General features: G+C 40.1%; 2 protein-coding genes and 3 pseudogenes across 6 annotated transcripts; 4 read left to right on the top strand and 1 right to left on the bottom strand.

Moving 5' to 3' along the window:
• Nucleotides 1–27,301: 27,301 nt before the first annotated feature.
• Nucleotides 27,302–32,357, top strand: CD8A (CD8 subunit alpha). Its single transcript, XM_012774336.3, has 6 exons — nucleotides 27,302–27,489; nucleotides 27,572–27,937; nucleotides 28,466–28,576; nucleotides 28,784–28,894; nucleotides 29,818–29,848; nucleotides 32,159–32,357. The coding sequence occupies exons 1-6, from the start codon at nucleotides 27,441–27,443 to the stop codon at nucleotides 32,208–32,210; spliced, it is 720 nt and encodes a 239-aa protein (XP_012629790.1). The 5' UTR covers nucleotides 27,302–27,440; the 3' UTR covers nucleotides 32,211–32,357.
• A 7,709-nt stretch (nucleotides 32,358–40,066) lies between these two features.
• RMND5A (required for meiotic nuclear division 5 homolog A) lies at nucleotides 40,067–106,725 on the bottom strand. 5 transcript variants are annotated; one of them, XM_076000957.1, is made up of 11 exons: nucleotides 105,938–106,725; nucleotides 81,534–81,676; nucleotides 69,956–70,090; nucleotides 69,343–69,405; nucleotides 68,424–68,524; nucleotides 51,396–51,562; nucleotides 50,556–50,721; nucleotides 47,835–47,937; nucleotides 45,781–45,935; nucleotides 44,449–44,536; nucleotides 40,067–43,966 (listed from the first exon to the last, which is right to left on the bottom strand). In XM_076000957.1, exons 1-10 carry the CDS (start codon nucleotides 106,077–106,079, stop codon nucleotides 44,473–44,475), a joined length of 1,239 nt encoding a protein of 412 aa, XP_075857072.1. In that variant the 5' UTR covers nucleotides 106,080–106,725; the 3' UTR covers nucleotides 40,067–43,966; nucleotides 44,449–44,472. The 5 variants fall into 5 exon arrangements, with proteins under 5 accessions (XP_075857072.1, XP_075857071.1, XP_075857073.1 ...); XM_076000956.1 differs by having other exon boundaries at nucleotides 40,067–44,536; nucleotides 105,938–106,723; XM_076000958.1 differs by lacking the exon at nucleotides 69,343–69,405 and having other exon boundaries at nucleotides 40,067–44,536; nucleotides 69,950–70,090; nucleotides 105,938–106,721.
• Nucleotides 82,407–83,283, top strand: LOC105876622 (methylosome protein WDR77 pseudogene; annotated as a pseudogene).
• On the top strand, nucleotides 101,614–102,573 carry LOC105876623 (H/ACA ribonucleoprotein complex subunit 3 pseudogene; annotated as a pseudogene).
• A 3,881-nt stretch (nucleotides 106,726–110,606) lies between the features above and the next one.
• On the top strand, nucleotides 110,607–110,753 carry LOC142870217 (uncharacterized; annotated as a pseudogene).
• The last annotated feature ends 23,040 nt before the right edge of the window (nucleotides 110,754–133,793 follow it).

The raw sequence follows: 133,793 nt of genomic DNA, 5'->3' as shown, positions 1-133,793 counted from the left end.
GTTGGGCAGCATTTTTCCCTTTTCCTCTGCTCATTCATTCACTCTGCATTCACTTACTTGCTCTTCAGGTGGCTTCTGGTCCCTGAGCCACCTACAAATTGCCTCCCTGCCTGTGCCCTGCATGACACACATGGCCCACAGCGGCCCAGCATGCACAGACACAGAACAGAGTGGTGGTTCCTGGCTGATTTAGCCTGATTAAGCCCATTCTGGCTGTGAGAGAGGCTGCACAGATCTGCAGCACCTCAGCCTAGTTATCTGAGAAATGGGCTCCTGCAGGCAGAGTGTGATGGAGTTAGTGACCAGCATGAAGGACTGGCACTTGTTCTTCAGTCCTGACTGTGCAATGGGCCACAGCCCAGGGCCAGCCTTCCCTGCTCGAAGGCCAGGGCGAGCAGGGAGAAGCGGCTCCCCACTGCAGCTCCCCGCTGCATCTAGAATGCACACCAGCTCTCTCCCCAGTGCTGAGGCACCTGCATCTCCCCTTGGTGCCCTGCGCAGGAGACACATGCACACATATACACACACACACTACAAAGGCCTTTCCCTCCTCAGGCTCTGTGTCCCTGCTCCTTCTGTCTGGACACTCCATGCCCCCCTCCCTGGCCTTCTCCAGGGCCACTCCATTCAACCTGCAAACATTTCGCCTGTCCTGAAGGCCCCAAGGTAGTGTAGTCTCTGTCACCTCGCAGCAGCGCTTAGAGCACTTCTCCCTATCCCAAATTCATTCTTCTCTGTGTCTTTTCTTGTTATCTCTGTCCCACTACATTCTCCCCTTCAGAGACCACATGTGTTTCTTGAGTGTTGCTTAACCCCCGTCTAGCACAGTCTGGCACACATGCCGTGACTGCACAATAAATATTAGATCAACGAGCAAATGAATATTATGTTTAAAGTGAAAACAAATCAGGGCCTTGGTCTCTATCCTCAGAGCGCTTTAAAAGATGGTAGTTCAAAAAGGACAAATATGGTATGATTCTATTTACAGGAGGTAACTAGAGTGGTCAAATTCATAGAAACAGAAAATAGGATAGAGGTTACCAGGGGGGAAGGGGAGGGGATGGGAGGTCCTGTTTAATGGGTAGAGTTTCAGTTTAGGAAGATGAGAAAGTTCAGCGCATGGATGGTAGTGATGGTCATCTAACAATGTGAATTTACTTAATGCCACTGATGTGTACACTTTAAAATGGCAAATTTTATGTTATGTGTATGTTTTACCACAATTTTAAAAGCTTTTTGATACATGGTTGTGGAAAAAGATATAAACACACTATACAACTACAGAATTATGAGACAACATATGAATAAATGGTGCAGACCATATGGGACTAGAAGTGACACACACTGCTTGCTTCCAGCCCCCTAAAAGTCCAGTGTTAAAGGCTGTCTCTGGGGTCGAGTGTGGCTTTGCACTGAGCATTGCTCTCTGTGAAGGGAAGTGAGTTATTTTTAAGTTTTCCATTTGTAAAGGTGATAAAATTGCAGTAATACACATTGCAAACAGAAACTAGAAGCAAGAGCAAGAGAAATGCATCTTGATGTATTTTCTTCTAATATTTTTAAAACATTTTTTACATTTTCAGTAGTTGTTATTATACTGAATGTATGCTTTTATGTGTATACTATCTGCATTTTTCTTGTTTCTACACAGGTTTTGTATTTCTAATACTTCATAATGTTAATGCCTAAAATTATATTGAGTAGATTATAATTGTTTACTTAAATATTCCTTTATTTCTGACCATTTCAATCGTTTTCAACATAAACATCTCTGTTCATATTCTATTATGCCAAGTCTAATAAATTATATCCACCGGATAAATTTTCCAGATTGGAATTGACTACATGGGTATAAACATTTTTATAGCTTTTAGTACCTGGTATCAAATTGCTTTCTGAGGTCATCAACCACTCTCCCCTTGGAGATATTGGGATATCATCTTTTGGATATCATCTTTTTTTTCCTGCTGGGTTATGAGTGGAAAATACAGCATTGATACAATTTTGAGTTAGAGAATTGCAGCACTTTAAAACTCTGTTTCCCAAGTGGACCATCATTGCTTTTGGTGCACAGACCTGCTTGCTATGATTACAACGCTGAAGCAGAGAGTTTATGCCATACCCACAACTGGAACTCTCAAAACCCTAGGCAGAGAACCTGGCTCATGCCCACGTGTACCCCAGGGACAAGTCAGGGCAGGACTACTGGGAGCTGCAATCCAAGCACAGAGTTGCGTGGATTTGCTGAGGGAGGCAGCAAGAGAGGCTGTCATCCAGGCTGTGGGGCAGGCGGACAATCCAGAACCTGAACGAAGTACCCAAGCCTGCACTAGCTCTCCAAAATGAGAGAGGAGTGGGTCTCAGAAAGGAAAAAAAAAAAAAAAAATTGAAGACACCAACTAAGGAACTAGCCAGTGGAAAGGGAAGGGCTCAGGAAGCAGGGGACTGGGAACAGGCACACTCTGGCCAAGAGACCAGTCCCTTTGGAGAGGACCGGGTATGTGGGGGCTTTCCCCGCTGCAGCAGGGTCTTGCTAAAAGTGAAACTGTGATTTTTCAGAGGGTTCTGAAGGTGTTCGCCCTGGGAGGGAAGATGTTCCACTTAGGGGTCCACACTGGCTTAAAAACAATGCCCCAGCCTGCTTGCAGTTATGGAAGCCCCTTAGTGTCTGCAGTCAATTCTGGATTGTTCTGAGGCCGCAACAGGGCCCCGGCTCATTCTGGTCTCAACCTGGGCCAGGGCCTGAGGGAGACTCAGTGTGATCTTAACTTCAGGGTGCCTGCAGGACTAGACCCCATCTTGACTGAGAATAATTAAGCTCCGATCTGCAGGGCTCTTCCCAGGAGCCAGCATTTTGCTGAGAGGCGAGTGTCCCTTTTCTTGTTTTCTTTCCTAACAGCCGAATGAGGCAGATATTAGTAACCCCTTTAACCGGTAAGGGAACAGCCTCAGAGAGGCTCAGCGGCAGGCCCCAAATTACACAGCGTTGGATAAATGGGAGAGAAGAGCTACCATTCAACCCCCAGCAACCTGACTCCAACACCTTCCCTACTCCCCACAAGTGCCTGAAAGCGCCCAGCTGTTCTTTGAGATTTGGGGGAGCAGCAGCTTCATGTGTTTGGAGAAAACTTGAGAGAAGGCCAGTGTAACCTGTTCAAAAGTTATTGGATTATTTGAGAAAAAGCAAAAAAGTAGTTTCTTTCAAGAGCATCTATAACTCAAATCGGGCACACCCAGCTACACGGTGAGTACTTCAGGAGACTAGGAGAAGCTGCAGGGCAGGGAAGGTGTGTCAGAGCCGGGGGACACACAGGACCACCCAGCAGTCAGGGCTGGTGTCTGGGAGACCTGGGCTGCCTGTGTGCTCCTGGGCAAGTGAATTAACCTCTCTGAACCTCAACATATAAACCAAGGATAGTGCTAATACCTACCTGGCACATAAGCATTAATAACATAGTACTTGCAGAGTATGTGGCCCATAGTACTCCATCAATGGTAGTTGCTAGCATTATTATTTTAATTATCACTGTTAATACATTATATTCCAGTTATTTTTGACTAGTCTAAATCTTACCATCACTCAAGGCTGGGAGAGCGATGTTTTAGTAACCCTGAAATTCTAATATAATACTTTAAATAGCATCTGGAACCCAGCAGGTACTCATTACATTTAGTTATTCTATTAACATAGAGAGGATAGGATTTTGAAATTTTTGTTTTAAATTATGAAATATGTCAAATATAAAGAAAATACTGAAAGTAATATGAAAGTAATATAATAGATGCCCAGACACCTACTGTCAGATTTAGCAAATTTAATATTTTATCAAATTTGCTTCAAGCAATAAAATGTTAGTGCTGAGACCCTTCCTTCACCCCCATTCTGTCCTCCATAGCACCCACCCTATCCTCAAGTTTATGTCTTCTGCTTTCAGGCTTTATATTTTTATATTTGTGATCTTTTTATTATATATATGTGGCTATGAAATACATAGCATTGTTTCCATGTGATTTTGGTTTTTATAAATTATTTCAGATTATATGTATAATTTTGAAATTTGCTTTTTTCATTCAAAATTACATTTTTGAGATGTATTTCTGTTGATGTCTGTGGACCTAGTTCACTCATTGTGTCATGTTTTGTTAATTTATTACCATTCATCCATCCTCCTACTACTAGATATTAGATTGTTTTCAATTTTTGTTATTATAAATTTCTAATTTGTGTTTGCACTTTCACAAATATTCTTATACATCAAAGTTTCTCTGAGCACTGAACCTAGAAGTGAAAGTACTAGGGCCAGAGCATATTTATTTTTATGAGATATTTGTACTAGTTATGGCCAAATTGTCTGCAAAGTGGTTGTACCAATTTATATTCCCATCAATATCGCATAAAAGTTCTCCTTTTGATGAAATCCTCACTCATGCTTGATATTATTAGACATGTTAGTTTTTTGCTAATCTGGGTATAAAGTGCTTCCCATTTTTTTAATTTGCTTTTCACTAAAGTTTAGTGTCTTTTTATTTGGATGTTGGCCTGGTCATGTACTTTGCCCATTTTTAATTGAGTTATTTGTCTTTAACTTATTAATTTGTAAGAGTCTTATAAATAAATTATGGATAATGATCTTTTATTGCTTTTATGCATTCATTGCAAATATCTTCTACTAATTTGAGACTTGTGCTTTAACTTTGTGTTGGTATTTGTCCTACAAAAGTACTTAAGAATTTTTTTAATATGGTAATATATTATCATACTTTTATGGTTAGTGCTTTTATGTCTTGATTCTACCCTTATCCTATGTCTTTAAAATATCTTTTAAAAAAAGTTTTAAAACTTTGCTTTTCACATTTGGTGTTTATTCTATCTGGAATATAGCTATGTGAAAGGTTTGAGCTCAGAGTTTACATTTTTCCCACATGGAGAGCCAATGGTCACAGCACCAAAGACTGAATCCTTTACCTACCTCCGACATTTTCATATTTATCTTTTCTGGCCCCGTACTTTCTTTCATTGGTGTATTACTCTTTAAATTACTACAGTTACAAATCACGATATTTAGAAAAGTGGGCCCCCTTTACCACTGGGCAAAATTATCTTGGCTATTTTTGGTCATTTATGCTTCCATATGAAGTTTAGAATCAGCTTGTCAAGAAAATCTGATTGACATCGTGAACATGCTGAATCTGCAGATTAACTTGGGAAACTGACATTTTCCTGAAGTTGAGTCTTCATGTCTGTTATAACGTTATACCTCTGAGGGAAAGTTTCCATCTGAACAAACTTGCTAACACTTGAGACAGACTGGCTTGTCTTTCCAACCTGAGATGACAATTCAGCCCTACCTAACCACTCTCTTGGGAGAAATTTTAAAAGCACGGGGACGTCTCTAAAGTCTCTTCTAGCTGTAGACCTTGATTCCAAATGGCAGGGAACTAATTTGCAGGTCACCTGCTACTGAAATTCACCTTGATTAACCACAGCAATAAAATCAAGGGTAATGCCCAAAAGGGAGGGGTAAAACCTTCACCCTATTTTCCCAAATGAGATTAACTTGCTTACCTTTGGGGCGTAATTGTAATAGCCGATTCTGTGCATGTGGCTTCCACTTTCTGAGGTGAATTCAGAAGAAACAGAAAGAGTTTTCTGGCTTTGAAGTCACGAATCAATGAGGTTGGATCCCATTATAACCCTAGGCCCACTGAGTGCTATAATCCTGGCTCTTTCTATGTTTAACTTGACAACAACATCTGACTGGTCAACTGAGTCACAGAAAAATCAGTTATTTCTTAGCATGTAACCAACAGATTGACTTGGTGCATGTATTAAGACTCTCTTGGGGCTGGCCAGGGTGGCTCACACCTGTAATCCTAGCACTCTGGGAGGCTGAGGCAGGCGGATCACTCAAGGTCAGGAGTTCGAAACCAACCTGAGCAAGAGCAAGACCCCGTCTCTACTATAAATAGAAAGAAATTAGCCAAACAAATAAAAATATATAGAAAAAATTAGCTGGGCATGGTGGCACATGCCTGTAGTCCCAGCTACTCGGGAGGCTGAGGCAGGAAGATCGCTTGAGCCCAAGAGTTTGAGGTTGCTTGAGCTAGGCTGATGCCATGGGACTCTAGCCCAGGCAACAGAGTGAGACTCTGTCTCAAAAAAAAAAAAAACAAAAAGACTCTCTTGGGGTTTTTTGCAAGCCTTTGAGGGGAAGGTATTTCAATAATCCCTGTCCCTGGATGCCTGCCTGGAAACTGCAGCAGTGCCATAACCTCCTAAAAGCTGCTCAGTCCAGGAGTCCCTGAAAATCGCAGGCAAGAAGCATGAGTCCAGAGGAGTGGATCTTTCTCACTTTTACCAGATTCCTTCCTCCCCCTAGGGTCCCTCCAGAACACCCCAACAGAGCCTTCCCTGGCATCACCATTCCCCGAGTCCTGGGGCCCAAGTTCTGCCCTGGTAAGCCATGGCCCCTATCCTTGCAAACCACAAAGTGTCTACCTTGTGGAACCAAGGTTGTCCACCCTGAGTAAATTTACTTAAAGTCCTGGAGAATGAGGAAAGGGTACCATTGAGATTGAGCACTTGGGAACATCTTTACTCTCTGCATCTCTGGCACCAGATCACCATGGGCATGAAGCACCCATTTCAAATGATCCACGCAGTGCTGAGGTTAGAGAAGGTTGTTTATGTCAGGGAGATGTTCTCTCCTTCTCAGGAAAAGCACTTTTAAGCTTCTTACATTTTTTTAAAAGTTTTTCTTTAAAAAGCTTATGAATACATGAATATAATTTCTGTCATAAAAATGTAACTAATAGTTCTTTGCTTTGCCAAACCCACCATCAACACATCAGTTTGTATAATACCAGATATTTTCCTGTGCATTTACACACACACAGTTTACCTAAAAGAATCATAATATATATATTGGTCTGCAACACATTTCTTTTACTTAAAAATATATGTCAGAGTTTGTTTTATTCCAGGACATGCAGATGTATTGTCTTACTTTTAAGTGTCTCATGGTATTCCTTTAGATCAGTGAACCATAATTCAAATTCCTACTGCCCCATTGATGAACATTGGGTTTTATCCCAATATTTTCTTTACAGGCAGTGCTGCATGAATACCTTTGTACCTGCCTCATTGTGTACAGGTATGAGACAACATGTTTTTCTGCACACAGAGCTGTATATGATGTCAGTTGTGGGTTCAGGCAATCACTGGGAAAACATTAATTAACAGATATTAAATGAATGGAGAAGGTGAAAAAAGAAAGAACAAATTTAACAAATAGAAAACAGTTACAAAGATAGTAGATATGTTTCTATCCAACTATATCAATAATCACTTTAAATGTAAATGGTTTAAAGACACCAGCTAAAAGACAGATTATCAGAGTATAAAAAAACAAGACCTAATCATATGTTGTCTACAAGAAACCAATTTTAAATATAAAAGACTCAGATGCATTGTAAATGGACAGAGAAAGATATGTTATGCTAACACTATCAAATGAAAGCTGAATAGCTATACTGATAAGAGACCACATTCTGCCCCATAAAACATACCTTAAAAAGTTTAAATGAACAGAAATCATACAAAGCAAGCTCTCAGACCACAGAAGAATTAAACTAGAAAGTAATAACAAAAAGATAGCTGGAAAATCTCCAAATATTTGAAGGCTAAACAGCATACTTCTAAATAACACATGGGTCAAATCTAAATTTTAGAACATTTTGAACTAAATGAAAATGTAATTTATCAAAATTTGTGGAATGGGCCGGGCGCTGTGGCTCACGCCTGTAATCCTAGCTCTTGGGAGGCCGAGGCGGGCGGATTGCTCAAGGTCAGGAGTTCAAAACCAGCCTGAGCAAGAGTGAGACCCCATCTCTACTATAAATAGAAAGAAATTAATTGGTCAACTGATATATATATAAAAAATTAGCCGGGCATGGTGGCGCATGCCTGTAGTCCCAGCTACCCGGGAGGCTGAGGCAGAAGGATCACTCGAGCCCAGGAGTTTGAGGTTGCTGTGAGCTAGGCTGACGCCACGGCACTCACTCTAGCCTGGGCAACAAAGCGAGACTCTGTCTCAAAAAAAAAAAAAAAAAAAAAAAAAAAAAAAAAAAAAAAAAAAATTTGTGGAATGTAGCAAAAGCAGCGCTTAGAAGGAAATTTAGAGCATTAAGCACATACATTTTAAAAGAGAAGATCTAAAATCAATAATCTAAACTCCCACCTTAGGAAATAAGAGAAAGAAGAGAAATTTAATCCTAAAGCAAGCAGAAAAACGTGTATAATAAACATTAGAACAGAAATCAATGAAATTGAAAGCAGAAAACAGAAAAATCAATGAAAACAAAAGCTGCCTCTTTGAAAAGATCAATAAAACTGATAAACCTCTAGCCAACCTAACCAAGAAAAAAGAAAGAAGACATAAATCACTAATATCAGAAATAAAAGAGAGGTCACCACTACTGGCCACAGACAATAAAGGGATACTGAAGGAATATTATAAATGAATAGGCCAATTTTGTATGGCAGGCTGGGCCATTCCTCCTCTCAGTTCTGAAAAAAGGCCAAAGGTCCAGGTCCCAAAAAACCTCCTTCCTTCCTCCCCATCCCACTCCCTTTCTCTGAAGGACACTGAAATCAAGTGTCTATTAGAATTCCATGAAAATTGTGTAATCTTACTGGGCATCACTTTTCCCCAGATTTCAGCAAACATATCCTAAAATTTCACTACTCAAAAGAAAAAAAGATAAAGAAGACCCTCAAATTTTTTAAGCCTTAGGCCTCATAGGACCTCTATCTGCTCTATGTGCCATACTGGTCTGCTCAGGTCCAGGGAGAGCAGGAAAGGGAGTCAGTGAAGGTGAATTTGAGGCATCTGGATTGATGGGCTAGAGGTTGTTTTTTATTTTTATTTTATTTTTATTTATTTTTGTATTTGAGATTGTTTTTTAATAATGTGTTTTGTGGCAGAAGAAATAGAAACATAATTCCTATAATGTAAGAGCTGAACAAGATTAACTTCATCAAGTTATAAGTTAGAAAACAAAAGTACAAAAGGACAAGGACAGATAATCCACATAAAAAAAATCCAGGCCGGGCGTGGTGGCTCACGCCTGTAATCCTAGCACTTTGGGAGGCTGAGGCGGGCGGATTGCTCAAGGTCAGGAGTTCGAAACCAGCCTGAGCGAGACCCCGTCTCTACCAAAAATAGAAATAAATTAATTGACCAACTAAAAATATATATACAAAAAATTAGTCGGGCATGGTGGCGCATGCCTGTAGTCCCAGCTACTCGGGAGGCTGAGGCAGGAGGATCGCTGAGCCCCGGAGATTGAGGTTGCTGTGAGCCAGGCTGAAGCCACGGCACTCACTCTAGCCTGGGCAACAAAGTGAGACTCTGTCTCAAAAAAAAAAAAATCCAACTGGTTATCAGATCTACAGAAAAAAATAAAAGGTCAACCACAATAAAAATCAAAGAAAAATTTTAAAATTATTCCATCTCTTGCTTCTCTCAAAATAATACTGATAAATACTCACCCACACAGACACACCACACACTAAGTCCTCACTCAACATCGTAGATAGGTTCTTGGAAATGACAACTTTAAGCAAAACAATGTATGTCAGGTCCTCAAATAATCTTCATTCAACATCATTTAATTATAGTGCTGATAAAAAAATTGGTTTTATCATACCTCATTTTGCTTACAGACACAGTATCCAAGAACCTATCATCAATGTTAAGTGCAGACTTACTGTGTGTGTATGTGTGTATATATGTGTATATATATATATATATATATATTTTTTTTTTTTTTTTTTAATTCCAGTTGCTGATCAGGGTTTAAGAAAAGAGGAACTCTCATGTAGCAGCCAACAGTATACATTTGTCAAATCTTTAAAAGGCCAACTTGGCTTTAAAGGCCATTTCCTTCTGAAAATCCAACCAAGAAAATAATTCAAAATGCATAAAAAGATACACATGCCAATATGTTTCTGTGTTTATCATTTTTAACAGCCATGTGGTTTTAACTCTTTATTATATCACTTTAAATATATAAAACACAAACTGTTGGAAATATAAAGAGGAAAATGTAAAATATAAAGAGGATATAAAATATAAAGAGGATATAAAGAGGAAAATTTTGTGGTAAATCCACAAACATATTTGAAAAATTTATAGCTATTTTGGAAATTAACAGATCAAGTAGATAAAAATAAATAAGAACATAGCAGATATGGGTAATATGTTTTATGAAGCTTGATCCAACCTACAGAATTTTGTGCCCAATCACTCACACAAAACTGTGCCTAAAGTTGTTTACAAAATCAACCATCAATCAAAAACTCAAGTTCCAGAAAGCATAAACACAGTCACATTCCCGGATCACAGAGCAATACAATTATGAACAAAGGGAGAGGAAAAAAATATATATCCATTTGAAAAATTGTAATCACTTTCTAAGAACTCTTACAGTAACTAAGAAATAAAAATTGAAATTACATACTATTTAGAAATCACTATCATAATGAAAAAGTAGACATGACATAAATGTCCAACTAATTGGGCAAAATAAGAGTGGAATATTATGCAGATATTAAGTGAGATTCGTGAAGAACACGTTAAAATATAAAATAAATTGGCCAAAATATAATTTACGTAATTTTAAAATTTCAAAAAATTTTAAAGCAGGATGGAAACCTTAATAGGAAACATGCTGACAATAATGGGAAAAAATTAAAAATACGTTAAGTATAGGACAAGAACCAAAAAAAGACCAAAAAACAAAAAAAAGAAAATTTCAAGAGTGATCGTAGGACCATATTGGCACTATAGGCAATTATTTTTTTCTTTTCGTTTTATATTTTCCAAAATATTTTTGACCTACATTTTGTGGCAAAACTTCTTTTCAGGTTAAAAATTCATTGTCCACATCTGGGGCAGACAGGGATTTAGGAATTCGCTAAAGCCACTAACTCAAGGCAGGGCCCCATCCTCTCATCAGCTCGGACTGCCAGAACGAAGAAGAGGGTCGCGTGGGCAGGAGGAGCGGCGCGCTGGGCCGAAGGCCTCGTGCGGCCACTGGCGTTCTGGCCGCGCGGCTCTGGCTCCGAGCACCGCCAGAGGCGGCGCGGGAGTGGGGCGAAATCGGTGAACGGACCCAGAAGAACCTGAGAGGGCCCCTGGCTTGCGTGACCTCCACCCTGGTTCTCCGAGGCTTCCCCGGCCTAGCGCAGGCCCGAGCCTCCGAGCCGTGCGCTTCCTGCCGCCGCTCACCTCCTCCTGCCGCCCGGCCGGGCCCCCTTCGCGGGGCGGCGGGTGCGGAAGACAATGAGCCGGGGGCCGCCGTCCCGGGCGGGGTGGGGTGCGGGCCGGCGCCCGGCTCTCCACTCCGCCTCTTTTCCTTTGTTCTTTTCCTTTCCTCTCTCTGTTTTTTTTCTCTTTCTCTAAATCCCTTTTCATTTTTCAGCAGGCGAAAGCAGGAGCGTCGGGGCACTCCCAGCCTGGCCCGGAGCACAGAGACGTTCCCACTCGGGGACTTGCACCAAGTTAGACTTTGGCGTTCTAGCCCTTTCTGCAGGCCGGTGCATCGCTCGGGGGCTCGGCACCAACTGGTAGATGGAGCGACGGGGAGAGGCTGGGGGGCCTGACCGCAGTGCCCCCCCCTCGACCTCGGGCCAGAAGTTCTGTCACTGACCAGTCATTCGATCCCTTGCAAAATGAGGTGGTACCTTCGGCCGCCAAAGAAAAGCAGGAATCTAAGGGGCCTGTAACGGGACAGGGACGGGGCTCGTGAGACGGGCGAGGCTGCGGAGGGCTGGGGTGCAGATGAAGGCGGCGGGCACCCGGCTGCCGGGCGGGAACGTGCACCTGCTCCGCCTCCGCGTGGGGCCAGGTGCAGCCGGGACGCCGAGGCGCTCCCCCCGCCCCGGAGCAACATCGCCCCCTGCTGGACACGCGGGCGTTCGCTTTTATTCGAGGCGGGCGGCGGGCGTGGTAGGGAGCGTCCCCGCCGCTCGTCGCAGCTCCGGCCCCCAGAGTACGATGCTCACCATCCTTGTTTTTCTTGCTCTGCAAAATAAACGTGTTGGACCGGATCTTTTCTGAGTTGGGTTCCACGTCCGGATTCTAGACCCCTCCTCGGTCCTCCCGCTGCCCACGCTGGACCCGCAGCCCCTGACTCAGTGCAGCGCGCTGAGCTCTGTGCGCTACCTGTGCGCGGACCTGACCGCCCTCGGGCCTCTGTCTCCTGGGGTGACAGTGGGAGACGTGTTGGCCGCCTCTGCTCCAGGGCTTGCTGGGCACAGAAAAATGAATTCGTGTGACAAGTGGCACGGACGGGGAATGAAGGGGGCAGCCCAGGCCCTGGATCAACCAGGTGGACACTTGACAGCTCTGCCAAGGCTGGCCCAGAGCCTTGTGCGGAGTGAGTGAACACAAGGGCGTGCAAGCTCCGGGCCGGCTGTTGTGAAGCGGCCCCACCGCCTCTCCCGCAGCCCCTGCCTCCGCGGGTCTGGTCGTGCCGGTGCCCCAAACACACCACCGCTGCTGCTGGCTGTGTGCCTTTGCCCCTGCCTTCTGCCTGCACTGGCCTCTCGCCCTCCCCCTGGCTCCGCCACACCAGCCTCTTCGCCTCCTCTAAGGCTGATTCGGGCACAGCTGGCCCTCGTCTCCCCTGTCGCCATCCCCGGTTCTCCTCCTACCCCCACCGGATGACACCCTCCGCTGGGCTTCTCGCGCGCCTGTCCACGGCCGCGCCCACCACATCCTGGCACCCCCACTGTGGGATCACGTGTTTCCTTGTCTGCCCCCATTGCTTGGGTGCCCCCCAGCGCTGGGACCTGCAGAACAGGAACTGGTGCTGGGTGGGCAGCACGTGGTGAAGCAGGACTGCAGACCCCACCCGCACCCCATCTCCACCGAGCTCCTCTCCAGGGCGCACCCGCGTGGGGAACACTATTCTCTACCCTCCAAGTAAGAAGCTGACTGCGGGGCACAGGGAGGTGTCCTGCATCGTGGTTCTGCTTCTGGGCACACGCAGAAACACTTCTAAGGGACAGTTGACCTCAATGTCTGAGGTGTGGCGGTGCGAACCATCCTGAGAAATCCTCCACGCTGCGGCCCCCAAGAGAGAAAGAGGGGGGAGGCGCTGCCAGCCTAGAACCAGGAGGAAGGGGGGGAGCCCTTGGCTTCTCCCACTTCTTAACCTTCCTTGCCAAGCCCTTTTCCGCCTTCCTCTCTCCCGGTCTGCTCCCCTTATTCCCAGCATAGGAAAAATCCTATAAATGGGTCACCTGGCCGCAGAAGGAGTTAAAGCCTTTGCTGGCCCAGGGCTCTGGTGGTGAGTGGGTGGAAATAGTGGCCCTCCCCCGCTCTCTTGCAGTGTTTCCATCACTGCACGCCCCGCTTCCCCAGCTAACCAGAGAGAACTGCTCAGACCCCCTGAAAAGTCACACCGGGGGCTTGCCACCAGCAAGGTCACGGTTTGTAAAACGTGGGAGTGAAAAGCTTTATGGTTGAGTTGAGGTCGCTTCATGGATCCTTGGCCAGCGTCCAAATGAAGAATTAACCATCTTGTGAAAAAAGAAAAATTTCCACTCTCCTTTTAAAGTTTCCATTTTGGGTAAACTGTTTCGAGATAACAAATTCTCTCTCACTCCTCTCTCTCTCACACACACACATAAACACACATACACACAAGAAAGAAAGAAAGAAAAAGAAAGAGTAAAAAGAAAAAGAAAAAAAATGAGCTTTTTTGGATGTGGTTTATTTTGCCTTATAATGTTTTCTGCCAGAGCTTTTGCTATGAGCACAACAGCACTCAGGACTGCCTCTGGACAAAAAGGAGTCAAAGCCTCATTTGGTGGTGGAATTAGTAGTGCATAATTGGATGAAAAGAAATCAGGTTCTCTAAGCACCAACAAAAATCCTATTTTAAGTGATGTGAGTTCTGGAAGGCAGGGGCCATATCTGGTATATGGAAGTTATTTAACACCTTAATAAGGGAGATGTAGGTTTAAACAAAAATGAGGCTGGGCGAGGTGGCTCACTACTGTAATCCTAGCACTCTGGGAGGCCAAGGCAGGTGGATCACTCAAGGTCAGGAGTTTGAGACCAGCCTGAGCAAGAGCAAGACCCCGTCTCTACTAAAAATAGAAAGAAATTAGTTGGACAACTAATATATATATATATATATTTAGCTGGGCATGGTGGCACATGCCTATAGTCCAGCTACTTGTGAGGCTGAGGCAGCAGGATTTCTTGAGCCCAGGAGTTTGAGGTTGCTGTGAGCTAGGCTGACGCCATGACACTCTAGCCGGGGCAACAGAGCAAGACTCTGTCTGAAAAAAAAAAAATGAGACAGTAACTCACACCCATCAGACTGGCAGAATTGAAAAGACTGACAAAAGCTAAGAATTACAGAGCATGTGGGTAAATGGAAACTTCTCCACCACTGGTGTGAGCATAAACTGGCACCACCACTTTAAGATAAAAATGTGTTGAAAGCTTTGGGGCATACCCTTCAAATCAGTCATTCGTCACAAGGTCATCATACTTCTCAAATCGCTCTTTTGCTGGGACAACACCCTAGAGAAAATCTTGTACTTGGACTGTAGGGAATATTTACAAGAAAGTTCACTATAGTGTTGTTTTCAATGGCAAAACCAGAAACAGCCTACAGGTTCATCAACAGAGGAACAAACAGTGGCAGTTGTCATTAAACCTTATTGCTCTTGTATTCCCCCCAAAATATGAAAGAAACATTATGTACTTCTTCACTCATTTAAAAAAATTTTTTTTATTATGGTAAAGTACACCTAACAATATTTACCATCTTAACATTTTTTTTTTTTTTTTTTTTTTTTTTTTTGAGACAGAGTCTCGCTTTCTTGCCTAGGCTAGAGTGAGTGCCGTGGCGTCAGCCTAGCTCACAGCAACCTCAAACTCCTGGGCTCAAGCGATCCTGCTGCCTCAGCCTCCCACGTAGCTGGGACTACAAGCACGAGCCACTATGCCCGGCTGATTTTTATATTATATATATTAGTTGGCCAATTAATTTCTTTCTATTTTTATGGTAGAGACGGGGTCTCGCTCAGGCTGGTTTTGAACTCCTGACCTCGAGCAATCCGCCCGCCTCGGCCTCCCAGAGTGCTAGGATTACAGGCGTGAGCCACCGCGCCCGGCCTCCATCTTAACATTTTTAAGTGTACAGTTCAGTGGTATCAACTACAATCATGTTGTGCAACCATCACCACCATCCGTCTACATCTTGCAAAACTGAAACTCTATACCCGTTAAACAATAACTGCCATTCTTCCCTCTTCCCAGCCCCTGCCAATCACCATTCTACTTTCTGTCTCTACGATTTTGACTACTCTAAGTACATCAAATAAGTAGAATCATTAAGTGTTTGTCTTTTTGTGACTGGCTTAATTCATGTACCATATTGTCCTCAAGTTTCATCCATGTTGTAACATGTGTCAGAATTTCCTTCCTTTTTGAGGCTGAAGAATATTCCATTGTATGTATATACTACATTGTGTTCATTTGCTTGTTTTTTAAAATAAATTTTATTGCATATATTTACAATATACAACGTAATGGCATAAGACATATATGTAGTAAAATGTTTACTATAGTGGAACAAATTAACAAGTCCATCATCTCACTTACTCAATTTTTTTCCTCGTATGGTTAGCAAAATTTTTGAATACAATGTACTGTTATCAACTATAGTCTTCATGTTATACATTTGCTCTTTGGACTTGTTCATCCTATATACTTGCTACTTTGTATCCTCAGACCTAGATCTCCCCATTTCCTCCTCCTCTCTCCCATCCCAACCCTAGTAACCACTGTTTTATTCTCTATCTCTATATATTTGACCCTTTTTCTTTTTAGATTCCACATGTAAGTGAGATCATGCAATATTTTTCTTTCCGTGGCTGGCTTATTGCACTTAGCATAATGTCCTCCAGGTTCATCCATGTCATGGCAAATGTCAAGACCTCCTTTTTAAAAGCTGAATATTTCATTTTATATATATATATATATATATATATATATATATATATATATACCACAGTTCCTTTATCCATTCATCCATTGATGGACACCTAGGTTTTTTACATATCTTGGCTATTGTGAATAATGCTGCAATAAACGTAGGAATATAGATATCTTTATGAGGTGGAGAATTCATTTCCTTTGAGCTTATTCCCAGAAGAGGGCTTTCTAGGTCCACATTTTGTTTATCCATTCATCCATTAATGGACACTTGGGTGCTTCCACATTTTAGTATTGTGAATATGCTGCTATGAAATAGGTATACTCCTTCACTCTTTTTTTTTTTTTTTTTTTGAGATAGAGCTCACTCTGTCACCCAGGCTAGAGTGCAGTGGCAGGATCATAGCTCAATGCAGCCTCCAATTCCTGGGCTCAAGCCATCCTCCTGCCTCAGCCTCCTTAGTTGCTGGGGAGTATAGGTGCATGCCACTGTCTTCAGGTTTTTGTTTGTTTATTTGTTTTTTGGTATAGTCGAGGTCTCACTTTGTTGCACAGGCTGGTCTGGAACTGTCAGCCTCAAGCAATCCTCCCAGCTTGGCCTCCCAAAGAGCTAGAATTACAGGCATCAGCCACCACACCCAGCCTTCTTCACTTATTTCCTTATCCTGTAAAGGATATAATTTCCAATGTAAATGTTGATATTTTAAATTTAAAATAACACCTTTGCATTACTCTTTTTTAATTGTTTCTAATAGCATATAAATAACATGTTGATTTTATTTCAACCAAGAAATAAAGTTCTTAACTTTTGGAAATTTTTAATAACTCCTTTTTCTCCTTGAATTTATGATTTCTATTGTACTTTCTCCATCGAAGTTTATTTTAATATAATATGTCCTTATTCTTGAGGATCTTCTATTGATCAATATATCATACTTCTCTGCCAAAAATCCATATAAATTGATTTTTTAAATTTCCTATAACCATAAATTTCTAAATATTAAAAAATTATTTAGATTATGTCATTATTGCAACTATTAGGAGTGCACAATTGTCTGAAATAACATAAATAAATTATAAATCTTGAAAATTAACTATTAAACATAAAAAGTAACCTTTGACACTATTGTGTTATACAAAATGTTATCACTGAGGGAAACTGGCTGAAGAGTGTGGAATCTCTCTCTATTGTTTCTTGTATTCACATGTCAATCTACAATTATCTCACAATAAGTTTTTTTAAATGTAACTTTTGGGAGAAATTCAGCTGTTAAAAATGAATAGTGTCAGGTGTGGGGACCAGATGTCAGGTCCCCATGTTCCCTGGTTCTTGGTTCCCAGTACTGAAAAATGGTTACTGGTACTGAGTCGACTGAGCAAATGAGCAGACCAAGCAGGTGCAAGTAGGCAAAGAGCCAAACTTTATTAAAGCATAGTTCATTCTGAAGAAGGAACGAGTCAACCCCTGTGAATGGAGGAGACCCTGAGTTTAATAAGATTTTCCCTTTTATGCTGATTCCCTAATTTTATGTCAAGTGGGGAGTGGAATATTCATGATCTTTCTTGGAAAGGAGTGGAGAATTCCTGGAATGGTGAGTCCTCCCCTTTCTATCCTTGTAAGGCAATTTCTGGGGGTTGCTGTGGCATTTGTAAACTGCCATGGCATGGGTGGGTGTGAGTTTTACTGTGCTAATGAGGGTAGGTCACTTGAGGATATTGTCACCTTACTTGTGTGCATGCTCCAAAGACCCTCATTTGTAGCCTTGATCATATATCCACTTTGTGGCTTCTCTACTCTTTCTGGTTGGTCAGACCCCCTATCATAGAACCAAACATCTGTTCAGTCCTTGGAAGCCTCCTTGACATGTCATCTGTTTCTTTTTGGAATTCCCCTCTGGTCAATTTGTTCCTTCTATGATAAACAAAGCATCTCTTGGTGCCATATGTTCCTCTATCGAAACCCCCTAGACAAAACATCTGTTCTCCTTCCTCCTTATCCCTACCTAACAATATGGTCCAGTTAATTAATGAACCCATAGGGTAATAGTACTCATTGCTAGCTATTAATAGAATAGGATAGAGTTCAGCATTAATTTTGTTTTGTTTGTCATACAATTCAAGCACTGAGAAATCCTGCTCCCATAAATAAATAGTTGGTTTTGTTACAGCAGAATCTCTAAATCTTTTTAACTTTTTCCAAATGTTTTTGGGAAAAAGAAAAAAAGCAACAAACAGCACAGTGATGTATCAACAAAAATTATTTTAATGACCCATTAGTTGCTATATTAGTTTGCCAGGGCTGTTGTAACAAAGTACCACAGACTTGGTGACTTAAACAACAGAAATGTATTGCCTTACAGTTGGGAAAGCTAGAAGTCTGAGATCAAGATGTTAGCTGGATGAGCTCCTTCTGAGGGCTAAGAGAAAGAATTTGTTCTGTGCTTCTCACCTAGCACAATCTGCTGATTGGTTGCTGGCAATCTTTGGCCTTCTTTGGCTTTGAAGAAACATGGCCCTGATCTCTGCCTTGATTTTCAGAGGGTATTCTCCCTGTATGTGTCTGTGTCATGATTTCCCCTTTCCATAAGAACACCTGTTATGTTGGATTAGCACCCACCTTAATGACCTAATTTGAACTTGATTACCTCCATAAAGACCTCATCTCCAAATAAGGTCATATTCTGAGGTGCTGGAGTATAGTACTTCAACAAATGAATTTGAGAGGACACAATTCAACCCATAACAGTTGCCAACTCTAGTAGGTCTAATTTCAATTTTGTTAAAGGCAAAGACTTGGGAACCACTGACCTGCATATGGATTTGTTACCATTTTTAGTTATTCACTTTCTCGGTTTCTGGAAGCCCACTAAGCTAGGCTTTCCCAAAAAGCCTACCAAGTAGCTACCAACTACACTGTTCTTTTGCCTAAAAGCAATTGCCTAAATTGATGAACTTGGAAAAGGCTGGGGAATTAGAAATATTTTTAATCTAATTCCAATACAAATTACAATACAAAAATACTTTGATAAGTTTTTTTTATATTATCATAGGTTTTAAGCTTCACTTTCATCAAAACTTTGGAGCTAAAGATTTAGCTCATTTGATTGATGGAAAATAAAAATGCTGCCAGTAACCTCATTGACAAAGCCAGTCTTTAATATCAAACCAATCAGCAAATGAGACTTACTTTCTGTTAAAAAGAAAGTCTGATTCCTTTTGCAATCCTAATGAACGTATTAATGTGCATCCAAGTAATGCCTGTCTCACCTCTGAATTCTCTATGACAGAGGTAGGTAGAGTGAGTGGTAGGGCCCAGCAGTCGGCCTTGGGGCACTCTGCCTCCTGTATTTCGCCCAGATGCCTCTTGGCCTGGATCACAGGGGCTGTGCTCAGGAGAAATGTATTCTTTGGCAAATCTTAAGGGATGCACATTACATAAAAAATATTTGAGTTTGTCCCTTTGATTGGTGTCCTAGAGGGTTTTGTACCTCCAGGGTATAGTAAGGTGCAGGAGGGTAGGAAGTTTGCCTTTCCATTTTAATGTAGGAAAAAAACAGTCACGAAAAAAGAGACAGGAAGGAGAACCAGCACTTGTTCTTGGGCAGATCCATCTTAGGAAAGAGAATCAACAGGAGCTGAGAATTTGGAAAACAATTTCCTTAAAATTACATGTATCTCCAAGGACAGTCCCTCCAAGGGTATGAACACTCTGGTTTGAGAGTCACTGAACTGTAGTATATTCCCAAGATAACACTACCACACAGCATTTAAAATACATCTATCTGGCCGGGCGCCGTGGCTCACGCCTGTAATCCTAGCTCTCTGGGAGGCCGAGGCGGGCGGATTGCTCAAGGTCAGGAGTTCAAAACCAGCCTGAGCAAGAGCGAGACCCCATCTCTACTATAAATAGAAAGAAATTAATTGGCCAACTGATATATATAAAAAAAAAAATTAGCCGGGCATGGTGGCACATGCCTGTAGTCCTAGCTACTCGGGAGGCTGAGGCAGGAGGATCGCTTGAGCCCAGGAGTTTGAGGTTGCTGTGAGCTAGGCTGACGCCACGGCACTCACTCTAGCCTGGACAACAAAGCGAGACTCTGTCTCAAAAAAAAAAAAAATAAAATAAAAAAATAAAATACATCTATCTGTAGCAACATAGCTCAAAGACATATGATATGATGGTGTTTCTGTATTTTGAAACATTCTCACAAAATAATATTATATACAGTGTATACATCCATATGTATACCCATACATATATATACAGTAAAAGTCTTAAAACGGAGAGGGGTAAATTGAAAGCAAAAGGATAGAAAAAGATACATCATGCAAACAGAAAGCATAAGAAAGCTGGGGTGACCATGTGAATAAAAAGTAGACTTCAAACAAAGTATTATCAGAGATAAAGAAGGACATTTCATGACAATAAAAGGGTCAATTCATCCAGAAGACAAAATAATCTTAAATGTATGTTCATCTAATGACCAGGTTTCAAAATATAAGGGGCAAAAAATGGATGTATTTAAAGGGAGAGATAGACAAATTCACATTCATAGTGGGAAATTTAGCATTCTTCTCTCATAATTAATGGACAAAATTCCAAATTTTGCTTTTGGCAAGGAGGCAAGGGTGGGACTTGGGAGGGTACAATTGTATCTGTAACGTTCATCTGAAGGGAACATGACAAAACAGTTCTGCGGGGTAGGCATATGGGTGTTTTATATTATTTGGAGTATTTTTCTGTGTTCAAATGTTTTCAAAACTTAACAAAAAAGAGTGAATAGCAAAAAGCTTTAAATGAACAGTGAATGAAGCCCAGAAGGCAACATCCCTTCATCAACACCACCCTCCACAACTCCCCACCCCACCCACCCATCCCATCCTCTCTCGTTTGCCTTCCTCCTTATCTGAGAGTCTTCCTCATGTTATTATCACTGATGATGAACATGTGGGAGTGGATGTCCTCATGTGGGCCAGCAGCAGACATAAGCATACAATCTCTTCTCTTCCTGCCACGGGCCTGAGTGCCCTGTCCATGCCTCCCTTATGGCCCACACCTGCAGCACCCACCTTCCCCACGAGGTTTCTCCACCACCTCAAGACTCCATCTGAATTTCCTGCACTACTTGATCCTGTGCCAATGTTTTCTTCCCTCCCCTTCCCTGTGAGCTTTCCTAAAGCTTCCATATCTTCTTCTGCTCCTCTCTTTCTGCTCCATCTTCCTTTGCAATGACATCCACTCTCACAATTTATATTATCACTCCTTCCCAGGGCTGCATCCCCAGCCTTGGCCCCCTCTCCTGAACTCAAACTCTGTCTCTCCAGTTGTATTCAGGACACGTCTGTTTCAATGCTCTTGAGATTAAAGAATTGCAACAATTAGATCCAAACCAACTTGATAGTAATCATGTATTAGCACTGAGGGCTGGGGATGACACAGCCAATACAAGGTATAACCAAAATGTGTATGTTTTCCCCTGTTATAGTTCAGCTTCTTACTCTCTCTGCCCCATCCAAACTGCAACTAAGGATCCTCCAAACGTATTTCAAACATTTTTCTAGCTTTGTGGCATGTCTTCCTCTCTTTGCTCTTAATGTCTTGTGGTTCACTTTGATATGCGCAGAGATGGATATAGTTTTATTTATCCTATTTGGCACTATGAGAACATTTTTCATCTGAGGACTTGTATCTTTAATTATGAAAAATTTTCAGCCATGATCTCTTCTAATATTCCTTCTCTGCATTCCCTTTTTTCTCCCCTTTCTGAAATCCTATTAAACATTTCACAGTACTAATCCACATCTCAACAACTTTTTCAAACTGCTTCTGTCTTCATCTTTATGCATTGAATTCTCTGTGAATTCCTCAATGCTAGCTTCCAGTTCACTAATTATCCCTTCAACTATGTCCAACCTAGAGTGTACCCTAGTTTATATCTAGAAGAGTATTCATTTCCAGTATGCTCAGTACTTATCATCTTCAACTGTTCTTATTTAATTTCTATATTTTCTACACTTTCTTGCCCTCTTTATTTTAAACTCTTTTCAGATTGTACAATAATTTATATCTCTTCAGGTGCATTCATATTCCAATTGTTGAGTCTGTCTTATATACACTTTGAATTTTGAGTGTGTACATAGGGTTGTCTTTAATAGGAATTTTTAAAAATCTCTTCCTCTCTTTACTCTCTCTTCTCTTGTTTTTTGGTTGTTTTTTTTAATAGCCTCTGACTTTCCAGGGTCCCTAGTCAGAATTAGACCTTACCCTAGTGGCTCTGGGCTCCCGCCTTTCAACCAAGAGAAATCCAGATCCAATCTCCTATTTCAAACAGAGCCTAGCTCCAGCCCCCTTCCATAGGTGAAGCATGTTGGGACCCTGCTAGCTGAAGGAGTCAAATTCTTGGTGTCTCTGCACTAAGAACAGACTTTCAAGACCCAGACCCAAGAATGGGCTGCTCAAGAACAGACCCAGTAAGCCATCCTCTGACTCGAGCCCTGGCTCCCCCACTACATCCTTGAAGATGTTTACGTTGCTTTTGAGTGCACCTGCCTTCTTCCCTTCCTCCTTTTTCTATTTTGAACTGTACCATAACTGTGGGTTAAAGCATGGTATTGGCACACTCTTGCCCAGAAATCAAATGCCTCCTTCTATCCAACCTCTCTCCTAATTCTTCCCTTATCTTCAAACCCAACTACATGTAAAGCCTTTCCTGATAACTCTTACCTCATCTCTGCCTCCTGTGGTCTGCTATACCCCACTTCTGCCTTCATTTAGCTTTTATTAAACAGGTGTCTATTGAAGACCAAGTGTGTACCAAGCTTCCTTGTTTGATACACTGGTGTAAACATAAGTGAAACAAAATTTTTTCACAAGGGACCAACGGTCTGGTAGTCTGGACAAGCAAACAAACCACTGTGCTCCAGTCCAGGGATACCCAAGGCCCAGGTGATACAGAGAAAGATGTGATCCTTACTGCCTGGGAGTGAGAGGTGGGCAGGGGCTGAGCCTCACAGGAAGGAGATACTTGAGCTCTCAAGGAAGAGGAGTTTGCTAAGCACAGAGCAGAGCTGGGAACATTCTGGGCTCAGGGAAAGCATGTTCAGTGGCCTTGAGACATAAAGGAGTAGGGCCCATTTGAGAAACAAGAGAGGCATCAAGCCCAGGAGCCGTGGAGAAGGTGAGCTCCTAGGGACCATGGGAAGCCCTTGTGGGTTGAAGCAGGGGGCTGGCACAGCAAGATTGTCACTGGAAGGGACCAGAATAGAAGTAGGGTGACCAATTAGGAGACCATTGCAAAAGTCTAGGCAAGAGATGACAGCAGCCTAGATGAACTTGGGCATTCTAGGGTGGAGGAAAGTAAGAATGGCAGAAGTGAGGTAGACCTGACAGGTATTTATGATTGAGCTAAAGCAAAGCCCTGATAACTCTAGAGTTTCAATGGCCTTTCTAGCCCCAAACAAGCTAACTCCTTCCATTCCTTCCAAGGAGACCAGTAACATGTCTGTTGACTGAACTGGCAAAGGGTTCAGCAGGCAACTCCACAGCCATGACTCCAGGTTGTCCCTGTAGTCTGCGTCTTAGGAGCTGTGCCACAGAACCCTGAGAACACTGCCCTGCCCAGTTATGCATTTTGAATGTCTTTAATTAACATAAATCAGAATTATTTCATTTCCTTGTTTTAAGAACAGACACCTTGAGAAAAACAAATACTTGTTTAAATTCAGCATAGAAACCAATCACAGTCTTACCCTATCTCTCTGTGGACATTTTTTAAAATAAGGGGCTTGCTTAACGGAGCACAGCCATTCCCGTTTCTTCATGCCATCCTGCGTGAGTGCCGCAATGTGGGCTGTGGGAGCTCACCTGGCAGTGATGGGTAGGCCCGACCCAGCCCTCTGCACACCTGGGCTACAAAAAGCGAGCATCTCCAGATTCGTGCAAGTGCATCTGCTCTTCTCCCTGCTGCAGGGCGGATGTCGTTGTGGTTACATCGAGAATCCACCACATTCTGTGAAAAATATCATTGGGGTCACAAAGCCTCCTTGGTGGGTTTGACATGTTGCCTTGTCTTTCACCTCTCCCCCCATGGAGCTCTGTTCAAAGGGGCTGCCACCCCTATGGCTGATGCTTTTCTAGCTGCAAGACTGGAAGGCCCCCAAGCCAGCTATAGCTCACTTCTGCCAGACTGAGATGGTGCTACTCTATTTTCAAGCAGAAAACCCCAAAATCTGGCCATCATCATATTTAGGGGCTTAGTTCCCAAGATCCAAATATCAGGAGGTTGACTCTGGCCCCCTCTAATGCTTCCTCCACCTGGCAAGGTACACCTTCATGTCTTGCCATGCTTTTTACCACCCTCCTGATAGTAGCCTTTGGCCAGCAGGGCCATGAGACACTCCTCCTGCAGTGCGAGTGGCAACCGAGCAAAATGGGAAACTGCCATATAAAGCAAGGATTGTCGGTGGCCTCTCTGGAGTTGGCTGTTTCCTTGTCCCTCTCATTCATGTGAGTTAAGGGACAGCACTGTTTCTACACAGCCAGGGACATACATACATACACACATGCACATGCACATGCATGCAGACGCACACACGCACATACATTTATATGCATAATCATCATCGCAGAAGTTTCTCCTTCCCCAACTCACTCATCTTCCATTTGAAAATGCCACATGTATCGGCACAAGTCCTCAGTGGTACAAGTACAATGAGTCTACCACAGCCTTGCTAGTTACTACAATAGTGAGAAACTGCCCTAAAGTCCATGAGTAGAAGAACTAAATTATAGAAGACCCATATAAAATGCACTCATTTATAAGAATAAGGTGGACCTACACATGATCAAGCTTCTCTTCCTCTACTCTTAAATAAGAAAGGTAGTTTGCAAAAATATATGCATAATACAGTCTCGTGTCTAAAACAATGTATAAACATCTGTTTGTGCACAGATGATATCTCAGAACACACTCAACTGCACCAGTGGTTTTCTCTGGAGAGTAGACGACAGTGAGGAGAATTGAAACAGGAGATTTTCTGTGCATTCATTTTTGTACTGTCTGAAGTTTTGTGAGAATGTATCATTCTCTTGTCATTTAAAAGACACTTTTAAAAACATTTCTAAACATAAAATGTTATGTGCTCCATGTTAGAATAAGCATCCCGGGTATTTTAAAAAGGAGGGGCATAGAGATTAAAGTAATTTTTTTAGATAGCCCATCTGGAACTTAAGTTTGGATCCCACGAAGGGACAACGAACACAGTTCAGCCCATGCAGTGATGTGACTTCTGGGGATAGGGACACATCCAAAGTCTGGGACATAGTCCTTTCCCAGCAGAATTCACATGCAGGGCAGACATGTGGAACAGAGAATGCCAAGCATCTTGTAGAATCAAGCAGCGATGTGAGGTCACCTACCATGGGATTCAAAGTGAAAAGACGTTGAATGAATAAGAGGAAGACATTTTTTTCCCTGCAATTTTTTTCCCTAAAGAAATGGGAGGAAGGCCAGGCAGAGTGGCTCACGCCTGTAATCCTAGCACTCAGGCCAAGGCGGGCAGATCGTTTGAGCTCAGAAGTTCGAGACCACCCTGAGTAAGAGCAAGACCCCGTCTCTACCAAAAATAGAAAAAATTAGTCAGGCATGGTGGTGCATGTCTGTAGTCCCAGCTACTCTGGAGGCTGAGGCAGAAGGATCACTTGAGCCCAGGGGTTTAAGGTTGCTGTGAGCTAGGCTGATGCCACGGCACTCTAGCCCGGGCAACAGAGTGAGACTGTCTCAAAAAAAAGAAAGAAAGAGAGAGAGAGAGAGAGAGAGAGAGAGAGAGAGAGAGAGAGAGAGAGAGAGAGAGAGAGAGAGAGAGAGAGAGAGAGAGAGAGAGAGAGAGAGAGAGAGAGAGAGAGAGAGATGAAAGAAAGAAAGAAAGAAAGAAAGAAAGAAAGAAAGAAAGAAAGAAAGAAAGAAAGAAAGAAAGAAAGAAAGAAAGAAAGAAAGAAAGAAAGAAAGAAAGAAAGAAAGAAAGAAAGAGAAAGAAAGAGGAAGAAGTTACATCACTAGGGCTGGAAGGTTTCAGGACAGCAGTAGACAAAACAGAAGGGCACCCCTGTAGCCCAAGCTACTCAGGAGACTGAGGCAGGAGGACTTCTTGAGGTCTGGAGTTCAAGGCCAGCCTGATCAACATATCAAGACCTCATCTCTTTAAAAAAAAAAAAATGAAGGGACATATGGACATATGTGTTGCTGTGTTGCACCAGGGACAGAAGAGGGAAAACTGCCTTCACCCAAGTATTCACCCAGGTCACACACACATCCCTGCAGAACACCCAGAAAGCTGGGGATGAGAAAACTGGAGTCCAAGGCAGGTAGCACAGGAACTGGCTCTAGGGTGTAAACAGACTGGCATTCCAGGCAAAGGGACAGCCAATGCAAGGACCCGAAAGCTCAGGGTTTAGATAACTTCAAGCCTGTGAGGATGCAGCTGCAGGTGCATGGGAAAGGCAGAAGCAGGAGGCTGGGGCAGAGGCTGGGAGGAGCCAGCACCGAAAGTCTGGTAAACTAAGCCAGAGGATTGAGTTTCCATCCAGCAATGCAGGTCATGGGAGGCTGCAGGAGTGACACTGTCAATGCCCTTTATGAGAACGATTTCCATAGCAAGATGGCTGGAGGACTGGTCAGGAGAGAGACTGCTGGGGAGGCTGCTGCAATGGCCCCAAGAAGCCACGAGTCTGTGTGGTGAGTTTAAGCCACCAGGTGAAAGCCCCACAGGGTGTGGTCAGCAGGTCACCGCCAGTGCTACCCACAGCTTGGCTGCGACCGCTATGGACTCTCCTGGGGGAGAGGAGAAGGCCCTTCGTCGGAGAACAGTCTGAGCTGCCCTGCCTGGGTTCCCCAGAAGTGAGCAGGTCACTAACTCCTCTCTTCCTTTTCAGCCCTCAGTGCCCATTTTTCAGACAAAAAGCTCCAAGGTGACAGTGCAAGAGACACTGGGTGAGGGCAAAGGAAGGGACACGCCTCTCCTTTCCTGCCCACTCTCACCTTCGCTTCTCGAAATCTTTAATCTCTCTTTATCCTCTCTCGCTGCCATTCCCACAAGACCGTTTCCCATGGGCCACTTCCAAGCCCTTTGCCTCACCGGCTGACCTAAAGTTTTCAACTGGCGCCCACTGCTCGGCAAGGTCGCCTAGACCTCAGCACCCTCACAGGGCTGGAAGGTGACAACCGCGAAGAGGAGGGTGACTCTTCCAGACCCCCCTCCGCGGGGGCTTCGGTGACATCACATCCTTCAGACGTGAAATCAGCCTGAGGCCAGGCCGAAGGACGCGACACCCCCGCCGCCCCCGCCCGCCCTCCGCGCCGCGCCGGCTCCTGCGCGCCTCCCCGGGTCCGAGCTGAGCCGCGCCTAGCCCAGCGCGCCATGGCCGCGCCGGTGACCGCCTGGCTCCTGCCGCTGGCCTTGCTGCTCCGTGAGTTCGCGGCCGGGAGGCAGTGGGTGGGGCGGGAGGGGGCGCGGGACCCCGGCTCAGCCTCGCCGCCTGCCGCCTGCAGATGCCGTCGCGGCTCTCCAGCCGAGCCCGTTCCGGATGTCGCCGCTGGGTAGGACCTGGAGTCTGGGCGAGCCAGTGGAGCTGAGGTGCGAGGTGCTGCTGCACAGCTCGACGACAGGCTGCTCGTGGCTCTACCATCCGCGCGGGCCCGCCGCGAGCCCCATCTTCCTCCTGTACGTTTCCCCGAACCGGCTCAGGTTGGCCGAGGGGCTGGACACCCAGCAGTTCCACGCCGAGAGGATCCGGGACAGCTACTTCAGCCTTAGACTAAAACGCTTCCGCGAGAAGGACGAAGGCTACTATTTCTGCTCCGTCATAAGCAACCAGATACTGTACTTCAGCACCTTCCTGCCGGTCTTCCTGCCAGGTCCGGGCGCGGGGCGCGGCACCTCGCTGCGTGGGGCTTGGGGTCACCTCAACGTGCCCCGACGCCCCACTTTCAAGCCTCTTAGCGCACCTGGATGGAGGCTAGATACTGTTCCCATTTCACAGACGAGCAAACTGAGGTTAAGGTGCGGCTGAGCAGGGACGGAAGATGGCTTTTTATGTCCAGCTGATCTGGGCTCGAATTCGAGTGCTTGTGTGGTTGTGCGCAAATTTCTCTACGCCTCCGGTTTGCTCGTCAGTAAAATGCGGATGTCAAGCCGAGTTCACAGGATTGCTGGTTCAGCCCTGGAGCGAGGCCCGGTGGAGGGAAGCGTGCTCCTGCGCTCGGGTCGGGAGCGCCGCGTGCGCTGGGCTGGGCTGGGAGCGCAGGCCACGGCCCCGACGGGAAGGAGTCCGCGCGTACCCCGGGTCCCCACCTCTCGGGTAAAGGCGCGTGGGGCTGGGGCTGGGGCAGCGGCGTGTTCACAACCCCAGCCTGGCCCCCGACCACGCTCTGTTGCTCCTGCAGCGAAGCCCACCACGACGCCCGCGCCGCGACCACCGACGCCGGCGCCCGCCACCACGTCGCAGCCCAAGTCCCTGCGCCCAGAAGTGTGCCGGCCCGCGCCGGGCAGCTCAGGTAAGGCGGGCGGCGGTGCCAGGCAGGGCCAGGGGCGGCACGGATCGTAAGGAGAGCCCCCGCCAGGGGCAGCCCTGATACTGGAGCTAGCCAAGCGCTAAGTGGTGTGGAAACCGAGACCCGGGGCAGAGACGCGTGCCCGGGATGGCGGGGTGGGGTCGGGGGTCCCAGACCTGCTCCTAAGTGTCGCGTCTTCGGTGTCGTCAGTGGACACGAGGGGGCTGGACTTCGCCTGTAATATCTACATCTGGGCGCCCTTGGCCGGGGCCTGCGGCGTCCTTCTGCTGTCACTGGTCATCACCGTTATCTGCAACCACAGTAAGTCCTGAGGAATCACAGCAGGGAGGAGTTCGCCCCGATCCCGCTGCTCGCCTGGGCACACCCAGCGGGGAGATGGGGTTGAGATTTCTGGGGCGCCGGAGCCACACTGCAGGTACAGGCACAGCCCATGTCTTCCCTGGGGACCGACAGAGCCCTACCCGCCAGCGGCAGCAGCGAGCGCACAGGTCTGGACACACAAACGCCCGCCGGGAGGGGCCGCTGTGGTCTGGGAACTCACGCCCAGAAGGGCGAGGTCAAAACCGCCACGGGTCTGAGCTTTGCCCTGGGTCCCTTCCCCGCCAACCGCCCACCCGGCTTTAGGTCCCCTGCAGCGGCGGCTCAGGTCTGCAGGGTGTCCACTGTTCAGCCACATATGTAGGCGCGGTGTTTTCTAAATTGATGCCTGAGAAGAGGGATGGAAAAGAAACACTCCCTGGGGCTCTCAAGAGTTAATAATCCTCGGGCCAGCAGTGGCTCACGCCTGTAATCCTAGCACTGGGAGGCCGAGGAGGGAGGCCGAGGTGGGAGGATCACTTGGGATCAGGAGTTCGGAAACCAGCCTGAGCAAGAGTGAGACCTGCCCCCCCTCCCTGTCTCTACTATAATTAGAAAGAAATTAATTGGCCAACTAATATATATAGAAAAAATTAGCCGGGCATGGTGGCACATGCCTGTAGTCCCAGCTACTCAGGAGACTGAGGCAGGAGGATTGCTTGAGCCCAGGAGTTTGAGGTTGCTGTGAGTTAGGCTGACGCCACAGCAGTCATTTTATTTAGCCTGGGCACCAAAGTGAGACTCTGTCTCAAAAAAAAAAAGCGTTAATAATCCTCAAAGACATAGGAAAAGGGAGAAACCATATTGGGGAACTATTGGTGTATGTGGGGGGGTACTCACTTTTTCCTTTCTTTTTCATTATCCAGGGACCAGAAGACGTGTTTGCAAATGTCCCAGGTGAGTCTCATTTAAACTCTGGGCCTACCCACGCTGGGCAGCCCTGGGCGAGGGTCCTGGCTTCCCCAGCAGCAGATAGTGGGAACTTTTCCCAGAGAGAGGTGTTGGCAGTGGAGTCCTGGGGGCAGGGAGTCAGCTAGACCCTGAACAAAGAGAGGCAGAAGGCTGGCGATGCCACCTGCATTCTTGAGAAAATGGAGTCCCAGGCAGTGTGACTTCAGTAAATCTCAGTCTTACTTGGTCAAGCAACAAAAACCCCATCTGAGGATTCCCCCAACTCATCCTACGTCCTCAAAGGACCTGAGGTCCTCTTTATTGGGATGGTTCCACGTGGGTTTTGTTGTTTTCTTAAGAAAACCAATTTTGTTAATACTTGGCTGGTCTAGTTTTTTGAGGGAGAGCCAATCTTTTATCACCTGAACCAAATGGATAGTGGTCTCGGTTCCTAATTTCCTGTATCCATGTAGGGCTTTGATTTGCTGCCAAGGACTAGAGTAGGAAAAAGGGGAAGTAGAGGCAGGGGCAATTAGCTATCTGGTAGCTCAAGTGACTGCCCCATCCAATTCCAGGCAATGATCATTCTGAAATGATCAGGAAAAAGACCCACACTGTCTGTTAAGAGAAGCCTGCACCTCCTCTCTCCTGCACCCTTAGGCTGAGGCAGCCCTTGGTAGCATCTAACAAGCTCCTGTCTTAGGCCAGGCACCATGATAAGGGTTATACTTGGGAACTCTCTTAATCCTCACAGCAACCTAGTGTGTCAGATAGTAACACAGGCTCAGAAATTAGAAAACCTACCTAAGGTGGCAAAGGCACAATTACACTCAGATTATCAATAATAAATAACCATTTAGTGAAAGTCTACAGTGTACCAGTTACTTGCTTTATATATACATATATTGTGTTAATTTCAAGTTTCATAACAACATGTAAAAAATTATTATGATCTCCATTTTACAGATAAGCAAACTGAAGCTTAGGACATTTAGTGATTTGTCCAGGGCCATACTGCTAGCAAGTAGCAGAGCTGCAACTTCCATCCAAAGCTCAGGTTCCTTCCTATGGCCAGGGGCTGGGGTGAGGGTGTTAAAGATAACCAAGTATATGCACCATGCCCTTTCAGTAGATGAAAATATTTCAAATTGTGTATCTGAGGTTTGCATTATATTATAGTTGCTATACCAAGGGGATAAAGACTCTTTGAAAATAGAAAAGGGCCAGGTACGGTGGCTCATGTCTATAATCCTAGCACTCTGGGAGGCCGAGGTGGGAAAATCACTTGAGCTCAGGAGTTTGACACCAGCCTGAGTAAGACCCTATCTCCACAAAAAATAGAAAAAATTGGCTGGCGTGGTGGCGTGTGCCTGTAGTTCCAGCTACTCGAGGGGCTGAGGCAGGAGTATTACTTGAGCCCAGGAGTTGGAGTTTGCTGTGAGCTATGATGACACCACTGCACTCTACCCGGGGCAACAGAGTGAGACTCTTGTCTCAAAAATAATAAATAGATAAATAATAGAGATTTTTAGCATTTTCATTACCTGGGATACAATTGGGAGTTTTTGCAAGAGAATCATCTCTTATCTCTATGTTTTCTGAAAAACTCTCATTTTGAGATGAATAACTGAGAATAAAACCTTGCCTTAAAATACAAAGCTTTGCAGGTTAAACACATCTGAGGAATTCACACACCTGGGAGTTAATATACTCACTGATCATGGCAGGCAGCTCAGCTTCAGCACAAAGGTTTTGGAGGACTGAGTGCAGACATGCCACTCATGATGAATTAGCCCGTTTAGGAGGTCTTAGCCCAGTACTGAACTGACACGCACATTTTTAGCATAGCATCACATTTGTGTTTTCAAAGGGTCGTAGACAGAGCAGCTCTACTTGGTTGACAGTGGTGATTTGCTCTCATCCTCCTTTCTCCCTGTGATCCTCCAGGGCTGAGAATCAGGTCAGCCAGTGACTTACCAGTCTCATTCTCTCACCTCCAGGAGGACCTCAATAAAGGCTCCAAGCAGCTAGACTGACTCTGTTCAGATCCTGGCTCAGTCACCTAGTTGTGTGACCTTGGGCAAGTTCTCTAACCTCTCAAGCCCAGTGCCTACCTGCTAAGGTTGCTGTGATGATCAAACCAGGAAGGTCCTCAGCAGGGTTGAGGTCACTGACTCAGTCCCATGCTGGTGCCCCAGGGACAGGTTCTCAGACCCTTCTAAGGGGTCTGGGGGTTGGGGATAGACACGGAGGGATGCTGCACAGAGGGGATGGAAGGGCCCTCACTGCGTCTACCGTTGCCTGCTTCTCTTTCAGGCCCTTGGTCAGGCCGGGAGGCAAGCCAAGCCCTGCAGAGAGATATGTCTAACCCTGTGCGACAGCCACTACATGACTTCCAACTGAGATCTCACCTTATGAGGGGAGCACGTCTTCCCCTTTAATTTTTTCCAGTTTTCCTTATGTATTCATTCTCATGATTATTACTGTAGTGGGGGTGGGGTGAGAAGGGTTGCTTTTTCTTTATGTGTCTGATGCAAAACAAAACCATGTAACATCTACGGTGCACCGCAAGGGTCATAATAGCGTTGTGCACACATATCGGGGTAAAGGGCGGAAAGGGGCAGGCCAGACCGGAGAGCTGTGTTCTCAGACTCGTGCTGACAGCGCTGGAGGAACCTCTTCCCCGCCCATTTCACAAAGGAGGAGGCTAAAGACCAGCGATGGGAGCAGCTTGGTCACAGTCACACGGCAAGTCAAGGTTGGAGCCAGAGGAACCTTACCTCCCAGCTCAGGGCTCTTTCCTCCACACCATGCAGGTCTTTCTTCCTGAGGCCTCTGTTGAGAGGCTGGGGTCGGGGGTGGAGGGTGGGGAGTGGGGAGGAGTCTCAATCCGCAAAGGAACAAGTATTTCTTGAGCACCTATGATATACCCATTACTGTACCCAGAGCCTTGAGGTAATGAAATAAAACAAGAAAACGTCTGCCTTTGGCAGAGGTCTGTAATGTAGATGAACAACATCAGACCTTTTCATAATCAAGAGTGAAATTGTATAGAAAGTACGAATTCCTAAAATGAAGTGTAGGGCTGAACGGAATCCTGGAAAGTGAATCCCTCCACCTCTAAAGGAAAGCTTGTGGAACCCCTCCCTGGAGGCAAGATTGCCCTCCCAGGCCTTGCGCTGCAGAGGGACTTGTGAAAGAGGAGAGGCCACCCCTTCACAAATACAACTTGAGCATCAGTAAAGCCGAACACAGCCCTCCTCCTGGACCTCTAAATTTGAGATACCAGATTTGAACATGCTCCTGGGATCACGGATGACTTTTTACGTTTTGTAAAGATAGAATTGTTAGGGAGCTGCCGGCCCAGCTGTGGCCTCTGCTCAACCAGGTGTGGGAATGAGGCAGACCAGGCTCTCGTGAGGAGGCCAAAAGCCACAACTGCTGCTCCCAGTGCACATTTCCTCTCTTACAGTATTGCACAAGCGACACCTGCTTGTTAAGAGAAAAAAACTTACGTAGATAAGGCAATAAGAATCGCCTATAATTCTTTCTTTACCTCAGGTATAATCCACTATTAATATTATAGTGTCCATTCTTCCTGGGTATTTTCTATGCCTATATATATATAAAATAGGTGTCTTGTTTTTTAAAATGGGATTGTCGTATGCTTTTATATGTGGCTTTAATGAATATATATGTGGCTTTAATGAATAAACATTTATAGCATCCTTTTTAATGGCTAAATCGCATTCCTTTTTTGGTTGTGCCATCACTTATTTAACTATTACCTGGCATTTGTTTCCAACTTTTCACCACTCTAATAACACTACCAAAATTTTGCACACGTCTTTGTTTCTTTAGGATAGATACCGAAAAGTGAAATGATTGGGCCAGTCCTCACCTTTGCCCTGGACCCATTTTCACATTAACCAAAACAATTAGCTTCTTCCTGCATCACCTTCCTTCCTTTTGTTCCTTCTTGGTAACAGATGAGATTATACTTCTCTCATAATAAGTCACAAACTCTTCATCTTGTTGAAGTAAAATATACATACTGAAAAGTGCACAAGTCGCTAAGTGTACAGCTCGATGGCACCAGAAAGCAAACATTCCCATATAAACAGCATGTGAAAAACAGAAGTTTGTCAGCCCTCCAGAAGCCTGCCTTCCACTACTTAATTTATAAAACTAAGGTACTTTTAGAGAACACAAAGCAAGACAACTAACTGTGTATGGGAAAGCAGAAGAGAAATCTGAGAAATTTCCTATGCCCCTCCTGTGTAGGCCTAAAGCACACTCAGGGTGTGGATTTAGGCATAGGGTTCACTGGTGACCACAGCATGCAACCGGTTTGTACTGCACATATAGGAGCACCCCACAATTCGAAGCTGCAAGCCTCAGGCCCAATAAAATTTCATTTGCCAATTGGCTAGCCTGAAGCATTAATTCTAAAAATCTTTTATGTGGAAGATGTCCACATTTTTTTTTACTCAAAAACAGTAAGTAGAGAAATAATTCCTTTATTATACTGTGTAAACTTGGTATTGGCAGGTTGGAATCTAGCCTCAATGTAGTCCATTTAACAAACATTCATTTATTTAACAAAAACATATCCTATTTGTATAAGAAAAAAGCCAGAGAGAGAAAATTGTTATTTCCTTCTCCTGCTGTTAAACTGCTTCTAAGAAAGCCCACTTGGAAATCCCCTGTGAATCTTCACCAGCAGGCCAAGAAGTCTCCCTTTTCTACCAGCTGAAGCTTCCCCTCCCTCCTGCCCTGGGCCTGTGTGCGAATCCTCTCTGCACACAGTTTTATGACTATCTGGGGCAGGTACCACCTAACCTGCTCCTAAAAGCACCAGAGAGAACAAAAGGAGGCCACAATAGCATAGTGGCTAAATACAGAGACTCTAAATCAATCTCCTGGCTCTGCAACTTATTAACTGTGTGTTCTCTGGCAAATAACTTAATGTCTTGATAACTCAAGTTTCCCCACTCGTAAAATGGAGGTAATATCAGTAACAGTCCCTACCTTGAAGAGACCATGACAATGAGTTTATACATATTTTTTAATTGCCTAGAGCAGCTCCTGGAACATGGTAAACAAACAATAAATGTATGCTGAAAGAATGAACTCTGTACTGCATTTTTCAAAATTGGGTCATATTGATTACACTCTGAATGCAGCCATGTGTCTGATTCTTCCCATTTCTATTCCCCCCAAAAAGGGTAGACAGTAATCCTTCCTGATGGATGGATGTTGTTATACACACCCAGAGATCTCAGCACCCCAGTGCACAGGAGGGTGATCCTTCATGTGTTTCACAAAAGCTCAGTCCCAGACGCCACCCCTGACAGCACTGTGTCCTTTGAAGTTCCCCTCAGCTGCCTCAAATCCTGAGTGCCACCACCTGCTCTGCTGTTGATGGCTATGGCTATCCATTCCACCAGGATGTTCTGGGCAGCTGGCGAAGACTGGGCAGAGTTGGAAAAGAATGTTCTGAGTCATTCTGCCATCTCAGCACCTACTGAAGCCCCCCCTACATCCCTTCAGACATATCTCGCCTCTGCAAGTCAGCTACCAATTCTCCTTTTCCTGTTCCCCTTTAGCTGACTGAAGAATGGAAATGTCATTTGTCTTTTGATTGACCTAATAAAAGCTACCTGCTATTTAGCATTCACCATGGGTCAGCATCTCTTTTAGGTCTCATTAAAACTATGAGGCAGAAGGCCAGGCGTGGTGGCTCACACCTGTAATCCTAGCACTCTGGGAAGCCAAGGCGGGAGGATCACTCAAGGTCAGGAGTTCAAAACCAGCTCTAAGCAAGAGCAAGACCCCCGTCTCTACTAAAAATAGAGAGGAATTAATTGGCCAACTAAAAGTATACAGAAAAAATTAGCCGGGCATGGTGGCACATGCCTGTAGTCCCAGCTACTTGGGAGGCTGAGGCAGAAGGATTGCTTGAGCCCAGGAGTTTGAGGTTGCTGTGAGCTAGGCTGACGCCACAGCACTTTAGCCAGGGCAACAGAGTGAGACTCTGTCTCAAAAACAAAACAAAACAAAAACAACTATGAGGCAGGAACTATTATCATTATACTTTATAGATGAGGGAAAAAAGGCATAGGAAATTTCCATCACTTGCCTAAGATCATCCATCACACACACAGAATCTGGTGGGATTATGGGATCAGGATTTGAACCCAGATCAAATCCTATAGCCCAAGTCCTTCACTGCTCTCCTATCCTGAATATGTATGTTATAGTCCTGTTTTTAATTATAAAATCAGGTGAATGAAACATTTTATAACTCTAAAAATCAATAGGCAACTCAAAACAAAGGTACTTTTTTTACTTATGCGGTCTAAGAGAAAACAAAAGTGACTACCTGCTTTGAAATGAAACGAGGAGGAGCATGTTGTAGAACAAGAGTCAAGCAGAGGTGCTCTCCAAAGGTGACGGTCTCGCTTCTAACACTTGAATATGACCAGGGTCCAAGAAACACAGCTCAAGGAGGTATTTCAGTGATAGCTAACTCTTCATTTGTCTATTATCTCAGGGCAGGTGAAAGGCTGCATCATCTCTGGATGTTGGTAGCTTAATTCTATTATGTGAATTCAACTTCATCTTTGTTTCCCAGTTGAATGCTTAGTTAAATGTAGCAGAGAGTACAAGTTGTTTCCCTAACAACTGTTCTCCCCTTCTCCCTTACTAACAGAACCCTCATTTTATTCCAGGTGGCAACATGCCCAACTAAAAGACTACATTTCCAGACCACCCTGCAGCCACAAAGACGAGTCATCCAGTGGAGCTTTCTGGAAAGGCTCCTGATGGGGCTAACTCAATTTGGAGGCTTGCTCTTTTCCCAGTGACTTCCTCCCTCTTAATGCATGGAGCACAGTTATGATTAGACAAAAGTGAATCTGAGGTGACATATTTAAGGCTGTGGAAGATGGGAGTCTGGGACCCTGATGGCCATGAAGCCACCATACGAACCCTAAACTGCCTATTCCACACATGCCACTAAGCTTTGTTCTATTAATAACTGGTACAGGCCGGGTGCGGTGGCTCACACCTGTAATCATAGCACTCCGTGAGGCCGAGGTGGGCAGATTGCTCAGGGTCAGGAGTCCGAAACCAGCCTGAGTAAGAGTGAGACCCCGTCTCTACTATAAATAGAAAGAAATTAATTGGCCAACTAATATCTATAGAAAAAATTAGCCGGGCATAGTGGCACATGCCTGTAGTCCCAGCTACTCGGGAGGCTGAGGCAGGAGGATTGCTTGAGCCCAGGAGTTTGAGGTTGCTGTGAGCTAGGCTGACGCCACAGCACTCACTCTAGCTTGGGCACCAAAGCGAGACTCTGTCTCAAAAAAAATAAAAATAAAAATAATTGGTACACACGGAAAAACAAAGGCCCTCAGCCCCAAATTTTCTGAACCGTCTCTGAAAGCTTTAAGACAATTTAATAATTTCCTTTGAAATTCCTCTTTAGGGTAGATTAGCTCACTAATCTGAATAAAAGCAACATGGTTTTGTGCTTAAGAAAGACAATCTAAAATGCACTTTTAATCTATTCGGGGGAAAGCTTAGTCTTAAATGCTAATGACATGTCCTTTTAAGAAACATTTCTACTTCAGAGCAAGAATGACAAACACCAGTATCCTTCACTTGCATGATAACACTTGTGGTGACAGAATGTCTTTGAAGGGAGTAAAAAGGCCAATGCCGAGTGGAAATTGGCAGTTTTATACAATTCACATAGTGTAGGAGACCAATATAATGAGACTGTGGTGAAGTTAGAAATTCACCCACCTAGAAAATGTAGACAATAGGAACACATTTTAAAGCACTAAAGCAAGGCAGCCTGCTATCACTTGAGAGACAAGAACACCTTAATGCTTCTGTTTGAATAGCAAGAGTTTGGGAAGCTGTGTGACAACAAGCACATTGCCTTTCTTCACAACATTTCTTACTCTCAGACGTTACCTCGATCCTCACTTAGAGACCAACTCAGCCTTGTTCAACTCTCCATCCCCAGAACCTCCAAAGGTACACGAGATCAATGCTAAACAAATACACTGACCTTCACTAACTACTGTACTGGCCCCCTTGGCTCTAAGCCTTGTTCCCTCCCCACCCACTCTTCATCCCACGGTAGCCAGAGTGGGCCTTACAATACACCAGTGCAGCTTTACTTCTCTTCCCTTCCATCACCCCTGGTGTTATCAATCTCACCATACGACTTCGTCTCTACTTTTCTAGCAGCAGTCCATAAGCAGTTTTATCTCCATTCCTGGCACAAAGCAGGTATTTAAAAAAAAAATCGCATGACTGACTGAAGATGCCATACCACATGTTAAATATTTTCTGCACTTAACTTGTACACATCTGTTTAAGTTATTAAACTAGCCAATATTTATCAAGAAGCACTTTGCACTTTTCTAAGCTGGAAGGAAGTATAGGTAACTCAGTAATCAATAGCTCTTGATTATACAAGACTTCTAACATTTAGATATATTGCAACACTGAGTAGCAAAGAAGACTCATGAGTGTATGAAATTCCTCAGCCACCCGGCAAGTTTGTGTGTCTGTGCATGTGTGTGGGAGTACTTTCCATCATACATGTGTCATACGTGCATTGAGATTTCAAGTGGTTTCGTGAACAGGTGGATCATTGCATTATTGTCTTTTCACGCAAGGTTTATAAAACTGACCCATTACTGTCTTGATGAGAATTAAAAATAGAGTGTATCATACATTTGTAAGCATAGTTTTTTAAAAACTTGTTTCAGTACTGTAACTTCATGTATACAAGGTTATGGTATTAAACTTATTTCTTACTGGGTGCTGAAGGGGAAAGAGAAAGTTAGGAAAGCCTGTCTTCTGCTTGCTGGAATATTATGTAGTATCAAGTTTCTCTACTGGGGAGGATGAGAGACATCAAGCTACAGTTTTGTTTAAAGGTACATTTTTAGTCCTTATTTTGCCATTACAAAAATCCATTATTTTACATGTTTGGTGTTCACCTTTCCATTTTATTGCGGAGGGGGGTGGAAATGCATTTTACCATGCTGGGAATACAACATTCCCTCAATTAGCTCGATGCTTAAAGAAATACACTGATTTTTAAAAATAACTAAAACAGTACAAAGCACACTAAATTTAACTGTTCTTGATGACTCAGGACTTAGGATAAATTCTGATCAGTATGTGTGATCTCTACCTGCCACATTTAAGAGGGAGGATACCTCATAAAATATGGAGGCTCTATGAGGCTCCTTGTAAGGGAAGCCAGTTCTCTCATGACCATACAGATTTTGATTAAGTAGGTCTGTGCTCAGGCCTGAGATTCTGCATTTCTCACAAACTCCCACATGATATTGATGCTGCTGACTTATGGATCACACTTTGCTGCAGGAAAAGGTGGTGCCAGGCCTCTTCTAGGTTTCCACAGGCAGGAAACATTCTAAAATCTCAGATAAGACCAAGTTTCTCTCTGAAACTATATACAAAAGGAGCATAAATAAATTCTTGGTCCCTACCACCACTTGTCATTGAGTAGGATAGGCAATTCAGCCTGTTTCTCCCTGGAAATGCTGAGTGCACATGCCCCACCCCACCAGCAGCCTGATTTGCAGCCCTTCCTGCCAATCATAAACTCACTACCACTCTGGTCAGAGCACAGGTAAGGGGCCTGGCTGTGCACAAAATGGGCCCGAGGGGGCACCCGCCCAGAAACACTAACACAACCCCTGACTCGGAAACCCGGGATCGTGCTAAGCCACCTCCTCTTCTCACATTGTTGCTGGCACAGTGTAACAGAATAAAATGGTGACAAAGGCATTTTCTTAAAATTCTTTACAGGTAGATCCTTAGCAAATACAAACAGCAATTTTCTCTTTTCACAATTGGCACCTCCATCCATACTCCCTCCCTCATACCTTTGTCACCTGGCACATTTATACAGACCGGTTCCACAAAACACTTTTACAATGTGCATTTCTTTAATCTTTAAAAATATACACAGGAGAAGCCATGTGTTTTTACATAGGAGTACACATATTAACAAAGCATTTCTTATAGTTTTCCAAAACTCTACTATTTCAGCCTGAAATATATATAAATTAAATATATCAGAATTTTAAAAGTTAAAATGAAATCCCTGAAACTACTGAATATGCTAGATTTTTTCAAAAGTCAAATGAACAGAGAATATGAATAGGGTTTGTGTTAAATAAGGTTTATTGTTAGCTTTATTGCCTATAGTCTATAAGATGCAACTTTATTGTGCCTTTGCAAACAGGATACATTTCTTAAAAAACTGATCAAAATTTTCCATACATATAGCTCTATATGATAGATTACAGTGCAACACTATTCTTGTTACATAATTATAGAAATACTATAGAACCCAAGAGTACAGGGTAAGCAAAAGAAATACAATCCTGAGACATCTGAACAAGATGATTTGATGAATCCTTTTAGTGTAAGTTTAGAAAACACAAAGGAGGAAAAAAAATACATGCACACTGCAGTCATGAGCAAAATACATCTATCACCTGCTCCTTGTTAGGTACAGGTGGGGCAAATAGTGAATTTCAGACACATGCACACTCACTCACGCTCCCATTTTCTTCTGCTTCCCTCCCAGCCCAAATACATTCACTCCCACCCCTTCCCAAAAGAAAATATCAGGCACTAAATCCTAGTGAACCCCACATCTGCCTTACTGAAGAAGGTTAAGTGACTGCTAAATAAGAGTGTAGGTCCTCACCCCTAACATGAAACAAAGCATGTGCTGTAAGCCAATTCCAGCTGCTTTTGCCTCTTTGGAAGTAAATGAAGCATATGCCCCGTACAGTTTAAAACTGTAGCGGAAATGTCTTGAAAAAAAAACTTTTGTTTCTCTCACTACGTCTTGAAGTAAAATCAAACAGCGGAAAATTCACCCTAAAACTAATTGTCTCATCTGTTATTAAAATGCATTTGTCATTCTATTTTTGGTATTTATTCAATTGTAGTTCATTAAGAACAGTTCATGAAGTGTGTATCTGCTTACAGTAAACACTATTGTACCATAAAAAACCTGCCATAGTTGGACAGGCTTACAAAACACCAACCTTCTCTGTGTGTTCCTTACTAACGTTTCCTCAAGACCATAGCATTCTAGTGTTACCAAAGATAATGTATGTAGAGTTAAGTAATGAAAGGTATTTGGTTTGTGTTGTCACCTTACACATCTTAGTGATGAAACTAAACAAACCATTATGCCTCCATGCCTTCCCTGAAAATAACCTGAGTCAGCTGACTAAACAGACTGGCCAACATGGCTGTCAGTCCACTTGATCAGAGGTTGAGCTGGAAAACCAGAGGGCTAATGTAGTCTACCAGCAGCTTGTCTTGTGCGATAACCAAGAGCTCTTGGTTTTTACAATATCCACTGTCCCAAAGGCTGAAACCAATGAGGCTGAAATAACTCACAGCATAAAGAATACTGAATTTAAACTGTATAACCTGTGGGACCACCTGGAGAGATAAAAAAGGATCCTCATTCCCCACAAAATGTGGTGTGGGTTTTAGTGTCTCTGTATACATTAGCTGCTACAGAAAAGTTAAAACAAAAGATTTATTTCATAACTTTCTTAATTTCAATTAAATGCTACACACTCACAAAATACACACCCTATGAATATGAGGTGGCTCTTTTCTTCAAAATTTTTAAAACAAAGAGGCACCAATACCCGTTCATTTACGTATTAGAAGTCTCATATAATCACCAATAAAACAACAGAAATGGCATCTGCAATGATTACACAGGGAGAAAAAAGATCAAAAGACAACCTTAGCCATTGTAAAGACTGTACCTGAAAACACAGATGCTCTGGCTAAAGATTTGATAATAAGGTTTTATTGGTTTAGCATAGTTCCATGGCCTCCGTCCACAACTGATAAATGGAAATGGTTCCCAAAGAAATTTAAGAAACCATTCTGAATTGTTTTCAATGTACATTATTATAATTAGTCTGACTATAAAAAAACCTTGCCTCTACCATCCATAACCTTTTGCAAGTGGAGGCAGAGAAAGACAAATAGCATCCTCCTGCACTGCTGAAATGCAGATAGCATGAGCGATGATATGGTCAAAACACCATTGGTGAAGGTGTTTCTAGAGTAGGAAGGACAGAATGCTGTACTTTAGCATCTTTGGTTAAGATCTGGCCTCTTCAAATCCACCTCTCCCCTTCACATTTAGTCTCCAATGAATTTTAAGTCCATGCACTTAAAGAAGGTCACAAGACATAAATTTTCATGTTAAACTGTCAGACCAATAGAGTTTCAAATTTTTGACCCTCACCCTGCCCAGTAGGAGTACAAGGATCTTACAAAGAAAGCTGTAAAGTCAAATGCTTCAGTTAAAGCATGATCTTTGTAAAGTTTTCATGAGCTGCACAGAAAACTATCAGTAGGACTCCCAACACTGGGAAAGGGACGAAACAAGCTCTGTCCTTTGTCCTTAAAAGTGGCCTGAGCCAACTGTGTGAAGTGTCTGGCTACCAAAAATATTTATCACCAACCTCTAGAGCATATCTTTATCATTCAATTCTTGGTGAAGTCTAAATGCTGTATAGGTGTTTGGGGTGGAAAGGTGAGAATAAGTTCTGAATAAAGCTAAACTTGGCCTAGGGAGAAAAAGGTTTTAAAAAAATTAAAATGACACTCTAGGTTTTAATTGAAAGGAAAAAATACATATATAATAAACCAGTTTACACTCTTGACCAGAGTGTTGCCTGGATTTTCTACCTTCTCTTTTGCAGTCCAAGGAGCCTGTCTCTGCTCCGCTCTCTTCCTTCACGGCTCTAGTGGAGAGAGGGGGAACTTTACAGAGGATTCCAACAGTGAAGCAGAATCATGGGGTGAAATTCGCTGTGGGGCCAGATGAGGTTGGACAAGGCAAGCACTGAGCCAGGCCAATCACAATTCCTGGCTAACCCCACAGAGCACATAGTAGCCATCTACACAAGCCTGACCACATGGTAATTAAGCAGGGCTTTTCTGCAGTACCCTTTTCCTTCATAAACAAATTCTAGCTTTCCCAAGTAAACATCTCAGAATAAACCATCCAGGTTGATGTACTACTGCAAATGTTGCCAACTTCCAATTAGCACCAAATCTGTCCCTCCTCCCTCAAACTAAGTCCATAAGAAAATGTGAAGTGCCACATTTCTCTTTGCTTCTGTTTTCTTCTTTTTTCATTTTCTCATGAAAGTATTCCTATATTGATGTTCAGTTCCATGTCAGATGAAATAAAGTTGTAAAATATTTGGTGATTTCCAAATAACATTCTTCTCATAATGAAGTAACTTCATGAGTTTAAGTCAGAATTATGTCCATAGAAGTCTTTTCCATGTAGTTCATCATACAGAGAAAGACCCTTACACATGGCTATTTCTGGACAGTGCATTAAATGAAGCTACCTCATAAGAGAAAAGATTATTATCTGTATCCATTAGAATAATATACAGATTCACAGTCAATGAGATGATACACGTTGCAGAAGAGAGGCATTGAACAGTATACTATTCAAACACAAAACAGCAATAAACATATTCTGCACTATAGAAAATATACTAGCTTCTAACTTTAAGGATTTAAAATGATGGGTCTGGTAACTGTATTTTAGGACTGAAACATGCTTCTTCCCTTCTAGATACACAATGTTCGATGCTGGTGCACATATATACACACACGCACAACACTGTGTCTGCAATGATATACAAATGCAATAGATAGCCAAGTCCTGAAGGCAGATTTCAGAGAATAGGGCTACCAAGACCAAGAGAGCAAATATCAACTTAAGAACACTTCTAACTTCAGAATTTCATTTTATTGAACAAACTTTTTAAAACAAGCACCTCTTGGCAATAAAAGCAAAAAAACAATAGTACTCCTTTCCACTCTATTCTAATGGAAGACTTCTCACACCAGCCTGCTAAATGATGAAATTTTAAACAGGCAGCCTGCTGGGGCTACAAGCAGAGCTCAAATGCAGGTGTGCTGACTTCTTGGAGGAGGAGCAGAGGGAAACATCAAAAAGCAAATTTGGAATCTATCACAGCTTTCTTCCTTAAGCAAAAAAAAAAGTAAATTAGTTTTACAACCACAATTCAATTTATCAAACTTTTTCTGAAGAATTTTCATTTAATTATGTATACATAACAGGAAATAAAACTTTTTCACAAACACTCTCAAGGCTTACAGTTATCAAGAAAATGACAAAAGTAAAAGCAGGAGAAATATTAAACACATGGCGAGGAGGTCAATTTCTGTTTCTGCTCTTAAAAAGTAAAAAAATCACCATATAATTAAGTACAAAAACCTGCATTGAATGACAACTGCTGGTGTATTTACTTGATCAGAAATGAAGACCAAGAATATAATAAAGCCCTATGATAATATTCATCTGGAGCACTCCCCTCAGTGTGTGTACACTAATATGTTGGCAAAGTTTCTGGAGCATTAGCTTATATAAACACGGGAGTCCTTGGTTAGCTGCATTAAATGGAACGTTCTCTTCTGAAATGTGCCCATAATTCAGTTTCACTTACAAATTGCAAACTAAAGTTACTTCTTCAGAAAAATATCTGTTTGGCATCTCCTGGACTTTGTTCCATTGGACAATATGGACATTTTAATCTAAAGACAAGAAAGAAAACATTGCATCAAGGAAACAGGATCAGTACTGAACATTCAGTTTTCATCTAGTTACCACCTCTTTAACAATTATACACACATATTGAAACACATAAGTACAACATATCTGATTGCAGTTTGCTTTGAGGATTAACTATGCTTTCCCTTAATATTAACTAAGCTTCGCAGAGTCACAAATGAATACCACCCATGCCAGAGCCTCTTATTCAGTGGAAATCAGTGAAAATTATTTTATAAGCAAAACAAGGACAACTTTTTTGAAAATTACTTTTGGGGTTTCAGAAGTAAATCTAAAAATTTCTTTTCCCCAAAGGTTTAGGCTGCACTGGTCTCTAAATTAATTTCAAATGTACCAATCACATAATCCATTCATGGGCAGCAAATCTGATGCCAGCTGCAAGCCCACACTAAGAATGGCCCATTTTCCTCACAGTGGCACATGATATCAGCAGAGTCTGCATTAAGATCAACAATCTAGCTGGCTCTCCTAGTCACCATTGATCTGCACTACCAGGGCGGTTGCAGCATGGCCTGTGAAGGGCACAAATCGCTTCTTTACAAGCCAAGGCCTTCCCTTTAAAAGAAGGATCTTACCATAAAAGAATCTGAAATGAACACCAGCGAAAAAATTTCTAGCTCCCTAAGCTAGAAATGGGCTTCTGAGACTTTTTTTTTTAAGTTGAGCTCATTCTCTAAAGAAATTACAAATATATATACCCTTTATATCAGCAATTCCAATTCTAGGAATTTATCATGGAGAAAATAATTTATATTAGCACTGGAGTAACAACAACTTAAATGTTCATCAATAGGGAACTAGCTAAATAATCATACTTCCATATGGCGGAATACTCTGCAGTTTTAACATAAAAAGAAGGAGGGCTCTTTTTGCAGCATATAAAAAAATCTTCAAGATATATCACTAAGTGAAAACACAGCAAAGTACAGAACAATTTATAGTATGCTACCATACGTATAAAGGGGGCAAAATGTATCACCTACTCAAAAAGTTAAGAATGAAAGATCATGTTTATAAACCCAATCACCAAATCCACAAACAAATTAAAACAACTGATAAAAGATCAGATACCACCTATTTGCCAAATGAATAGTTAAGAAATTTATTTCTAAATCTAGATACATTTACTTAAGCTCATTATTTCTTATCTTCCCATCAAGTACCAAAATCAAATATATTTACTGATACATAAAAGTCAGAAACTTACTTGCTACCATTAAACATTTTATTCAGGGCATCTCTTGATATAATATGACCACAGACCAATTTCATGGGTGGATTGTTATCTGTTGTTTGCTGACGAAGAATGGGACAGGCAAATATAGAGTGATACCAACACTTTTTACCAAGGTCCACTTCAATCTGTTTTAAAAAAAAGTAAAAAGGCTAAAGTTATATTTCAGAAAGCCATCCACATGATAACATGCACTGTGCAGCGAAGAACACTTATCAGATCTACACATTTGAATTTAATTTTCTACAGCACTCTTCTAACTAACTCAAACATGGATAGTCTTAGGGATTCAAACGGTTAAATTAGCCTTCAAAATTATTTGTAACACTAATTTTCAAACTAAATTCTTAAGTCTAGAGTTAAGAGTCAAAATCAAGGTGATATTCTGGAAGTGAAAAACTTGATTGACTTCTGTAACTAGACTACTCTGTAACACACTTAGCTGGGTGATAAAACTCAGTTTAGTGACTCCTTTAAAGGCAGACTAAACATTGTTTATTCCTCTGTGTGCTTCAGATCTGAGTTTCCCATGTTTTGTGTGTAATGGCCCAGAGACCACCTGTTTAACAGGGCTTTAAGCCAAGTTTCAACAGGACCTTTTGTAATCTGTACATCAAAGCCCATGGCACTTGTATCAATTGTTCTCTTTGCTGCAGACAAAACAAATCATATGAAAGCTAAGAGTGGGTGGCATATGCAGAGGCTCCACAAATGTCAGTTCTGGGTTTTTTTCCTTCTAAATCCAAAATGGCTACCAATATGAAAGCCCATTACCCCAGGCTCTTTCAACAAAGTCGAGGAAGTGTAACAGAACAATCCTGACAAATGGTCAGATCACCACCTTCAGCTATTTTACTAGCTTGACCCACAAGCTCTAAGCAAATTCAGATTTCAGTCTTCTCTGTTCCAGTATGCAACTGTCAGAGACTCTTACAACATAACTGGGAAACTGACAGATGCTGGGCACCTGCTTCAGCAAATCAAGTAAAGGCTCAAGTTTCTTTTCGCTTGATCAAACGAGCAGCAGTGGAGAAGGGGTGCTGGTTGTGTCCTGACCACACTCAGGACTGGGAGTACACCTGTGCCTTTGAGCAGAAAAGATCTTTGAGAAGAAACTGGGTCAACCAACTGACAGGGTTACCAGCTGGAGAACAAGGTGATACCTGCAGATAAACCCATGCATAGATATGGCAGAAAAGAAGCCAAAAGCTTATTTTAGCCATTCAGGGTCTATGACACAACCATGACAAGAATAAAATTCCAGGCAAGAGTCTTAGTGACTACTGGCAGAGGCTTGGCAGCACAACACATATCTTTGCCACTCCACGTCATAACTGTACCATGGCAGCCACAATTTGAGTAATTACTGTGTGTCCCAAATTATTCTAAGTATGATGATCTTCTCTCTAGCCTTTAGCAGCCCCATAAAGAGAAGGCTGGTCCCTATTTTAGAGATGAACAAACTACTGCTTAGAGAAGGTAGAGTTGGCAAGTGTGAGGGCCCTGTGGACACACAGCCCTGGAGGGTCCACTGATGACTGTGGGTGTTATAGAGACCTTTATTTTAATGTACCTGTACTTATTTAATTGGTATTAGAAAAATATAACCAACACAAACCTATGATCTCATCAACACCAATGCTTAAGATAAAACTAAATCCGATTACATTGATATTGCTTTTATATTTTTAAAAATCATAGTAGGAATGGTTTGTGAACTGCACCGCAGAACACACTGCATGCTACAATATATAATATCCTCTTCCCCAGTTCTGATGTTTTTCTTCATCAGCTTTCAATGCCACTTTAAGTCAAAATTATAAGAATACTCCTCAAATGCTCCCAAAATGTACTAGGTTCTTCATTTCTATTGTTTAATCATGTCTATATATTCACCAAAAAACTCCTGTCAAATGGCTACAATGTTTCCTACAATAAAGGCGAGATGGTGGACATTTTAAAACCCTTAACATCCACATTCTTCTAAAGGCCAGAAGGGTAAATAGCCAATAGAAAATGGTACTCACAGGTAATTCATCTTTCTGGTTCCAAACTCCAGTGCACTGCCTCTGTTCAATCACCGCTTTGATGTTAATTAAAGCTGGCAACGCCACACAACCTGCTGAGAAACTGGGAAAGCAGAATAGGACACATCAGTGCCAGGCTAGATGTCAGGCCACTTGGTCCAAGGAGACAGCAATTCCTCATGTGCTCAGAGTCCTGGCTACTGGAAATGGCATAGAGCCTTCCCCTCTGCTAAAAGCAAACTCAGACATTTCTACTAGAAGAAAAATAACTTGTTTTCCCTCCCCTATTCCCCATGCCCACTGGTAGACTTGAAGTTACTGAAAAACAATCCCAGTTTGAAAAAAACAAAAATAAAACCATACATTTACTAAATAAATCTTACTAATATGGGGAAAATGCAGTTAAAAAAAAAAAGAAACAAGTGTTAAAAAAATACTACCTAAAACTGTCATTATCTACACGGTAGGGTACTTAATTTTAGTTTAATTTCTCGACAATTACAACAATAAAGTTTTAAAATATATATGTTAAATGTATACAAAAACATACAAAAGCAGCAGCTTTGGCATCCAGTGTTGAAAAGGAGAATCCATCATTAAAAGAAAGAAACATGAAACATATCAATTCAAATAAAGAAAGACAAATAGGAATTAAGAACTGCTCTTCCAAATACAGTGGTTTTAGCATCTGAGTTTGAAAGGGAAAGAGATGTTCTTACACAGAATTCTTCATCCAACAATATATAAGATGTTACATCCTTTTGTATTCTCTTCCTTACAGAACATCCTTTTGTATTCTCTTCCTTACATCCTTTTGTATTCTCTTCCTTACATCCTTTTGTATTCTCTTCCTTACAGAACATATATCAGCATGTTTAAGTTTATTTTCCTTACAAAATTTGCTCCAATGTATGTGCTAGTTTACTAGAGCAGTGACAACCAAAATGTGGTCTGCAGATTGATGCTGGAACACCATTTTTGGTCCAAAGGAAATTGACAATAAGCTTTTGGAGAATTTCAAAACAATCTGACATTAGTGTGGGGGCAGGGTGGGGGTCGGGAAGTCCTCATATTTTACAAAATGACCACATTTAATGGGCTCTGCTTAGCAGTCATTAATGACATTCTTTGCCCCTTAAACATTTTCTTGCATGGTTCCTCCTACATCAAAATCACCCCTGTTCAGGATGGAAGCATTCATTTCTCAGATCTGGGAGTGCTGGCAGCCAACTCTCAGCTGAGTCCCTCTTCAGGACTGTCCTCAGTTGAAGAAAGCCACCCGACTAGGGTCACATACAGTGACTGCTCCATGTGAGGATACAAAAGCCCATGCAGACCCAATTTGGAACCACTCTACAGGTCCATTGTAGTTCTAGAGCTCCTCAGGGATGGGTGGAGACTTTTGTTGTGACTGTTTTTCTCTTTGTCCAATCCTGTTGCATTTATTCCCCCAGAGGTGCTGATCTCAAAAAACTCCCTGCATGTACATACCCATTTCAGAGTCTTTTCCCCAAAAACCTGATGGCAATACTGCCTCACATTAGTTAATTGCATGAGTCTGTCTCCTACTCTAGGTGGAACACCCTGTGGAACGCAGACTGTATCTTATTCATCTCTGTAAACCACACAGCACCTGGCACATAGCAGAGATTCAAAACACTTGTGGAATTAAATGAATAAAAGAGCTAAAGGTTATTTTCTTTAAACAGGTTCTTTTTTTTTTTTTTTTTTTTAGCATCTGTTCCAAACAGAATTTAAACAGGTTCTTAAACTTCTAGGTTTTAGGACCCCTTTACATGCTTAAATATTAAGGATCTCAATGAGCTTTTGTTTTTGTGAGCGAAAGCTATCATTATTTAACAAATTAGAAAATAAAACTGAGAAACTTAAAAGGTATTAATTCATTTTAAAAAAACATACTATGTTATCATAAATAACATTCTTATAAAAAACAACTATACTTTCTGAAACAAAAATACATTTGTTGGGCTGGGCATGGTGGCTCACACCTATAATTCTAGCATTCTGAGAGGCCAAGGCAGAAGGATCCCTTGAGGCCAAGAGTAGCTGGGACTACAGGTGCGTACCACCATGTGCAATCAAAATTAGCATTTCTTCGTTTTATTTTTGGAGACGAGGTCCTGCTCTGTCTCCCAGCTAGACTGCAGTGGCATCATCATAGCTCACTGCAACCTCACATTCCTGGACTCCAGCCATCCTCCTGTCTCAGACTCCCAAGTAGCTGAGACTAACAGGCACCTGTCACCACACCTGGCTTCAAGTAATCCTCCCACCCTGGCCTCCAAGAGTGTTAGGATTATAGGAATGAGCCACTGCACCAGGCCAAAACTGGCATTTCTTACATTCAAAGTGTGGTGGTAAGGAATATAGCAAGTACTTGTGGAGACTGATACCACCACCTCAATTTGTGCTAAGTAAGGCTCCTAGTAGTTTAATCCACCATTGTTTCTGTACCATCTGTGTAAATATCAACACTGCAGAAAAGGCTCTTGAGATCCCGAGGTTCACAGACCCCACTTTGAGAACACTGCCCTAAAACTGTGTCACCTGTCAACTGTGACCATCCCTTGAAATACCAATTGCATTTTTCTTCAGAAAGACAAAAGTGTTCTTGACTTGAAATACGAAGAACTAAACAAGTTAAAGGGAGGTGACTAATGCAGCGCATATTTCAACAGCAAACAGGGCCAATATCCATACCTGACACTGAGAGGGGACTCCACAGAGAGCCCCAGGAGGGCACAAGCATCCCGTGTAAAGATGTCACAGATATCAGCCCACTGGTTTGCATCAAGCAGGTGAACATACGGTGAGTTCTCAATCCCTTGTCTCAGATACACGAGGCTTCCCATCAAAACCTGAATATCTAAATAAAAAAGCATCAGCAAAAAAAAAAAAAAAGCATTACAGTTTGCCTGCTGATAATAGGCCAAGAAAGGCAAGAATATTCCCGCCCAAACTGATATAGCCTAAAATAATATATCAACAACATCCTTTATAATTCTGGTCCTTAAGCTTGGCTTCTTCTCTCACTCCAAATTAAAGAAAGACCATGGAGAGAAAGAAGAAGAAAAAGAAAGCATGAAAAATATTTTTGTTATCCACAGTACACACAGTAACATTATCATTATCTAGAAGAATAACAATTATGTCACCCCACATCTTTGGCTGCAGAGCTAGCCAGTAGTCCCACGCTGACACATGTTGCCACCCTGGCCCTCAATACTTTGTCATGGCAATAATAGCAGCATAAGGTAAGACAGGGATGGGAAAAGAGCAAGTGCACACCTCGATCTTCCTCACATCTCCTTTTAGTTTAATATGGAATCCCAGAATCTGCAACGTCTCTTTTTGACTTCTCATTTAAGAGTCCCCAATGTTTTACTTTTGTTCTAGTGCCAGTTTTTCTACAAGTGGGTTATCATCTACAATTGTTTCAGTTTATTAGCAAATATGTATTAAATCTAGTTAAGATAAACAAATTACAGTAGTGGCTACAGTCCTGTTCTAAACATTAGAATCACCTGACTACAGACTCACCTTTTTGATGATTTAGGGCAAATGGCTGAAAATTTTTAGCATACTGTAATGCCTCTCGCTGATTTGTAGTTCCTCCCATTAACAAGCTAATGAAATACAGTCTGTGTAGCTTAAATTCCAAGGAGCTGTTTTGGGCTATAAGCATTTCTCGGTTTGATACTGCCCACCTTGAAGAAAAAGCAAAAAGGATTTTGACAATAATCAAGAGCATAAGCAAGGTGTCTGAACAATTGTTTGAAACCTAGTAACATGAAAAAGGGGTTTTGTCTGCCCTCTTGTGGATGTTTGTCATAACATCAATGCCTAGACCCTGACTTGTAAAGAAGGTAAGAACAGACCCTCCAGATAAAAGAGGGATGTGCAAAAGCCTAAAGGAATACTAAATGAAATACTTTGTCTTTTCAGGCCACATGCTGCAGATATCCATCCCAATCATAAAATTTTTTTTTTTCCTGCTTCTTATAAACTTAAAACTTACTGAGTGTAATTTTTATCAGTTATAGATTATACAAAAGAAAACATAATGAGTAATTTATCAGCCACCTTAGTATAAATTACTAAACTCTCTTAGCTTAAATGTTAATTAATGATGCTTATATTTGCTACAAGTCTACCACTAAACCCAAGAATATAATATCTCAATACTTGTAGGTAAATCAGTTTTGTAGCTTTGCCTTTGATATTTTGCATTTTACTCTTATGTCATCCAAAGGATTTTAGAGTATTAATGAGTGCCTGTCTACCTCTGATTCTGTTTGGCTTATTTAATTGGCTATAAGCCCCAGTTTGGCTCTTCAGTCCTCTTGGCCACAAGGGTCCCACCGAGGGACTAGATGGACCCAGGGCAGGTAGCCACACCACCCTGGCAATGGACGGGACAAAATAAAAGTTTGGCCATAGATGCTGCCTATGACAGATCTTGGCCAAAAGGGGGGAACTGTGAACTAAAATGCTCACCACCCCCCCCCCCACCGGCTAACTAAATGGACCCCCTCGTGGCCAAAGGAATATTCTAGGGCAAAGTTGCCTGCCAGGAAGAGGGAGGTCAGACATGCCTTATCATGCCCCCTCCCTTCTTGGAGACTTCCTTTGTAACCCATTAACAGGCCTAAGGGTATGCAAGACAAACCTGCAGGTCCACAATTTATGCAACAAATGGTGGCTTATCTCTGGTAAAATGTTTATGTTAAAATATTCCAAGTCTTTAGACAAAACTTCATGTCTTTAGCCAATTACAATCTAAAGAATCTTTAAACCCACTATAACCTGTAAGCCCCTGCTTCGAGATGGCCCTCCTTTTTGGGCCAAAACAATGTATGCCTCCCACATATTGATTGATGGCTTTACCCATAACCCTTGTCTCTAAAATATATAAAAACCAAACTGTAACCCAGCCACAACTAGTCCACTTGCCCAAGGCCTCTTGGCAGTGGCTCCGGGTCATGGTCCTCAAATTTGACTCAGAATAAATCTCTTTAAAATTAAAAAAAAAAAAGAAAAAGAAAGTAAGAATAACACCAACTATACTGAAAGTGGCCCTTTCAGTCAGCAAAAAAAAAGAAAAAATATTAAGTTAGATAACAATGACATATTTAGGTTTTAAATCTAGACAAGAATGACTGACGTGTCACATGATGCATCTGAACTTGTACAAGACCACACTTTAAAGCACATGTCAGCCCAGATTGCCTAGATCCACTGCTCTTTTCAATGTTAAAATGGCCAGTTTATATGTGAATCAAAGATTCTGAAGGCAAACCATTCAAACTTTCATTAACTGCAAGATTTTGTGATGCTCACTTTGAGATTAAAAACAGTAAACATAGGTATTTCCCCTGCAGGTGCTTTCAGTGTAATCAGGAAGATAAGCTAGACAAATATTATACAGTGTATCTCACTGGGCCAAAATGATTTGTACAAACCTAGTGCTAATAAGGGAAGGGGGAAGATTCAGTTTTTAATGATCTGTAGTATGGCATCTGTATACTCGAGTCTCTATAGTACAAACAGTTGGAATAACCAATCTTGAACTGGGACCACGAGGTCAGATGAGGACTAAAGCAGAAAAGTATATAGCTAAGTATTAAAATCAAATTTTGCAATAAGGTGATAAGGAAGCATTACTTTATTTCTCTAAACACATTAAAATATAAAAGCTGTTAATATCACATTCTATGAATTTGACTCTCAGTTGGACAGATATTCCCCATCTAATTAAATTCACTAAAGACAAATGGAGGCTGGGAGTGGTGGCTCACACCTCTAATCCTAGCACTCTGGGAGGCCGAGGCAGGTGGATCACTCAAGGTCAGGAGTTCAAAACCAGCCTGAGCAAGAGCGAGACCCCGTCTCTACTATAAATAGAAAGGAATTAATTGGCCACCTAAAAATATATAGAAAAAATTAGCCGGCATAGTGGTGCATGCCGGTAGTCCCAGCTACTTGGGAGGCTGAGGCAGAAGGATTGCTTGAGCCCAGGAGTTTGAGGTTGCTGTGAGCTAGGCTCACACCATGGCACTCTAGCCAGGGCAACAGAGTGAGACTCTGTCTCAAAAAAAAAAAAGACAAATGGAGTCTGAACTGGGTATAAATATAAAATCTGGGTAATTCCATAAACCACAAAAGTAAAATCTTTCAAGTTACTCATAATGAATCGGTTGACTAGGGACTGAACTTCACATAGCTGCAACTTTACTGAATCCCTACCCTTCCCCCAAAGGGCTGCAAATGCATACAAACATTCTAATTAACTTGCTGATGCATTTACATCTTAAGAGTCATTCATGAAGCTTCTCTGACCTCAAAGTGATTTTTAAAATATTAATCATCTGGAACTTAGAAATATTTACTTAAGCTTAAATAAGATTTAGATCCTTGCTTGGCAATAAGATGAGTGCAGTCAAGTTGCAACACCAAGTCTGGTAAACTTGCTGACACCAGAGCAAGGTACTTCTGGCAGCAATCAAAAGAATGCCCTTCACCAACCAACAGTATCAACAGTACTGTGTTTTTGCCACCTCTAGTCTATCAGGCACCTATGGACTTCCAGTTCTAAGGAGTGTATTTAAATCAGGTCACTTTCCAAAGGTTTATTCCAACCCTCTCACTCATAAAAGCGTGAGGATGCTTTCCTACTTAACTAGAAAAGGCAATAAGCTTTTTCTTTTTTCTGTTTCTGATAAGAGGTGTATGTGAGAGAGTTTGTAAAGTCAAAAAAGGGAGCAAAATAGAGTAACTACAAATTTTAATAAAAGATAAAAGGCTATAGAAAAAAGGCAAAGACTACAAGGAGATCCACTAAAGAAGAAAACATTCTATCTCATTTTCATAAGAAAATGTTCATAAGATAGTATTAAAAGGGGGGTGTGATATATAGAAAAATAACTTCTGGTCATCAGAATTTTTAAAAGTAATGACTTAGGGAAAGCTTGATTTCAAGCATTATTTATCAACTCCTATAGCATGAGGTATGGGCACCAACCATTATACCAACACCAAGGGGCTGAAACCCCAGAAAAACACACCAATCAATATCAGTGGAATAGCAGTCCACATTACAGTGATTTTTATGCTATCCTATATTTTTTAATTTTTCTATAATGAACATATATTACTTTTATACTTAAAAAGGTAATAACCTTTTAAGCTAATGCTAAAGAAAACAAAATTTCTTAACTTCCTTTTTTCATGAACGGGCCAACAGAGTAACTCCAAATTACTTTTCCTAAAAGTAATCCAAGTTATGAATTATGGATTCAAGCTTTTTCAAGCTATGAATACCTATACTCCATTTAACTTGGAGAGGCATTTTAGACAATGTAATTTTTAATTTACTACTTGCATTTAGTTTTATACATTTTCAATTTTTAATATAAACAAGGCTACAAAATAATCAGGAAAAAACTAGCATTGCTTAATTCCTTCCAACTCCCTGCCAAAAAATGTTTAGAAAAGTAAATAGATACCCTTACAAAAAGGAACTGGGAGGGCAGGGAGGATACCACGAAACTCAGATTCACAGAATACAAGTTTTCACATTTCATTGAGAATTACTCTCACAAGGCAAGGGATTTCTATGCTTTTTTCTCCCTGTGAAAATGGTATTTTCTAAACTAAGGATGATAGACCCCATTTTTACTCCTACATTTACACATTAAGGTGAATCTCTTGCCTGATAGGACCTCTTTTTCACACCCTTTGGATTGTATGCAGGAGCCCACATTTCTATTTTGTTGATCTCAATTCACTGGCCACAGTTAATTGGCCAGATAAGCACAGGTTTTTAAAGTCACTCTCTGCAGTTGCCTCCTGATAACAGAGTCAGTCTATCTTTAACTCTATGACCACTTCACAATCTTATACCTTTTACTAAGTTCTTGATGGGGTTGCCTTCCTGATGATCATCATAACATCTGCCTTAACTAATTAACTAACCCTTAGAATCCGGGTACAAATTTCACAGCAGCCTTCTTATTCATGCTAGCAGTTTCTCCAGATAGCTTAACATTAGTGAATTTGTGACAACTAAAAACAATGAAGGCCAGCGCGGTGGCTCACGCCTGTAATCCTAGCTCTATGGGAGGCCGAGGCGGGCGGATTGCTCGAGGTCAGGAGTTCGAAACCAGCCTGAGCAAGAGCGAGACCCCGTCTCTACTATAAATAGAAAGAAATTAATTGGCCAACTGATATATATATATATAGAAAAAAAAAATTAGCTGGGCATGGTGGCGCATGCCTGTAGCCCCAGCTACTTGGGAGGCTGAGGCAGAAGGATCGCTCGAGCCCAGGAGTTTGAGGTTGCTGTGAGCTAGGCTGACGCCTCGGCACTCACTCTAGCCTGGACAATAAAGGGAGACTTTGTCTCAAAAAAAAAAAAACAAAAAAAACAACAATGAAAACATCTTTAACTGGCAGTAAAGCTCTTCCTCAATATCCTTTTATTAATAATTACCATTTCTTTCAATGAGACAACTAACTTCAACACTTTGGCCTGGATGTTAGCCAAACTGATTGGTATTTTTATATTCTTATGTGTATGTGTATATATACACACACACACACACACACACACACACACACATACACAGTGTCTTCATTCCAGAGCAGCAGAAGTAAATGCTCCATTTAAACCATAAGCATCTTTCTGTTCTAATGCAATTTAAGCAAAAAAAATATTGAAGCAACTTTACCCTGGTTTTTATAGAACTTTTTCAGCATACTTTGTAACATAGCTTCCTGTAGGCTCAGGTCTTGTCCTAGCTTCAATTTGCTGTTGTCATTTTCAAATCTTTCTAATCACATTGTTTCACTTTCAGTGATTTGTCTTTGTTCCATTTTTGTATTAATAAAATGTCACCTTGGTTTATCACTGGGAGATAAAGAGGCAACACAACTACACACTTGCAGATCGGAGGGTGAACTGACTAGTAGATGCACAGTGACCAATCACTGACACTCAGAAAGTTTCTGACTTGACTAGTCATGACCATGATGCGCATCTATTACTTATGTGGTGACTGTGGACTGAAGAGGCAACAGAGAAGTCTGTATTTTATGCAATTACAGTTAATATACCTCAGTGACTGAAATTTAAACCATGGTATTGGAAGCCTGGTGTTATTTAACTAAACTATGGTAAATTAAATTTATGCATATTGGAACCATGCGGAGAGGACTGCCCATGGGTTCAATAGCAAAGACAAACAGGAGAAAGAACACAGGGATAAGACAGGACGTTACTTTATAAAGACAAGGAAGGCCAGAGTGGTACAATCTAGAAAGATGTAAAGTTCAAGCAACTGAGCATGTCAGGGTGTCTATGGCCCATTATCACAAATCTTAAAGAATCAAAAAGAAAATAAGATTAATTTTCTTTTTCTTACCAAGATTCCTGCCCCTCCCACTTTCTTTTTTAAGAGGAAGACAGGCTGGGCTGGAAAACTAAAGGGTTTGTGCCAGGAGGAGAAATTATGCAATACGGGGATAAGAAAGCAGTGGTTAGTCAGTAGCATAAATCAGAAGCATTTGTCACATGGTATAAAGAGATAAAAGAGGAAAATAACAGGCCTACGGAGAATAGAACGGAGGTGGAGAGAGGTGTAGGCCAAAAAAAAAAAAAAAAAAAAAAAACAGCGAACATATTCAGATAACTAAATCTAGCAACTGGCAAATGTCAGCAACAATGACATGTTCTGGTGATTTAAAGCTGGTCCAGGTAGAAGACTTGTTCCTTCTGTGAAATTAGAATCTGTGATACTATCGCCCAGTGTAAGTGCTAGTTAATTTTTGTACAAGTACAATCAAACACAAATTGAGTAGGTGCAAATAGGGCTGAAAAATTCAAAGGCCAGGCTCAATTACATTTTCTATAACTTTCCTAATAATCTCCCCATCCACAGAACTCTAGATGTTCTTTATTTTTTTATTTATTTTTTTTTTTTGAGACAGAGTTTCGCTTTGTTGCCTAGGCTAGAGTGAGTGCCATGGCGTCAGCCTAGCTCACAGCAACCTCAATCTCCTGGGCTCAAGGGATCCTTCTGTCTCAGCCTCCCAAGTAGCTGGGACTACAGGCATGAGCCACCATGCCCGGCTAATTTTTTCTATATATATTAGTTGGCCAATTAGTTTCTTTCTATTTATAGTAGAGACGGGGTCTCGCTCTTGCTCAGGCTGGTTTTGAACTCCTGACCTCGAGCAATCCACCCGCCTCAGCCTCCCAGAGAGCTAGGATTACAGGCGTGAGCCACCACGCCCGGCCTAGATGTTCTTTATTTTAACCTCTCATGTGGCACACATCACAATCTATTCAATAGCATATAGCCTCTGGTCTCCTAAGGAAGGAGCTCTGTCTTATTCACCTATTCTGGTACTACTTTGAATGGGGTAAAGTGATAAAGAACATAGATTCGTAGAGCCAAATATGTATGAACTTAAATCCTGGCTCTGCAATGTGGATCTGGACTGTTAGTTCTATAAAATCTGTTTCTTTACTAAAATGTGGGGGCACCTCAAAGCGTTGGTGGGCATTAAATGAGAGGGCTAGTTGAATCACTGAGCATAGAGACTGATGTAAATAGACATTCAGTAAGAACTTACCCAGTGTATGTTTACTAAATGATGAACTGTTTTTCAAAATCATTTTTAGTAAAAAAATTATTAGGTTATAAATATGAAATGTCCGATTTACTTAAGTATTATGTTTGACAGTTGATATCTCTGACATTTCACTTTGACACTTCTGGGTTTTTTTTTTTATTATTGTGAAGGTACATCCTCATTCTTTCAAATACACGTTTGGCTTATGATTACTTTTCAAATTTTTTTTTAGAGCAATTTTTGTGAAACCATGGATAAGCCAAAAATTCGAGGCCAGGCACAGTGGCTCAAGCCTATAATCCTAACACTCTGGGAGGCCCAGGTGGGAGGATCTCTCAAGGTCAGGAGTTAGAAACCAGCCTGAGCAAGAGTGAGACCCCATCTCTACTACTAAAAATAGAAAGAAATTAATGGCCAACTAAAAATATATAGAAAAAACGAGCCAGGCATGGTGGCACGTGCCTGTAGTCCCAGCTACTCAGGAGGCTGAGGCAGAAGGACTGCTTAAGCCCAGGAGTTTGAGGTTGCTGTGAGGTAGGCTGACGCCACGAAACTCTAGCAGGGGCAACAGAGCGAGACTCTCTCTGCCTCAAAAAAAAAAATTCGTGTTATTTTTGAATATGAGTTCCATCATTGAACCAAAGCTGCACAGACAGCTCAAAACATCAACAAAGTGTTTGGGAAGGATGCCTTTAATGAATGCGCAATATGTAAATGGTTTGAGAAGTTCCATTCTAGTGATTTTAATCTTGAAAATGACAATAGAGACAGGGCAATCCTCTTGCAAGACAACATCTGACCATGTGTAGCACAAACAACACTGCTCAAACTACAGAGGCTGCACTTGGAAACTCTCTGTCATCCACCTTATTCACCAGACCTTGTAGCAACTGACTATCACTTCTTCCTGGCTTCGGACCACTTCTTGCAAGGAATAACATTCAATTCTCAACAAGCTGTGGAAAACATCTTTCGCGATTTCATCGCCACTTGCTCTCCAGGCTTTTCTGATACTGGCATAAGTGACCTACCGTTAAGATGGCAAAACTGTGTCAATAGTTTAGGCACATACTTTAATTGCACTGCTTCTTATCTGAGATATAATAAACTTTTGATTTGAAATCAGACATTTCATATTTAATGACCTAATATATTTAAAAGATAAGAGTTACTTGGGCGCTTCCACATAATACTCAAGCTACTTTGATTTTTACAGCATATATGCATATTGGTTAATCCCCTTAAAAATTTTGACATTTTCTTAGCTAGAAGTTCACACTATTTAATATTTAAGTATTTGATCCACTGAGCAGGAATAAGGAGTAGAACACAGTCACAACTTTAATTAATGTGAGGACAACCAAATCCAAAGACTACAAAGCACATGAACTATAAAAGCACAACACTATTAATACTGGCACCAAAAACTTAACCCACTGCCTGCAGAGCACTAGAAACCATATGACCAGAAGTAAGCCAAAAAAATGGATGATGGAATATTAGCAAATAGAGTGCTGTGTTCTGGAGAATGGCATTTCCAGCAGAAAACGTCTAATTTTTAATTTTTAAAAAGAATCACCACCATGCTAACTAAAAATTCAGTTAAATTATTAACTCTACGATTTTTTAAAAAATTCTGCTCCCAAATCTCCAATGTGGACCATGAGAACACCGTCACTTTTGGAACTATTTCCTATTGTGAGAAACACTGCAGACCCAAAAGGTGACACTCAGTGAGGTCATCAGTGTCAGTGATCTCTGTTCGCCATCACCACATTCTCCTAATGAAGAGATATTTTGGGCCTCCTCCATAACTGTGGTCCCAGTCCACGGGCCGTGACCCAGTACTGGTCTGTGGCCTGTTAAGAAACGGTCCTTGCATCACCCATCCCATGGCACCCCACCCCTAACCCCTCCCCAGTCTGTGGAAAAATTGTCTTTCATGAAACTGGTCCCTGGTGCCAAAAAGGTTGGGGACCACTGCATAAAGCAGGCGTCCTCAAACTATGGCCCGAGGGCCACATGCGGGTGTTTTTGCCCGTTTGTTTTTTTACTTCAAAATAAGATATGTGCAGTGTGTATAGGAATTTGTTCATAGTTTGTTTTAAGCTATAGTCCGGCCCTCCAACGGTCTGAGGGACAGTGAACTGGTACCCTGTTTAAAAAGTTTGAGGACCCCTGGCATAAAGAGATCCCAAAGCAATACTACTTACTGAGGTGAATAAATTAGAAGCAACCTACATCTACACAATTCCAACAGAAATATCAGCATTAATTATCCTAACTGTCAAGCCTCTGAAATCTTGGCACACTGTTAGCTCCATATTTAGAATTTCACTATCATTCCAAAAATAAATGATATAAGGTATGATTTTCATAGTTAGCTGTTCTCCTTCAGGAACCTAACTGACAGCATTCACCTGTTTATCTCTCTCTTCTTAAATTTTGCCAACCTGAGTGGGTGTCTATTTTTGCTAATACCAAAAAAATGTTTCTTGCCAAGTTCCACAGCACATTCCACTATAACCTTTCAGAGCATTTTTAAAAGGCTTAGGAATACCTTCTTTTTCTAGTCTCCTTTGGGGCTATGCCCTTGGGGGTAAAAGTTGACATTCAGGGGAATGAATGACATTTATTTGCTGTACAAGTGTGGAGCTGGCAGGACATTATTTTAAAAAATGAATCAAATGCCTAATGGCAAACATGAAAAAAATCAAAGTTTGGTCAAAAAAGTTAAGAACCCTGTAACTTTGCTTTAGAGACTGAAAAGAATAGCTAATGTTTCATTTCTGAGATATTTTCAAATGGTCATTTCTCAGCTATGGGCTGAATCCATCACTGGAACAACTAATATTTTACTATCTCAGAGTTGGTGTAAGTCTTTGTTCTTCTCCCACGCTATTTAAGAAACCACACAAATTATAGTATTCCATATCTGAATCTATTCAGAACACATAAACATAACTTTACATGAGGTTCTCGGCAATGTAGAGATTAGTAGAATTGCCCAAAAGCTACATGTGGGCCGGGCGCAGTGGCTCATGCCTGTAATCCTAGCACTCTGGGAGGCCTAGGCGAGCAGATTGCTCAAGGTCAGGAGTTTGAAACCAGCCTGAGCAAGAGCAAGACCCCGTCTCTACTATAAATAGAAAGAAATTAATTGGCCAACTAATATATATAGAAAAAATCAGCTGAGCCTGGTGGCACATGCCTGTAGTCCCAGCTACTCAGGAGGCTGAGGCAGCAGGATTGCTTGAGCCCAGGAGTTTGAGGTTGCTGTGAGTTAGGGTGACACTAGGGCAGTCACTCCAGCCTGGGCAACAAAGCAAGACTCTGTCTCAAAAAAAAAAAAAAAAAAAAAGCTACGGGTGACAAGTGGTCATCACACTGGACAGCACAACTCTACAGATCAGTGATTTTTAAGTACTTGAATGTGACATTGCCTTATTTGCTGCCAGTTTCCTACCACAAAACCAAGAGATTTTATAAACCTAATCAATAACAGATCTGCATTGTATAAGCACAAACTCCAGAGTCTTTCCTCTTAGGTTTCCCTCTTCTTTTCCATCACGTGTATTCAGCCTCCTGGATAGATTAGCTCCTTATGCTTTTAAATACTTAATCTCAGAGACAGTTTATTTAAATTTTCCCTTTTTTAAAAAAATTTTCTCTAGTCATAGTTTGCCCACTCATTTCCAATACGGCTTAGGTTCTTTGTGAGGATGTATTCAGGTAACATCTATTCTCCTGAGGAATACACAGTCTTGGAACTTTCTATAAACTTTACCAGCAACAAATGTAGACAACAGAAAATAGTGTTATCAGCCCTAATATTTTGTCTCTTGTGGCCTTCCTATTCTATTTGCCACTTTCTTTTCTGTATCCTTCCCAATGGACACATCTTTCCATTTTTAATTAGCTTGTCTGTAATAGAGGTAACCCTTTCCGCCAGACTTAGTGCATTGGCAGAGTGAGTTAAAAATGTATCCATCAACTCTTTTTTCTTCTGCCTTTTCATAATTAAGACCAAAAGGATATTGGGGGGGGGGTGTCAAACTCTAAAAAATAATCCAACGTGTTCAAGCCTTTATTGTTCTTCACTGCCACATCTATTGGAGCCCTGTTTCCTCTGTGGTTCTATGTGACTATTAAAAAGTGCCTGAATCAGGAAGACTGTCCACCTACAGGAAGCTACAACTAACAGCACGAAAACAGACACCAGAAACTGCTGAATCATTGTCACCTTCATTTCCAGTCAAGGCTCTATGATCTATCATCTGCTTGCTGCCTCCAATTTTATTTTCTAGAATCATTTCCTGCTTATTTTATTCACTGATACCAGAAGTTCTCTTAAGTCTGGCAAGCATTTTCTTATTTTTAGGACCACAGGTAATATACACCACCAAGAAACCTTTGTGGTTTCTTTTATTCCCACCTAATTACTAGCCTTGGAGATGGAGTCTTCCCATATTTCAGCAGCCTGCCTAATAATGTTTCACAACCCGTCTGATCTAAAACCCTTCTGTGGTCTAAACCAAGAAAATGCCTTTTTCCTCTCCTCTATGAAAAATTCTGTAACCCCTCTCTCCTTTCTTATAATCATTCAATTGTTTTCTGTTTCCTTATGGTATTCTACTGAGGCTTTTGCAAACAGAACTATAAATTCTTTGAAAAAAGTGTTATAAGGTTTCCCACAGGCAATGGAGAAACGCTCTCACAGCCCTGTGGAAATGATTTTGTTATATAAGATGGTCACATATCTCAGAAGTGATCCCTTCAGCTTCAAGGTTGCCCTCAGAGTCAAAGACTGTCTGTCAGCCCTTGCCAGAATGAAGGTATGAGTGTATCTAAAGATGTGGCTCAACTCAGAAGATAAATACGAACTAAAATATGAGATGCCATTCTTTCTCCACTACACACAAAACTATCAGACTTGCAAAGATCAAAAAAAACCAAAATAGAGGGAAAAATCAGCTGCAACAGAATGACCCTTGCTATTTGTGATAGGAATGATTTTGGGACAACCTGTTAAAGATAGACATTTGGTAGGATCAATCCAAATTTTAAATGCACCTTGGCCCAACATTCTAGGAATATATCCTCCAGATATAGTTGGGCATGCTCAAAATAATGTGCAATGGATATTCACTGCTGCATGGCTTATAAAGTGAAAGATTGGAAACTACCAAATGTCTACCAACAGGAAATGGTTCAATAAAAATAAGGTCTAATCCCTAAATGAGAACACTCAGCAGCCACTAAACAACAAGATAGTTCTGTATATAGGTGAATACTTCAAAATTTTTCAAGTGAAAAAAAGTAAGATGCAGAACAGTGTATAGTATGCAATCATTTGGGCACAAAAACGGACATACACATAATATAGTAGTCTCCCCTTATCCGTGGATTCACTTTCCAGTTATAGTTACCTGTTGTCAGCCATGATCCCAAAATAGGTAAGTACAGTACAAGAAGATATTTTGTGAAAGACTATATATATTCACTTAACTTTTATTACAGTATATTGTTATAATTGTTCTATTACTGTTGTGAATTTTTTACTGTGCCTAATTTATAAATTAGGTATACCATAGGTGTGTACATATAGGAAAAAACAACATATATAGGGTTTGGTACTATAAGCAGTTTCAGGCATCCACTGGAGGTCTTGAAACGTATCTCCAACAGATAAGCAGAGACTACCGTACACATAACTTTGTAAATGTATGGAATATCTCTGGAAGGATGGAGAAAAGGGTGAGTAGTAACTGTCTGTATGACGAGAAACTGGGTGACTGAGGGCCAAGGGTGGGGAGAAGATTTACTTTTCACTGCATTTTGATTTTGTTGTAACTTTTGATTTCTTACTTTGTCCATGTATTACCTATTAGGATAATCAATGCTGACTCAAAACTCAAATGTGAAGGTTTCATATAAAATAATGTTTTAACAGTGTTAATTTTTTTTTTTTAAGCAGTCTGCTCAGTAATGGAAGCCTAAGAAAGGACTGACCAAGGCAATCCAAAGACTATTTAGAGAAAAGGAGTCAGCCAATGAACTTTGAACTCCCCAACAGCTTTACAACACCATCTCTAGTTGGGAGATAATGGAATCATGATATTTCAGTCTGAGAACATTATTTTCTAGAACAATCTCCTCTTGTTCCAACTCCATGCTCAGCAAGTTCATGTGCCTTCCACATGGATCTGCCTAGCATGGTCTAGTTTCAGAGCCACTAGTAATCCAAGCTATACATGTAATTTAGCAATTCAGGTTTTTGTAGTTTTTAAAAGCCCAGGCCTGTTCTTAGTGTTAAAAACAAAAACAGGTTCCCCATCTGCCTGCCTGAAAGTCAGATCCTAGACTGTGGCAAATCCACCAAGGTTAGTATGACTCTTTGAGATACCTTTGGGAAAGCAACCAATTGGCTTCCCTTAACGATAGCACTTTTCTTTCAAAATGTCAATAACTGGCATAGCTACAAGGACTGTTTCTTTTTCTAATATTTCTCCATCTCTTTGTATTAAGTTACTGTTATTCTCTTGTTGATGCTAATTATTTTTGGCTTTCCTTCTATCTGACATGTGAAGGAGGGTGACATGTTTGTTCAAAATTCTCTTTAAATTATTCCATTATTTAGTGAATGTCTCTGAAGTAAATGCTGTTCTAGGTGCCAGGAAGAACTCAAAAAGCAGATAAAGCAATCTGAATGAGGAGGAAAATCTGTAAAAACTCAGAAATACAAGGGCATGAATACAGGAATAGGCAGGGTTCTAACCAGGTCTGTGTACATAATCAGTTGCTGTTCTGCCACTTCTCACAGCAATATCACCATTCTTTTCCACCTTCTTTCCATTGTTGCAACTAAATAACTAATATTCTCCAACCTTCCTTCTCATGTAGGTCTTCCATGGCCTCTATCCATCTCAATGTTTTTGGTTGGCCTATGCCTCCTTGCTTGCCTAGGCACCCTGGGGGAATTACTGCGATCCTTCACCTTCCTCTTTGCCCATGATGCTTCTTCCCACCAGAGAAAAATGAGATGCTATACAACTGGCAGTTATTTTTCCCTTGTAACTGAACCAGAATCACCCAAATTGGTGTCCCATATCTTTTATCTTTTGCTATAAGTTGAATAAAGTGAATTTTCTAAACCTAGCTCATAAAAGATGCTTAGTAAATTTTTGCTCTGCATCCACCGGTAACAAGCAAGAATTAGAAACGTTTGAGTTGTTGCAATGCCCATTTCTATAAAACCATCATTTTCCAAACTTATGTTTTGTAGAATTCCAATTTTGTGGGTTTTAATAGGTGTTATTTGGAGGAAGAACAAGGATTCTTTGGTCAAATATACACAAGAAACACTGGGTTATACAAAGTTAAATGGGTTTCATTACTGATGGCACATTTAATAAATTAATCTCTTAGATGAGAATATTAGGGAAATATTATGGGAAGCATTTTTCATACAATCTTCTGACTCAACATTCTTTTTTCACAGCATATCTGTCAGGCTTCAATGCCTCCCCTGAAAAATGAGTACCTACCTCATGGGGTTATTATGAGGCTTGAATAAGGTTAAGACCCATAAAATACTTAGAATGATGCCAGGCACATAATAAGCACTCAAGAAGACTTAAGTATAATTACCACTTCATTCCCCCATCCTGATACTTAATACAGCAATATTTCCAGAAAAGTCAAAAGAGAAAACTTTACTGCATAAGTAATCCCCACTGTTACCACCAGCTGCATGGAATAGAGTCCACGCTTCACCTAACAGAGATTGTCTAAAGGCTACAAGTAATAGGAAACATTTACAGAAATAATTGATAATATGATATGGTTATCAGTAAGACACTTATACCTTACAGAAAAAGCACAAAGTTAAAAGGGTCTTAAGAATTTTCTTAATTCCAAAAGGAAAAGTCTTGAGCACTATGAAAGCTGAGGCAGCAAATACTAAGTATCATTGTAAGTACTTAATTAAAGTCTGATGAAATGAAACTAAGAAATGCATGGATAAATGAATTATTACCTTGAATAACAACCCAAATATTATTTCTTAATCACTATAAAACTGAGAAAACCATTACATTTTTATATTTAGGCTCCCTTATTCTTTTTTTAAAAACCATTTATTTATTTATTTTTATGAACCAGGTTCAGAAGGTATCCCTTACTCTCTTTATAGAACAGTTGTTGACAGACTTTAAGAGGTATTAGATGATTTGGTTGAATTTATCTCCCAGGTGTGTCAAAATCTAATATCTGCTTCCAAGGGTAGGGAACCTGTGGCCTGAATGCCACATGTGGCCTTCTAAAGGTCCTTAAGTGTGGCCCTTGACTGAATCTAAATTTTACAGAACAAATCCTTTTATTAAAAGTGGTATAGCAGAGAAAGAGGACACTTTTCTTGCCTCCTTTGGTGCTTAAAAAAGAATAATCTTGAAATCAGAAGGCCACAGGTTCCCACAGTTCTTAAGTGAAATCTATTTTTAAATATACAGTACCTACCTCATATTTATAATTTATACAGGGATTTACAACTTATAAATTTACATAGGAATCTCTCTCTGCCTGGTTATCTGGGCTGTTTTAGAACTATGCAAAATCTTCTAAGACTGAGAAATGATTATAAACAGAAAACTAAGCTATGAAGAATTAAATGGGTTAGTGGAAGAAAAGTTAAGAAAAATTGTACATTTTTTTAAAAGTCAACTTCGTAACTATTTTTTTTCTGGTTAACACTAATCTCAAATCTTTCCAGTTTTAAAATACCAGGATTCTAAGGGTATAACTTCACAACAATATCAATTGTTTCTATCATCTTGTTTCTTTCCTTTATTTTATGAGCTATTTATTACAAATATCTGGTAATCCTCAGATTAAAAAATTTTAGGACAGGATTCAGCAAACTATGGCACATGCCAAATAAAGCTTGCTGCCTGTTTTTGTATGGCAGATAGCCAAGAATGGGTTTTTACATTTTTTAAGACTTGTAAAATAAAACAAAGAAGATTATGTGACAGAGATCTTATGTGGTTTGTGAAGTCTAAACTATTTACTATTTTGCCCTTTATGAAAAAGCTTGCTGACCCTGCTCTAGGATAGTACAGCTTACTTAGTCACTTCAGATAATTCCTATCAACGAGAAGTTCATAGTGAATCACCAAAATCCACAGTAATTAAGAATAGAATGACTTTATAAAAAGATTTGCTCTTTTCATGCAGTATACCACTTAGTTCCAATAACCAATTAAATTATTTCTTAGAATGCAAGCACAGATTGCAGCACATTATGGAAGCTCAAATATCAACAGCACGCCCTGAACAATAGTGCTTCAGTTATAATGTTAGTCCACACAAAGTGGTGATATAGCCTGGATCCAGGAAACCCTTTTCTCTCATTGGAATTCAGACCAACTGGTTATTGAATAAGCTCTAACCATTTTCTCTTATTGCACCTCCCCTATTTTACTTGGTTAAAAGAAATAATAATTCTTTGATTTCTTTGAAGTCTACCCCAGGTGAGATAAATATATCTAAAAATCTCCATTCATGCCTGTAATCCTAGCACTCCAAGAGCCAGAGGTGGAAGTGGGAGGATTACTTGGGCTCAGGAGTTCAAGATCAGCCTGAGCAAGAGTAAGATCCCACCTCTACAAAAAAAATAAAAAATTAGCTGGGCACAGTGGCATATGCCTGTAGTCCTAGCTACTCGTGAGGCTGAGGCAGGAGGATCCCTTGAGCCCAGGAGTTTGAGGTTGCTGTGAGCCACGATGACACCACTGTACTCTAGCTGCAGCGATGGAGAGAGACTATCTCCCAAAAAAAAAAGAAAATTAAAAATCTCTAATGTGTTTTCTAATTAAGTTTTCTTACAGAGAGTTCTCTCCAAGTATTCAGAAGAAAACAAACTCAGTAACTCACTCCAGAGCAGGTCTTAGAACTCTGACTTTTAATGCTTCTAGTATTCGATTTAACTCCACAAATGGTTCTTTCTGACTTGGGTCTACAGAAAGACCAGATTCCTGAAAAAAAACAGAAAGAACTTTTGTTAGTGGTAACCAGAATAAAGAGATTGTGGTAAAAGCATTTTGCTAGATTATAAAATATGGGGCAAACCATTAAAAATAATTCCCTTTTAACATGTATTGCTATGGCAGAGATTAATGACTTCCCCTAGTATCATTCTTCCCCCCCCCTTTCCACAGTAGAACCTCCAAATTTCAGCAGGGTACATGACCATATGGAAAATAAAGCTGGGTATAGCTTTGCGAGATATAAGTTCTGCCCAGTGAAATAAAAGCATGCACTCTTTGTTTCTTCCTGGGATACAAAGGTATGGTTGCACCTTTGGCTGCCATGCTCGTGGTCCAGGACAGTAGAGCTACAAGGAGTGTAGGTCTCTGAGAGCTTAATGGAACCGAACCATACATGCTGTGGATGTCTCACTACCTATTTCTGTGTGAGAAAAAGTAAACTTCATTTTTGTTTAAGCCTCTGTTACTTGGGGTCTTTGTTACTTAAAAACAAACTTAATCCTCAATGACACAATTTAGGAAATTTGTACAGAGACACACATAAAATCCCTGTAAGATACAGAGAAAGATCTGAGTTATCATTTATTTGATCTGTTAAAAATAGAATCTGGAATCTGTTATCTATTAAAAATAAAAAGGCTTAGATTAGATGTTCGGTTTAGACTGTTTTTGAATTATTTAATCCTTTTAGTCTTTCATTTCTCCAAACAAAAATGCAATTGTACATAGTGGCTTAGAAAAGAATATGGGGACTGAATCCCAGTTCTTTCATGCAGAATCTGTATGGCCTTGAGCAAGTTACTTACTTCTCCAGATCTCAGATTTCTCATCTGTAGAATGGGAATGACAGTTTCTACTTCACAGGGTTGCTACAAGGAATAAAGGCAGGGCCTTGGCTTGTAGTAAACACTGAATACATGGCAGCTGCTCCTATAATGACTTCATGGTTTTGGCAAACTGTTCTAAGATCTCTAAGCTCATGTCTAATAGAAATAAAAGACAAAACGCTGCTCATGAAGTAAATTTTAGTCTGAAATTCACTGATAAAATTCTAGATCAGAAGAACAAACATTAATGTTTTGTCCTTTTCCTCGTCTCTCTGCTATACTAAACTTCCCTATCAAAAGGGGAAATGAAGAAAAGTACTGCCTCTTCTGATCTCCTTGATTCATGATCTGGGACCAACCTTCTGCACCAGGAACAAGGAAAGAACAATTCAGATAACAAGTTCTAGGACTATAATTTTCACTACTTAAAAAAAAATTCCTAATAAAAAATGCAGTCATCACTAATAATTAAAATATTTAAAATCTATCTATAGCTAGCAGAAAACTCAAAACCTTACTCTGCAAATAATGCAAACTCCAAGGAGTTCCCCTGGTTTTTTCATACATACCCTCCCAGTTGGCACACTGTTACCTGGCAGAGCTCCTCAGCTACATCCAGCATTCCTTGTCGGAAGAAGTGTTCCACCATCACCTCATTTAGAAGCCTTTGGCTGTCTGCTTGCCAGCAGCCATCTATTCCCACACTGCTGATGTCAGAATCAAAATTCTGGGGGGGAGGGAAGGGAGAGAAACAAAATCAGGACTAGATGATTTTCACATCACCTAAGAGAAAAACAATGGTCTTCTTTTTAATCTGAGATAGTTCCTATGAGTACTCAATTCCAATTTATCTACAGCCTATCACAGAAAGGAATTTTTCCATTGTTCCTTTCTAAAATGAAACTTGTCATTCTCATAAATTATTGCTAGAAGAGTAAATAGGGATATTTTTAGAGATATATAGATTTAACAATGACTTCTTGTGAATAAAATGAAATCAAGTGAATACTTTGATTTCCAAGCATTATATGATTTCCAAGCATTATACTATAGCAATATTTTCACAGGTATGCAGTAATGACCTGTGAAGGCATGCTCAATGCAGCCTTGTCTATAATGTGGGGGGACAAGGTTGGGGAAAGAAGAAAAAACACACATGCCATTAACATAGAAATGATCCATAGCAAATCCCAACAATTGCAGTACTGAGGTCGGAGTTGGTGGAGGAATGGCCAAGCAGTTTATGTACTCCTGGGCTTGGCCTTGAGCTACAGCATACACAGAGGACTTGACTCTAAATGGTATACGACAGACTTTGAAAACTGAACTAGAGGATAAACCTAGTTCCTGGGCCCCAGATTGGCTACTGGGTGGTATACACATAGGGCAAATCTGAATAGCTGTAATGGCTTTACAACCAAAGCTCACCTTGAAACTACAACCCAGAGAAGACTGGTTAGAATCTGTGATCGGAACCCAATCAGACTGACTGCCTGCTAAAACAAAAATATCAACACTCTCCACAGAATTTAAATAAAACCCAGAATACTGTAACATAACATTTAAAATGTCCAGGATATACCACAAAATTATTTGGCATACAAAGAACCAAGAAAATCAAACCTCCAATGGGAAAGATGATGAACAGACACCAATGCCAAGATAACAGGTGTTGGAATCATTAAAGACTTCAGAGCAATTATTGTAATCCTAGCACTCTAGGAGGCAGAGGTGAGGGGACTACTTGAGCTCAGGAGTTTGAGACCAGCCTTAACAAGAGTGAGGCCCTGTCTCCACTAAAAATAGAAAAAATTAGCTGGACGTATTGGCATGCCTATAGTTCCAGCTACTCCGGAGGCTGAGGCAGGAGGATCACTTGAGCCCAGGAGTTTGGGGTTACAGTGGGAAATTAACAAAAGATTTCACACATTTGTGTCATCAGAATAACAGGAAAAGAGAAAGAATGTGGTATAGAAAAAAAATTGTTCAAGAGTATTTTTCCAGTTTGGCAAAAGACATAAACCTAAGATTTAGCAAACTCCAAAATGAATAACCTCAAAAGAAATTCACCCTACCCAGACACCTCAGCATCAAACTGCTAAAAATAAATAACGATGAAAAAAATCTCGCAGCAGCCAGAGAAAAGTGATTTGTTACTTATAGGGGAGCCATGATCTGAATGCAAATTTCTCAACAAAAATCATGGAGGCCAAAAGAAGTGGCATGATATTTTTCAAGTATTGAAAGAAAAGAACTATTATCCTAGAATTCTATATATTCATTGAAAACATCCTTCAAGTATGAAGACAAAATAAAGACATTTTCAGATGGAAAAAAACTAAATTTGCTATCGGCAGACATGCTCTAAAAGAATTGCTAAAATAAGTCCTTCAGAAAGAAGAAAACAGTATCAGAAGGAAACCTGAAACATCAAGGGTGAATGAGAAGCACATCTACATTGTGGTCTGAAAGCTTTTTCCCTGCCCGATTCCACTTCCGCTCCCTTTATCTTTCACAGGCATTATTTCCTAATAAATGTCTTGCATCTCTTTGTAAAAGCATATAAACTTAATTAGACAAGATCATTTAGATTTAACTAAAATTGCAATCCTAGTCAACCATTGGTTAAATACAATTCAACCAATATGGGATCATTTGATAGGACATACAAGAACAGGTAATAAGTAACCTGCAATAGCAACTGCAAATAGCCTACTATTTATAATCACGATGTAGGAGTGCTACTCTCCAAAATTAAACACATCTTTCTTCCTTAGAAAGAGCTATCTACCTTATTTTTAGGTATCAAGCCAATAGCCTAAAACTGAATACATAAAGATTTGTATCACTTAGATAAATCACAAACAAAAAAACCAAAACTACTGTCACTCTTAATTTTTATTCATTTTCTTTTTACAGACCTTTTTTTTGGGGGGGCCAAGTACTAAACCTGAAGAATGGAAATAATACAAACTATCTAGACACTGAAGCAATAACATCCACACACATACTGAATAGACTGTTCCCTAGCACAGAAGAACTACAGTTGTTTATATGAGGTCTTGTGTTTAATTTCTGCTTATCAGATTCTGCCTGTTGAGAGTTAACTTTATCAGTTCATCAATACTTTTAGGCAAGTTATATCTTTATGCTATGACCACTAGAACACTGGAAGTGAAACTAGATCATCAGAAGTAGTGCTACTTTGTGTTCTCCTTCTGGACTAGAGCAGAGGCCCAGCAGGTGTTTGATGTTATACTCTTCCATATTCTACTCCCCAAAGGGCCATTCGAATTAATAAAAGGAGTGGATCTCTGAATATGACAAAATTTATTACAAACTCAGGATTCTGCCTATAACTCTCTAAATATCTAACTGGACACTATAAGCAAAGAATCACTGAGACTAAAATTAAGAAAGATCTTTCCCTAATTTATCAAATTCATTAAATCCAAATACAACCTTCAGGTTTCTACTTACTCACTTAATAATTATTCCCCAATCGCATCAACTCTCAACAAATTTATCAGGTATCTATTCCTTAGAAAAAGAAAAGAAAACAACTTTGGAAGACACACTGGTGAGCTCAAAGCACAGACCATGTTAAAATAGACAATTTTATTTGGTGGTATATACAAAGTCAGAATTTTAATAGCTACCACCAAGATAGTATCTGCTCAGATCAAACAAAAGAATATCTTGAATTCTTTCATACATACGAAAAATAAATGTTGATCACCTAGAAAATCTTAAGAGACTGATATTTAAACAATTTCCTCTGGGTTTATTACAAAGATTTACAAAGATGCCCTCTGCATCTCTTTATTTCCTTAAGGCTTACTATGGTCTCCACTACGCAGGTAAGAAAAACAGAACACCTTTACATTCGAACTCTCTATATTCAAGCTCTATAACTTATTTACTATGTTTGGAAAATAAGCATGAATGAGCAATGTATTAGATGATTTCCTGAAATTTTCTGAGCTCCCTAACCATTCTGATTTTCCAGTTTAAACCACTGAGGTGGATAAGTAAACTTCTTTAACACCTTATTTTCTGGTCATATGCATTAAAAATTAAAGCTAAGATTATAAAAAGAGGTTGAAGAAATGTAATATAGTGTCAAACTTCTTTTGTTATAACTGCAGGTTCTTTTTCACTGTTGCATCAGAGCTGGACTCAGTCCCAGCTTCCGTTGCTAGGTGACCAAACTCATTTGCATGGCTGCCCAGAAAATCAGCAGCACAACAAACCAGCCAAGAGGCGGCTAATGAAGAGAAATACCTGTCTATTATTAGCACTTCTGTTTTACTATACTTTTTCCTTTCATATTTTTAAAGCAAAGAAAAGCCTTGGCATGATGTTCTTAAATGGGAATAAAGGATCCAAACAAGAACTAAAAACAAAAAAGCACACATTCAAGGGTGTGTCTGCCTGGAGAGGATGTTATGGCTTGGAAAAAGAAATCCAGGACACTCTAAATCTGGAGGCTGAGGCAGAAGAGAAGTAAATAACTTCAAAAGAACATCATTATGAAACTGTCAAATCTAAACAGACCACCCTGCCTCTCTGGCACATATCATGAACATTCTTATAGATAAGTCAGACTTTAAAATACACAGTAAAATTCAGTATCTGTTTTAATAGTCCTAAGTGCCATTTCTCTAATAGTGTTAATATAGTTTTTAAAAATTTCCCCATCTACTTTGAAGAAAAACCGGTGTATGAACCTAACAATGTGCTGTGGCTGCACCTATCAGGAATCAATTTCCCTTGGAAGCATCCAGTTCATCTGGTTAAGCAGTGAGATGCAGACTAAGAAGGATACGTAACAGAATTAAGAGGACCTGGATTCTGGCTCCCCTCAGATTGGGAGAAGATACCACTTCACATACAACCCACAAAAGATTGGTATTCAAAAGAGTTTAAAACAAACACTTACCAATAAGAAAGACAACCTAACAGAAAAAATGGACAGAAGAAGAGCATGAAATTCACAAAAGGGGGAAATGCTAATGTTAATCATGAAAAGATGTTCCAGATGATCAAAGAAAGGCAAAAATCAGGAAAACTAGAGACTATTTCACACCAATCTTAATTAATTTTAAAAATGTTAACGTCTGATAATACCAAGTATAGATGAGAAATTAGGAAACAGCAACTGTTTTACGTTTGATAGGACTGTAAATTGGTATAAACCCTTTAGGGAAAAATTTGGCAATATTTAGTAAACCTGATGATGAGGCAACATGTTCTATGATGAAATAATCCATATTTAGGCACGTACCAGATAGCAGCGCTTTATAAACTATGGGCTAGGAAATAAATTTAGTAGTATGTCCGAATCAGCATTTTGTAGATGCATTTTAAGATATAGATACTACCTTTATAGACATTACATATTCTCCTCTGTATGGTAATCACATTTCTACTTTGGTTTTCAAAGTTAAGAGAAAGGTAGATTCACACTGATAAATTCTCTTTATAAACAAAGGGAATACTGCACCAAGTCATTCTGCAGGCTTTTAAGATCCTTAAAATGCTCAGTAATCTAACCATCTGTCACATTTGCATCCCTTTCCCTCACTATTGTTTTAACTACCTTTCTGTGGCTATAGTTCTTCCAAATATGATATATATCTCTTATTAGTCTAAACGCAAAGGAGAGAAATTCATACATACAGTAGATACCCTCAGGCACTCGGGATTAATTCTCTAAAGGAACTCCAGTTGAGAAAGTTTCCTTTAAGTCTTAAAATCTGAGTTTTAATCCCAGCTCTTTCATATGCTTTTTAGCTCTGTGACCTCAGGCGGGTTCTTAATCTAAACCTCAGTTTTCCTACCTGCATTGGGGGACAATAATCCCTACTTTAGACAGTGTCGGTGAGGATTAAGTTAAATAACATACACGAAAATCTCTACCAGTATTCATCCAACAGTAAACCTTTAATACACAGTAGCTGAATCTGAGAACCGGGCCTTGCCATCAAACCTTCTGATTCTGTATTTAAAAGAATCTTCAAAAGCATAGTAATGAAGGTATTAATAACAAATGCATTACTTTAAAATCACTTAAATACAATTACAGACTGGATTATTTGAGACAGCTCAATGGGTATAACATCCTCTTGTCCTTCTCAACACAGCCTGACTTGGTTGCTAGACCAAATAGTCATCTTCTAGCCTCAGGCAAAAGTGTTCTGGACCACCTCCAGGTCAAATGGGTTTTTCTGATCCTGAAACCTAATGAGACCTGATAACAAAGGTCCAGGCTTTCCTCACTGGCCTGGACTATAATTCAAATGATTATCAACATCAACTAAATAACATAGCTTCATTCTGTGTAGAACACAAATAAGAAAAATACAGGCCTATAGCTTAGAGCTAGCGAATGACGTAATCTGATGGATGGCACAGAAAGCAGAACTCAATTCATCTTCTCTTTTGATCATGATCTTCAGACTAAAAAAGGCAGAACCAGTATTGTTTCACAGAAGCTAAAGCCCAATATGAGTGAAGAGTCACAGAAAACATCTTGCTGTTGTATGAGTCAGGATTCTTGGTTTGAACAAACAGAAATCCTTTTTGCCCAAGCCAAGTTGGATTTAGAGAAAAGGCTAAGCAGGAGGGTAACTGGGCTTCAAAGATACTTCCCCCACCCCCTATTCTTGGCACCTGAACTTTGTTTCCCACATCAGATTCTTTCAGGGGCTACCAATCACTCCCATGTTCACAAATCCCCAGCCTTTCCTTCCTTAAGAGCTCTAATGAGAAAGATCCTAGGAAAGGACATCGGGATACCCACCCTGCAGAAAACAACTATGGCCAAGCCTGGCTGGGTCAAGTGGGTCAGGCCCATCCTCACACCAAGCACTGTGGCCAAAGTGGACAGTGTATTAAGAATATGACAGCTCCTATTCAAATCACATAATTTTAAAAGCACCATCTTCTATCCTGACCACAAAGATATGAGATATGTTATTAAATGCCTTGTAAAAGTTAAGATATACTGTCTACTACATTTTCTTGGATTATTCTCTAGTAATTTAGGTAGCAGGGGGCAGAGGGAGTGTTTGATGTTTTATCTTATTCATAGGGAACATATTCCTGGTTATTTTTATCATTTTCTTCTTATAAACTTGTCAACTATTTCTTATTTGCTAATTTTAAAAGTTTTACCCAAAACATATATCAAAAATTAAGTATTTCAGAACTCAACTTAATTTTTTCTTCTTAATCAGAGCAAACTTTCTAGTCTTTTTAACTTCCTTTCTTCCCTCCTTAACACTAACATTCCTCTACTACATAAGCATTCATTACGCAACAGAATTTTAGAGCTAGCATATATCTAATTCAATCACTTTGAGCTACTGTTTAAAGCTAAATACAAGGATCTTACCACTGTTATCATTTTCTCCTCTTATACTCCAGTCATACCTACATAAAAGGCAGTTATGGACTGCTCACTCAGAACAGTCTTAAAGTATTCCATATTTCACCATTACTCCACTTAATCTTCAACACAGTTGGCACTTCGCCTCACCAATATAGATACTCCACCTAGTGGTAGAAGATTGATTTAGACAATGCAGCTAAAATTTTTTTTTCACTATTATTATATTTTCCCCCTGCAACATTACCAGCCCTGAAATGGCCTCACTGATTTTCTAGTTTAGCACCGTGTTTAAGAACAGATTCTTGACTGAAACTTTTTCCAAAGCTTGATCTACCACTTCCAAGCTATATACCTGGGGTATGTTATTTAATATCTTTGAATCTTAGTTTCTTTCCTCATATGTAAAATAGGAATAATGTACTTACATTATGGGATATAAATGTATAAAAAGCACTCAGCTCAGTATCTGGAACATGGTCAACACTTAGTAAATGATAGCTGTTATCTCCCTACCAATGACTTACTACTTAGTCTCTTTTTATCCTAGTTAATGAGAGCAAGCAAATCTTCAACTACTTTCATCACTTACTCCCTTTGCCCTTACTCTCCTACTCAGATCAAATCCACATCCCTTGGGCCTTCCTCCGTCATTTGCCTTCACCCAACCTGATCTTTCCCTATTCCCAACAGTGGCAGCCACTCCATCAAGTCAATCCTTAAAGAGTCTTTAACATGAGTCAAGTATATTCTCAGTTGCTGTTTTGCCTTGTCCCCAGCCCCACAATCACATTTCATTGCTCTGCTGCTCTCAACCTTACACATTCTCCCAAGTCAAATTTAGGACACCAACTCCACAAACCTTAGATTAATTAAAAACAATCTTTTCCTTTACTTTATAATAAGCAGTGTCCACCCAGTCTTTGCAAACTTATCTTATGTTGCCTCAGAATTTTTCCAGTTATTTTATGTGTACAAAAAGCACTTTTTGTACCAAATCAGACTGCAATCTTATAAAAGACATGTACTGTGTGTTTAGCTTTTAACTATACAATAGCAGATTTTAGACACTTTAAAATCTTTTTTTTTTTTTGAGACACAGTCTCGCTTTGTTGCCCAGGCTAGAGTGAGTGCCATGGCGTCAGCCTAGCTCACAGCAACCTCAAACTCCTGGGCTCAAGCAATCCTTCTGCCTCAGCCTCCCGAGTGGCTGGGACTACAGGCATGCACCACCATGCCCGGCCAATTTTTTCTATATATATTAGTTGGCCAATTAATTTCTTTCTATTTTTAGTAGAGACGGGGTCTTGCTCTTGCTCAGGCTGGTTTCGAACTCCTGACCTCGAGCAATCCACAAGCCTCGGCCTCCCAGAGTGCTAGGATTACAGACGTGAGCCACTGTGCACAGCCCTAAAATCTTTAGTTCTATTCCTTTTTTTTCTTTTTCTTTTTTTTTTTTTATTTTAGCATATTATGGGGGTACAAGTGTTAAGGTTACATATATTGCCCATGGCCCTCTCCCCCCTCGAGTTCTATTTATTTTAACACATACACATATGCCTGAAAGTCTAAAGCAATAATCATTTTTACTGACTTTTCTTAGGCAGTAAATTTTAAAAAGTCAAATAACTTAGTAAAACACTAAATAAAATGCTCTAAACAGGACAGAATTCTAGATATTCTAAAAATAGGGGAGGAAATTAAGAACAGCCCAACACATTGTTTCTTTTTACTAACAAAAATTTTTGTCATAGAACCCAACTGATATTATTTATTTTAAATAGTGATCATACTGTGGGCATCTGAAAATAGTCAACACATTAAAGCAGAAATCTTCAACAACTTTTTATGTTCACAATAATTAAAAGCCAGACAATGCCTTGGCTAACACCGCTAGAAACTTCTTTTCTGCTTACATTTTCAGAGAAGTGATAATTAGAAAACTTTAAAACACACGAAGTATTAAAACACAAAAGGAAAAATAAAATTACCATTTAGCATGTCAAAAATTTACTAAAGTTTCTCACTCAAAATCAGAGTTCTGGCAAAGGAGTCACTGGCTTCTTTCACTGTCCTCATCTTGTGAGGGTGGGAGCTTACTTATGTCCATAAACTGGTGCTCAAGGCTGATGGACAGCATTCCAGTTTATTACTTAGGTCTGTTTGATGTGGCACTTACAAGCCTTGTACCACAATGGATTCAGCTTTATCCTGTTTGTTCACTACCAATTCATGAGTCCACCCAGCCTTTACAATAGGCAGCCCTGAGCTTACACAATTTTACCAGGTTCAAATTAAAAGAGCTGGAGAACTTAACAAGTCAATGAATGTGACAACAGGCAGCACAGAATTCCTCACATATGCAAAAAGCCCATTCACAACATCTAGGTAGTTCTAAGTAGGGAAACAGCTTCCTCTTCCACTGAGGCCAAGTAGATGCCAAAAATATCAAGAAAAAGTACACTGAAAGATGTTAAAGAACTTGGCTAAAAGATCCAGGATTTCCTCTGTGGCTCTGAACTATAATACAACAAATACTTATCAGTATCAACTAAATAATGTAGTTTTATATAATAATAAGAATCCAGAATCCAGGTCACCTAGAACCTAAACTACTTTTACCATGGGAACATGAAATAATTTTTTGAAAGAAATTATAAAGGAATTACTTGAAAAAGCTCTTATAACTTCCAAGTACATGAAAAAAAGGTCCTCAAAAGAGTAATGAGTACATCAAAATACATAATCAAGAACATTCACCTCAAACACATCCCTCCACCAAAAGCCAGAATGTTGATTATTCACTATAAATGTGTACCCTTGATATCCATTCTCAAAGAGAGACTATAATTTTTTGCACCAAGTACATCTAAATGTTTTGCCTCAAAGATAGGTTGAAACATCTGACAGCCCTTATGAATATCTGGAAAGACCAGCTAGATCTGGAGGAAGACATGCTCAGCAAGTCACCAATAGCAAAGCAGACTAGTGCAAAAGAGGATTCTGGTAATTATGACAGGACAACAGACATAAACTAGAAGCAGGGACATATATAGTCACCCTACCAGTAGCAGAATGCAAAATTGGGGATTTGCCCAACAGCTCAAAATCCTGGTGGTCAGTCACCCACACTCTTGAGGTACGGATGTTGAGACCATATCCACTTATTCTGAGAATCTGAGATCTCTTCCCAGACACTTTCTCTGATTAGCTGCCATGAAAGCTTTAGTTCTTCTCATTGTCATGGTTGTCTTGTTCGGCTGTCAAGATGCTCTCTGTGATAATTGCAGGCAGCCTGGTGGTCAAGTAGATGTCCCCTGGAGCCATCAGAATTCACCAGAATGCCTTGGCCACTGTCAACCACCAAAATCTGAAGCTTCTTAAGAACCACCAGTAGTTACGGTACCCTAGAGAAACTGTGGCTGCACAGTGATTTAAGATCATCTCTAAAGTGTCCCACCACCATTCCCACAGTCCTTAAGCTAATACACACCAACAACCACAGCAGGCACCAACTGAAGATTTCCAATGCCATTGTCCAAAACAGGTTTAATGCCAAACCCATTTCCAAAGCTGTGTTCACTCCCTTGGAGTTGCCTAACAGGCCTCACAACCTCAAAGCTATTTCAGAGAATACTCATTGCCCTCCAGCCTTTGCTGGTGACTACCATCACTGATTCAACAATGTGGCTGGAACCCTGCTGCTTGTCAACATCTGACTCTTTTGCTGAGTCAAAGCCCTCACACCACCATGGGAGTGGTGAGAGCTCTCTGAAAGGACACTAACATTTCTGTAAGCCATGACTTCCAAAATACATCCCCAGAACCCCTGCCACTCACAGTCCCGGTCATAACTAACAGCAAATGCCACGGCCTTAGAAGCAAACAATTCTGACTCAGGCAGCCTCAAGCATAGCCTTTCAATACTTGTTCTCTATGGGATAATTTCTAATAGTTAGGCCTACCCATGAGTTAGATGGAACCACTCTCTGGATTCAGTGAGCTGCTATTATCTATATTACAGCTATCACTCTTGTGCATATAGATTAAGTAACTCCTAAGACTGTTTGGGAGATACCTTTGCTACAAAGAGGTCTCCTCAAAAGTTCTTCCTATCTTCCCAGAAGTTTATAATATCCGAACAGAAATACCCGCGACCAATCACAATCTCTCCAGTATTTAAAATGGTAACTGCTTATAAGCCAACCACTAAGTCAAAGATTGCTTATTCAAGAAATGTCACAAGAAAAAATCCTACAACAAAAGTGACTAGCCTCACTAGCTAGCAACCAACCCACTCATTCACACAGAAGACATCACTGAAGAAAAGCAACTGATGTGACCATAGGAAGAAAAGAGGTAGGATGATGCAAGGGAGACAGATGCAAGGGTATTATTCTAATCATCCTATTAACAGAGACAGAGTCACAGCCAGGGAATTACTTAGGGTTACTCTTACAAACAACTTCCCACATACTGGTTTAAATTTCTTTGGAACTTTATTCATCATGACCCTAGGAGCTCTAGTCATATAAGAAAAAGGATAAACAAACCTATAAAAGGAGAAGGTTTTTTGTTTTGTTTTTATTTTTTTAAAATATTAGCAACAGAAAACATTAATAAGACTAGCACAGTAAAACTAGACCTGCAAAAGTCATCAAAAGTAAAGATGAAAGGAATAGCATAAAATAATTTGGGAAAACCGGTGTTACCAAAGTAATGACAGAAGAAAAAGGATGATGCTCAAAATTACAAAACACTTTCTTCAGTACCATACCTTATCAATGGCTTTTCCAACGCGAGAAACACTGCTGTGGATGTCTTTGTGGTCTGAGGCCAATTTTTGAACGGTATCCTTTATTCTTTTACAGCACTGTGTCAAAACAAGTGAAAGTGTCCCTGATAATTCAGCATCTTGGCCTATAAAAAAAAGAAAGGTGGTTACTAAAGCAAATCCAAAGATGGCAAGTTTCAAATAGGCCCTCTAGACCATGAAAGATGGAAGAAAAGTGAAGAAAAATCAGTATCTGCTTTGAAGCTGACAGTCATATTCACAGGTGTTATTTTTCAAGTGAATACTAAGAAAGATATCTTAATTTTTTATTTTTGGAAATAAAATTTTACAACGAAATAAGCCACTTTAATAATTACAAAAATCAGCACAGACTGTGGATAATAGTATCAAGGCATTATTATTATTTCAAAGAATATGTTTAAGTGAATAAACTCATTTATTCAACCCAGTTAAAACTGTTTAAGTCATTCTCAAAACATTTTGGCTGTTACAGAATTTCCTAAAGAGAGATGATTTAGTCTAAATGTTTTATAGTCTATATAAAGAAGAAAAAACAAACTTCTTTGGACGCCATCATGTACAGAAAAGAGTTAATATAAGAGGCCAGAGAATGCTATCCTTAGAAAGTCTTCCTTGCAATATTGGCCCATGGCAAGTATATGGTAACTTGGAGTTCTGGAGAGTTCCCTCCATTCCCTGACTGATAAGAATGGCTCATTGTGCCTAAACTGTTTTACAATGTGGTTTATGGTTAACACCTGCTTTCCTTCCAGGAATCTAGAATTGGGGTACATTCTAGGCAGAGGGTGCCTGCATGACTAGCCCCCAATAAAAAACCTGGGCACCGAGCTTCTAATGTGCTTCCTGGTAGACAATACTTCATACTCGTCACAACCCACTGCTGGAGAAATGAAGTGTGTCCCGTGTGATTCCACTGGGAGAGGACTCTTGGAAGCTACCTGGCCACTCTGGCTTTTTAAGGACCTTTGTGCTGCCCCCAACGAAGGCTTCTGCTCTGCCAGAGTCCAGATAGAAGTCAGAGCGGCTGACTTCACTTGAGTGGGAGACAAAGGTATCCCAGTGGCTCCCAATTCACGTGCTATTGAATTGTAGGAGCTGGATGAGAATGAGACACTATCAGCAAGTTCTGTAAGTATAAGCATGATGTCACTGTTTACAATCAGTGTCCTGAGCTCTGGCACATAAGCTGTCAGTGGTAGCAAAGACTTCTGGATCAAGGTTTGGGACCTTGCTCAGCAGATGGTACCAAATTCATACTGAGCTTCTGCTGGGCAGGTCATCTGTGCTGCTGCCTTTCCTCACAAGGACTCTTGTGGTTTTTTCACTCAGTGAGCACAACAGAATTTTACTCTGGGATACCTGCTGTCCCAAGGTAGCATCACAGATGGGCTGCAATGTCTCTGGCTATCTTCCTACCTGGCTTGACATTCTCAGCAAAGTCAAGTCTTTGTCTTTGGTAATGAGAATGGGACTGCTTCCCTTATGGACACCAAGAATGCAAGCTGTGCCTTCAGCTCAGCTGTATACTCCCAATGTGTCACTGGGCTGGTGTTCTCCCTATAGCGTTCCCTTCCTGGCCTCTCTCAATGTAGACTGCTCACTTGCTGTGCTGGACTCAAGCTTTTCTGAGGTGTTTAGAAACCAAGCGCACAGAGACTTTGTACCCACAGAACGTCTCCCGGCCCCTCCACCTGAGCATGTTGCTGAGTAGATTGGGTTTAAGACAAAATGCAAATGACCCATGAAAACTCACTTCTTTGCCTCTGCCCCTCACAATTAATGAGAGAAACATCTATAGGATGTTTATACACTAGATCTGTGCAGTTAATAGGCACTGTCTTTCAGCCTGAGGGAGGATGATTTTGGGATTCAGGAAGGAAAACCTTTCTTAAAAATGGATATGTATATCTATCTGTGTGCATGTGTAGATCTATAGGTTTTGGTAGTAGGGGGAATAAAAAGAATCCATCCCTAAGCACTGTCCCATCCTCCTCTCCTCCCCTCAAAAAGATGACAGAAGTGTCATGTTATATGCTTCTCATGTAGCCATGTGTGGATGGGACATGGGCATCCCTAGATTTTTGCAAGTAGCTCTTTTGCTACTCATGGACACAGGATCAATTTTATTTTTTATAGCATTTAATTCACTATTATCATGGGAAATGCTTCTAATTATAAAAATCCAACCCAGCTCACATTGAGGAATAGCAAGACACCAGTTTTACACAACTCCTTGTCATTAAACTAAATCAGAAATCCATTTTCTGGCTCAATAAAAAGTTTGGCTGGTGCCTGTGTAATATCCACGCCATGCCCCCTACTCCCCAATGGCTTTGTGTATATAGGAGAGGAGTGTTTTTCTGTCATAGATACCATGGAGAAAACTCTGGGGATGATGAGACACAAAGCATTGAACTTAAGTTAGAAAACAGACACAGACTGTTTATTACAGAGATATCTTTGCCACTTTTCCCATCCCCAAACAGCCTGGGGCCTGACTTCTTCTGCCTCTGGGCCCCTTTCTCTGGATATAGAAAGCCTGAATGCTATACTGGTAGACTCCTAAGGTTTCTAAATTCAGCATCAGGAAGATAATCAGAAATACTAGTTGGGTTAGCAGGGTGGCTCATGCCTGTAATCCCAGCACTTTGGAAGACCACAGTGGAAGGATCGCTTTGAGGCCAGGAGGTTAAGACTAGTCTGAGTAATAAAGGGAGACCCTGTCTCTACAAAAAGTCAAAAAAAATAAGCCAGATATGGTGGTATGTGCCTGTGGTCCTAGCTGTTTGGGAGGCTGAAGTAGGAGGATCCCTTCAAGGTTACAGTGAACTATGATGGTGCCACTATACTCCAGCAAGACCCTGTCTCCAAAAATAAGAAAGAAAGAAAAAAAAAGAATGAAACAAAGTAAATACTGGTTGGTAAAATAAAGAGTTTAGGCATTGTTGGCCTGTCTTTTCTGAAGCATGTGTGTTACATACAATTGGAACTTAAGGTAAACATTTATTTACTCTCTGGGTTGGTGGAATGGCTTCTGCCAGTTCAAAGTCATGGATCAATTACTGTTTATATTGAAACTAAATATGATCAATTATGTACTAAAAAATAACAGCAGTAACAACAGTGTGGAAAAGGTAGGCCTTGCTGAGTAGGTGACATATGAGCAAAGACTTGAAAGTGAAGGAATTAACCATGTGGCTACCTTGGGGGAAAGTATTCCAGCTAAGGGGACAAAAGCCCTATTGACTATTCAAAGAGTAGTAAAGTGGCCAGTGTGCCGAAATTGGATTTCTGGCAAAAGAAAATAGTAGGAGAGGAGGTCCAAGAGATAATAGGGGTCCTGGTTTACTCTGAGTAAAAGGAAAATCCACTGCAAAGTTCAGAGCAGAGAAGGTACACTAACTGTTATAATGTTTTTTTGTTTCTTTTTTTTTTTTTTTGAGTCACAGTCTCTCACTCTGTTGTCCGGGCTAAAGTGCTGTGGTATCAACCTAGCTCACAGCAACTTCAAAATCCTGGGCTCAAGCAATCCTTCTGCCTCAGCCTCCCAAGTAGCTGGGACTACCTACAGGCATGTGCCACCATGCCTGGCTAATTTTTTCTATATATATATTTTAGTTGGCTGATTAATTTCTTTCTATTTTTGATAGAGATGGGGTCTCACTCTTACTCAGGCTGGTTTCAAACTCCTGACCTTGAGAGATCATCCTGCCTCGGCTTCCCAGAGTGCTAGGATTACAGGCGTGAGCCACCGTTGCCCAGCCCTGTTATAAGGTTTTAATACAGTCACTCTGAAAACAGGAGTACAAGAACAGAGGACAGGAGGAGGTAAGTTAGGAGGCTGTGGCAGGACTGACTCCTAGAACTCCAAGTTTATGAGGCTGAGATGAAATAAAACCAGAAAAGGAAACTAACAAAGACTGCTAAAGCACTAACTGTGATAGAAAAGGAAAAATCAAGAAAGTATGGTGTTGGGGAAACCAATTAAAAATAAAGGTATCAATCAAAAAAAAAAAAAAAAAAACCACACCAACAGGTGGGGAGAATAGCCAACTATGTTAGAATGAGTGCTGTGGCGTCAGCTTAGCTCACAGCAACCTCAAACTCCTGGGCCCAACCGATCCTACTGCCTCAGCCTCCTGAGTAGCTGGGACTACAGGCATGCGGCACCATGCCCGGCTAATTTTTTCTATATATTTTTAGTTGGCCAATTAATTTATTTCTCTTTTAGTAGAGACGGGGTCTTGCTCTTGCTTAGGCTGGTTTCAAACTTCTGACTTCAAGCGATCTTCCTGCCTCAGCCTCCCAAAGTGCTAAGATTACAGGTGTGAGCCACGGCGCCCGGCCTGGCCAGTAGATTTAGAATGTGGAAATCAGTGACTACTACAAGAATAGTTTCTCTAAAGTTTCAAGAAAAGAAATCCTAGAAGGTTGCAGGGACTGTGAAAAAAGGAATATAGTAAGTGTGGTTCAACGACCACTGAAAGAAAATAAAGAAATAAGCAAATAGAACTTAATGCCCATAAGGTACCGAAATCCAATATGGGGTGGAAAAACACACACTGCCCTCATCTCTATATAAAACTGCACAAAGTTTTTGTATCAGGTACTTCCAACTTCTAACAATATAATTTAGACTAAGGGAAGATTTGGTACTTGAGGAAATTTTCAATATCTGTTTTAAGAGGTATTCCATACATACTTTGGACCAGAAGAATCTAGGTCTGTTCTGGCCAATTCTGATCTTTCTGTATTATACCTAACCCTTACCTAACCTCAATAGCCTCATCTCCTCTACACACCTCTCTCCCAAAGACTTCCTCCGTCTTCTGAATTCCTAAGAACTTCTGTTCTCTCCACCACTCCTCTGGCACTTTTAATTATATACCATTTAGCAATTTCACATCTGCCATCATCAATCTCAACTAAACACAAGCCCCTAAAGGAAGACAAGGTTTTTATCATAAACTGTATACTCCATAGTCTTGTATGAATAATGCCTGTAAATGTGCAAGAAATATAAGGTATTTGCATTGATGACAAATAAAGTCAGGGAAAAGAACAGTGTTTTTAAAAAGCCATATCCATAGGCCAGGCACAGTGGCTCATGCCTGTAATCCTTATAGTTTGGGAAGCCGAGCTGGGAGGATCACTTGAGGCCAGAAGGTTGAGGTTGCAGTGAGCTATGATGACACCACTGTACTCTAGCCCAAGAGACAGAGCAAGACCCTGCCTCAAAAAAAAAAAAAAAAAAAAAAAAGCAATATTCAATAAATGGTGCTGGGAAAACAAGATATCCACATGCACAAGAATCACATCATATACAAAAATTAGATGGAACAAAGACCTAAATATAAAAGCTGAACTATCAAATTCTTAGAAGAAAACAGGTACATTCTTGACCCTGGATTAGCCAATGGTTTCTTAGATCTGACACCAAAAGAATAAGCAACCAAAGAAAAAAATAATTAAATAGTGTTCATCAAAATTAAACATTCTTGTGTTTCAAACACTATCAAGAAAGTGAAAAGGCAATTCACAGAAGGGGAGAAAATATTTGCAAATCATATTCTGATAAGAGCCTAGTATCCAGAATATATGAAGAACTCCTACAACTCAGACAAACAATTTAAAAATGGGCAAAGGATTTGAACAGACATTTTCCCAAAGATATACAAGTAACAAATGAACATACAAAAAGATGCTCAGTATTATTAGTATGGAGACAAAAATCAAAACTACAATGAGATATTACTTGTTCAGAAAAAGTCAAACTGTTTTTCCTCTGCTCTCAAACCACAACAATCATCAATACAGAAGACTTCTGTGAACAAATGAGGTGGGGGATTATCCCCACCAAGAAATCATTTTTGCATCGGACACCAACTGGGTGTCCTCCAATTCAATTTTGACATTACTGACTGGCGAATTGGATCCCATAGGTTGAGGACTCAGTTCCCAAGGCTGCCTTCCCCTGCAAACACCAGTGGCAGGTCTGAGCCTCTGGAATTTCTAATCGACAGGCTTCAAGTTGGGGTTCCCATGACCCCCTCTTTGCATTTGATTAATTTGCTGGAGCAGCTCACAGACCTCAGAGAAACATTTATTTACCTCTATGGGCTTATTACAAAGGATACAGATGAAGAGATGTGTAGGGCAAGGTATGGGGGAAGGATAATGGAGCTTCTATGACCTTCCTGGGCCACAACCCTCCAGTAATCTCCATGTGTTCAGCTATCCAGAAGCTCTCCAAACCCTATCCTCTTGGGTTTTTATGGAGGCTTCATTAGGCAGGCATGATCAATTAAACCCCTGGCTATTGGTGATCAACTTGACCTTTAGCCTCTCTCCCCTCCCAGGAGGTTGTGTGGGGGCTGAAAGTTTAACCCAGCCTTGGACTTCCAGGTGACCAGCCCCATCCAGAAACTATCAGCCAATATCAGCATATAAAAAGAAAGCACTTTAGAGATTTCAAGAATTTTAGGAAACAGGGACAAAGACCAAATATATATATTTCAGCAATTCCTCAGAAAGGTAAAGAGTTACCATATGACCCAGAAAGTCCACTCCTAGGTTCCCAGGCATGTATCCAAGACAATTGAAAACATACAAGCCATACTTCCTCATTGAAAAAAGTAAAAATAAAAAAATTTTTACCACACATAATTTTTATGCCACACATAAATTTGTACACAAAAATGTTCATAGCAGCATTATTCATAAGAGACAAAAACTAGAAACAATCCAAATGTCCAAATGATGAATGGATAAACTGGATAATTCAGTAACAAAAAGAAATGAAGTACTAACACATACTAGAACACAGATGAAACTTGAAAACAAGTATTCAATAAGCCAGACACAAAAGGCCACATATTGCATCATTCCATTTATATGAATTGTCCAGAATAGGCAAATCTATAGTGACAGAAGTAGATTAATGTTTGTCAGGGGCTGGAAGGAGGGTAGAATGAACAGTAACTGTTAATGCATGAGTACTGGGTTTCTTTGGGGTCTAATGTTCTGGAACTAGATAATAGTTATAGGTGCACAATTCTATGAATATACTAAAAACCAATGAAATATATATATATATATATATATATATATATATTTTTTTTTTAAAGGAAGCCATAACTTCTATCCATCCAGACACATTTGTTTCTGTAACAAAGTAGGAAAAATACTAAAGAATAAAAAAGTAGGCTGGGTGTGGTGGCTCATGCCTGTAATCCCAGCACTTCTGGAGGCCCAGGCCAGAGGACTGCTTGAAGCTGAGTTTCCACAAACAACAGAGACTATGTCTTTACAAAAAAAATTTTTTTTAATTATTTAAAAAAAAAAAAAAATAGCCGGGTGTGGTGGCACGTGCCTGTAGTCCCAGCTACTCAGGAGGCTGAGGCAGAAGGATCCCCTAAGTCCAGGAGTTCAAGGGTGCAGTAAGCTATGATTGCACCTGTTGCACCTGTTACACCTGTCAATAGCCATGGCACTCAGCTAGAGTAGCAGAGAGATCGTGTCTCCAAAAAAAAAAAAAAGGAAGAATAAAAAAGCAGAAGCCGAACTGGAGGAAAGAAGTTATCTGGAATTTACCAACTGAACTTTCATGCACCAACCCTGAAATCTATTGATATTTTCAAATCTTAGCAACTGAGATATATCTGGAGTTTGGCACTGCTGTTACCTCCTTTTCTTCCTTTATCATCTACAAGTTCCTCTACTTTTTGGTTTTCAATTTCATAAATAATAGATACTAGTAATATATGGTTAATTAATTAACATTGAGAGTTCTCACTATGTTCCAAGGAAAAATAATTTCTACAAGGTATTTGGAAGCTCAAAAAAAGTATAATGGAATAATCTGAAAGAGAACCTGGGAAAGCCCTGTTCAAAGAGAAAAAGTCCACTAATGCATTTTAAAATGGATTCAGTGGAAAGCAGCCAAAGGTAAAAATGAGTTTGAAAATCACTATAATGACCAGACCAACTGGGACTCAATCAAACTTGTAAGCCTTAACGGGCTTACAAGAACAAGAGTTCTAATGTTATTTTGATCAATCTGTATGAAAACACAATCTTCTTCCAGGAGAACTTTTCTGTAAAAGAAATCTAATTAGATCCTGTTCCTAGAAGTAAAATGGGAAACTACTGTGACAGCCATCTTCATCATAACTAAACTACATCCAGGCTGGCCACTGTGGTGGTCACTTTTCACATAAGATAAAGTCCCACACCAACTGTGCCTTTCAGTATGATAAACTCAGGAGACCCAGGTCCCATACACAAGCATGAAAGAAACAGCTCTGAGGCAGTGCACCACAAGTGCTTTTTAAAGTCACTTTTTTATTATGACTTGATTCAACAAGTTCTTGTATAAGAACATGCATGTTAAATCCAAGCAAAGAACCAACATACATGGTTGGTCTAAGTTAAAAATAATTTCCTTTCAATACAATAGTAACTTTTATTTTATAAAACAGATTTTAAGCATGACGATCTCAGAAATTAGAATAGTCATGGTTTCCTTCAAAATCAGACACTCACCAAACTAAATTAAACATAACTGAGCTAACTCCTACATTCTTTTTTGTAAAGCCTAGCTAAGACTTCAAGTTCTGCCCTCGGGGTTCACTGCCTGGCCATCTCACTTGTAGATTTATGTCTACTAGTTCCACAGAAACAATAAAGCATCCCCATACTTCCCTATCAGAGTTTCATACTCTTTTGTAAATAGTTATTTGTCTATCACTCCCACAAAATTAACTGAAGGTAGGAAACATGACTGCCTAATCCCCAACATTGGGCATAGTAACTGGCACATACTAGGCATTCAGTAACTATTTAATGAAGGAATAAATATAAAAATGATGAATTATGTACTGCATATTTTCAGTTTGAAGCCCAGCATTAGAGACTGTCAAGTGCTACCAACACCCTCTGAAACTACCAGCAGTTTCGCTTTTAAAAGTTCACCACCGATCTCCCACTCTTCTCACAGAATGTTCAATGTCTACTACACAATAGCACTGCAGCCTAAGTTTTCCAAATACCAAATAAATCAGGAAAATATTATATACTAAACTTGACATGTATTTCATTGCATTTTGATAAATGTTGGGATAGTTTTCTTTTACAAACAAAGAAAATGTCTTTAAAGTGACTTGAGTCAAAGCACAAGCCTGTGAATACCTGGGTGGAGGGTTATTTGAAGAAAGAACTTACAACTGGGAGGGGAGGGAGACTCTATTATGTGAGCATATCTTATTTGAAAATTGGCATGTATGTGTGTGTGTGTGTGTTTATTTGCCAATGAATGACATTATTGTGTACGTAGAAAATCCCAAGGAATCTACAGACACAGACACACACAGAGAGACAGACAGACAGACCCACACACACACACACACTCCTAAAACTAGTAAGTGGAGTTCAACAAGGTCATGGGATACAAGACCAATACAAACACAAATATGCCCACATGTACATGCCAATTTTCAAATAAGACATGCTCACATAATAGAGTCTCTCTCACCCTTCCCCTCTCTGTTATAAATTCTTTCTCTCTTCCAAATAACCCTCCACCCAGGAATTCACAGGCTTGTGCTTTGACTCAAGTCACTTTAAAGACAGTTTCTTCGTACAAGAAAAGTATCTCAAGGTTTGTCAAAGATGCAATGAAATACATCTCAAGTTTATTATATAATATGTTCCTATAAAAGTGCACCCTAAGTCAGAATATAGCAAAGTAGAACAAATTTACATATTAAAAGGGTGGCTGGTTTCCCATAAAACTAAAAATTATGTAATAAAATCCCTAGTTATACCTTGAATATAGTTTTAGCATTTTGTATCTATATTTGTTCTATTTTCTTCCTTACTGATCACAAGACTTAAGACAGCCATATGTCCAACTACATGACAAGATTCACTATTTTGGCCCAGCTAATACAATCAAGACAAAGTTATCATTAAGATTGACAACTATGTTTCTTAACCCTACTCAGTATGTGTACTTTCAATTTTCTGTCTGCCACTTATTTTTATGATGGAGGGAGGAAGGCTCAAATAATTGCACAAACGCACACTGTTAAAGATAGCATTGCTAAAACTAAACAGCTGTCTGGTAGGCAGCACCACTATGCTGTAGCTTAAAATGTCTGCTCATCAGCAGACAAAAGTTATAATTTGGTCTATAAAAGGCAGTTTAAAGGTGCTAATTACACCATGAAATACATGCTACCCACAAGTCAAACACATGAGAGATGAGACCCACCATAATCCGAAGTACTCTATAAAAAAATGGTGAAACACAACACAAAAACGTACTGCTACGAGGCTAATTATTTAGATTCTAAAAAGGCTGAAATGGGCGGGGCACTGAGGCACACGCCTGTAATCCTAACACTCTGAGAGGCCAATGTGGGGGGACTGTTTGAGGCCAGGAGTTCAAGACCAGCCTGAACAACATAGTGAGACACCGTCTCTACAAAAAATAGAAAACTTAGCCAGGCATGGTGGCGCATGCCTGTAGTTCCAGCTACTTGGGAGGATGAGGCAGAAGGATAGATCAATTGAGCCCAGGAGTTTGAGATTACAGTGAGCTATTGAAGATGCCACTGCACTCTAGTTGGGGTAAACAGTAAGATTCTGTCTCAAAAAAAGAAGAAAAGACAAGAAAGGAAAAAGAAAACTTCACCACTTAAGACTATTTTGGTGGAAATAAACAGTACGATTTCCTAGAAATCACTAAGACCTGACTTAAAATTTATGTAACTCTTTTGAAGACAGAAAAAATTTAAAATATCCAAGTTTATAAATATTACATATATTGCATTTGAGCTCTTCTGTGTTATTAAAAGTTAACTTCACTTTCATAAAATGGACAGAGAACTTCAGAATTAAGTGGAAAGCAAAATGGACCACAAGTTTTGATGTAGATAAATACGAAGAAATTCATTTAGGAAACAATCCTAACTATCTAAATGAAAACTCAGACCTCATAGAGCTATATTCCAGAATTCATTCTAGATTAGTTTCTTTAATGACAACAACAAAAAATAAATAAATGGGACTTAATTAAATTTAAAAGCTTCTGCATAGTAAAGGAAATAATCAACAGAGTGAACAAACTATAGAATGGGAGAAAATATTCACAAACTATATATCTGACAAAGGACTGATGCCCAGAATCTACAAAGAACTCAAACAAATCAGCAAGAAAAAAACAATTCCATCAAAAACTGGGCAAATGACATGAACAGAACTTTTTCAAAAGATAGGCAAATGGCCAAAAAAAATATTAAAAAATGCTCAACATCACTAAACATCAGGGAAATGCAAATTAAAACTAGAATGAGATACTACGGTACCCTATTAGAATGGCTATTAAAAAGTCAAAAAAACAATAGATGCTGGTGTGAATACAGCATCTGTATTCACAGATGCTTACATACTGTTGGTAGGACTGCAAATTAGCACAACCTCTATGGAAAACAGTGATAGACACAGCAATCCGACTGCTGGGTATCTACCGAAAGGAAAATGAAGCCATTTCATCAAAAAGACACCTGCATGTGAATGTTTATCACAGTACAATTCACAAGTGCCCTTCAATTCAAGAATGGATAAAGAGGCCCGGCAAGGTGGCTCACGCCTATAATCCTAGCTCTCTGGGAGGCCGAGGCAGGCGGATCATTTGAGTTCAGGAGTTCGAAACCAACCTGAGCAAGAGCGAGACCCCATCTCTACTATAAACAGAAAGAAATTAATTGGCCAACTAATATATATAGAAAAAATTAGCCGGGCATGGTGGCGAATGCCTGTAGTCCCAGCTACTCGGGAGGCTGAGGCAGCAGGATAGCTTGAGCCCAGGAGTTTGAGGTTGCTGTGAGTTAGGCTGATGCCATGGCACTCACTCTAGCCTGGGCAACAAAGTAAGACTCTGTCTCAAAAAAAAAAAAAAGAATGGATAAAGAAAATGTGGTACATATACACCATGGAGTACCACTCAGCCATAAAAAGGAATGAAATGTCATTTGCAGTAACGTGAAGGAACTGGAGACCATTATACTAAGTGAAGTACTCAGGAATGGAAAACCAAACACCATATGCTTTCAGGTACACACAGGCATAAAGCAATATAAAGGACATGAGAAACCAAGGAGGGAGGGAGGACTAGAGGGTGTGGGAAAAAATGTACCTACTGGGTACAAGGAACACTACTCTGGTGATGGGCATACTAATAGTCCTGACTTAAGCATTACAGAAGATATCTATGTAATAAAAACACTTATACCCCCTTAATTAATATTTTGAAATTTAAAAAATTTAAAATAAACATTAAAATCAAAAAAGCCAAAAAAATAATATGAGGCATCATTAAGAAGAGAGGGGAAAAATTCCAATCTCAGTCTTAAAAACGTCTTAATACCTTAAAATAAACAAAATGAAACCAAGACAAAACAGGAAAAACAAGTCAAAAGGAATGGAGAACTATACCATCTAGATTCAATTAACATTTTTGAGTGCTAAAGGCTGAGTCAGTAGTGTTGAAGGTACTTTCCCACGTTACCAGTTTCTAGACAGATTAAGAAATTTAGGATGGGAATAAAAACAATAAAAAACAATAAAAAAGGTCTAAGACTGATTCTAGAAAAGCCATTGACAAAGTGAACATGGATATCATTGTGAAGTAGTAGAAAAGAAAAACTTAAAACTTGAAGATGTTGGTATTAAAATTATAATAAAGGACTGCTTCATACTGAGTAGTAAACTAAACTGTAGCCTACTGAAGCTTTGGGTTTCTTGTGAGCTGCCTCAGCACCTAGGACACAGCAGCTGTTCAACACAGATTTACTCAGAGGAAGGAAAAGGCACAAATAGAATACACTCATTTTTATCTGGAGGCGGTACACACTGAAAACAAAAACTTTTTTCAGTGTATTAATAGCTAGTAAATCTGCAAAGTAAAAGAAAGTATGGTATTTGGTGTCCAACCCCTGACCTTTAGAACAGAACAGTGGATTCACAGATAAGCATTCTGATCCAGAAAGGTTATTAAAGACCAATGCATCAAAATCACAGGCATAATGTGCTGCAAAACCAAACATAAGAAAAAAACAGGCCAGGCGCAATAGCTCATGCCTATAATCCTAGCACTCTCGGAGGCCCAGGCGGGAGAATCACTCATGGTCAGGAGTTCGAAACCAGCCTGAGCAAGAGCTAGACCCATCTCTATTAAAAATAGAAAGAAATTAACTGGCCAACTAAAAATACATAGAAAAAATTAGCCAGGCATGGTGGCGCATGCCTGTAGTCCCAGCTACTCGAGAGGCTGAGGCAGCAGGATTGCTTGAGCCCAGGAGTTTGAGGTTGCTGTGAGCTAGTCTGACGCCTTGGCACTCTAGCCTGGGCAACAGAGTGAGACAAAGGAAAGGAAAAAGAGAAGGAAAGGAAAAAATGAAACAAGAAAGTTTATCTTTTTTTTGAGACAGAGTCTTGCTTTGTTGCCGAGGATAGAGTGAGTGCCATGGCATCAGCCTCCCTCACAGCAACCTCAAACTCCTGGGCTCAAGCAATCCTACTGCCTCAGCCTCCCAAGTAGCTGGGACTACAATCATGCACCACCATGCCCCGCTAATTTTTTTCTATATATATTAGTTGGCCAATTAATTTCTTTCTATTTATAGTAGATACAGGGTCTCGCTCTTGCTCAGAAGCTGGTTTCCAACACCTGACCTTGAGCGATCTGCCCGCCTTGGCCTCCCAGAGTGCTAGGATTACAGGCCTGAGCTACTGCTCCCAGCCAAGAAAGTTTATCTTTAAAAGCTAAATTACATGGTCCAGACTAACAGGGCTTCTGGAGCAGAGAACAAGATCAATGATTGTCACAGGGAAGAAAGGAAAGGCCTCAAAGTATATGAGAGAAGAACTGCACAGAGAGAAGAAAAAGGGAATATAGACAAAAAAATTTTAAATATCTGCTGGACAGTCCCATTTTAAAGAGCCCACTCACTGCCTTCAAATTCAAAATATAGAGACTTAATCTCTAGGCATCTTTATCTCTAAAATGAGTGGTTGAACGACATAAAGTTTCTTGTAGCATTTGAATGTTGACTTCATATTTAAAAATCAAACTCAGGCCGGGCGCTGTGGCTCACGCCTGTAATCCTAGCTCTTGGGAGGCCGAGGCGGGCGGATTGCTCAAGGCCAGGAGTTCAAAACCAGCCTGAGCAAGAGCGAGACCCCGTCTGTACTATAAATAGAAAGAAATTAATTGGCCAACTGATATATATATAAAAAATTAGCCGGGCATGGTGGCACATGCCTGTAGTCCCAGCTACTCAGGAGGCTGAGGCAGAAGGATCACTCAAGCCCAGGAGTTTGAGGTTGCTGTGAGCTAGGCTGACGCCACGGCACTCACTCTAGCCTGGACAACAAAGTGAGACTCTGTCTCAAAAAAAAAAAAAAAAAAAAAATGAAACTCAAATTTCTAACTTCCCCTCTCCTAAACTTCCTATTTTCTTTCTGGTTCCATAATTATCTCCCCATCACTCACGCTCAAAACCTTAGATTAACCTTTGATTTTTCCAGCCCTTCTCTCCTACTCTGGCATACTCCATCTATGCACCAAGTCCTTCCATTAGAAGATCCCTTCCAGACCTGTGGCCCTGGAACCACATGCGGCCTTCTGGATGTTTGAGTGTGGCCTTTTGACTGAATCCAATTATACAGAACAAATCCTTTTAATAGAGGGATTTGTTCTGTGAAGTTTGGATTCAGTTGAGGGATGTGGAGAGCTACAACCACATTTAGCCTTGAGGCCACAGATTCCCCATCCCCAATCCAACCTAAATACTGCTGACAACTAATCACCAATCATGCCCATCCCCTTCCTATTTAAAAGGTCCCTACCCTACCTTCAAAGTCATTCAGTATCTTCCCAGTCTACTACTCAGCGCCCTCCATCTCCATGGCTTTATAAAATCTGATTTCAATTTAATTTCAATGCATTTATCCCATTTTCCCTCAACCTGGTCCTTCACCTCTTCACTCCTCTACACTTTTGTTTTTGTCATCCTCCCCTCCAGGTGCTTCATCCTATCTACTACCCATACTCAATCTCTGGTACTAAAACTTTCCACGAGGTGAGAAGAGTCTCCCTCCCTGTCTCAAATCCTACACCTTCTTGTCTATACCACTCATTCAGCATTTGGCCTATATATATAACCTTGCATTACTGTGTATTGTTTTTGTCTGTTAAAAACTAGATATTTAATACGAAGTTCTTAGAGGTTGAAAATACTTGTCCTTTGTAACTCCCACAAGATTTAGCCAAGTTCCACATATAACTGGTGATTAATAACTATTGATTAGGTGATCTGAAGTTCAATGAAATAAAACCCACTCCCATGCAGTTCTAAGGGCTCCCTCCCAGCCCATTTCTCTGAATTACCAATGTTTGTACCCATCAGATGCACTGTTATAAACAAGTGCAGACTTGGACCAGGGCCATGTATAATGCTTCTTTTAAAAGAAGTCTCTCCTCATCTCCTCCCAAATGTCTTCATGTATCAATAAGATGAATTAAATATATATGGATTCTGCAGTATAACAAACTCATCAGAGATAACACATAGCCTGTAAGAGAAGAAATCACCATCCAGGCCTCAATCTTAAGTAGAGAAAGATGTAGTAATATAAATGGCCTCCTTTTATACCTCCATATGGCCTCCCCAAACAATCTTCCCAAACAATCTTTTTGAGCTCAGCCCCAAATAAGGTGAAAGCCTCCTATATTTTTCTAAAACTCTTGAGTCCTGACAGATATTCCAGTCTCTGCTCTTTGAAGTGTTGGGCTAACAACTACTCTAAGAAGTTCCAGAAGTTTCTGCCACTCTTCTACAAACTCTTGGAGCTTTCAAAGAAATATCCAGTTAGAGTGCATCATCTCCCTAATCTCTATCAACTTCTGGAAGTGTCATGGGGCTCAGGGCCAGGGCCCTCCACAATTCTCCCTGAACTGCATTTTGGGGTTATTTTCAAATACCCCAAAAGCCTTACAGATGAAGCAGCAGGGCACCAAATAAAAACAAGTCAGTTTTAATATTTCAAGTGCACAGTTTGTTAAAACACCATTTTCACTATTCTAACATCTAAGAGACATGAAGATAATGGAAATTTCTCCAGTAGCTCTAGTATGATATTAATAGTATCACAGAAGTGTTGGCAAGTTTCTCCTCACCAGTGTTATTATCCAGAGTTAGAAACTACTTAAGAGATAAAGTAACCTGAGGAAATGATTTTATTATGCCAAGCATTTAAGTAATTTCAAATGAGTTCCCAAAGTAACATGAACCAAGTTGTATTCTCTAATCTATGAATCAAGTTATACTAATAATTCAGTATTTGAATTATAAGAACATTATATTTAAATAGTTAGGAAGCAAGGCAAAAGCTGAGAAGGTTGGGCTAGTCAGGAAAACAGAGAACATGTTATTGATGTAACGTGTAGCTGTTCAACTATAACAGACATATTACTGCCGTCTGGGTGTTAAGTCCTTCCTAGAACTGTCCCTCCTCTACCTGATGAACAGTGGATCATATGGCCATACATTACCCGACACAGGGTGAGCAGAACTCAAGGTGGCCAGAAGATTCTATGACCTGGCCCTAGTTATGGGATTCAGGCAGAGGCCCCAAAACAAGATAATAAAAATACTCTCTGGAAACCTGGTTAGAAAAATAGAAAAAAGTCCACATTCCTGTCTTTTGAGCTCTGTTGGCCATCTTCACCTCCCTGTGGAGAACTCCGAGAATGAAGCCAACCACAGAAAGCATGATCAACAGAGGAAGAGAACACAATCAGTCCTGATGACATCCTTTGTAGCCCTGGAGCCAGCCAGGTCTAACCTTAGTCTATTTCGTTATGTATCAATACATTCCATTTTAATTAAAACTACCATGTCACCTGCAACCAAAATACTCAGTAATGTATCAGTCTAAATGAATAAGGTGCCAAATAACAAAAAATTATCTCTTAAGCCTAGAAAAGAATGGCTAACAAAGTTAAATCTACTTCTAAACCCAATAGGAAACACCAATACTGACCAATTCTTACCACCTAAAATAGCCCAGGTAGCTTGGTAACCAGTCTATTCTCCCTCATACAATATTTAAACAATGGCTTCTGCCATCCACCCAAACTTTTATTTATAATCTACTTTGTAGACTAGATGGTAAATGCAGATATCAAATTGTATTCAATTCAAAACTGAACTCATCATTCTCTCAAGAGTGCCTTGCTAGTATTTAGCAAAAGTTCGGGAAACAAATGAGTACCCTGGCTATGTGGCCTACTGCAAGTATACCAAATAAGGCTGAAAAAGTAAACAAACCACTACTCTACCAACCCCTGATCATTTTACTTTCATCCAACACGATACATTCAACGCTGGTAGGCTCTGAAAAGCACAGAGCATTTATATATACAAACAAATAAGCATACTTTTCAACATATATGTATAATACACACAACCCCAATTCTAGAGTGGAAAGCCATACGTCACATGCAACCCTCAACCCTCTGGTTTGTGTCTATTGATGCAATGTCATGCCACAGAAATGAGTTAAAAATGTGACCTGCATAATTTGATTTTTTTTTCATGCTTACTTACCTTTCCATGTGTTACCCTCACATTTTAAAAACAGAAGCAGTTCTGAAACTAGTAACCAAATTTTCAACAGTTTCTTTGATTCAACAAAGAGATAATAAATAAAGGTAGAAGTTATGGTTTAAATGAGTTTTACTACTAGGAGTCATACCACACCCACACACAAAAAAGTTCTTTGGGGCTACTATAGTACATGTTGATCATGCCAACAGATGAAAACGTCTTTACCAACATACAAATGAAATAATACTAAGCCTAAGTCACAGCAAGTGGAAGTAGATATGCAATGCCTTAAAGAAAAAAAGAATCATGACAAATTATCATTTTCCCTGGATTCTTTAAAAAAAAAAACTTTCCATAAAATGGCATCTTTGTGAAGTGTGCAATTAGGTAGTCAGGAACAAAAGTGGGAGGTAGACTTTTCACTGAGCATTCTTTTTTATTGTTAGAATTTGAATGTACTATCTACTCAAAACAAATAAATAAAATTTAAATCCAGGGTGGGCGCTGTAATCCCAGCACTCTGGGAGGCCAGGAAGGAGGATTCCTTCAGGCCAGGGAAAACAGCCTGGGTAACATAATGAGATCCTTTCTCAACAAAATATAAAAAAATAATAATAAAAAAACAATTAGCTGGGTGTGGTGACACATGCCTATAGCCCTAGCTATTCAAGAGGCCTGAGGCAGGAGGACAGCCTAAGGCCAGAAGTTTGAGGCTACAGTGAGAGTGAGCAATGATCACACTACTGCACTCTAGCCTGGACAGCAGAGGAAGACCCTGTTTCAAAAAAAAAAAAAATTAAATTCAGAGAATTCCCTGAGAGTCATTTTCAGAAACTCCATCAGAATTCCCTTTAATAACAGTCTAAAAATAATCAAAAAATAATACTGCATATCTTTTACTATTACAAATACTGTAATTTTCTCAAATATATTTTAACATGTACTTAAATCTTTACCAATTGTTTCAGCCTAATCTTCTTTCACCAAATGTGAATTCAGACTATCAGCAATAAATGATACATAGTTCTTTACTGTTCTCCCATCACAGAAGTGCTAATGGGAAACAAAATATATTTTCCCATAAAAAATAAATGCTAAAAACATATAATCACAAGTCAAACCACCAAAATTAACCACACTACTTATCTATTAAACAAGGGTTGTCCAACGTGTGGTTCCCATACCACTGATGTGAATAACTTTAGATGGTACATGAATTAATATTTTAATAGTTATGAATTTATTTTAATATGTAGTTTATTATAACTAACAAACCAAACCTATGACTTCATAAATATCACTGCCTAGAATGAATTCACCTGAAAACTAAGAGTACACATGTGAGTGAAGTTTGAGAAGTACCAGTGCATCATCCAAATTACATCAAAGGCACACTGGGAATGATCACCAGTTTGCACAAGCCATACTGAATCTTAAATTAGACCAAAATTCATGCTTACAGGGCAACGCTCACTGAAAGGCTGGCACAACTAAATGACAGGAGTGCTCTCCTCTCCCCTCAGAGTTGGGGAATTTAAGAGAACCAAAAGATCAAACAAGACAATTAAGGATGAGAAACAGAGCTCAACCCAATTCTTGAACTTCTGGCAAATTAGGCAAAAACTGGGCTGGACACATACATGGCGACTCATATCTATAATCCCAGCACTTTTGGAGGCAGAGCCATTATTGCTTGAGGCCAGGAGTTTGAAACCATGGGCAACACGGTGAGAATCCATCACTATAAAAATTTAAATTAAAAAAAAATTAGCTGGACATGGTGGTGCACATCTGCAATCCTAGCTACTCAGAAGGCTGAGGCAGGAGGATCCCTTGAGCCCAGGAGTCTGAAGCTGAGTGAGCTATGATCATGCCACTGCACTCCGGCCTGGGTGATAGAGTGAGACCCTGGCTCAAAAAAAAAAAAAAAAAAAAAAAAAAAAAGGGTATTACCTTCCCACACCAACACCTCAGCACAGACTTCCCATTTACCATGAACAGTTATCACTATTCCTTTTACCTTGAGCACCCCACTGTAGCCTCTGGATCATTCCCCATCCTCCTATCTACCACTCTAAGGTTTCTAAGGCAATTCCAAGGTCATGATGAGAAGCCTTTAGAGTAGTCTCCAGGAAAAACAATGGATCAGGCCTCAGCAGAACTCCTCTTTAGTATTCTCCCTAGTTCTTTACTGCCCCTGCATTATACTTATGTTATCCTTGAACCACCAAAATTCCCCAACTGGCTATGGCACCCAGTCAACGCCTGCACTTCCCTCTCATAGCCGTATATGCCACTATTATTCCTCTGCCTGACGCCATTAAAAAAAAAAAGAAAAAGAAAAAAGTGTTCCTTTTCTCAGGCTGATGGACTTGGATAGAGATGAATTAAATGGCAGAACACAAACTAATCCACCAGGTATGAGCAAGCATCCATTATCTTCATTCCCCCAAAAGTATGTACATTAAGAAACTGGCATTAAAAGAGATGATTGGTAAGAGAAATTTTATATGAAAGAATTCCAGGCTATACAGAGGCGATTTAGAGCAGCTGAGAAATTTTAGGGGTCACTATAGGGCCATTTCCAGGCCTGCTGTCAGGTTAACGCCCTTAAGGGCAGTGTTTACAACCTGGAATAAGGGTGGTGAAAGCAATGGGCTTAAACTCTATTTATGTGTGATCAGTTTCCACCACAAACTAACCTAACTGTGCTCATCTAGTATAATGCACAACTATAGAGGAAAAAAATTTAAACATAAATTGTAATTCATCCTCAGAAACTGACCCTAACTAAAGGACACTTTTGAAACAGGCAATCACTGTATGATGCAATGATGTGTCCTATATAGGACCTTGGGGGATCTGTGTAGTCCCCAAGATTCTTCTTTATTCATACCACATTCTTGCAAGGATATTACCACACATGAGCTTGTAGAATGAGATCCAAAGCCCTCAGGTCACAGGAGCCCACTGAATCACTTGCCCAGACAAGTGCATTCAGAAGCCCTGAAAATTTCTCTTTAAACTTGAAAATGGAATTCCAAATTCAGTTTTCAGTAGCTATACCTTAAGAATGATATATTTGAGATGGAGCTGCAGACGGAATTGGAACCTCTGGCTAAAGTGTGATCATATTTCTCCAGTATTACCTCAATGACCAGAGAGAGTGGGTCTATATGCTGAAGAAATTTGACCCTATGGGACAACAGATGTGCTCAGCCCACCCAGCTTGGTTCTCCCCAGATGACAAATACTCGTGACACCAAATCACCATCAAGAAACGCTTCAAAGTACTCATGACCCAGCAACTGTGCCCTGTCCTCTGAGGGTCCCTTAAATTTCATGTTTCTTGTGCCACCTGCACCCCCTCAGAGACTCCTTAACCAAACTCTTCAATCTGTGAGCCATGACGTCATTTTACCAGCCACGCTCTTTGGAATCCAGTCTCATCCTGGCCTTTGATCATACTTGTGTGAGGCAGTCATCGTAGCATCCTCCAGAAAGGGAACAAGTTTGACTCTTTTTTTTTCTTCACATTTTAAATTACTGCCAGGTTATTAAAGATAAATTGATTTGAAAGAAAACAGAAAGATATATTTAAGATTCAATGTAATATCCACCACATCACCTACAGAGAAAGTCTAATTTAGAAACTATCTACTTTGAAAAATACCATAACCCAAATACCAAAGCATGTTTAACTTCCCACAAAAGAACACCAAAAGAAAGAAGATAGAATTGATTTTGGAAACTAGATCTGGCACTAGTGGTATTTATTTTCACGTTTTATAACTACCTTCAGTCACTTAATCCTATTATTAAAGAATTAAAGGAAATCAAAGAGATACCAAATAAGACCAGCAATTTGGAAGCCAAGAGGGTAAAAATTAGGAAGCTGAAAAAGGAACACACATAACTAACCAAGTCAGAGTGTTTTAACATCATAGCATACTGGTGGCTAATTCCCTTCAAATAGGGCCGGGCATGGTGGCTCACACCTGTAATCCTAGCATTCCGGGAGGCCGAGGTGGGTGGATCGCTCTAGGTCAGGAGTTGGAACCAGCCTGAGCAAGAGCGAGACCCCCTCTCTACTATAAATAGAAAGTAATTGGCCAACTAAAAACATATATAGAAAAAATTAGCCGAGCCCAGGAGTTTGAGGTTGCTGTGAGCTAGGCTGACACCATGGCACTCACCCTAGCCTGGGCAACAAAGCAAGACTCTGTCTCAGAAAAAAAAAAAAAAAAATTCCCTTCAAACAACAAATTATAGAAAAGTTTCCTGATACCAAGCAAAGAGGTCTAATTCCAGCTTTGCTAACTCTTCACAATCATTTTATTCATCTGAGGTTAGCCCTAAATTCCCTAAAACAAAGCTTACAATCACATCCTTCTTCAATTAATATCCTCTCTCTTATGGAAGAAATGTACTTTCCTTTCCATCTTTTCCTTCTCAAACCCTGCATATCCAACCTCTCAATCTCTGACCTGGTCCCTAAAAGGGAAATGTTCCTTCCATCTATCCAAGTCCAGGTACTTCATTCATTCTTTTCTCCCACTGGTTCCTACCTTTTAGCCTTTTACAAGACAGAGTGTTCCTCGTGGGTGGGGAGAGAATACCTTCCATCACCCCAGCCTCAGGTTTCCTGACATCTCAGTTTGCATATTTTTCTTCTTAACCCCCAGTAATCCAGTTTGTTTTAACAATTCAATGAAACCTCAAACACAAGGGTTACTGACTCCCAATAGCCAATTAACAGCAGACCAACCTCACTCTTTTTCTAAGCCCTTGCCCTTTTTCCTGTACTGCCAGCCCTGCCTTGGCTCTCCATTCTCCAAGAGAAATTCAAGGGTGTGGTTAGATATTAGTCTTCCCTCCTTGAATCCTAAGTGATTCCCTCCACTGTCGTCTTAGAAAAGACATCAGAAAACAGTCATAGACCTATGTATCTCCAGCTACCAGCAAATATTAAGCCCTTGACTTTACCTCACCTGTCCAAAATCAAAGCCTTCCCAGGATTCCCCTCTATTTTACCTTCACTTCATTTCTACCACAGTATTATCACCACCAAGTCAGTAAAATCTTCTTTCACAGGTATCTACCAAAGTCTGCACGTTTTTTCCATACTAATATTGCAACTCCTAATGGTTAACATGGTTTTTCCATATTAATATTCTGTCCGCTATGGTTGCAGGTTTGCTTCTTTCCCCGAGTTCAAAATAGACAGCAATGTCCAGAATGAGAAGTTGCTGTTAACACTCCATCACCTCGGACTAGCACTCACCCTCAACTGAAAAGCAGTCTGGAGGGCAAGGTGGGGGAAAATGGAGAAGAGAGAAGCTTGGCTGATGCCACTGCCCTCATGTCATCTGCTACATATCTGCATTTCTCCCCAGCTACCAAACCTTTTACATAAATTTCTGTACAGCCCACAAGTTAAGAAGGGGCCACCAAACCTACTGAATAAACCCATTAAATAAGAAGTCCTTTACTTCCAGATCAGAAGAAATCATCACGGCAACTATTTAAATGTAAAGATACCAAGTATGTGATGTTATTTTAAAAACAAAAAAACCACCGGGCCCGGTGGCTTACAGCTGTAATCCTAGCACTCTGGGAGGTTAGGAGTTCGAAACCAGCCTGAGCAAGAGCGAGACCCCCATCTCTACTATAAATAGAAAGAAATTAATTGGCCAACTAATAAATATAGAAAAAATTAGGTGGGCATGGTGGCGCATGCCTGTAGTCCCAGCTACTAGGGAGGCTGAGGCAGAAGGATTGCTTGAGCCCAGGAGTTTGAGGTTGCTGTGAGCTAGGCTGACACCATGGCACTTTAGCCTGAGTGAACAACAGAGTGAGACTCTGTCTCAAAAAAAAAAAAAAAAAAAAACCACCAAAAAACCCCCAAAACCCCTTCTCAACCAGCCTCCACAAGTTAAATTAACTTTGGCAAAGTACTTGTCACCAGGGCCTCGGGCAATAATAAAATAATCTAACCGAAACCTACAGAAAAATCTGTTTTCTGAAAGGAAAAACTTAACTACGTAAGGCAAGCGACCAGTTCTCCGTCTCTGCAGAGGCTACACTAGGAGGCACGTCAGAGCTGCTGCGGAGTTCAGGGGAGCTCCTTCCACACAGTCAGTCAAAATCTGAAGTCGCAGGAGCGGCTGTTAAGTTAACTCACAGCTAAGAATAACACTCGACTTTCCAAAATAAAAACACGAGGAGAGAAAGTCCCCGGGGCAAGGATGCGGGATGAGGCGGAGGGAAGGGGCTTCCAGCCCCGAGCATCATCTGTTAGCCAGGAGTCGGACGCAGTTGGCGCACCTCCCGCCCAGGACCGCGCGGCGAGGACCACGTGAGACCCCCGGGGCCGGGCCGGGCGAGCGACGCCCGCCCAGAGAGGGCGCCAGTTTGCAGGCGCGGTGGACGGCCCCTCGCCCACGTTTAACCCGGCTCCCAGCCGGGTTTCCGGGTGCTTCGCGCTCATTCTGAATTAGCAGCGAGGTTGCGCCAGGTTGGAGGTAAACCGGGCAAGATGAGGAGGAAAAGTGACAGGGGTCTGAGGGCCTCGGCGCCTCAGGGGAGACGCGGGCCGGGCCGGGCCTGAGCCGCGAGGGTGGGTTCCGGCCGCGGGGCTCGGGCTGGGGCGGTGGGCCCAGCCCCGCGCGCCCACCCGGGCCGCCTTACCGTGGCTCTGCAGGATCTCGTGCTTCAGGCCGCCCGTGTAGTCGATGAGCTCCTCCAGGCCGCGCTCGCACAGCTGCCCGTAGCCCGAGAACTTGTGCAGCACCTTCTCCAGCTCTCGCTCCACCGTCACGCACTGATCCATGCCGGAGGCGGCGGCGCTCGGCTCCCCGGCGCCCGGGTGTCCGCAGCCGTTCGGCCCGGGCCCCGCCGAGGCCGCGTCCTGCTCCTCGTCCCCCAGGCGGGCGGCGCGGGCGGCTGAGGCGGCGGGCGAGCTAGCCACGGCGCCGGGGGAGCCCGGCGCAGCCAGTGCCCGCCTGCCCCATGGCGCCCCGGCCCCCCGGCGCGTCGCCGCCGCTCCCTCTCACTCGCCCCACCCGGCCCCACGTCCCCGGCCCCCGCTCGCGGCGTTCGGGTGTCCGCGGCGGCGCCGCCGATTGTTTTTGTTTTCACGGGAACCGACCGATGACCTGGTTCTCCCGGGCGGCACCAAGCGCCGCCGGCGGGGGGGAGGGGAAACAGCCAACCCAGCGAGGGAAGGAGGCGGCGCGGGCCGTACCAAGCACACCCTCGAGGGGGAGCAGCCCGGAGAGCGCGGGTGGAGGAACGCGAGGGTCGCAGGCACGCGCCGCGGCTCTAAAGGTGTGGGCCGTACCACGCGGAAGGCGGGCAAGCGAAAAGGGCTAGGGTGGAGCGAGGACCCAATTGGCCCTAAGAGCTAAATAGGGAACTTTGCAGACAGCCCCAACGCTCGGAGAGCGCTACAACTACGCGCTCCGTAAACAAGAGGGTGGAAACCATCCCTAGCCACTCCGCCCAGAAGCGGGGAAAACGAACCAATGGGCGCGGGGAGTACGTAAAGAACCAACGTCCTCCAATCCCTAGCCGAGGCGTAAACCTTCAGCCAATCCAGGTTGAGGGGCTAAACCAATGGGCATCACTGTTGGAGGGGGTGACTTGGAAATCGTACGGAGAAACAAGTCGTTTCTGGAAAGCTGTGGGGAAAACAAGACAAAAGTAAAAAGGGCTGTTTCCCATAGGACTTCGTCCTAGCTATAATTTATTTCGTCTCCTCACCGCTCTCATTCCGACCTTTTGTAAACGGATCCGCCTCCTCAGATGAAAGAACCAAGCCAGGCTGCCCAAGGGCGGTGGTGCTGCGGGCGGGGGGCGCTAACGGGAATTAAAGGTGGGGGCGTTTCTGGGGGCTGTGAGGGGAGCTGCTTGCTGGTCGCGAGGGGCCCGCGCTGGGCGTCAGTGCTGCCCCGGCGGCTGCGACACCCAGGTCACACTCCCCAGCCCCCGCCGGCCGCGGCCCTTTGGCGCCTCAGCCTGGAGCCTCTCCTGCCGGGCCGCCTCGCCCCCGCGCCGTGTGCCGGGGAGCTTCGTGCAGTGGAAAGAACACGCGCCGGAGAGCTGGACATCCGGGCCCTTGACCCTTAGGAGCCTTATTCCCTTGAATCGGATTGGGTTTCTCTTCCCCCGGGTCGCCATGGCGCCTCCAACCTTGGCCTGTACCCCCTTGCTCATTCAGTTTTCGCTGTAGCGACCTTTGCGTTTCTCGTGGGAACCCAGGTACTTCTTGCCTGAGGGCCTCTGGACTTGCCCTTTCCTTGATCTGGAAAACTCTTCCTCCTACCTTTCTCATCCTAAAGTTTTAAGCTCACTTGTCCCCTTTGAGGGTCCTCCCCTGAGTCCACTAATGTAGTTTCTATCTTTCCGCACTGCCTCCCCCATCACTATATCATATTTATCATAATATTTGTTATAACACTAGTTTTACTATTTTCACACCATTTAAAATCTGAAATGATCTGATTTATTTTACTGTTTGCACCACCTCAATAAAACCATGAAGGCAGGCCCCTTGCCTGTTTTTGTCTAGAACAGTGACGGACAACAGTGGTAGGCAATCTTTTCTTTCTTTTTTTTTTTTTTAATTAAGGTGATAACCTTTTTGAGCCTCAATTTACTTTTTCATAATTTGGAAATAATTGGAATTAATAATACTTCACTAGATTGTTAGACTAAATGAGATATTAATAATATATGTAAATGTCCATAATAGGCTTATAGCTGCATGACAAAAGAAGGTGGTTATTATTAGAGTAGCCCCAATTGATGCTATTACAGATCTCCTTTCATCTCCCCACTTACCCCATTTTGCTTTCTCCCTCTTGGCAGGTAGCTCTGATTCCTGTTTCACTGAGATAAAAAAAAAAAAGTATCCAGCTCCAGCAACCCTCTGCCACTCTTCTCAAAGTATTGCTGTCTACCAACCATTTTGTGAACATTTCATATACCCAAAGGAAAAAGGGTCCCTTCTCAGGACAACCCTGGGACCTTCAGGCTTCATCTCCCCCTTGTCCAGATCTTCCTCCCCTCCCTGTTTCTGTTTCAGGTGGAATGGGTCTGAACTACTTGAGGGTGTGGAGGAATCTTCATTTAACCCTCCTCAAGCTGTTGACCTTTTCCTTAGTCTCTCTGCCAAACTGCCTAGACAGATCTATGCTTGCTCCTCCCTATCCTCCAACTATCTCCTTGATAAGCTCAGTCATCCTTTTTTCAGTCTTTTTTTCTCAAGGGGTTGTTATAAAATAATCCATGTAAGTCACTCAACATAATGCCTGGTACAAGGTAAGAGCTATTATTACCACTGATGAGAAATAATCAATAAATCATCATTACCTACAGCTTCAAATCGTAACTGTCAGCTGCATGGTCTGCCCAGTGTTGCAACCTATCACAATTCCCCATCCAAGCACCAACCACTTCTGCACTCTCAATGTGACTTGAGTATAGCTCACTGATGCTTTTTCTTCTCCTGGAACGCTTTTCTTTATTCTCAGTTTTTCAAACCCTCTCTTCAAGTAACAGGGCAAGTCTTTATTGACACCTAGAACCTAGGCCTGCACTCTTCAATACAATAGCCACCAGCCACATGTAACTATTCAAATTAAAATTTAAGCTAAATAAATTAAAAATGTTGTTCCTCAGTTGTACTAACCACTTTTCAAATGTGGCTGGTGGCTGGTGGCTACTGTATTAAGCAGCACAGAATGAACATATTCATCACTGTGGAGAGTTTGAAACAGGGTGATCTAGACCATGACCACAGTAAAGTTACCAGCCCTACCTTTAACAGCTGTAGGACTTCTCCGCAAGTCATCTAATGCCCAAGTGCATATCACCCCCATATTTTTAGTAAACTTCTCCAACTTGTATCTTATTTACTCAACTAGATTGTTAGCTTCCAGATCAGGACTGACTTCTTTTTCTCTCCCACAATTTTATCAGCATAAAAAAAGTGCCCTATGTATTTGTTAAAGGAAGGAGAATAAACAAATTAAAGAAGAGCCTACAAAGTTAGCTGAGAAGAGAGAGAAAAATAGTACTTGTAAGGGCAGAGACTTTTATGTTCCCTCTTTACTCTTTATTGGCTCTTTCTACCCAGTGCATAATTGCTTTAAGTCTAAACCTTAAATTCTCAGAGAAGGATCTCTAGAAACAAGAGGCAAAAAATTCAGTTTTCAGAGCTACTGCAAATTATTTTTCTATAATTGCATTTCACCATACAACAAAAAAATAACTGACTATATACACACAAACAATAACCTACTCCAGTATCAAATGGACTCCTGCCCTCCCTCCCCCCAATGTGCTGTTCAATCTGGAGAAGCTTTAATTTGCAATCATTCTGGACTTTGTTCTGATCTTCCCGTCCACTCCAAATTTGACTCAGTAAAATTTAAATAAATAGGCCGGGCGCGGTGGCTCACGCCTGTAATCCTAGCACTCTGGGAGGCCGAGGCGGGCGGATTGCTCAAGGTCAGGAGTTCAAAACCAGCCTGAGCGAGACCTCGTCTCTACCATAAAAATAGAAAGAAATTAATTGGCCAACTAATATATATAACATAAAAATTAGCCGGGCATGGTGGCTCGTGCCTGTAGTCCCAGCAACTCGGGAGGCTGAGGCAGGAGAATCGCTTGAGCCCAGGAGTTTGAGGTTGCTGTGAGCTAGGCTGACGCCACGGCACTCACTCTAGCCTAGGCAAGAAAGCAAGACTCTGTCTCAAAAAAAAAAAAAAAAAAAAAAATTTAAATAAATATTAATCAAAAAAAAAGAAAACCTGTCTTTTGACCAAAATACATATTCACTGTAGGAAAATTAGAAAATACAAGTAAGTAAACAAAAATAAAAATCACATGAAATCCTAAGACCCTGAAAAAAATGAGTTTTAGTATTTGGGGTGAATTTCCAGGCCATACACATTGCGCATACACATATACCCGTATGTGCATTTTTACAAAAGATAGTTCTGGTTATATTTACTATTTTGAAAATAGCTTATCTTGTCCACTTAACATTTCTCTAACAACAAAAAAAAATGTTTTTAGAACTGCTTTTGCCATCTTTTTGAAATGCCTAATACCTCCAGCTTAGCTTATTCAATATATCTCATATATATTCTTTTCACTTTGATTTATTCTTAGAAAACTAAAACCAGAGAAAGGCAAGTTAGAAAAAGTCATACTTTCATCTCTCAGATTTGAAAAACTATTTTTTTAAAAAAACTGCTTTGAAAATGTACTTTTATGCAAAATACACCTTCAGATAAGGACAAGAATTTAGACTATGTTTATAATTAATGATTATAAAAATAAATCAGAAATACTCACCTGGCAGTAGAGATACCATCATCAAAAAAAGCTTATCCATTGCACTCTGGATGTGCTGACCCCTGTGATTTCCCCAAATGTAGGAAACTCAACTGCACAATTTGTGGTAGTGCAGGATTGTGTTCATGCTCTCTCCTGAGGGGAAAAAAAATGAATCGGCAAGGTTTGCAAAGATCTCGTAGGAAGACCCATACTAATTTCCTGACTTTATCTAGCTCACAGCATAAAATGTGGTATACGTATACCATGGAGTATTATTCAGCTTTAAGAAACAATGGTGATATAGCACCTCGTGTATTTTCCTGGATAGAGCTGGAACCCATTCTACCAAGTGAAGTATCTCAAGAATGGAAAAACAAGCACCACATGTACTCACCCTCAAATTGGTTTTAATGGATCAACACCTAAGTGTTGAAAAACATTTATTGGGTGTCAGGTGGGTGGGAAGGGGGAGGAGGGAATGGGTATATACGAACATAATGAGTGAGATGTGCAACGTTTCGGGGATGGTCACGCTTGAAGCTCCTACTTGAGGGGGGAGGGGGGCATGGGCAATATACGTAATCTTAACATTTGTACCCCCATAATATGCTGAAATAAAAAATTTTTTTAAAAAGTAAGCATAAACTGACAAAATGTTATTAAGAAATACTGACTTAAGAAAAATAGCATTCCTTCTTATTTAAAAAAATCAATTTTCATCATTTTCAAGTCAAAAAAAAAAATCTCTATCTGAGACCTTTCTGGGAATAGCTGCTAAGATAAGTTTAAGAAATGGGTGAAAGCACAACTACTAGCTAAAAGTATTGATCTGAATGTTTCCTACATCTTTTATATCTCCTGTGTGGTTTGGGGCACATTGCCATTTAAATGCCTGTTTGCTGGCTGGATGAATGATACTTGTGACCCACTCTTAGAGCCTGGATAGGCAGTCTTGACAATAATGCCTTTCTTCTGTATCCACCCGGCTTCTTTCAGCTCCGCTAATGTTTGTAGCAGATGGCCTCTCCCCAGCAGGAGAGTACTCTCCAGTGTAGCCCTCACCACTCCTGGAGGCCAGAGCAGTTCTAATGTTGTCGCCCCCTCCATAGACTTCCATGAGAATGGTAAACGGTCATTGCCCTAGTACCTTGTGCTCAGCCTGTGGGAGGAGAGGTATTTATGTCTTTTGGATCTGCTCCCTCAGGTGTTACTAGTCTGAATCTTTTCCTTTCTGGAACCTTGATGTTTTTCTATACTTTGTTTCCTGCTCACTGTATGCCTTTCTAGCTGCAGCAGGAAGGTGCTAGGGCTGTAACCATGAAATAACTCATTCAACTCCTCCCAGCCTCAGTTTCCTTATCTACAAAATGAGACATTTGGAATAGATGACCTTTAAGTTCCTTCCAGTTCTGAAATTACAGAGATCCCAATGCTTATTAAGTAACATGTGAGGTGCTACACAACCAAACTGGAATGGGCAGAGGCATCCTTCCTGTTTTTGAAAGCTTGGAGTCTGAATCATTACTTCCTCATTATGGAAATGCAGTGAGGTATATTTTGTTTGTTTTTATTTTGGCTTTGTTTATTTATCCTTAATAATAAATAGCTACCATTTATTGAGTGCCTACAATATGATAGGCACTCTGCTTTAGATGTGTGATTATCTCAACCTTCAAAGCAATCTTTTAAAGTCAATAGTAATTTTGTTATTATCCCCATTTTACAAATGAAACTGAGGCGCAGAGAGGGTAAGTAATTTATCCAACATTATACAGCTGATACGTGACGGAGCTAGAATTTGAATTCAAATCTCTCTGACTCCAAAACCCATAAGTCACTGTACCTCAACAAAAGCAAAATTATGCTCCATGATTACTTGTTAAACATAGGATTTCCAGTAGAATAAAGGATCATGTATCCTAGGTAGTGTGGTTTGGTAATAAGAACATAGGCCTAAAATTCACAAAAATTTTAACACTTTCACTTACCAGCTTTCAACCTTAGGCAAGAACCTTAAGCTGAGCTTTATTTAAAAAAAAAAAAAATAACACTATGTACTCCACCTACCTTGCAACATTTTTGAGAATATATACATATATACACACACACATATACACAAGTGCCCTGTTAACCATGAAGCTCCTAGAAATGCAGGATGATGTTATTTCTTCTTGTGATTCCACTTTCTCTTCTTCCTTTCTTAGCATATCAATTGTACTTCTGTTTTTACTTTTTTTAGTAGTTGTACTAGAATTTGCAATATACATTTACAACTACTCCAAGTCCACTTTCAAATAGCACTATACCACTTCACAGATAGTGCAAATACTTTATAATAACAAAATATTTCTAATTCTTCCCTCCAGTCCCTTGTATCACTGGTGTCATTCATTTCATTTATATGTACACTATAGTCATTGAATAAATTGTTGCCATTATTATTTTGAACAAACTCTTATCTGTTAAATCAATTAAGAATAAGAAAAATTAAAGTTTTCATTTAACACTCACTTATTCCTTCTCTATTGCTCTTCCTTCCTTTCTGAGTTATATCATGTTCCTTCTCTCTGAGGAATTTCTTTTTTCCAATTTTTTTTTATTTTAGCAAATTATGGGGGTACAAGTTTTCTGGGTTGGTGGGTTTTTCTCTCAACACTTTAAATATTTCACTCAACTCTCTTCTTACTTGTATGACTTCTGAGAAGTCAAATATAATTCTTTGTTCCTCTTTTAGGTAAGGTGCTTTTCTTATCTGGCTTCGTTCAAAATTTGTTTCGTTATCTTTGGATGCTCTGGTATATTTCAAAATGGCAACTTTTCCCGTTCTCCTTCCAGAAGCTTAAAAGGATTTTTCTCTGTGAGTGTGAGAACCTGGTAAAGCTCATAGAGATAAAATTCAAAAGTGTGGGGGCCTTCTATGATGCCCCCCATCCCAGAGTTTTAAACCCCCAGACTTGTCCACACTGAGTCTCAGTAATTCTGCAATTACAGTTTGTATTTTCCTGTGGAGCACTGGTTCTTTGAAAGGTTTATGCTCCCATATCTTGTGATTGTCTTTGCATCTGCCTATCTGTCTTTCCAATTCTGGAGGCAATAGTTTTCCCTGTGACCTCACTTCTCTAACAAATCTAAGAAGAGTTGTTGATTTTTCAGTTTGTTCAGTTTTTTTTACTTGTCATTGGGATGGAGTGATGACTTCCAGGTTCCTTATATATTAGGGCTGGAAACCAGAAGTTTTCTTATACTATGTATGCATTTTATTCAGTCTGTTTGTATATCTTACTCTGTATCATGTGCAGGGTAGGGTTTAGGTTGTAAATTGCTGAAATACAAGATTCATAGCTTTCGACAACCTGGGGAAGACTCCAGGTAGTAAACTAAAGCAAAAGTGTTTTAAAATGGCCTTTTGAGACTTCTGGTTCCACCAAGATGGAATAGTTCTATTCCTGCCAGCTCCTCCCCCTAAACCTAGACATAACACCAAAAAAACAAGCATAGGAAGAGCTTAAAATGTGGAAAGAAGTCGGACTGCCTATGGAGCTCAGAACTTGTGGAATGACATGTGGTAAATTCCCTGCTTTTCTTATTTTCTCCCAAATTCCAGGCAGCACTGCAGAAGTCTCTATCCCAGCACCACAAACAGGCATAGACAAAACAAAAATCCATAAACAGCCTATTTTCTGTAGCCAAAGAATGGAAAAAAGAGGGGCCTAAAACCAGAAAATTACCTGCCCTAGTCCAGCTGAACACTGATGGAAAAACTGCAATCTTTATCCCACTACCCAGCACAGTTTAAGCAGAGCCAACTAAGAAGTTGATCTTCCAGCCCACACCCTAAACCATGGAAGTGGGAGGCAATTCTCCAGTTCCCTGGTGGGTGGTTTTGGCAGGCTTGACTGGGAAGCTGACCTTTCACCCCCTGCCTGATAGAAGCAAGCAGTGCTCTGCTCCAGTTCCCCTAGAAGGTAGTGTCAACGGATTGAACAGGACTTATACCCCTAATCAGAGGCAATGAGGTGATAGGAGTTGGTCCCCCATTTCCACTGGAAAGTTGTCATTGGGGCAAGAGGACAGCTGAACTTCCACTATTTGCAGCAAGGCCATGTGAGTCAGTACTTCAGTTTTGCCAAGGTCGTGTCAGTGGGGCATACGCACCCTGCAGCCCATGTGCCAAATCTCAACATGGGCACCGCCTGCTAAAAAAAGATTAAATAGGATCAAGAGTCTCGTAATATGTTATCCAAAATGTTCAGAATACGATAAAATATCATTCATTCAAGAACCAGGAAAATTACAACACGAATGAGAACAGCAATCAACAGCTGTCAAATGATAAGATAAGTAAAATGTTGGAGTAATCTACCAATGATATTAAAATATCATCATAAAAATGTTTCAACAATCATTTATACATTCTCTTGAAACAAATTAAAAATAAAAAATTCAGCAAAGAAATATAAATTATCAAAAGAACAAGATGAAAATTATAGAACTGAACACTGAAAAGTAAATAAGCGAAATAAAAAACTTGCAATATGGGCCCGCCTGGTGGCTCACACCTGTAATCTTAGCACTCTGGGAGACTGAGGCAGGAGGATCACTCAAGGTCAGGAGTGCAAGACCAGCCTGAGCAAGAGTGAGACCCTGTCTCTACTAAAAATAGAAAGAAGTTAGCTGGACAACTAAAAATACATAGAAAAAATTAGCTGGGCATGGTGACGCATGCTTGTCGTCCCAGCTACTCGGGAGGCTGAGGCAGTAGGATCGCTTGAGCCCAGGAATTTGAGGTTGCTGTAAGCTAGGCTGACACCACGGCTCTCTAGCCCAGGCAACAGAGCGAAACTCTGTCTCAAAAAAAGCAAACAAACAACACAAAAAAACCCTGCTATATAGATTCAACAGTAGAGTGAAGATAATATAGGATAGAATCAGTGGATGTGAGGACACACCAATAGAACTTACTCAACCTGAACAGCAGAGAGAAAATAGGGGAAAAAATTAGCAGAGTCTCAAGGATCTGTGGGATATTTTTTAAAAAGTATTCAAGGAAAGAGTAGCTGATAATTTCCCTAACTGGGCAAAAGATATGAACCTACAGATTCAAGAAGTTGAATAGGATAAAGCCAAAGAAATCCATGCCAATACACATGCTAATTAAACTTCTGAAAATTGAAAATAAAAAATATATAGAAAACATCCAGAAAGAAATGATGCATTACTTATAAGGGAAAACCAATTTGAATAACAGCAAATTTTTCACTAGAAACCATGGAGACCAGAAGGACAATCTTCAAGTATCTACAGAAATAATTATCAACCCAGAATCTTATGTCCAGTGAAAATTTCTTTAAGTAAAAGGGAAATCAAGCCATTTCAGATAAAGGAAAAGTAAGAGAATTTGTCACCCGCAGACATACCAAAAAGGATATATAAAGAAAGCTTCCAAACAAAAAGGAAATGATAAAAGAAGGAAACTGAGAACATCAAGAAGGAAAAACATAGCAAGAATATGGGTATATACAACAGATCTTTCTCCTTCTCTTGAGTTTTAAAGATTTCTAAATTCACAGCAGAAGCAAAAAACACTTTACGGTTCTAAATGTATACAGAGAAAACATTTAAAACAATTATAAACAGGGAGTATAATGATGTAAAGGGAGGTAAGGTTTCTATACTTATCTTCAACTGGTAAAATGATAATACTAGTAGATTGTGATATATCTATATCTATACAAAGAGGTACAATAAAAACAACACTATAGATAAAGGGAAATGGGGAGTTAGTGTTTAATGGGTACCAGTGTATCTATGTGGAGTGATGAAAAGCTGGAAATGGATAGTGGTGATAATTGCACAAGTAACCCATAAGATGACAGGAAAAAAGAAAATAAGTGAAAACAAAAAGAACACACAGGCCAGGCGTGATGGCTCACGCCTGTAATCCTAGCACTCTGGGAGGCCAAGGCAGGCAGATTGCTCGAGGTCAGAAGTTCGAAACCAGCCTGAGCAAGTGTGCGACACCGTCTCTACTATAAATAGAAATTAATTAGCCAACTAGTATATATAGAAAAAATTAGCCGGGCATGGTTGTACATGCCTGTAGTCCCACCTACTCAGGAGGTGAGGCAGCAGGATTGCTTGAGCCCAGGAGTTTGAGGTTGCTGTGAGCTAGGCTGATGCCACGGCACTCACTCTAGCCTGGGCAACAAAGCAAGACTCTGTCTCAAAAAGAAACACACACACACAAATAAAAATAAAATGGCATATGTAAGCTCTGATATATAAATAATTACATTAAATGTAAATGTACATTTACAAATATACCAATTTTTGTAAATTGGTATAGATAAGATTGGCAGAGTAAATTAAAAGCCAGGGGCCATGGCATGTGCCTGTAATCCTAGCTATTCAGGAGGCTAAAGCAGGAGGATTACTTGTGCCTATGAGTTCAAGACTAGCCTGGGCAGCATAGTGAGACCCCCTTCTCAAAAAAAAAAAATGATGCAACTGTGTGATGTTTACAATAACTTCATTTCAAATTTAATGATACAAGTAAGGTTGAATGTAAAAGGATATAAAAATTAGCTGGGCATGGTGGTGCACACTTTTAGTCCCAGCTATTTGGGAGGCCAAGACAGGAGGATCCCTTGAGCCCAGGAGTTGGAGGCTGCAGTGAACTATTATGATGCCACTGCACTCTAACCCAGGCAAGAGAGCAAGACATTGTCTCAAAAATAAATAAATAGGCCAGGCATGGTAGCTCACGCCTGTAATCCTAGCACTCTGGGATGCGGAGGCAGGCAGATTATTTGAGCTCAGGAGTTCAAGACCAGCCTGAGCAAGAGTGAGACACAGTCTCTACTAAAAAAAAAAATAGAAATTAGCTGGAAAACTAAATATATATATATATATATATATATATATATATATATATATATATATAATTAGCCGGGCATGGTGGTGCATGCCTGTAGTCCCACCTACTCGGGAGGCTGAGGCAGTAGGATTGCTTGAGCCCAGAAGTTTGAGGTTGCTGTGAGCTAGGTTGATGCCCTGGCACTCTAGCCCAGGCAACAGAGTGAGACTGTCTCAAACATAAATAAATAAATAAAATAGAAAGAATGAAAGCAGAAGTGGCAATATATCACATATAATGATTAGAGGATCAGTCCACCAAGAAGACATAGCAATTCAAAATATTCATGCACTAGACAACAGCTGCAAAATATGTGAAACAAAAAACTGATAGAACTGGAGGGAGAAATTAGATCAATTCAAAATTATAGTTGGAGGCTTCAACACCCATCTATCACCAATTGATAGAACAAGTAGACAGAAAATCAGCAAGGATGTAGAACTCAACATGACTACCAACCAACAGGATCTAATCAACATTTCCAAATACTACACCCAATAACAGCAGAATACACATTCTTTTTAAGTATTCATGGAGCATATAACAGATAAATCACATCTTATGTCATAAAACAAACCTCAACAAATTTAAAAGAATTGGAATCATACCAAATATGTTCTCTGAGCACAGTGGAATCAAACAAGAAACAAATAGCAGAAAGATAAGAGGAAAATCTCCAAACACTTGAGAACTAAAGAACACATTTCTAAATAATCCATGGGTCAAAGAGGAGGTCTCACTGCAAGACACAAGAAAAAGAAGAGCAAAATAAACCAAAGCAGGCAGAAGAAAGGAAATAATAAAGAAACTGATGAAATGGAAAAGAGAAAAACAATACATAAAATCAGTAAAACAAAATTAGCAGGTCTCTATCAAGACTGACAAAAAAATACAACAGAGAAGACAGTAATTACCAGTATCAGAAATGAAACAGGGGCCAGGCGCAGTGGCTCATGCGTGTAATCCTAGCACTTTGGGAGGCCAAGGCAGGCGGATTGCTCAAGGTCAGGAGTTCGAAACCAGCCTGATCAAGAGTGAGACCCCCTCTCTACTATAAATAGAAAGTAATTGGCCAACTAAAAACATATATAGAAAAAATTAGCCGGGCATGGTGGTGCATGCCTGTAGTCCCAGCTACTCAGAAGGCTGAGGCAAAAGGATTGCTTGAGCCCAGGAGTTTGAGGTTGCTATGAATTAGGCTGATGCCATGGCACTCTAGCCAGGGCAACAGAGTGAGACTCTGTCTCAAAAAAAGAAAAAAGAAATGAAACAGGATATAACTACAGACCCTGCAGACAGAATAATAAGGGAATACTGCTACAACTATACACATGTAAATTCAACAACTTAGATTAAATGAACCAGTTAGTCAAAAACACAAATTACCACAACTCATTCAATATGAATCGATAATGAATAGATGATTTGAATAGATAATTTGAATAGCCCTATAGCTATTAAGGCAATTGGATTCATAATTTTAAAACTCTCAAAAAAAAACCCTCCAGTCTCAGATGGTTTCACTGGAAAATTCTGCCAAAATTTTAAAGAAGGATTAACACTTTAAAGAAGGATTAATTCTGTACAATCTCTTCTAGAAAATATGAGAAGTTCATTTTATGAAGCTAGTATTACCCACATACCAAAACCAGACAAAGACTGTATACCAAAAGAAAACTATAGACCAGTATCTCTCATGAACTTAGTTGCAAAAATACTCATGAATTAGTAAATGGATTCTAGCAATATACAAAAGAATTATATACTATGACCTAGTGGAGGTCATTCTAAATAAATGGAGAAATATACCATGTTCATGAATTGGAAGACTCAGTATAGTAAAGATGTCAATTCTCCCCAAATTGATTACTATAAGTTTAATTCAATTCTGACCAAAATTTCAACAAGATTTTTTGTAACAAGGTGTTTTGTAACATAGGTTTTTTGTAAAATTTATATGGAAAGATTCAGGCCCTAGAATAGCTAAAACAACTTTTAAAAAGAATAAAGTAGCAAGAATCACTCTAGTCTTAATGTATTTAATATAATATAGCTACAGTAACCAAAACTATGTGGTATTGGCACAGGCATAGACAGAGATCAATGGAACACAAGGTAGAGAACCCAGAGATAGACCCATACAAATATACCCAAGTGGTTTTTGAAAAGGATGCAAAAGTAATTCACTAGGAGATGAATAGCCTTTCAACAAATGATGTTAGAATGCTAGAATAATTGGATATTCATAGGCCAAAAAGGAAAAACCTCAACCTAAGTCTCACACTTTTTATAAAAATTATAACTCAAAATGTATGAAGTAAATGTAAAACATGAATGTAAAATGTAAAAATTTAAAAAATAGGTGAAAATCTTTGGGACCTAGGGCTAGGCAAATAATTCTTAGATTTGACATCAAAAGTATAATCCATAAGATGAAAAATTGATTAACTGAACCTCATCAAAATTAAAATCTTTTGCTTTGCAAAAGATTCTGTGAAGAGGGTGGAAAAAACAAACTACAGACTGAGAGAATATCTTTGCCAACAACATATCTGACAATAAATAAAGAATTCTCAAAACGTAGCAGTAAAAGAAAAAATCCAATCAGAAGAAGAAAAGGGCATGAACATACATTTCACTAAAGAGGCTATACAGATGGTAAATAAGCACATGAAAAGATAGCCAACAATTATTAGTTATTAGCAAAACACAAATTTACACCCAATTAGTTATTACTGCATACCTATCAGGATGGCTAAAATAAGACATAATGATATGCCAAATGCTTCTGAGGATGCAGAGAAATTGGGATCACTCATACATTGCTGGTGGGAATATAAAATGATACAGCCACTCTGGAACAAAGTATGTTAGTTTTTTACAAAACTAAACATGCACCAAATAATTACACTCTTGGGCATTTATTCCAGAAAAATAAATGGTTTTTATTTTTAAATAAAAAATAAAACTTATGGTTGGGCATGGGGTCTCATGCCTGTAATCCTAGCACTCTGGGAGGCCAAGGTGGGAGGATTGCTTGAGCTCAGGAGTTCGAGACCAGCCTGAGCAAGAGTGAGACCCCGTCTCTACTAAAAATAGAAAAATTAGCCAAACTTGGTAGTGTGTGCCTGTAAGTACCGGCTTCTCGGGAGGCTGAGGCAGGAGGATTGCTTGAGCTCAGGAGTTTGAGGTTCCAATACGCTATGATGATACCACTGCACTCTAGCCGGGGCAACAGAATAAGACTCCTGTCTCAAAAAAGGAAAAAAAAAAGAAAGCATGTACTATTATATTAATACACACAACAACATGAATGAATCACAAAAGAATTATGCTAAGTGCAAAAAGTCTTAAAAGATTCTTTATATAGCATTCTTGAAACAACAAAGCCATAGAGATGGAGAACAGATTAGTGGTTGTCAGGGATTAGGGACAATACGAGGAGTGGAGGTGGCTATGGCTACAAAAGCATGGCATGAGGGACCCTTGTGTTAGAACTGTTCTGTACCTTGATTGTGATGGTCACATGATTCTACACACATGAATAAAACTGCATAGAAATAAACACACAAACTAATGCATATAAAACTGAAGAAAACTGATTTTGATGGATTATATCAATGTTAATTTCTGGGATGTGGTATTGTGCTATAGTTATGCAAGATGTTATCATTGGGGAAAGCTGGGTGAAGGGTATGCAGGATCTCTTTGCATTATTTCCTGCAACTGCATGTGAATCTACAATTATCTCCAAACAGTTTTAATGAACTTTTGAAGATAACTATGATAAGGAGGGAAAAAGCCAACCACTCTTTCATGTCTCTAATTATTAATATATCTCTAGCCTATTTTCTCTGGTTTTAGTGTTAAAATTTTTTATTTTAATTTAATTTTAATTAATTAAAATTTTCTATCATATAATCAATGGGATATTTGGCTCAGATGCAAGATTATTTAAAGTTACACTTGAATACAGAAACTTGATTGTGATTCTCAAAATTATGACTGATCTTCCCCGTGATGCCAAAGGCAGTGGACAGCATTATGGTTGTTGGGCACTCTGAGTAGACAGCACATGGGCAGTGTGTAAACACTGCTTCTGTTGCTAAAAGAGACAGATATTTCCATTACTAATCTTCTAAGGCACCTCATGTGTTAAAAACAAATAAGGTGATTTTTCTGCTTAGCTCGTTCTGAGCCTCTGTCATTGCCCTGGTTCAGAATCAAGTATTACATTTTTCTTTAAAAGGGTAATGGCTTACCAGGATTCAGAGTGTTTAGCAATAGAAATGAAGGTCAGAATATGAAGAAGATTAGAGTAACTGATTACATACATTTAAAGGGAATAGTAGCATATGTTCTTGGCAAGTACAATGTTGATCTATGCCCCAAACCTTAGCATATGCTGTTCCATCTGCCCAGAATGCTGTTCCATCTTTCACTCACATCCTGCTTAGGTGTCTGTGAATCCTTCTGACCCCTTTATCTTACAGTTATAATCATTCTCCATGCTGTACTACTTCTATAAGGTATACATACTTATATTGTGGTATATAAATGGAAAGAGTTACAATATAGCGATTAAGAAATTGAACTCTGGTACCAAACTGAGTCTGAATCTCAGCTCCACTAACTGATGATGAGCAGATTATTTAATCTCTTTTTGCCTTAATTTCCTCATCTATAAAATGGCAATAGCAATAATATTTATCTCATAGAGTTGTAAACATTAAATGATTAATGATTAATTAAATGTAAGATGCCTAGAAAATTACCTAGCACATAGTAAACACTTTACGCAATAGCTATTATTTTTATTTATATGCTTATTCCGCTTAATTACACCATGAGCTACTTGAGGGTGATGTGAATTATTTACTGCTCCAGATTACTCCCAAACTTAATGACTTATCAAATATTATCTCACAGTTTTTGTGGGTCAGGAATTTGGGAACACTTAGCTGGGTCACTCACAGGCTGCAGTCAAGGTGTTGGCTGAGCCTGCAGTCATTGGAAGGCTACATCTGTTTCAAAGCTTACCCATGTGATTGTTGGCAGGATTCAAGTCCACATGGGTTATTGGACTTGGCTTCAGTTCTTCACTAGCTGTTGGCCAGAGGCCACCCTCAGTTCTTTGCCACATAGGCCTCTCCATAGGGTGCTCACAACAAAGCAGCTGGCTTCCCCCAGAATAAGCAAGCAAGAGAGCAAGACAGAAGTCACCCTATTTTTATAACCCAATCTCAGAAATGAGTCACCTTTCCGGCATACTGTTTGTTAGAAGCAAGTCACCAGATCCAGACCCCTATCAAGGTGAGGTAATTACACAAGTACAAGAATGAGAGGAGGCAGGGATCACTGGGAGCCATGTAGAGGCTGCCTGCCACCTTTGGGACCGGATGATTCACATTCCACCCACATGCAAAACACACTTAACTGCCTCCCCGTCTCCAGATCCCAGAGTCTCCTCTCATTATAGGTAGGTAACTGCATAACTGTATCTTATTCATATTTGTAAGTGCAGCCACCCTTTCTTATTAATTTGAACAAAAGGAAAAGGGTAATGTTCTTTGTCATGGAAGGAAAAAAGTACAGAATCTCCTGTTGCTAAAACTTAAGCCATAAGAATAACATTCTATAAATAAAAATATGGCAAAGAATAAGATTTTTCTTAGCTGTTATTTTGAATGTTGTGATATTTCTGGAGAATTTAGTGACTACATTTTAAACTAACTAACTTTCTTTCTTTCTTTCTTTCTTTCTTTCTTTCTTTCTTTCTTTCTTTCTTTCTTTCTTTCTTTCTTTCTTTCTTTCTTTCCTTTTTTGAGGCAGAGTCTCACTCTGTCACCAAGGCTGGAGTGCCGTGGTGTCAGCCTAGCTCACAGCAACCTCAAACTCCTGGGCTCAAGCAATCCTTCTGCCTCAGCCTCCCGAGTAGCTGGGACTACAGGCATGCGCCACCATGCCCGGCTAATTTTTCTACATATATTTTTAGTTGGCCAATTGATTGCTTTCTATTTATGGTAGATACAGAGTCTCACTCTTGCTCAGGCTGCTTTCAAACTCCTGACCTTGAGCAATCCACCTGCCTCAGCCTCCCAGAGTGCTAGGATTACAGGCGTGAGCCACCGCGCCCCGCCTCATCATATTATTTCACTTCCATGTTTGATTTGATTGTGAAGACGTCCCAAGAGATTTTCACACTCAAGGTAGGTAAAACCTAATTTTACATCTTAAATTCTGAATATTCTGTTTACAGTTGAGTTCACAATGTCAAGGAATATGGATAATTTATACTCCTTTTTCCAAATCAACTCCTGCTCATGGTTATCCAATAAGGTACAATCATCTAAAATACATTGTTACACTGAAATAGAATTCTTCTCATCCAACCTCTCTGGAGCATTTCTCCAGTCTCTAGATAGGGGTGTATTCTGCTTTAGCGTCTATACCCTGTGATATGAAAGGAAGACAGAGGGGGTGTATGCTATAGGGTGCCCCCTTGCTCTCTAACTCTCCTCTCCATGACACATGTGGAGACATAAGCAAAAGCCACAGAACCAGCCAAGTTGTCATGAAACCTCCGGTTTGGGTTGGCAACAGCCTTTTCAATGAACAGCTGAGTTCAGTGCCTTGAAGCACACCAGAGGAATTGAACCTGAAATCAACAGGTCTGCTCAAGGTATATATTTTGATGGCACAATGACTGAAATCTATTTTTCTTATTTTTTTCCTCTTTTAAAATTTTGGGATTTTAAGACAAACTTAAGTTTTTAGATTTAAATTGTCAAAATAAGAGGAGGTTCTTAAGCTACTTCATCTATCAGGGGTAAAGATCCTGGTACTCTATCCTGCCAAAAAAAGTAATAAAGTCCTTCAGTAAGAATCTTTAGGATAATAGTATTAATTTCATGAGAATAGTATTATTTTTCATGAGAAACTATGAAGGAAGTTATTCACAAAAAATCAAATAGTATATTATAAATAACAAGTAGTTCTGTCCAGGGACAGCCAGTCTCCTGAAATAGCACTTCCAGGAGTCTCCATGAACTGCCCACTTATTAAATCCAGTAACTTTCCTTGTCCCTCTCACTACTGACCCATTTTTTCTGGAAACTACTTACCAGCATCTACTTCTGTTGTGATCTAAATGAGTCTCCTGATTTTGTCTGTTCATACTGTTCTTGCTTCTGCCCCCACCCCTCTGCCAATCTAATGCCTTCCTCAATCCTCTGAAGTCTGATCCTACCCCTCAGAGCCCAGCTTAGACCACACTTTTTTCTTGGAGCCTGCCCACGTCATGGGAGCCCTCCTGGCTCTCTCCTTCCCGAAGAGTTCTCCTGTAGGTAAAATCGTCGCTGATTATTTTGGTTCTTTACCAAATACTCTCTGTTTAGTTATAACCTTTTCCTGAACGTATGTCTACCACAAAGCTGTCACAGCGTGGTAATTGTTTTGCAATTTCAGACCTTTAAAAATTAAATACTTTATGAAATGGGATTAAGTCATGCAGATGCAGTACAACGTTACCAGGGGGTAGTAAAGTGCGGCATGTTCTTGGTATTAAAAGATGCAGGAGCAGAAGATGTCTTCCTGAATTGGTAGGTTTCTGCCTGACCCTATATCAAAATTAGAGTTCCAAAACACTGTACAGAAATAAGCTAAAACAACTTGCAACTAAACAGTCACCCAAGGAGCCGATGTTCTTTAGAGCATCTTACTCAAGATATTATATATGTGTCTGCATGCATGTGCACATATATCCTATGACACGTGAATTTCTTTCCTTATGGTTTTTTAATTATACCTAAAACCCTACAATTTTCTAATTTCATGAATTTTTACTTAGACTAAGTCCTTTTGTGGGCACTTTGTCAAGTTATTACCTTTTCTGGCAAGAGCTTTATGTAACTGCTCCTGAGATTCAGATGCTTCTGAAAGAAATTGCAAAAACAGTATCAGGGTTTTTTTTTTTTCTTTTTCACTCTTCCTTGGGCAGCTCATGGCATAATTTTCCAAACTTTTCCTCACTTTTCTCCAGCCATTTCCCCATATAAAATATACAAGAAACTGTTCTGTAGTCAGAAGCCAAAACTTCTTGTATATTTTCCACCAAATAGAAAATAGGTAGTATTCAGTCATTTAGGAAAATTCAACTTAATTTTATCCTCTCTAGTGGCCATCGGAGGCAGGAAACCAGTTTAGCAATTTTTATTTACCGACTTAAGCTACCAATTAATAACTCTTTTGCCAATTTTCCTTGGGCAAATCTGTGTGTGTGTGTGTGTGTGTGTGTCTCAGTGTGTGTGTGTGTTCAGTGGCTTGCTTCATATTAAATTTAAAGTGACAGCCCTTTCAGGGGAACAGAAAAACAACTGGTTTCATCATATTTGGTAACTAAATTGTAGGGTTCTCTTCAATTTTCTCTTCCCTGTACCCCTCCCAACTTAACACTAGTGTTTAAGTAGTATAGTCGTACTGAATTAAAATTCTGTTCTATAATTCAAAAATATTAGACTATGTCAGTGCACTGGCTATTATGATAAGTTTTAGGTCTCCTCCCTTTCTATTACTTACTGTTAACGTTAACCATAATTATATAAATTTCACTTGGAAGTAAAATTTTGAGACCAATGAATAATTTAGCAATCTAATAAATTACACTTAATACCTGTTGATAAGGGTTCAAGATGGTAATACTGCCTAAGTTCTCAACATATTATCCTTATACACACACAGAAAGAGACGCTCCATGTTCCTACTGTAATCCAAGTCTTGGTTCTCTCTTTAGAATTAAAGGAGTGACTAAAATCCATGACCCAACATAATATTGGAAAAGAAGTGATAAAGCATTGAGCCAATAACTCCCAAGGATGAAAGCTGTGCTAGCACTTTCCTGGGCTGGTCTGCCCCTCCCGTTATCTAGTCCCCTGGACCCAGAAAGAGCTGAGAGGAAATGTCATGGTAGAGTTGCTGCATTAGTTATTTATTGCTGGATAACAAATTATCCCCAAATTTAGCAGCTTGGAACAACAAAGATTTATCTCACACAGTTTCTGATGTTCACAATTCCAGCATTGGCTTAGCTGGGTGGTTCTGGCTCAGGGTCTGTAAAATAGATAATTCTTTTTATTGCATATTAAAAAATATATAATTGTAAACAAGTAAGCACATTTTATTTTATATGCACATTATATCTCATCAGAATGTGTCATACATTTTATTATAATTTCAACTGACTTCTGATCTTGTTTTTTGAAGTAGTTTTTGAAATGTGGTTCTGGCCTGGATAGTTCTGAGAAAGGAATTCTAGTATAGTGGTCCACTATGTGCCCCCACAAAAGCAGCATTTAATTTAATAGTGATGTACATAAAACTATCCTTTATGTTTATTTTAAAGTTTAACATTAATGAATTAATCAGTAATACTAGTTAATTGATAATCAGTGGTTTTTTAGTTAACAAATTATTTTCACATACATTTTCTCATTTGATCTCACATCAATTCTGTCTACTGTGCCTGGCAGCAAGGACTCATCAGGGAAACAGGTGATGCTCAGAGAGATGGCTCACAGGGAAAGGAGTCAAAACTAGAATTGCCATCCCAATTTTTACCAATGATTTTACTACACATGATGGTTTATAGAAGTATCTTCTTTTGCCCATTTTTGTATTGGGTTGTTAGTTTTAAAATTTTTTATTACTAAGTTTTGAGAATATTTGTATGTCCTTTACATGTTAAAGGTCATAAGTCCTTTATCATATATGTGATTTACAAATATTTTTCTAACTACTGTGTCTCGTCTTTTCATTCTCTTAATGGTGTTTTTCAAGGAGCAGAAGTTCCTGATTTTGATAAAGTTAAACAATTTTCTTTTTTTTCCAAAGTATTCTCTTACATAGATTGTGCTTTTGGTATTGTTTCTAAGAAATTATTGACTAACCCCAAATCACAAAGATTTTCTTCTTTGTTTTCTTCTATAATATTTATAGTTTTAGGTTTTATATTTAGGTCTATGATCCAGTTTGAATTAATTTTTCTATGTAGTGTGAGGTACGGATCAAAGTTCTTTTCTTTTTTTTTTGCATGTGGATATCTAATTGTTCTGGCAGAATTTGTTGGAAAAATGGAATTACCCTTAAAGTTTATAAAAATAAACATTAGTTATTTATATATATGTGGGTTTATTTCTAGGCTCTTATTCTTTTCATTTATCTATTCATTTATCTTGATGCCAATTTCATACTGTCTTGGTTACTGTAGTTTTATAATTTCTTGAAGCCAGGTAGTGAAAGTTCTTCAACTTTATTGTTCTTTCTCAAAGTTGTTTTGGCTATTCTAGGTACTTTGTATTTCCATATGAATTTAATAATCAAGTTGTCATTTTTTACAAAAAGCCTACTGGGATTTTTGTTGGGATCACATTGAATATATAAATCAATTTGGGGACGATTGGCCTCTTAATATTGTCTTCCAACTCATCAAAAAGGTATATCTCTCCCTTTATTTAGATTCTCTTTAATTTCTCTCAGCAATATTTTGTAGTTTTATTTATTTATTTTATGAACAGAGTCTCACTCTGTTGCCCAGCTAGATTGCAGTGGCATTATCATAGCTCACTTTAGCCTCAAACTCCTGGACTCAAGCAGTCCTCCTATCCTTGTCTTCTAAAGTTCTGGGATGACAGATGTGAGCCACCATGCCTGGCACATTTTATAGTTTTTGGAGTACAGCTTTTTGCACATGGCTTGTTTCAGTCTTATCAGCAAGTATTTCATAATTTTGATGTAATCATATGTGTGTGGTTTTTAAAACTTTTTCAGTTTCCAATTGTTCTTCAACAGTGTATGGAAATACAATTTAATTTTGACCTTATGTCCTATAATCTTACTAAACTCACGTCTAATAATTTATTACTTCTAATATCTTTTTTGCAAATTCTTTTGGATTTTCTGTAATGATCATGTTGTCTGCAAATAATAACAGTTTTACTCCTTCTTTTTCAGTCTGGATACCTTTTATTTCTTTTTCTCACTTGATTGCACTGACTTTAATCTCTAGCATCATGTTGAATAGCAGTAAAGTGCACTTCCTTGTCTCTTCCTGATGTGAGGAAGAAAATATACAGGCTTTCTCTATTAAGTATGATGGTAACTGTAGTTTTTTGAGATGCCCGTTATCAGATTGAAAAAGTTCTAATAGTAATTTGCTAAGAGTTTTTATCAGAAATGGATGTTGAGTTTTGCTAAATGCATTTTCTTCATCTGTTGAGATGATCATATGGTTTTTGTTTTTTGGTTTGTTGATATAGTGAAATGCATTGATTAACCTTTGAATGTCAAGCCAGCCTTGCATTCTTGAAATAAACTCTACTTTGATCATGATACATTATCCTTTTTATATATTGTTAAATTAAATTTGCTAACATTTTGTTTAGAATTTTTACATCTATGTTCATGAGGGATATTGGTCTGTAGTTTGCTTTTGTTGTAATGTCTTTTTCTGATTTTTGGTATCAAGGTAATGCTAGATTCACAGAATTAGTTGGGAAATATTCTCTACCTTTCAGTTTTCTGAAAGAGTTTTTCTAGAATTGGTATTATTTCATTTTTGTAATTTTTGTAAACTTCATCAGTGCAACAAGCCATTTGGTTCTGAAGTTTTTTGTAGGAATATTTTTATCTACAAACTGAATTTTTAATGTAAGTATAGGACTATTCAGGTTATCTATTTCTTCTAGAGTGAACTTTGGTATTTTGTACCTTTCAAGGAATTTGTTCTAAGTTGTTGAGTTTATTGGCATAACATCATTCACAATATTCCATTATTATCTTTTAATCTCTGTACAACTTACAGTGATGTCACATCTCACATTACTAATATTGTTAATTTTCATCTTCTCTCTTTGTGTTCCTAATCATTCCAGCTAGAGGTCTAACTATTTTATTGAATTTCTTGAAGAAGCAGCCCTGGTTTAAAATATTTTCTCTATTTTTTTTTATTTCATTGATTTTTTTGCTCTGATCTTTATTATTTCCTTGTTTCTGTGTACTTTGTATTTAATCTTCTTTTTCTATGTCTTTTTTTTGAGACAGGGTCTTGCTCTATCCCTCAGGGCTTTAGTGGCTGATCAGAGCTCACTGCAGCCTCAAACTTCTGGGTTTAAGCAATCTTCTTCATTAGCCTCCCAAGTAGCAAGCAGGATTGGCACAGGCTACCATACCCAGCTAATTTTTTAAAACATTTTTTATAAAGATGGGATCTCACTGTGTTGCCCAGGCTGGTCTTGAACTCCTAGCCTTAAGCAATCCTCCAGCCTCTGCCTCCCAAAGTGGTGAGATTACAGGCATTAGCCACTATTCCTGGCCTTATGGTATCTTAAGATGGAAGCTGAAGTCATTTATTTGAGGCCTTTTTTTTCTGTTCTAATGTATGTGTTTTGCGTTTAAAATTTTCCTTGAGAATTTTAAGGGTATCCAAAACATTTTGATATATTGTGTTTTCAATTTCATTCAGTTCAAAATACTTTCAAATTTTCCTCATGATTTCTTCTTTGACCCATTGGTTATTAAGGTCTATTATTTAGTTCCCAAATATGTGAGGTCTATCCAGCAATTTTTCAGCAGTCATTGATTTCTAATTTAATTCAGCTGTGATCAGAGAACATACTTTGTATGACCTGAATTCTTTTTAATTTATTGATACTTGCCTTATGGACAAAAATCTGCTATGTTTTGATAAATGTTCCCATGGACACTTGAAAGGTATGTATATTCTACTATTGTTGGGTGGAATGGTCAATAAATGTCAATGAATTGAGGTTGGTTGGTAGTATAAAGTGTTAATGATTAAATTGTATGACAGTAACAGTAGCTTCCAAAGTGAATATATACACCCCTGAGGGTATGCAACATAATCTATTGGGATACAGAAATTGAGATTCTAATGAGGATGTTACATAGTATATGCTGTGTGCAAGAGTACTTATTTTCCTTATTTAAAATTAATAGTGTCTTTTTTTTTTTTTTTTTTTTTTGAGACAAAGTCTCACTCTGTTGGCCCGGGCTAGAGTGCCATGGCATCACCCTAGCTCACGGCAACCTCAAACTCATGGATTCAAGCAATCCTACTGCCTCAGCCTCCCGAGTAACTGGGACTATAAGCATGCACCACCATGCCTGGCTAATTTTTTATATAAATATTTTTAGTTGTCCAGCTAATTTCTTTCTATTTCTTTTTTAGTAGAGACAGAGTCTTGCTCTTGCTCAGGTTGGTCTCGGACTCCTGAGTTCAAAGAATCCACCCGCCTCAGCCTCCCAGAGTGCTAGGATTTCAGGCATGACCCATCATGCCTGGCCAAAATGTCTTTTTAACCATCTGTTCTTTAAAAAGAATCAGATAGTTAAGATTAGCATACCTTTCTTAAATTAATTTTCTTACTGCCTTTTCATAAATTTTTAAAACTGATATGCCAAAGATAATACACTTTTGTTAAAATAAGGATGCCCACTCTCACCACTCTTATTCAACATAGTACTGGAAGTCCTAGCCAGACCAATAAGGCAAAAGAAAAATAAAGGCAACCAAATTGGAAAAGAGGAAGTCAAATTTTCCCTGTTTGCAGATAATATGATCTTGTATAAGGAAAAAACTAAAGACTCTACCAAAAGCTTTTAGAACTGGTAAATGAATTCAGTAAAGTTGCAGGGTACAAAATCAACATACAAAAATAAGTAGCTCATTCAGAAATAAAAGAAAAAAAATGGTAGTATTTCTCTGCACAATGAACTAGTTGGAAAAGCAATCAAGAAGGCAATCCCATTTACAATGGCAACAAAAAATAAAATAATAAAAATACCTAGGAATAAATTTAACTAAGAAAGTGAAAGATCTCTACAAGGAAAGCTACAAAACACTGATGAAAAAGATCGAAGAAGATACAATCAAATTGAAAAACATATGCTCATGGATTGGAAAAATTAATATTGCTAAAATTACTATACTCCCCAAAGCAACCTACAAATTTAATGCAATCCCTATCAAAATATTATACTAATAACATTCTTCACAGAAATAGAAAAACAATCCTAAAATTTTATGGAACCACTAAAGACCCTAAATAGCCAGAGCAATCCTAAGCAAAAAGAACGAAGTTGGAGGTGTCATACTACTAGAAATTTAAAATATACTACAAAGCTATAATAACCAAAAGAGCATGGTACTGGCATAAAGATAGGCACATAGACCAATGAAACAGAATAGAGAACCCAGAAATAAGTCCACATATTTACAGCCACCTGATTTTTAACAAAGGCGCCAAGAAGACACATTGGGGGAAAACAGTCTCTTCAATAAATTATGCTGGGAAAACTGGATATCCATATGCAGAAGATTCAAACTAGATTGTCACTTCTCATCCTCTATAAAAATCAACTCAAAGTGGATCAAAGACCCAAATGTCAGACCTGAAACTATAAAACTACTAGAAGAAAACAGGGAAAACACTTCAGGACACTGGTCTGGGAAAAAAAAAATTTAATGCCCCAAAAGCACCGGCAACAAAACCAAAATTAAACAAATGGGATTATGTCAAACTAAAAAGCTTCTGTATAGCAAAGGAAACAATCAACAGAATGAATAGAAAACCTATAGAATAGGGGAAAATATATGCAAACTATTCTTCCAACAGGGGATTAATATCCAGAATATACAGGGAACTCAACAATCTCATCAGGGGGAAAAAAAAGCAATTAAAAAGTGGGCAAATGATCTGAACAGACATTTCGCAAAAGAAAACATATAAGTGGCCAAAAAATTTATGAAAAAACGGCTCAACAGTACTAATTATCAGAGGAATGCAAATCAAAACTACAGAGTTATCATCTCACCCCAGCTAGGATGGCTATTATCAAAAAGACAAAAAATAACAAATGCTAGTGAAGGTGCAGAGAAAAGGAAACTCTTACACATAGTTACACAATGTAAACTGGTACAGCCACTATGAAGAACAGTATGGAGTCTCCTCAAAAAACTATAAGCAGAACTATAATGCCATTTGATCCAGCAATCCCATTACTGGGCATTTATCCAAAGGAAAGGAAATCAGTATATGGAAGAGATATTTGCACTCCTATGTTTATTACAAAACTATTCACAGTAGCCAAGATATGGATTCAAGCAAGATGTCCAACAGCAGATGAATGGATATAAAAATATGGTGTATATATACACAATGGACTACTATTCAGCCATAAAAATGAATGAAATCCTGTCATTCATGGCAACTTGGATGAAACTGGAAGACATTATGTTAAGTGAAATAAGCCAGGAACAGAAAGTTAAACACTATGTGTTCTCACTCATATGTGGAAGCTAAAAACAAGTTCATCTCATAGAAGTAAAAAGTAGAACAGAGGATATTAGAGGCTGAGAAGAGTATAAGGAAGGGGAAGATAGGGAGAGATTTGTTAAAGGATATAAAATTACAGGTAGATAGGAGGAATAAGTTCTAGTATTCTATACCACTGTAGGATAACTATAGATAACAATAGTATGTTATATAGTTTCAAATAGGTAGAAGAATATTGAATGTCTCCAACACAAAGAAATGATTAAATGTATGAAATGATGAATATGCTAATTATCCTGATCTGATTACTATACATTATATGTATTGCAATAGCACTATATACTCCATAAATATGTTTAATTATTATATGTCAATTAACTTTTAAAAAAATACTGACCAGGTGCAGTGGCTCACGCCCGTAATCCTAGCACTCTGGGAGGCCGAGGCAGGTGGATCGCTTAAGGTCGGGAGTTAAAAACAAGCCTGAGTAAGAGCAAGACCCTTTCTCTACTAAAAAATAGAAATAATTTAATTGGCCAACTAAAAATATACCGAAAAAATTAGCCAGGCATGGTGGCACATGCCTGTATTTCCAGCTACTTGGGAGGCTGAGGCAGAAGGATCACTTGAGCCCAAGAATTTGAGGTTGTGGTGAGCTAGGCTGATGCCACGGCACTCTAGCCCAGGCAACAGAGTGAGACTCTGTCTCAAAAAAAATAAATAAAAAATAAAAATATGTTTTTATTAAACAACAGGCTTAAGACAAAATGAGATTTAATTTTTCTAAAGGTAGGAGGAGTAGATTTAATTTACATAAAGGTTATAAATTTATTTTAATTAATTTTATTTGCAACATGAAAAATTTTTGAAAATGTTGAGAAGAAAAGCTACTAAAACTATAAACAAAGCAATATGAATAAAAATATGGCCT

Source organism: Microcebus murinus, chromosome 3, assembly GCF_040939455.1.
Source record: "Microcebus murinus isolate Inina chromosome 3, M.murinus_Inina_mat1.0, whole genome shotgun sequence".
In the NCBI taxonomy this organism is placed as follows: Eukaryota; Metazoa; Chordata; class Mammalia; order Primates; family Cheirogaleidae; genus Microcebus; species Microcebus murinus.
Note: the sequence above shows the minus strand (reverse complement) of the source record. Positions and strands in the feature narration are given on the sequence as shown.

Bases quoted from the DNA above. Each gene is read 5' to 3' on its own strand.
- CD8A (XM_012774336.3), top strand. From the start codon at position 27,441: ATGGCCGCGCCGGTGACCGCCTGGCTCCTGCCGCTGGCCTTGCTGCTC. The intron at 27,490-27,571 runs GTGAGTTCGCGG...TGCCGCCTGCAG, and splicing joins GCCGCTGGCCTTGCTGCTCC to ATGCCGTCGCGGCTCTCCAG. The intron at 28,577-28,783 runs GTAAGGCGGGCG...CGGTGTCGTCAG, and splicing joins GCCCGCGCCGGGCAGCTCAG to TGGACACGAGGGGGCTGGAC.
- RMND5A (XM_076000957.1), bottom strand. From the start codon at position 106,079: ATGGATCAGTGCGTGACGGTGGAGCGAGAGCTGGAGAAGGTGCTGCAC. The intron at 81,677-105,937 runs GTAAGGCGGCCC...TTTTTTTTATAG, and splicing joins CGAGATCCTGCAGAGCCACG to GCCAAGATGCTGAATTATCA. The intron at 47,938-50,555 runs GTATGGATATTG...CTGCTTTCCCAG, and splicing joins GAGTCCCCTCTCAGTGTCAG to TTTCTCAGCAGGTTGTGTGG.